This window comes from Microtus oregoni, unplaced genomic scaffold, assembly GCF_018167655.1.
Source record: "Microtus oregoni isolate MIOR12 unplaced genomic scaffold, Mior012 000003F_ref0000135, whole genome shotgun sequence".
In the NCBI taxonomy this organism is placed as follows: Eukaryota; Metazoa; Chordata; class Mammalia; order Rodentia; family Cricetidae; genus Microtus; species Microtus oregoni.
Window position 1 is genome coordinate 41,728,879 of NW_024543062.1, and position 144,179 is coordinate 41,873,057.

The window sequence follows — 144,179 nt, forward strand, 5'->3', positions numbered from 1 at the left end:
CTGTTTGCAGTTTACAGCTGCCAGGTCTTGCCCTCTCCCCCAGGTGGGCATGCCTGGTTCCTCTCCATCTACGTCATGGGTTTTTATGTATTCTGGGGGCTCACCTTGAAGATAATTCTTACCTAGTGTCTCAAGGCTCTTTCTTGTATACAGTGTTGCCCTTACATGACTCTAAATTTTTAATGCTCTTAAATGTAATTCAAAGAACTTTCTGATTTATAATTCGTATGCACAGCGTCTATGTGTTTAACATTTATCTCTCTTGCCCTTCCAAAACGAGGCGGGTTGTTACAAAATACCATGGATAGGAATATTCACGCGTCCCCTCTTTGAAGTTCAAGGTTCTTCCCATTCCGACTTCTCATGGTTCTTGCTCACCTGTGTGCCCTGGACACTTCTACCTTGCATGTGCGCTCCATGTCTCCAGACTCTCACACTCAGATGCTCAAGCTTTGGCCACTCACAGCCCCTTTGAGTTTGATCAGCTTTTTCCTGTCCCCAGGCATAGAAACCTTGTCAAACAAACCAAATATTTACTGATAATAAATCATAAAGAAATTTATTTTTAAATAGTTCTTTGCTATACATACGATTTTACCATTTATTAAAGATGAAAGTAAATTTGCATACTAATGAGACATCCTTGTTTATTTTTTACATAATTAATCTTGGTTGTAGAGCATAGAGCCTCTTTTTTTGTTTTGTTTTTGTTTTTTGTTTTTTGTTTTTTTTTAAAGATTTATTTATTTATTATGTATACAACATTCCTTCCATGTATGTTTGTATGCCAGAAGAGGGCACCAGATCTCATTATAGATGGTTGTGAGCCACCATGTGGTTGCTGGGAATTGAACTCAGGACCTCTGGAAGAGCAATCAGTGCTCTTAACCTCTGAGCCATCTCTCCAGCCCCCTTTTGTTTTGTTTTTTGAGCCAGGGTTTCTCTGTGTAGTGTTGGAACCTGTCCTGACACTAGTTATGTAAACCAGGCTGACCTGGAACTCACAGAGATCCACCCGCCTCTGTCTTCCAAGTGCTGGGATTAAAGGCATGCACCACCACCACTCAGGTCATAGAGCCTCTTTTTTTTTTCTTTTAGAGTCAATTGATATTTTGATTTTATAATTGTCAATGCTAAGAACACTATATCACATAAATACATAGCAGAGACCAGCAAAAGTATAGTTGAGGCCAACTTAAAAGTCGCTGGAAATTTTGTACTAATTCTAAGTCAAAATTTATTGAGCAATTCTTTTTATGAAACATAAGTCAACGTAATTTAAAATGAAATATTCTAACACAATCTGACCCAAAGATTATTGATACATAGTAAGGAATAGTGATAAGAAAGCATTAAGAGTCTTTATTTTCCATAATTAAACCATTGTGTTTCCATAAGAGTAGGAATGGTAAAAACCCAAAAGTCAGTAACAACAGGCGTTTCAGGCGGTGTTCATTAGTGTTCCGTGATGTGCCGCATGCCGGGTGTGGAGTGCACAGGTCATGTGTTTGGAACCCATGAAGTCCATGGTGTGTGCCTCAGTCCAAACAAGAGTACTAAGAGGGGCATGCCACGGAAGAGAGGTAAACTGAGGCCCTAAGAAACAGTGGTGAGGCATTCCCAGGGGACCTTCCTGGTCCGAGCAGAGCGGCTTCCATCTCTCTTCTCCGTGTTGGCATTGGCTGCATCACGCAACAGTAACACCTCTTTAGTTTTTCACTGCTTGAGGAATTAACCGCGGTGAATGCAGCTACATGGGCTCGGCAAATGCTCACTAAGGAAACGCTATAGATTTCAATGTGTCACAAATTCTTCAGTGCTCTTCCCCTTGGGGGGGGGACCTGGTATTCCCCACCTTTTAGTGTGGCTGCACTCACTGACACACTATTAATGCGAGCCCTGGTCACCTTTGTGCAAACTGGGGCTACAGCTTTCAATCTGTGCTGCCTGCCTGCAGCTGCTCTGCTCCCCAATGCAACTTCATATATGCCCAGGTCAGCTTTGCTAAGTCACCCTTCTGCTTGGAAACGGTCCAACTTTTCATTCTATTTAGTTAAAGGCACCGGTCTATACCTTCTCAAGTCAAGACCCAAACAAGGAAGATGACATGCAGAGATGACACCCCAAGAGGAGGAGGAAAAGAAAGAACAAGTCACCTTCAGACTTCCAGAGGCTGAAGGAGAGAAGGCATTGGGTGCCAGCCACACCCCTGCATCCCTCAGTAATGCCTGTGTCCAGGCCACTGATCTTTCTCAGGACCCTGGGGGAAGGAAAGTGAAAGCTGGCCTGATACATCCTCCTCATAGGAGGCCATGGTGGTCAGGACGTGACCCACTCAGTGGTGGAGGAGCTGGCATCACTGCCCTCCCTACCAAACTCTAGGACATAAACTGGGGCCGGACTGAGACCCCTGAACCTGGGGCTCAGTAATTTCTCAGAGCAGACTGAGATCTCACCCAGCCCCTTAAACACCTGCACAAAGAGGGGTCACGGCGCCTGCACAGTGAACAGGGGTTCCCAGATTAAGCTCTGTTAATAGATAGCCTTCATGTAAATTAGGTGACAACAATGACAAACCCCAAGCTACTTTCATCACTTTATCTTCTGTTTCTTAAATCTGGTCCAGGTCTTAGCCTGTTGCTATCACAGAATACCTGAAAATTAACCAAGAAAAGTTGATTATTCTGTCTGGAAAGTCCAGGACTGGCAATTACGATCAGATAAGGACTTCATGTTGCTTTCAGCTCATGGCTTCAGGCACTCACCAGTTCAGAAAGACAATCACAATCTTGTGAGAGTGGCTGGCAGGAATCTACAAAAGGATCCAAGTTCCTTTGAAAGACTCTGCTTCGTGACACTTCAACACTGAAGACCAGGTTCCAGTACGTGTTATAGAGGGCACATCTACATACAATCGCAGCTACCTGTGTGCATCGACCCACCATTCCACTTGTATAAGGCCTTTGAGTGTCTATCACATGAGAGCATCATGCTAAATCTCCAGGGAAAAAACAGCAAAACAAAACTAGCAGTGTAATGGCTGCTAAGAAAGGGAGGACCCGTCTTCTCCAGAGACAGCCCTGGTAGGGTCTCCAGTACCAAGTGGTCAGCCCTAAACACATGTGCATATAAGCAACACTAAATGCTGTGTGTATGTGTGTGTGTGTGTGTGCATGCATGCGTGTAACCATAATAGAGAAAAGGTCATAAATTTGAGAAGGGATGGGAGGAAGTGGAGAGGGGAGAGAGTCGGGGAAAAGGCTGTAACTACAGTACACATGTATGAAATTCTCAAAAGTAATAAGTAATTAAAGGTTACCAAAAGATGGACCAGAAATGAACCAAGGCAGTGACTATCTAGCAGTAAAAACAAACAAAACTAAAACACCCTACTTTTAGTCAGAAATCATTCTCTAAGTCAGCTTTAATTATCCCATCCCTCTGCCTCTGTTCAAATACACACATGTACAGCACATGTATCATACTCTTCAGTTCTTGAAAATCCTTGAGAGACGAAATACATGTGCTAAGTCCTAGTGTTGGATCAGAATGGGCAAGACACAGTCAAAGACCCATGTTGCTTTAATGTTCTCTTGTTGCTATTGTCTCGAAATTCTTCACAACTTTGGGGCAAGAACCCATGTTTCATTTTGTACTGGAAAAAGATAGTATATGATAGCATTTGGTTATTCCTATAATTTTACTGCTTTTAAAGAGGTTTTAAGGCAGACAAAGGGATGTATATAACAAAACCGAGAAGTAACTTGGTTATTTAATTTTACTTGAGAAAGGGCCTTATTAAGTAGACCAGGCTGGCCTTAAACTATGGAACCTCTTACCTAGTCTCCTGAGTAGATGAGCTTGTAGGCATGCTCCATCGTCCTTGCTCCAACTCTGCTTTCAACGAGGCAAAGGAAATATGAGATAGGACAATTAAGATGGCCTGGAACTGAGTCTGTGCATGAGGAGTACATCAGAATGTCCACTCTGCCTTCCCAGAATCACCCACAAAAAATGTGAGCTGAAGCTTTCAAGCAGCCCTGATGAGAACCAGGGGATCCAGGGGTGCACAGGTGTGCAGCGCCATTACCCTGTGATCAGCAGCTGAGGGACAACTGTGTGCCCATGACACAACACTCATGAGTATTTGTGCACACAAAACGTCCTTTAGTGACGCTGTGAGCAGTTCATGTACTGTGAACCTGGAAATCAGTGCCGCAAGGCTGTCTTACTGTTGTAGAATTTCACACATGCACAGACTATGTCCTGGCCCTTTCCCTGGATGACCCTGTGGAGAAGAGTCATGCTATAGCTGTCCATTTAGAGCTGAGCGATCCACAGTCTCTTATTCTCTACCTGTTGGCCAGTTGTGGGTTTTTGTAGTATTAATCAAGTCTTATTCTCTGAAAACTTTTATTAATTATTTTTGTGACATTTTCATCCACGTATGTCATAACTTGTTTCCCTTTGCCTCTGTCCCTCCACCACCATTTGCCTCACTCTTACCAGAGCCCTCCTCTCTCCAGGTAGCCCCCTTCTGCTTCTATGTCATATGTGATCATATGAGGAAAAATATAATAGTTTATCCCCATTATCCTGTCTAGTTTGCTATCTTCCCAAGCCTTCCTCCTTCCTCAGAGCCTCCTTCATCTGTCATGTCATATGTGTGTATGGATGTGTATATATTATCATTTCTTGTATACACATGTGTGTTGGGAGGTAGCATGTGTCTGTGTGTGTGTATGTGTGGAGGCCAGAAGTGTGCCGCCCAGTTTGTTTTTTGAGTCAGGGTATTTTACTTGGCCTAGAACTTACACATTAAGCTTGTCTGCCTCACTAGAGATTCCCAAAGGTCGGTCTGTCTCTGCCTCTCCAGCACTAGGAACATAAGCATGCAATGCCCCAACCATCTTGGTTTTCTTTTTGGCATAGATTTCTTGGGATCCATCTCAACTCAGGATCCCAGGCTTGTGTGACAAACACTTTCTTGGCTGAACTGTCTTCCCTAGGCCTTACACATACTTACATTTAAATCTAGATTTCCTATATGAGAGAAAACATGGTACTCGTCTTACTGAGTCTGGCTTCTATTCCTTTTCCGGCAAATGGCACAATTTCATCTGTAGAGACAAAGGAATGAAAAATTCCATCACGTACATATACCACACCTTCTTTATCCATTCGTCTGTTGGTGGACATCCAGGCTGGTGGCATACCTTTGCTTTGTAACAGTCAGCAATAAGTATGGAGGTGGAGGGCTCTCTGTGATCATGTGACATACGTTCCTTCAGATATGTACCCACGGGTCAAATAGCTGGATCTTATGGCACTTGTATGTTTGCTTTTGGGCACCTTCCTACCCTGGCTGCTCCAGTTTACTCTCCTCCCAGCAGAGTGTGAGGGTCCATCTCCCCACATCCTCACCAGCACTCACAGTTCTGCCTGGGAGAGGGGGAGTCTCAAGGAACTGCTAATTTGCATTTCTCTGATGGCTAAAATGTCAAACTTCTTAAGAAGCTATGTGTATTTAATGGCCATTTACATTTCTTCTTTTGAGGACTGTTTATTTCATTTGCCCAGTTGTTGCTTAGATAATTTGGTTTGGGGGTTGTTTGTGTTTTGGAGTTCTCCCTGGATTCTAGACGACAATCCTCTGTCAGATGCACTGTTGGCAGAGGCTCCCTTCCCCATTGAGCTGTCACTTCACCCTGCTGCATTTCCCCTGTGTTGTGAAGATGACTTTTAATTCGTGCACTCCCATTCACCGGTTCTGGGAATTATTTCCTTAACTACGGTATTTGTTTTCAGAATATCATGGCCAGTGCTGACTCCTGAAGCCTTCTCCCTGGCCCCTCTAGCAGCTTCAGAGTTTCTGGTTTTACATTAAGGTCTTTGATCCATTTTGAATTGATTTTCCCTGCAGTGTGAAAGCCTCGGCTCTAGTTTCATCCTTCTGCATATGGATACCCAGGTTTCCCTGCCCCATTTATGGAAGAGGAGATCTTTTTGTGCAATGCATATTTTTGACACTTTGTTGAAAATTAGGTGGCTGTAGGAACGGAGCTTTATTTCTGAGTCCCTTGTTCTGTTCCACTGGTTTATCTGTCTGTTTTCATTTTTATGTTACTTAAGTTAGTGGCAAAACACAATTCAGAAAGGTTGCTTAGCACAGCCTTGCTCATGAGAGGAGGCCTCCACCTAATGTGTTTAGCACAGCCTTGTTCATGAGAGGCCTCCACCTACGTGCTGGGCACATGCATGCATGAGTGTGAGCAGATCCATACGGAGGAAGAGCACAAACAAGACTTGGTGTCCCACTCTGGTGGGATAACTTACTTCAGAGACAGACTTCAGAGTATTTTGAAGAACTGGTGGATTCCATAACTTTCAGAAACACCTAAAAGGTGTTATTGTTGAGACTGGAAATCTGGTTCTCACAGAGGACTGGAATTCAGGTCCTAGAACCTACAGCAGGTATCTCACAACCACGTGGGACTCCAGCTCCAGGAGATTCCACACCTTATTCTGGCCTCCACAGATACCCACAGATATGTGGCACACACACATGCAGACATGATGCACAAACATACACATACATTTAAAAAGTTCAATAGAGACAATTGCCATTGTCAAAGAACACTGTCAACTGAGTAAAAAAACTACTTCATAGAACTGTAGAAAACATGTGCAAATGATTCTCTGATAAAACGCGAAGCCCAAGAATTCATGAAGAGGAACTAAAACTCAATGAAAGCAAAAGTCAAGGAACAGCACACTTCAGACATGAGCGATAGTTTCCGACAGCTATTTCTTCAGAAAATACATGCAAAGACCAGGTGAAAAGACGCCAACATTGCCAGTCTTCAGAAAAAGGCAGGCTAAGTGCACAATGAAGTGGTATTTATTACTTTTGGGATGACTATAAAGAAAAGGAGGTGGAGGGAGGAGGAAGAAGAGAGAGGCAGAGGCAGTGGCACCCCTCATACAACAGAAAACAAATGCCCTGGGCTGGAGAGATGGCTCAGAGGATAAGAGCACTGGCGGCTCTTCCAAAGGTCCTGAGTTCAATTCCCAGCAACCACATGATGGCTGACAACCATCTGTAATGAGATCTGGTGCCCTCTTCTGGCATGGAGGTGTATATGCAGGAGGCACATTGTATATGTAATAAATAAATCTTAAAAAAAAAAAAAGAAAGAAAACAAATGCCCTAAGAATGTGTAGAACCTGAAAGTTGTAACTCTGTAGTGGGAATGTAATGGGGTCTTGCAGCAGTAGAAAACAGTATGGCTTCTCCCTGGAGCTTTGAAAGAGAATTCCCATGTGGCCTAACAATTCCACATTCTATGTGTATCTAAAAGATTGGAAAGCAGACACTTCAATCTTGTGTACCGTGTACAGAGCAGAATTACTCATAAATGCAAAATTAGTGTCCTAGGTACTGTTCTATTGCTTAATAAGATACCATGACCAAGGCAACTTACAGAAGAAAGCGTGTATTCGTGGTTTACAGTTTTAGCAAGTGAGTCCATGACCATCATGGCAGGGAGGATGGCTGTATGGTGCTTGAGCTGTAACTGGGGGCTTACATCTTGTTCCATAAACACAAGATGGACGGAGGGAGGGAGGGAAGGAAGGAGGGAAAGAGGAAGGGAGGGAGGGAAAGAAGGAAAGAGGAAGGGAGGGAGGAAAAGAAGGAGAGAGAAAGGGAGGGCGGGAAGGAAAGGAGGGAGGGAGGGAGAGAAGGAGAGATAATTGGTAATGGCACGGACTCCAACAAGGGAACACCTCCTAATCTTTGCTAAAGAGTCCGACTAACTGGGAAGCAAGTTTTCAAACATATGAGCCTGCAGGGCCATTCTCATTCAAACCACCAGAGATGGAGAACACCCAGATGTCCCTCAGGGACAAGCGAATAATAGAGTATGGTCTATTAGTGGGATACCACTTAGCTTTAAAATGGAATGAAATTCTGACACGTTCCAAGGTGGATGGTTCTATAAGTCGTTAGACTTGATGAGATAAGCCAAATACAAAAAGTAAGAATCTATGGTTCTGCTTACGTTACATGCTTAACAGAGATTAAATTCACAGAGATAGGCAGTAGAGTGGTGGTCACTGAGGTTTGTGGAGACAGAACAGAATTATTCCTGTTTAATGGGCACAGAATTTCAGAACAGAGTGACAAAAGACTTCTCAGTGGCAATCTGCACACACCTTTGTGGATCTAATTAATACCGGTTGAGTTGTGCACTTCAAAATTTTAAATGGCAAACTTGATGTATATTTCACCTTATTGTAAAGAAAACAATGAAATGTATTTCCTTATTGAGCCTTGAATTTCTACAGGCCAGTAACTTTGCAGCTGCTGACTTTTTATAATGTATCTAAAATGGTTCTTACGGTAGAGAAATCAAAACGTACTTATAGAAATAGCTACATCTGAAGGTAACTTCAACCGTAAGTAGCAGAGGCAACACAGAATTGTTTGAACCATAAGGGAGTTATTTTCCTAGTGAGAAATAGGAAGGAGGGCACTGTTGGAATTGGTCTGCTTGGGCAAAGTGGTGCCACCAACCCTTGTTCTTTTAGCCTCCTTTTCTCCTTAGGGAGACTCCCATCATTGTCACCTGATGGTTCTTACCATGGAGACATCACATGAAGGTTTTGTAACATCTAGCAATAGGAGAGGTGCTCCTGCTTTGTAGATGACTCCCTAAGGATGAAGAACCCTTCTGCCCAGCTTCCTTTCCAGTCGCATTGCATGCAGCTGGATCCCATTTTCATTCTTGCACCAACCACTGGCAGGAGCAATAGTTCCATGAGCCTTCTAGACTAGTTAGCATGGCCCATAGCACACAGCAACACAGGAACAGAAGAAGGGATCTGCTATACAGAAGAACAAAACTGAAGGCCAATGGGCTTCAGCAGAGCCCGTAGTCTGATTAGAAATAGTGGAAAATCTGCCTTAAATACCCCGGAGCTTCAGTTTCTACATTCGTGAACTGCGGGTAACAGTGCCTCTCAGTTGGGTGGCAGGGATCAAGGCAGTGTTTACAGAGTGCCCAGTACAGTGACTTACTCATATTACTGCACTGGGCATTGTCATTACTGACACAAACAGTGAGTGCTGCGCCGGTAATAATCCTCCTAAATGGGTAAATGCACCATTTCTTCACTTCCTATGTTAGTCTGCCCATGTAGGTAAACACGGAAATACATAGCCCAGGCATAATAAATCAGTGTGGCTGTGGGATCCACTTCTCTTCTTGTACAAGAGTTCTGGGTGGATGAGTCTGCCAGGGTTGCCTTAATCAGTGTCACAGAATGGGAGGCTCATACAGAAAACGTATCATGTTTCTGGAGATTCAAGTCTGAGATCAGGACCTCTGCAGTGTTGGGTCTTTCTGGGGCCGTGAGAAGGCTGTGTTCCTCTTCCCTCTCCTTGACTTTCAGGTGTCTGTCCCCTCCATGTGGCTCCATTGTATCTTCCCTCCTCAGTTATCTGTGTCCAGTTTTCCTTTCTTTTGTTAATACCATTCAGTCTGGTTCAGGACTCAGTTCATGACTCCATTTGATCTAGCTTGTGAAAAGAGCTACCACATATGCCCACCTTCTGAGGGCATCAATATGTGAGTTCGGAGAGACACTAACCAGCTGAGAATTGAATACTGGAGGCAGGTAAGATGGTTCAGTGAGTAAAAGTTAGCTGTGTGATTGTTTGAAAGAAAACAGACTCCATTGGGAGTGGCACTCTTAGGAGGTGTGGTTTTGTTTGCGTAGGCATGGCCTTCTTGGAGAAAGTGTGTCACTGTGGGGGTGGGCCTTTAGGTCTCCTGTCCTCAAGCTACTTCCAGTGTCACAGTCTACTTTCTGTGGCTTGCATATCAACATGTAGCACCTCCTTCTCCAGCACCACATCTGCCTGTGCCCTGCCATGCTCCCAGCTGTGACAATAATGGATAGAACCTCTGAATTGTAAGCTACCTCCAAAAAATGTTTTCCTTTATAAGAGTTACTGTGGTCAAGATATCTCTTCACAACAATAGAAACTTTACATAGGACAGCCTGTAACTAAGCCCAGAGACCAACAGGGTGGGGAGAACCAGCTCCTACAAGTTGTCTTTTGGTCTCCACACGTGTGTTGTGGCATATACATTCTCCACCCTTCAATACATGAATGTAATAGAAGAGTTTGAAGAAAAGAACTGATACTGAGACCCCTCCGTATTCCTACAAAGTCATGGTAAGGATTCTAATGTCAGCCACAGCTTCTTCCACTCACACTCTTCACCTTCTCCACCCTTCTCATTGGAAATGCAGCTGGAAATAACTCCAAATCCCACTCTGGCTGACCTGCTGTACCTTGGTGGTAACAGATTCCTGAGGAAACATTGCAGTGATGCCCTCTGAGGAGGGCTGTAGGGAGCATGACCCCAGAAGTGCAAGTAGAAATTCCCAATGGTGCATTTCCTCTACATGCATGTGCTAAGTGCAGTCTGTGTGCAGAGCAGTAGCTCCCTGTTCCGCATGACGCCATGGAACATGTGTAGGTGGGGGAGTGCATGAAGTGCGGCACCAGCCTTTGGGGAGCTTCCCATGCTGTAGATTATACACCAACAGCTACAGTGTAAAGCAGAGCACAGCAAGGGCAGACCTGAAGGAAAGGAGCATCCAAGACAGAGAAAATGAATCTGGTTGGAAAAGCTCATAGCAGAAGTGGGAATATCCTTGGAAACCTTGCAAGTATCTTATCTTTGGGTCTTGCTGCTGTAAATGGGAGTTAGGTAGCTGCATAAGGAAAGGGACAAAGGAGCATCTACAGTATGGATAAGGGACAGTCAACTCACATGAAGTCTTAGAGCCACAGGGTCAGTCACATGCCACCCTTCACTAAAGCAGGAGCAGCTTGTAAGGCACTGTGATCGGTAACAGGCCAACCACACAGAACTGCCTGAACTCAGTGCAATGGTCAAGGGAAGTGTTTTGTATCTGGCTGAGCTGGGGCGACTGCACGTTCACTGTTTACTATCACAACACCTTATGACTTTGTCCAAGGCCTCCAGGCATCAGACGCCTCCTCTGTAAAGTGGGGCTGCCCCCTTGGCTCTCAGGTTCTGACATGCATGGAGATAAGGCAGGTGATGGCTAGCTACAAATCAGGCTCAGAACCAATAAAGATTCACCAGAGAGGAGCCCTGGATGTGGGATGTCTCACTTGGGTGGTATCTTATCTCCTTATCCTATAGCCAATTTATTTGTGTCCTTAAAAATAAGAAATGAAAGCCGCACATGGCAGCTCCTGCCTATGCTTCCCATTCCAAGGGTGGAGGAAAGAGGTGATTCTCAGGGACTGGGAAGCTCAAGCTGGCCGAGGTGTCGGTGATTATACGAGAACGGCCCCACAGACTCATGTGTTTGAGGATGTCTGGTCCCCCATTGGTGGACTGTTTAGGATACATTAGGAGGTATGGCCTTTTTGGAGGAAGTTTATCAATGGGGATGGGCTTTGAGGTTTCAAAACCCCAGGCCAGGCCCAGGCTCACTCTTTCTCTCTGCTTCCTGCTTGTAGATAAAATGTGAGCTCTCGGGTACTTCTCCAGCTCCATGCCTGCCTGCCTGTCACCATGTTCCCTACCATGATGATCAAAAGTTCACCCTCTTAAACTGTAGACAACACCCAATTAAATGCTTACTGTTACAAGTTGCCTTGCTCATGATGTCTTTTCCAGCAATAGAACAGTAACTAAGACACTGAGCTACATCAGACCCCATCTCAGAAAAAAAAAAAAAAAAAAAACCAAGCAAATGACAAAAGCAGTATGGGAACACACTAAACTTCACACATGTTCTTAAAGATTTCTGGAGACAGATGGAAAAGGGTTGAGGACCCAGTGAGCAGTTTTAACTGTAGTGGGAGGCCAAACAAAAGGGGGCGGTGCTGTGGGAGCTCCTTCAGCCAATAGCCTTTAAGATACCAGCCCACTTGGGCGTGGTCTCTTATACTATAATTGCTGAGGTAGAGCTCAGGGTCCCTCCCCCCCTCTTCCGGCTACCGGATTCGGTTCCTATTCCCCATTTGTGCAGAGGACTGTGATCTAGACTGTGATCTGTGAGTGTACCCCTAAATAAATAACTCTTTATTATACGTAATTCTGAGCTAGTGTGGGCTTATTTCCTAACTTCCGTTATCACTTAACTGTCTCCCAGCACACTCCACTTGCTGAGAAGGGAAGAAATTAATAGCGAAGGAAAGTCATTAAATGAACAAAAGGAGACAGCTTGCGGGGAGTCCCAGTGGGCGTTGCCCAGAGGTGACCTGCCTGACCTCTGAGCCTCATTCAGAGGGCGCTGCTTCTCCTCCTCACCACTAGATGGCACTCTGACTAGCTCCTCTAGACTGGCTGCAAAAGAAACAGACCTTTTGATTCAGTAGGGTTTGAATGATAAATGATGCAGATCTAAAGACAGAGAAGTGTGGAGGGGTTGGCTGAAGCTGGCTCCGGACCTGGAGCAGGTACAGGGTGCCAGGTTTACTTAGACAAGATTCAGGCTTCAGAAGATGGGGGCCTGCAGGGAATTCAGTTAGCTTCTGGGACTAAGCAAGTTACTGGATTCATGCTGGGGTTTTGAAAAATGGAAGTGGAAGGGTAATGAGCTTGGCAGATGAAGGTATTCCAAAGGGACACTGTGTTTCTCAATGTGACTGTCAGACTGTAGAAACAGTGGACACCAAATAAATGAAATTTTCCCCAGGAATCTCATGCTGGGAGAAGAAAAAGGTGTCAGCTGGAGAGGGAGCTTGTCTCCTGAAAAGAGATTTCACAGGGTTCTAACAACTTGTCAGACTGCTTTAGGGGATGAGACTAAGCCCAGACAAGGATGGGTCAGCGGTGGGCAGGACCAGGAGTATGTGGGTGGGGGGCTGGCCTGGCTGTCTCTTGTCTCTCTCTCAAATGTAGTCACATTCACTAAATCTTTTTTTCTGCTCTCCTCTTTCCCTTGAACTATTGAGGACAGCGAGGATCTGGGCCTAATTTGGGGCAGAGGTTGTGACTCCCAAGCTCAACAACAGACCCTCTTGGTTCTTTTGTTCCTTCTCAATCATCTCAAAGCAGAACCATTCCACTGTCTGTCTACGAGAGCGGCAGGATTGGTGGCCAGATGAAAGCAAGAACATGTGAATGATGATGGGGAAACACAGGAGCTGGCGCACAGGAGAGCAGAAGGTGCATCTGGAGAGAGGGAGGCTAGGACAGACAACGGGATGAGGGACAATGGGATGAGGGGAGAGAGACTCCACATTCCAGCCACACAAAAACATGCCAACCAGTTCAGCAGGGAGAATGGTAAGGGAAGCATGCCAATCATGATGACATTCTCTCCCATAGTTACATTAAAGATTTTGTCCATTTACTGATGGAAGTGAGGACCTCATTCAGCCCCATATCATACGACCATAGTAAGAAAATGGTTGAAGCCTGCTACTGTAGCGGTTATCCTGAGGACTGGGACACTCAGCCAGGAAACCATAATGGCTATACAGATTGCTTTTAGTCAGGACCCAAACTAAGGGTTTGATCATGGCCATATCAACTTGGCTTTGGAATGCATTTTGTGCATATCAAACATGTTTTATTTAACTGATTACAGCTTTTAGAAAACAATCTTAGATGTAGTTTACATGAACATCTTTTGAGGTCCTCAAAATGCTTGTATCTTTTTTTTTTTTTTTTTTTTTTGCAATGGGATGTCATTGTCCTTAGATAGCCCTGGATCTAAATAAATAAGACAGTATGTCAAACATAGACTCTCTCATTCAGAATCCCTTGCCAGAATAATGGGCCTGTTGGGACTGGCTTTAATAGAGGCCCAGTAACAACCAGTTTTGAAATGAACACTACATTTAGCATGCATTTTTTTTTTTTTGCAAATAACCTTAGCTCTTCCTGCCCTAAGAGTCCTCAGATACCTTTCAGAGTATATATCCTTCATGGCAACTAGTGCTACATTAGAAAATAAATGGTAGACTGGTCAGGAAGCAGCCTGACGTCATTGCTGAGGCTGCCTCTTGGTGTTTGCACTGACAGCCTGTGAAAGCCATCTAGATGTAACTTTCCACTTTGATGTTTTTAAACAACTTGGCTGTAATTTAACTGTATGTCACATTTGTTTAAAATGTAGAATGTCTTCCTGTTTGCTAAAGTGGTTGAGTTGGCTGCTGAGGTGGCCTAGTGGGTGAAGGAGATTGTCATCAGACTGATAACCAGAGTTTGACCCCAGGACCCAGATGGTGGAAGAAAACTGACTTCTGCAAGCTGTCCTCTGACCTCCATACACAATATGGCACACACCCTACAACAATAAATATGATTTTTAAAATTATTGCGTTGTAAAAATTTTGTGATTTAGGTGATCTGATTTCAAGATCCTCTTTTTTAACAAATAAATTCAAACATGTTTGGTACTGTTCCTGTACTCACCACCTGGATGTCAGTACTCAGGAGACAGTGTTTGTGGGAGGGAAATCAGGCTTCTTCTCAGGCTGACATCTGAGAAGACGGGATGATGTTTCTTCAGGGTCTCACCTTGAGCACTCAGTGGTACAAAGAACTTTTATAGAAGGGTAGAATGGGCATAGAATAGAGATCAGGCAAGTAGCATGCTAAGTAATTTTGTCATACAGGATGAGGTCTTGCCCTCCAGGACTTGTGGCTCCATTTCTTCCCTTTCTCTAATTATTGCTCTTGACCTCCCGGGGCTAATTAAAAGCATATTACTTCTCTCTAAGTTAAAGAGTGAAGCAGGTTTGGGACGTAGCTTAGCGGTAGACTGCCTGCACGGTACGCATGAAGCTCTGGCTTTAATCCTTGATGCTGATAAAAACAGAAATGGAGTCAGGACAATGTGCATGTTCTGTGTTAGCTTCAGCCCAGAATTAAAGGATGGGAGGGGGCACACATTCTAAAGGTCACCTGTTCCTGTGGGTTCTACAAATCTGAAGAAAGATGACTTGGCAGTTGACATCTTAATCATTTAGATGTGGCTTCTCTTTAGGATTTAGGATGCCAGACAAAGATGGAGGGAGAAAGACCTTACTTTGCAAATGGCAGCTTGCTAAGTATTGGCCAGCTACGTGTTGAACATCCTCAATATTTGCATTTGGGCCTCAGGAGTGAGAGCACAGAGCAGAACTGGTCTGTTTCCTCTTCCTAGCTACTCTTTCTTCCTTTCTGACTCCCTCCTGTCATTACCCCTCCTTGTTGGATTAGTTGCTGATGGTACAAACTGAAAGGTGATCCTTGCCCTCAAAGACCAGGAAGAGGCTCACTAAAGTAATCTCCACAATCATCACATTCTAGTATGCATGTGTCATCCTGGTAGAAGCTCTGCCTGGGCATCAAACTGATCTCAGCTCCATCCTAGGTTCTCAGAATTTAAGAACTCTGCTCAATAAACATTTACTAAGTAGCTCTATTCCATACTGCAGGAACAAAGATAAGAACTTAAGCCCGGTCCTTTGCTTTAACCTTGGGGTTTAACCAGTGTTATGGGACTCACCGTCCTTCTGTCCCGTGGCCATGTGTATACCTTCTCTCGAATCTTGCTGGTTCTTCCTCATTTGCTTGGCATTGTGTGCTTCCCCCTTAGCCTTCAGGTCCCAGTTCCAAAGCAGTTTGTGAGTGAGGCTTCCTGTCATCTGTCTGACGTGTACCCCAACATGCAGACTTTGTGGGCTCTCTTCTCTCTTCCTCACCCTTCTCATTGTCTCTTTACCGTGGAATATCTGTTGCTTTTATATGAAGTGAGTTCTGAGCAGCAGGAACTTAGATGTGTGGTTCCCCCACCCCCATCCTAATCCTCCTGGAGCATAGTCCATATTTTATGATGATTGGCTGTTTGAATCACATGTGTGTGCAGGTATATTTATCTGTACGGAGGCCAGAGGTTAACCTCAAGTGTCATCCCTCAGATGCCATTAACCTTGATTTTTAAAGATGTCTGACAAGTTCCCCGATTCAGCTAGCCCAGCTACCCAACAAGCCCTGGGGATCTGAGGGTCTCCACCTCCCAGTGGTAGGATTACAAAGGATTTGGTGCACACACCACTACACTGGGCTTTTTACGTGGGTTTTGGGAAATGAAACACACGTCCTTACGGCTGCACAGGGAGCACTTTACCAATCAAATTCCCTAGACCTAGTATCTGTGTCTTTATCTTGTTTCCAGGTCTGTACACGCGCATCTAACCCTGGCTCTCTCTCCCAGACCTCAGGTGCGCACTTGGTCTCCCCCACACGCATGCGCCGTGGGTTGTGAGTGTGATCCCAGCTTCTCTGGCAGGCTTTTGCCGGCTTGCAGCTCTGAACTCGGACTGGTCTTAGCTGCCTGGCTCCTGGCTGTTCCGCAGATGGATTTGTTACAACATGTTCTGCCTGTTCTTCCCGTGACTTAGACCGTAGCTGCCTGTCCAGATTCTGGCCTCCAGTGTGTCTCAGGCATGGTCCCATAGCAGCCTGCTCCCGTTGATTAACCTTTTCTGTGTGACAGCCTTACAAGACTGGACAGAAGGCAGACCCCCATGATGCTTTGTGAATTAAAACCCCAGTCAGTGGAAATGAATAAAGTTGGAGGTTCTTACCTTCCACATGCAAAATTCTTGCATTTCCCACGCCAAAGAATTGTCTAGAAAGCAGTTGGAGGGACGTTGAAACATTTTAGAATAATTACTGGATCCTGAAATTACTTTCTTAAAAGCAATCTTCAGAGGCGCTCGTGCATAATAATATTTCTGGTCTGAGCACTACTGGTAAAATGTTGCGGTGTTATGAATCACCTTTATTCCAAGCCCCTGACCAACGTCTGAGTTGTTAATTCCTTGCTTAGCTTCTCATTATTATCTTTCTTTCCAGAGCCCACAACATGGCTCAGTGAATAAAGAAGCCTGGCCTTAGCTACATGACCTGAGCTCAGCCTACTGAGGAAGAAGGAAACTGACTCCTGAGTATGCAAATTGCCCTCCATACCTGTGCTATGGCAGGTGTGTGCCCCATAAATAAAACATAACTAAAAATTAGTTTTCCAAGTAAGTCATAGTGTCTCACACCTGTAAATCCAGCACTTAGAAAGGTGAGGCAGGAGGATTACCAAACAGGTTTGTCTGTGCTGCACAGTGAATTCCCGGTTAGCCTTGGGTTCATGTGTAAGCCCTGACTCCAAAGACTTTTTTTTTCTTTCTTATTTTGGTTTCTTAAGACAAGGGTTCTCTGTGTAGCTCTGGCTATCCCAGAACTCACTCTGTAGACCAGGTTGGCCTCAAGCTCACAGAGATCTGTTAGTCTCTGTCTTCCTAGTGCTGTGTTAAAGGCATGTGCCACCATCACCTGGCTAGAATTTTTTCCTTCTGTATTAAAGTTGAAGATGTTCATACAAAGTAACCTTAGGTTCCTAAGACATGCGTACAGCGTCTCTGTGGGGTGCTATAGAGGTTCTAATGGAAACAATGGGGCAAGACAGCCTGGTGACTAGATGAAGCAGCACTCTTACTGGAACCCCAGAAACTGCACTACCCTACAAACTTTATCAGTCTGGATGCAAATTTTCGGTTTGAGCACCATCTTCAAGTTGCAAGTGTGGGAGAAAGCAAAAGGGACTGGCTACCAACACTGTTTCCTTAAGTCACACAGAGCCACCGTGGTTCTCAGGGCTGCTGCTACAACAGCAGTTTTTAAACTCTGGGCCATGAACCCTGGGGGTCCAACGATCCTTTCACAGGGGTTGCCTAAGGCCACTGGAAAACACAGATATTTACATTATCACTCATAACAGTAGCAAATTACAGTTATGAAGTAGCAATGAAAATAATTTTTTGGTTGGGGGTCACCACACCATGAGGTATTAAAGGTATTAAAAGGCCAAAGCTTTAGGAAGGCTGAGAACCGCCATTGTACAGGAAGGCTCATGGGATCCATCCAGGCACTCAGTACCTGCAGCCTAGACGAGGCCATCTGTTCTGTCCGCTAACAGAGGGATCCTTCAGCTGAACGGTGGAGATGGAGAGAGACACTGGGCGTTTCTTGGTGGAATAGATCCCCAAAGGAGCCAGAACTCAGGCGTGGTGTCCCAGATACCTTCCTCCTCCATTTCCCCACTTAGCATATGCTAAGCAAAGAGGCAGGAGGAGCCCTTTGGTTTTCTGGGATTACATGACATTAAGAGCATGCCTGTAAGGTAGGAGTTACTAAGTTAGGCTTTATTTTTGTTTTGGGGTGCTGGGGATAAGCCTGGGCTCTCATGCACGCTAGGCAAGCACTTTACTACCGAACCGAAGTTGGGCTTTAACATAGGCGATCAGATGAGCTTAGAAGTCCCCCAAGCTTCCTTATTATCTCTAGCACCTGTTCCTTCCTGCTTCCCTATTTTGCGTGCTTTGTCAACACGAGGTCCAGATGTGAGGTGTCCCTGTGGGCCTCCCCGGGTGCAAATGCCCTTCCACGCTGACAGGTTCTTGCCATGGTTGGGCTCCTGAACTTTTGGGGGCAGCCAAAAAGAACCCGCGGTAAAGACAACAGTCTAGACTCCTTCCTCCACCCCTCCGTACTGAGTCCTGAGTCCTGAGTCGCAGCTGGGTCACCACCTTGGCCAGGCCAGCTGCTCCAGCCTGCGGGCACCCGGCTCCAGGTCACACCTGATCCCCCTCAGGTCCTGCTTCCGCGCGGGGAAGGCAAGACGTCCAGGTGCTCGCTGGTCTTGGGTGGGTCAGGGGAGCGTCCCGATCCCACCCCCCCCCACCCCCCACCCCCGCACTCAGAAGGTTGGCGACTGGGGACAGACAGACAGACACGGACGTGCCGGCCAAGCTACCGGGTGGGGTGCGGGAGGGGGCGGAGTCGCCGGGAAGGGGCGGTGCCGTGAGCCAGAGCTCAGCCTCCCGCCCCCTTCAGCGCTTGGGTCTTTGGGGTGACACAAAAAGCTCCCGTTCGGTGACCAGCGCCTGGCGGAGGGTGTCCAATCCAGGACGCCGAGGGTGGCGGGGCGGATGGAAGGCGCCGCCTGAAGCCAAGGGAAGGACGGGCCGGGAGCTGGGCTGCGGGAGGAGACGCCGCCACTCTGCCCGCGCCGCCCCGCAACCCGCGGCGGGAGAAGCCGGCGGCAGGCGGCCCCCAACGCGCGTCTGGCAGAGCGTGGCAGGCAGCGCCGACTCTCGGGATGCTGCCCATGGTTCCCATGCTGCTGCGGCCACAGCCAGCATAGCAGAGTCGGAGCCGGCGGCCGAGAGAGGTCAGTGAGTTTCGGTTTGTTTTCCGGCTCTGTATGCTCCCCGGTCCTGGGTGCAGAGGGGGCGCGCGGGAATGCCTGCTCCTAATGAAAACCGGGAAGGGCAACGGTAGCTTAGGATACATTTGAAGGTACCTCTTGGACTGTGACTGGGGTGGCCTATTTGGGTAAAAGAAAAAATGTGCGGAGCTGGAGTGGAGTCTTCCAGGGAGGTGGTCCCGGGAGTTGTGTTTCTCCCGGGCATTGCTCGAGTTGGGAGCGCGATGGGGCCGTGGCAGCTGCCTCTGATTCGCTGAGTCCTGGGATGCCCCCTTGGAGCTCTGGTCCCGGGAGCTCGCCTTGTGCATGATCTGCGCGCGCCCTTGAGGTGTGAGCGCGCACGTCCGTGCTGTGCCCCCCAGCCTCTCCAAGCCCCAGGTAGTCCCCTGCAGTCCTGTCCTGCCTTTCCAGTCCAAGATGTCCTGCTAGAAGTTGACCCCTAGCCATTCTTGGGAAAAGGGAGCCGAGTGGAGGGCCAGATTCCAGGGGTCTTTTGTGCGGACCCAGGGGCCTGGGGCGCTTGCTCTTGGAAGGACAGCGGCAGGACAAAGCCAGCTGGACTTGTAGGGAGCTGCTTGGAAAGCTTTGGTCTGGGATCCCGCCTACCGTGGGGGTGTGGTGGTGGGGGGGAGCGCTGCACAGATTTGGAAACAGTAGGGTAATTGACAAAACAGTGACAGTGACTTGAAGAGGTGGTGGCCCGGGCAAGGAAAGGATGCTCGCAAATTGCAGCCCAGGTGACTGTGCGCCCGCGTTGCCTGCTGTGTGGGTTAACTAGTGTATTTTGCTAGTCTATCTTTGCCACAAGATGATGGTATTCTCCATCCGTACTCCTATCTTTCTGAGGGATTACTGTTGCTGGTAGCTGCTATTCCGCGGGAGAACTTGGGGGCGGGGGAGACTGCAGAGGAGCTGGGAGAGTCATGATGCCCCTTCCTTGCCCTGACAGCATTCCACCCCTCAGTCTGACCCTCCTGGGACACCCACTCCTATCCCAGTGGCCCTGGAGGGTGCTTGGATCTCTGTCTGTGACGCGTGTATCTAACCCCTTACTGCCTGTGTTTCACTGCAGGCTGAACAAAGCTGGGTCCCAGTCGCGCTTCCTGCTTGTCAGCCTCTTGCTTCCCCAATGCATATGCTTTCCACTTGATGTCATCACGCAGACAGGGGTGAAAGGGACGCACGACAGATCCAGGTAACCCCGATGATCTGTGTAACTGCCTGGGTGTCTCTGGGTTATTTGGGCCCACAGTGCTGGCCCAGGACTGCTTGGGTGGTTTCTGCTTCCACAGCATTCCCATTTGTGAAGGAGTGGGGGCTGCCCAACCAGGCAAACAAAACCTGCCCTATCTAAGAAACTTCATTTGAATGTCTTGTTCCAACAACAAATCGCAAATGACTTCATCCTTTCCTTTTGGAGAGGCCACTGGGGGCAGCTTACATTGGAGTGTATTAGTTCCAGTGGATGGTGGGAATTTTGATGCTGCCCGTTCGCAGACAATTGTACCTGAATGTGGACTTGGATGTAAGGCAATCTTTTGTCTACAGTAGGGACGTCATCTAATGATACTGTAGGAAGACTGATAATTGTGAAGCCGATGAGAAATCTGACCAGTGCTCAGTTAGGGCACTGGCTGAGAGCAGTGGCCGCCTTCGGAGATAGTACTGTTTCTCTCCCATCGTTTATTGTAATAGTATTTGCCATGTCATGAGCAGGGTGGACGGGCACCAAGTTACTGGAAGGGTTGTTGGGAAGGAGCAGAAAGCCTGGAGAAGACAAAGCTTCAGTTAAGGTTCCACTTGTATAGATATGAACCATTGGACTCCCCTGCGTTTTATCTTTAGGCCTGTTCTTCTCTTTTCAAAGATAGTTCTATTGTGATCAGCCTCACCAGATCAGAGATTAATTTGACAGAGTGCATGGAAACCTCACCTTCAGATGGACCAAGACACATCTCTGCACTGGCATAAAGAGGGCTGGATACGGGGCTTCCTTTCCTAGGAAGTCAGATTGCAAAAAGCCATAGGTTCCTGGGATCTTTTGCCCCATGGCATCATCAAGGACTACAGCGGAGTCTTTACAGTTTCCCCCAATCCCCTTTCAAAATAAAGTGTAAGAAACTGTCATTCAGGTCTAGAGTAGTTTTGCTTTGAAAGGTGACTTTAAAACAAGGAGCGACACCCATGCTAATCCTATGGAAAGCTTGGAAAATAATTAGCAGTGGAGCCGTCATGTGGTTCTTGCTGAAACAAAGATTTTGGGGAGACAAGATTCCTATAATGGTGCTAGGTTGGAGGTATTCTGACAAGTGATTTTTCTGTCAGCAGTAATTCAGGGTGTGTCCTGGGCTGCGGCAAGAAGGAAAACCATGTGATGGAATAACAGAGAATGTAATAATGCAATAGAACCAAGGGTGTGGCCTTTTTAATAGAAAAAAAAACTCACCTACAATTTTCCACCTAAGAAAACAGTTGCCTGCACATGTAATTGCATGTTCAGGAACAAAGATAGCCACAGTGTAGTATTAGGTTTTATTGTGATTTTTAATCATGTGCTGTGATAACTCATAATGAAATGTTGCATTTCATTGGCTCCCCACCCCCCATGAGGAGTCTCTTTTCCCTGGGGGTTTAGCTTTAGGTTGGCATGGCTGACTTTTGGTTCCAAAGCTTTTCTTGCTTCTCACTAACTCATTCAGCAGATGTTCTTGGGCATTTAATAGATAACAGGTCTGTGAGAGGTGCCCAAAGATGAGTGATGGGTAGACACAGTCGTGAGTCACCCTCACGACTTGTAAGCACAAAGAGAAATGTAAGGGACTGAGACAAGGGAAGAGCCTCCTCGGAGGCTCAGGTGGCCTCTGCTTGGTTATCTTTGTCTCTAGGGTGCTCTTTACTCCCTAAGTGCCTGGGCTGGGTCAGAAGTAGCCTTTTCTTTATGAACTTTGAACTCTTCAGTTGGGTTCTCCATGGCTGCTGAGGCTCGACCAATGTAGGGAGGTCATCTGTTTTCATTTCCTCTTGACCACTGTTCCTATACCTTCTTCTCAAGGTGCTTCTCACACCCTGCTGTGCATCAAGTTTGAACCAAAGTCTACATTTCTGTGTTACCCAATTTAGAAGACAGATGGGACAGGTAGACTTTTGTGGGCTTCTTTCCAGTCCTTTCCAGCAGCGATGTGTTACAGATTTTGCTGTAGTAAGGAGCGCTCCACATGTCCCTGCCTGGCAGCTTCTTTCCTGGGCTTACTGAGTAGAAAGGCCAGGCTCTTTGTAGTCACTCAGACCCTAAACTGATAGAGGCGTGATGGAGCTTGATCCTAAGGGATCACTGCACTCAAGAGAGGAAGTGGCTCAGGTGTCAATCAATCCCGCAATGCTGCCCAGAAGCGTGTTGCACTGTTCTAGTCCCGAGCAAGCTCTATGACCTCTTTAGCTACAATTCAGTATTTCTTGCATGTAAGTGGGAAGCACTGGGAACAGCTGTGCTACACTAGTGACTTATACATTTCTTGTCTCACGGGGCCTGGCTCAAGACTCGGAAGGTATTTGCTGTTCTATGAGCAGCTATTGAGTAAAAGAAAAATGGTAAATACCTTAAAGAGTGTGGTCCATTGACTGGGGAGATGACTCAGTGAGTAAAGTGCTTGCTTTGCAAGACTGAGGACCGGACTTACATTCCCAGCTCCCAAGTAAAGCTGAATTTTGGAGAACACATTTGTAATCCCAGTGTCCCAACAACAAAGGAAGGAGAGACAGGAGACTCTCTGGAGGCTTATATTCCAGCTATCCTGGTGTTTGCTGTAGAGAATGACAAAGAGACACCCTCTCAAACAAGGTAGAAGGTAATGACCAATACCTAGGTCCTCTGACCTACACATGTGTGTTGTGGATACGCACATACTTGTACACATGCAAACACAGGAACGTGAATTCATATCACACATGCACATACACGTTATATACACACATGTACACATACATTAAAAACAAAGATCTTCTCCAACCTGTTATTTACTAAAGTGATAGTATATTTACTTTTATGATTATCTCCTAATTATCAAAAAATAGAGAATTTTTCTTTATGACTGTCTGGGGTGCGGTTTGCTCTGCAGCAATAGGCTAGTAGTTATTTCCAAGGCCAATGCTAGCAGGTTTCATGCCCAGCATTATGTAACGCGGAAATGTCTTTTGCAGACTTTTTCTCCCTTACCATCTGCTTCTTGTCTAAGACTTCCTGATTTTGTTTGGAACATCCCAGGATAGAAAAGAATGGCAGGTGGGCCTAGAGTCACCCAGAAGGTGACCTGCTGTAGCTAAGACCTTAGGAAAACAGATGTGAACAGGTAGGGATGGGCTTAAAACAACTGTTGTAATTTTGATGCTTAGAAAAAGCAATTTGGCCAGGAGGCTTTTTCAGGTCAGTGGGCTCACAAGACACCAGAGGGGTCTAGGGTATTCATTCAAGCTATGAGGGTGGTGCATTTTAAATCCTGCCTTGCCTTACTCCCCATACAAAGAACTGGGTGCTCTGGACCACGCCTTGCAAAGGGTGTGGACAACCCTGGCTGCTTTCAGAGAGACAGTTGCTTTGGGATGAGCTGGCCACTTAAACATCATTGCCCACTTTGAGATGATTCCTGGAACCCTATGTGTATAGATTAGAATCTTTTTTTAAAAAATATTTATTTATTTATTATGTATACAATATTCTGTCTGTGTGTATGCCTGCAGGCCAGAAGAGGGCCCCAGACCCCATTACAGATGGCTGTGAGCCACCATGTGGTTGCTGGGAATTGAACTCAGGACCTTTTGGAAGAGGAGGCAATGCTCTTAACCCCTGAGCCATCTCTCCAGCCCTAGATTAGAATCTTTAAGATTTGATATGTACTTTAAAGTTGAGCAGAGAATTTAATGAAATAGTATTGCTTTTGTCACCTTAAAGTAATTTTCAAAGATACATAGAAGCGACATAGTAAACTGAGTTAATCTCTGAAATGGCAGTGCTTTAGCCTAGTGATGCGGAGGCCACCCTTCCAGCCCAGCTTTATCTGTGTGCAATGCTGGGAGGAGGAGCGGAGAGGGAGTTATTGAGGAGGCAGCTCCAGGGTTAGGCCAAGGGCGAACACAGTATGAGCGAGAAAGAGAAGAGAGCCCCATGAGACTCACCTTGAAGGGCATTTAACCAACTTTAAGATATATTTCTATATTCTATGTGACCTCTTTAATGCTCTTATGAAGTTGGTTATGCTGGTGGAGGACACTTGTGGCAAAAATGAGTGCTCCCTGTCACCTACCGTCACAAAGCCCCAGTAGTCAGAAAGATGGGGTGTGGGGAAGAAGGCATGGTTCTGCTTCTTCCAGGGACTCTGTTGTGCTGTGGGTCCCAGGAGTCAGCGCCCATGATTTACATATATTTCAGGGTTCTCCTGGGGGGGGGGGGAGCTTATGTTCCTATTTTTCCTTTCATTTTCTCTGGTTTGATCCCTGAATTCCTTTCCAGTCTTCATTTCTGCTTATGTGTGTGTACATGTAGAAGTCAGAAGACAGCTTGGTGTTGTTCTAACTCAGACACCACCCACTTGGTTTTTTAGATGGGGTCTCTTACTGGCCTTGGGTTCTCTGAGTAAGGCTGGGATGGGTGACCAGCAAGCCCAAGGTACCTTCTTGCCTCTGCCTCCCTGATCTTGGTTGGCATTATAGGCATGTACCACCAATAGTTTTCCCAAAACTTAATTGCACTTTTCTTGGTTCTTGTGCATTGTGTGGCCTTAGTGTCCTTCCTTTTCCCTCTTCTCATCCTATAGCTTCTACTCTCAGCTCAACATTTAACTGGGTCATTTGATCCCTTAGTGATTCTTCATTATCAAAATTCTGTGGAAAGGTTGTCTCTGCTGTCTCATTTCATTCATTTTCGCTCATTCATATTCATTTGTTCACTTATTCATCATCGTTCATGACAAAGAACACTGCATTGTTAGTATTGGAGTATCTTTCCGTTTAGTTACTGTATCATAAAAACTTATCAAAGCTAACTAACGTAAAGGCAGGAGCTTTAAAGAGATGTCCGAGGATGTCTTTTGCCATTAAGCTTCTCTCCCCAGAGCCCTAGTGCCTGAGACCCTTCAGCCATTGCCCTTCTGGGTCCTGCCCAGCAGTGAAGAGGGTAGCCGAGGGGCACTTCCCTCCAGGGGACGGCAGCAACTGCTATCTACATGATCTTTTTCTTCAAAAGCTCCTACAACACGAGACCTGGATGAATCTCACACCACTTGGTGTTTACCACCTTGTTAATGCACAAGGAGTGATCAATAAATTCCTTATTGTTGGTGAACCTTTGACATAGGAACTGATTTTGATCTACCACAATGAAGGAACTATAGACACTTTTGTCCTATATTCTCAAAGATTAGAAAGAAGTTTGTTTCTAAACGTTTCCTCTGATTATGTTAACAATGATTAAATATGGAATTAAATTTGAATACCAGGCTGCCCTTATCATAGCACTATGATTGGAGGGTAAAAATTCTTACTGTTGGTCATTCTAGAAAAACTGGTCTTTTGTTTCAGCCTGTTTTTGTCTGTTACTTACAAAATCAATCAGTCAATCAACCAACCAACCAATCAATCTTCTCCTTGGCGACACAGTGCAAGCAGCATGAGGACTTCCCGTCTCAGCAGACGCCAATGCAAACTAGTGATGATGGCATCTGATGGACTAAGTGACAAGACTGACTACCGCGTGTCCTCTCACGTTATCTTTGTGCACCTGGTTTCTGTTGGTTCTAGAACTGACGTGACCGATCATGAAGGAGAGTGTTATTACCACGGAGAGAAATGTGTCAGCTTCTGGGAGAAGCTGAACAGGAATGCATTCACACAAACTATTCTCAGTTTGAAGGATAGAGAATGGAGCTGAGACATTCTCAAAACCAGTCTGTGAAGTGACGTTCTTTGGCAGGTGTGCCAGCTGCAACGTGGTTCCGTTTGGGTTAGTAGTGTGAGATTACAAATGGCTGGAGAGCTAGACAGGGTGGCACTTGCCTTTAATCTCAGCACTTATTTAGTTTACTTTATTTTTTATTGAAATAAGATCTCCTAGAATCCACATTGGCTCAAACTTTATATGTAGCTAAACACAACCTTGAACTCCCATCCATCTCCTTCCTTTCCCAGTGCTGGGATTACAGGTGTGCACCACCTTACTAAATGTATTTATTTATTTTGTGGTGTGGGCATTGAACCAAGCAAGGTAGAGGCAACAGGTTCAGAAGTTCAAGGTCAGCCAGAGTTATTTACTGAGGAGCCTGGATTACAAGAAACTACGTCAAAAATAATTACCACCAAAATAACATAAACAACACAAACCAAACCAAACCAACCAACCAACCAACCAAACAAACAAACAAACAAAAAACTAGTTAGGAGCACATTAGAGAACTTTGTATCCTTTGGAGGACAGGGTCAGCCTTAACTAGACCGAGTGACCCTCTGTCTTTTCCTGCCCTATGACACTGATACTTCAAAACCCCCAAGGGCGGATCCTAACCAGCACTTGAAACATTAATCACCAGTGAATAAGCCACATATTGGATAAACAATTATATTTATTCAAGTAGTGGGTGCTTGTCTTTACCAGGTGCGAGTCTAACAAAAGTCTCTATTTTATTACAGTTTAATGTATATACTTAACGTAGTATTTTTGTAAATACAAAGCTAAAGTGAAAGAGAATAAAAGAAATGTGTCTGGTACCATCTCTCAATTTCTGATTTCTTACCGTGTGTTTTCATGGCCCTGCTCCAGGGGAGCGGTTTGAAGCAAGGAATTTAAAGTGTGGCGGCATTGTGTTTGACCTTGAGTAACTAAGGACTGACTGGGCATTGTTTCATTTTAAAAGTGGGAGAGAATCAAGCACCTTGAGCTGTTGTGGGAACAAGACAGACAGACAGGATATTGATAGATTATTAGAGATTACATAGCATGCTCTACATGTGGGAAGCACTAATAAATGCAGCTATTATTCACTTCAATTTTATTCAACATCTGCCACCCATCAGTGAGCAAGCCTGGTCTAAGCAGCAGGTAAGCTAGCCTAGGAGATGACTTCCCCTAAATATTTATAAGCCTACAAGAGTCACAGAGGGTTCCCTTTGTACTTTATTGTCATTGAGGACTTAACATTGACATATTGGGGCATCTCTATCACATTTTTCTCAAGTGGTTTGTAGTTTTGAAGGAACTACTGCTCAGGAGGAAGCTGGAGCCAGCTAGAAGCAGCTAGAGGCAACAAGTCAGAAAGAGAATGAGGAAACCAGAGTTGCTGAGCTGACTTAGGACAACAGCTCCTTTCTCCAAGCCCAGTGAAGGACACACCAGAATGATCTTGTTGGAGCATTGAGTTGTACTTGTGTTTGCAGTCCTAACAAGCTAGTCTCTTAGCATCCTCAAGAGGCCAGTTAAAGAGATAAGCAATAGAGGCCGGAGCAAAGGCTCAGCCATTAAAGAGCACTTGCTGCTCTTATAGAAGACCCAGATTTGGTCCCCAGAACCCGCATGAGTGCTCACAACCATCTGTAACTCCATTGACTGTAACTCCAATGCCTTCTGATCTCCATGAACACCAGACTCATTGCTACATGTACATACATGCAGGTGGATACTCATACACATAGAAAACAAATAAATCAGATTTTTGAAAAAAGAGACAAGCAACAGTGAAAAGCAGAGAAAAGAGATTTATTCACTGTGGGTACATAGGGAAGAGGGATAGATAAAGAGGTCCAGTGATCCCAAAGTCCATCTTCAGGGTGCTGACATGAGTGTTCAAGAACTTCTGGTGCATTGTTGACCCATCGCCGTCTCAGCTCCAGCTCTCCTGACATGGGGTCTGACATGTTGTAGGCGCTGTGTGGAATCTTTTCCTGGGAGATAAGTTCTGCACCCAGGCTCCTGCTTTTTCCTTACCTTGGTACGAGAATCCTGGAGAAATTTCAATGCCTTGGGCCACTGCTTCTGCAGTCTGATAGCCAAGGGTAGAGGTCAGGGGTTTGTGCAGTATGTCGCTGTGTTAGAACCTCATTAGTCTGCCCCTTTCCTGGGCTCAGCGGTCTTGTGCAGGGTGTGCACAAGGCTGTCTATTACATAGGAATACCATTTTACCGCTGAACAGTCAGAAGAAAACTGGGGCAAATTGCCTTTCTCTATAGAAGTTCTGTTGTGTATTATGGTTATTGTATGCCATCCTAAAGCAGACATTGTGGGCATATGGCCAGCTCGGGCATGAGGATGGTGAAGGGGAGGATTGACCGAGCAGAGAGAAGGTGGCCTGATGTTGTTAAGGCCCTCACTTAGGAATCTGGAGTGGGTCTTTGCTTGCTGCTACTCTTCTGTTTCTGTTTTTTTTTTTAAAGAAAGATCCTTTAATGAAGACAACAAAATCAGACAATATAGTAAGTAAATAAAAATATACTAGAAATACAAAGCTAATGAACTATTTCAGAAATTGCCCTTACCAGTGGGTGCTCCTGAGCTAGCCCAGGCTGTTGTCCACAGCTAGGAACACGGTGAGCACTCAATGAAGACTTGTTGGGAGCAGTGAGTTCTTTAGCAGTCACTTAAAGAGCCACACAAAGAAGGCGTGGCACCTCTTCTCCCCGAGTCCTGGTCAGACAGCGGTTGCCGATCCCCATCAGTGTTGAGCCAGTTCACACCGAGTCTCTCGTAATTGGAGGAGTTTGATTCTAGATGTCCTTTGCTGTCTTGGTGCAGTGGCATCTGCAGTATGTTTATGTAGGAGTCTGTCTTCGATGTTTCTCTTCTTAGGGAAATCACACAGCCCAACAGACAATCAAACTGCCTTGTCTTTTGTTCGAAGCAGGGATGTTTCTGGAACTTGCCCAATGTTGTAAACATGACAGAAACGTGGGCTTTCCTGGGGATGATGTACACACAAGACCTCGTGCATTCTCCCAAGGATTCTAGAGAGATTTCACGATGAATCTGCTACAACACCTGGGGGAGGAAGTGAACTAGGCCTGGCTCCATGCTCTAGTATATCTTGGAAAGAAACTGCTAAGACATTCAGTCCCACAGACTCTCTAAGTATTTACTGGATGTTAGATGATAACCCCTGTGTTCCTGTCTCCTCGGGAAGGATAGCAGTGCATCCAAGGCTACTATGCTGTTGTGAGCAGAGTCTGCAGCGGATTGCCAGCAGCTGGTATATTCGGTTAGTTTGGTGGTTGTTTCTTCTGCTACTTTCATGAATGCAGATGGGAGGTAATTGTAAGGCACCTATGCCATTTTCCGCATGGAATTGTTATGATCACTAAGACATCATGTTCACTGTATGTTGAGGAGCGGGATTTCTTCATTCTACGTTACCTCACCTAAGTAAAAGGCGAATAGCTTGCTTGTGCGAGGGGAATCTTGGGTGAGCCGATTGCATTTAGTGAATAGCCTTTCTAAAAGTAAAATGCTCAATGCTAGTTTAGTTGGTGCTTTCCTTTTCTCTCCAGTCTATTAAAATTAATAGTTCATCTACCCTTAGGTTTTTTTTATAACTAAGGTATTTGATAATTACATCCCGAGGTAGTTGTCACACTGTCCAGCAAGATATTTGTTAGTTTGCCACGGAAAACGCCTTCACTAAGAAGGAAAAATGCCTATGTTAGGTTTCAGATCCTATATCACCTAATGTGTGGAGTCTGCCCTTGGAGTTTCCAAACATGCTCTTTTCATTGTACCCCATAGATTGAGATTCCCTCATGGACAGTCTAGTCTTCAATGGAAGAGAGACACCATGTAGACAGTGTAGAATTCCTTGTAAATTGAGAGGGCAGCCCTAATCAGCTTTGACGTGTAGGCTGATGTAGTCAGTGCCACTTGCCTGGTCTTCTTTGGTTCCATGTGGGATGGCAGCACGAGGTTCTTTAGTCATTTTCCTGAAGGCAAACGTGGCTTAATCTAGAGCCCAATCTTGCAAAAGGGGTGTCTGCCTGCGATATAGAATCCTCCCACTCTCTCTGTGGAAGTGGTTGTCCACATCTTATTTGTTTTCCCCAATGATTCTGATTTGTAAAGAAACAAATTTCTTCCTTTTGTAAGTTTTGTTTTTGGCTAGGTAACTGATAGTACTCTATATAATCTGTCGTACCGAATAGGTAAATATACGTTGTCTCTCCCCAGCTCATCACAGAAGTAGTGAGACAGTGATGGGAAGGAGGCGGAGTGGGAGTGAAGATATTCATAGAAACACAGTCGTTCCAAAATTCGGTTTTATTCTCAAAATCAGACGTCTCTGCTGTTTCTGTGGTGAATTCAGTTTCATTTCCAAGCATCTTGCTCAAGTCTGTTGAAGAAGTTGCTTACTGATAACGTCCACCAAATGACATGGTAGGCTATCAGAGAGTTTTCTTCCCAAACATGTAGATTTATAAAATTTATTTTACAAACTGAGAGCTGTTGGATAGGTGGGTGTCAGCTCCAGCACACATGTGATAGGTTGCGCCCGTCCTGTACTTTAAGCACTCTGGTTTAAAGTGCCTGAAGACATGTTTGTCTGGGAGGCTAGAACCTGGGAACATCAGTAACTTGGCTCAGGGCACATGGCAGGCTTATGCCAGAATAGGCAATGGCCCTGGGTGATGTGGTCACATCTGTTTTCTTTTGTGTGTGTTTATGTGTGGACAGCAGAGGGTGATCTCAGGTATTGCTGAGATGGCATACATCTTTGGTTTTATTTGTTGTGCATTTTGTTACCAAGTAGAGGAGGCTGGCTTACTAATAAGTCCAGGGACCCAGCAATCCCTAGGTCCCCAGCACTGGGATTACAAATGCACATCACAATACCTGCCTTTTAAATTCAGGTATGGGATCTGCCTCATTCCTGATGCTTGCAGCACTGCATCAGCTGATCTGTCCCACAGCTCTGGTCTGTCCTCATACCCTCACCCAGTGGGAGCCTACTTAAAACGGGGGTGAGGAGCTGGAAAGGGAAATCACTAAAAGACGCTTCAGTGCCGCATAGTTTACTAGAAGAACCAGAGCCCCACACAAGCCTGTCTTTGGGTGCAAGGTGTATGGCTTGGATGTGCTATTTGCCCTAATCACTCTGCTGTTGGCTCAAGAGCCGTCTTTGAAAATGTTGGTGTCAAATTCTTTCGGGAGTCTAGAAGTGGCTTTCCCTATCGCTTGAGCATTCCATTGTGCCGGGCAGCTTCTGCGAAGCCTGGTGGTGTGAACTGTTTCTACAAGTGTCACTTTTCGAAAGCCAGTGTTTGCTATTCTGTCAGATATTCCACGAGATACCAGGACCCATACCTTTCTTGAATGCAGTACCAAACCCCACATTTGAACAGAATTTTACTGCCCTCTTCTCTTACTATTGCCCCTCATTCCAGGAAGAATGAAGTCTCTCTTTCTACATCTCTGTTCCGTGAGTCATGCCATTTCCTTGTATGCTGAGGGAGAGCTGTAGGATGTGTCCTCCCTCGCCCCCCCCCCAAGGCCTCTTTCCTCTTCACCCATCTATCGGTCTCCTCCCAACTCCCACAGTCGGAATTACCTCCTTCCACTTTCTCTCCTTAATCTCACTCTCTTTAACTCTGCATGACACTGTCATCCCCTTCCAATGTGAATTCTCTGACTGTTGGGACCTTGACTTGGTAAGCTGGAGGAAGAAGAGACTAGCAAATGACCCATGCGGGACTGCTGGGCTTGAAGAGTGGAAAGTGATGGTGGATTCCAGTATGGACATACAGATTACTGGGACAGAGACTAGCCCATGGAAATCTCAGCTTGTTAACAGTGGGATTGGATGTTTCCTTGTTGTGGAGGTACCTAACTGTGCTGTAGGATGTTTAATAGTGTCCCTGGATTCTACCCACTAGGTGCCATTGTCTAACAATGTGATAAATCTCTATATTTCAGGAGATAAATTTACCACCAATTGACAATCTATGTATTAGACCCCAATTGCTTATCATTATGGGATGTATACAGATGCAAGATAAGGCTCAAAGAGGGGTAATTGTTTACAACTCCTCTTGCTCTGACCTCCTGATCAGCTGTTGAGGGTCCAGGGAGGTCTCTGGATGGATGAGAGAAGGAAGAAACTTGGGTCCCCAAAGTGGCCATGTGGAAGCGAGCCCCTGATATGCTGCGACGTAGAATACAAGGTGAAGTGTTTTTGCACGAGGCTGCTGAGATTTGGGGGCATTTGCTTTAGCCTTCAGTCTACCCTGACTAACCTTTCCTGACACCGGGATGAAGGGAACCAGCTGAAGCATATGGGCCAGTCTTCCAGGGATGAGGGAACGTAGGGATTCCAGTCACCATGGGACAAAGGCCAGAGTTTCTGTGTGTTTGTTTTGTATAGTATCAGCCTGCTTACTATAATTCATGTAATTAGTATATTCTGTCTAAAATTAAGATGATAAATGAGTTTGTTATTCCTAACACTGTAATCATTTGGATATGAGAGTACCTGCCTGTGCTTTGAGTAAACAGTGATCAAGTATCAAGTTTACTAGCTGTTTTGATCTTGCCCTGTGTATCTGAGTCTGTAGTGTAAGACCAAGCTGAAGCACTATGGCAGCGTGTGTTTAATGTATCTTAATGTTGACAGTTGTTGATGCCCTGCAGTCACAGCTATTAACCACACCATCAATAAGCAAATCACTGTATCATTTGAGCATCTTTGAAGCAGACTCCAATATTCAATGTCCTTCTAAATGATGTGGCTTATAAACCTGGGCGCAGAACTTGCTTATCAGACTAAACTCAGTGTAGCAGTTATCTGTGCTTGCCTTTATTGGCCAAAATATGTAAGTCCAACAGTTTTCTTCGGGGCCCATCTGGATGACAACAATGGATGTATTTATGGACACAATGGCTATTTGTGTACTAGCCTTTTGGTGGCTGAAAGCTTTCTGTCGGTTTGACCCAGGGCCTCATATGACTGCTCTGTTGACCAGGATTCTGTCCATTCTATGGAGGACCACTCCCCTGATGAATTTCACCTTGTCCATCACAACCTTTGCCAGGCTACAGAGGACAATCAGACTTGACAGCAAGACAGTGAAGTCTCTTTCTAGTAACAGTGGTGAAGACATATAACTTACAAATACCTATATTTATCTGTGTTTTGTGCATGAGTCGAAACCTCCCGATGGCCCTGCAGGGAGAGGTAGATGGTTGTCAGGAGCACTGAGATACAGGTGAGCACAGTCAGGTAGAGAAGTTAGATACCTCTCCCATAATCACAAAGGTGGGATTAGAACACAAACACAGCTGTAGAGTTAGTGGTCCTTGCGGCCATTGCAGAATGCTGACTCAGCTTTAAGTCTGTCCAGCGATTTGTAACTTCATCTCTAGAATGAGCACTTGTGTGTGGCAATGAAAATCTTCTTGGTGTTGTGACCCCTTGTGTGTGGGTCAGGTAATTTTCCAACTTGGCTAATGCCATTTGCGTCATGTATTCCATAGCATTTCATGTCAGAAGGTCCTAACTTAGCAAGATGATGGATTACTTTTATTGAAAGAGGCTACTTTGCAGGAATAAGAATGTTTGTACACAGAATACAAATGCTAGGTCATAATAGATGAAGTAATAGTACAGTTTTAGGGGGTAGATAACTTTGTGTCAGAGAACCTAGAAAGGATTTGTGGGGGAAAAAAGTAGCATCCAGCATGCTTTGAAGACTAGATAGCATTTGTCAGGCTGTAGGGCAGGCAGGAAAGGCAGTAACAAATAAACAACTATAGGAGGTAGGAGAGGGTGCATCTTGTCCTCTGGAGAGAAAACAGTGTGCATGGCTGGAGCATGAGGATGCGTGGCTGGAGCATAGAGGATGCGTGGCTGGAGCATAGAGGATGCGTGGCTGGAGCATGAGGATGCGTGGCTGGAGCATGAGGATGCGTGGCTGGAGCATGAGGATGTGTGGCTGGAGCATAGAGGATGCGTGGCTGGAACATAGAGGATGCGTGGCTGGAGCATGAGGATGCGTGGCTGGAGCATGAGGATGCGTGGCTGGAGCATAGAGGATGCGTGGCTGGAGCATGAGGATGCGTGGCTGGAGCATGAGGATGCGTGGCTGGAGCATGAGGATGCGTGGCTGGAGCATGAGGATGCGTGGCTGGAGGATGGGGGATGAAGTAGAAATGTGTGAGGAAGGAGGGAGACAGCTGGTGAGAACAGGGCATCCACAGTTATTTGTCAAGAACATAGGTTTTGCATCCGGAGAAGGAAGTGAGCATGAAGCTGTTTTTAGATGATGAATCCAACAGTACTTAGTATGAACTGAAGCAGAGGACAAAAAGATGAGGATATCCACGAAGCCCACAGAAGATACGGTGAAGGCCTGAGCCTGGGGGAGAGTAAATGAGTGCCTGGGTCCTCAGAGGAAATTCATGAAGTTTGGGGGATGGCCCAATGGTAAGAAGCAGGTGAATGGATATTTTTTTCCACCAGAGTTAATAAATGGTGTTGACAAATCCAGTTAAGGGCCAGACTTGGAGAAATCAGTGTTGACCTTGGAAACAGCATTGCATAGAGGCCAGCAGCACCTGTGGAAGCCAATCTCCAAATGTCCACACGAATCAGGCTAAACCACATTGTCCACAGTGAGAAGGACTCCTGGAAAGTTGTCTTTAGAAGGACACAGTTAAAAAAACTGATGGAACAAAGGAAAAAAATGGCTTTTAAAAGAGAATATTTGCATGCTCTGAAATCAATGGTGTTATATTAGCATTGTAGGGTAGATTGATTTATAGTTATTGCTACCAAATTGATATATTTCTCCTGGATTTAAACTACTTAAAATAGTTTCCAGACTTTGTGTAAAATTAGTTCCTGTGGTAGCCTGACTAAAGCATAGGGAATCTGGTGAAGGTCCCCTCTCCACACAAACGGCTTAATTCTCCAGTTCCTAGACAATACTGGAGCTGTTGCTTCCTCAGGAATCTTTGGCCCTTTATTCTTCTACCTTATGCAAATCCCGACTCTGCCTTGCTTGCTTCCTTCAGAGGCTACCTCTGCTGCCTCCAGCATCCTGCAAGCCTCAGCGCGGCCTGTGCACACCCAGCTGCTGAGTGGGCAGTGACAGATGTGCACTCTTTGGAGGGAGGGCCCGGCTGATATCTACATTTCTAGCTGTAACTGGTTCTTTTTACTATTAAAAAGCATGAAACATTGTATTTTTGCCTAGTTTCAGATCTCTTTAAGGACTGTAGTAACAACATGCTTTTTATTTTATTGTTTGTGAAATTTCCCCACACTATTTTGGATATTGTGTCCACCATGGTGTTGGTTGGTTGAGGGCTCTATCATGGAGAAACTCTTTTATTTTTATATACACTAATTACAGCTTGGTAGGTGGATATGTAGTCAGAACTGTAATGGGTTGGTTATTACCACTGGCTTAGCCAAATGTGTTTATTGCTTAGGAGTGTGTGTGTGTGTGTGTGTGTGTGGTATAGAAGTTAACCCAGGGTTTAAATGGGATGAATGTGCCCTCTGTCACTGAACCTGCTCCCTTAGAACTAACCTTTGTGTGGTCAAACTGTGCGGAACTCTGTGCAGGTTGTTAAAAGAGTGAGCAGTGTTCTGGGGAGACAGATCAGTTGGTGGAGTGCTTTGCTATGCAGGCATGAAAACCTGAGTCGCATCCCTAACATCCGTGCAAAAACATAGGTGAAGTAGCAGACACTTGTACCCACAGCAAGAGAAGGTGGAGACTGGTGGATCCCTGGGGCTCATGGCCCAGCCAGCCTAGCTGAATCTGGGAGTTTCCAGCCAGGAAAAACTGCGACTCTAAAACAAGGTGGATGGAGTCCTGAGGACTGATACCCGAGGCTGGCCCATAGGTGGATGGAGTCCTGAGGACTGATACCCGAGGCTGGCCCATAGGTGGATGGAGTCCTGAGGACTGATACCCGAGGCTGGCCCATAGCCTTCCCAGACATGCACATATCCAAGCATGTGCACCTGCATGTGCACTCGTGTGAACGTGTCCATGGGCATGCACACACGCTCACACACGCACAGTGCAATTTGCAGTGGTAATCCCAACTAGGTTTTAAATATGGAAGTTGCAAGTTTTGAATAAAATTTTATGTAGTAAGTAACTTTGGTATTTGTACCTTTGGAACTTAAAAATTAACAACTAACAGGTACTAAATCCCAAGGCTTCTAAGTATTTTCCACTTGGATTGTCATAGTAATTTAGAAATAGGTTATGCATTTTTAAATATATATTTAAATGTTTATATAATTTTAAGTATTTTCATTAATTCTTTGAGAATACTTTGATCAGTGTTCACCCCTCCCCCAACTCCTTCCATGTCCACCCTCTCCACCAACTGAACTTTGAACTTTCTGCTTTATTTTCTCCGAGTCCAGTTTGTGCTGCCTCTTGGAAGTGGGGCCTGTCCTGGAACACAGTTGACCTATCGGGCCATTAAAGAAAAGTGACTTTAGCTGTCTCCGAAGGTCTTCAGTGCTGGTAGCTCCTCAGCGTGGGGTGGGATTCCATGCCCACCTCCCCACCTCTCCACTCCCCACACGGGGCTTTTCTCCGGCCTGAGCTTGCACAGATCTTGTGTATCTGCCCCGTTGTGTGCAGAAAGCATCGTTTCCTTACTGCTATCTTCCACTTCTGGCTCTTACACTCTTTCTCCCCCTCCTTGGCGATGACCCCCGAGCCTTCTGAGGGGCGCATACACCCGAGCCTTCTGAGGGGCGCGTACACCCGCTCCTTCTGAGGGGCGCATACATTCCGTTTAGAGTCGAACACGCGGCAGTCATTTATCTTCTGCACTTTGAGCAGTCAAAGGTCTCTGTGTTAACGGCTGTCTTCTGAGAGGATCAGGCAGAAGGCACAGCAGCTCGGATTGTTCTAGAAATGGGGGAAATGAGGATGGAAGTCCTGCATCCCACCATTAGTAACACTGAGAGACTCTCTGCTATTATACTACTGTGATTTTTATGGCAGTGGGGCTGGAAAAACGGCTCAGTGGGTAAAGTGTTTGCAAGCATGAGGATTTGGGTGTAGAACTCAGAATCCACTTAAAATGTTAGGTGTGATGTCACACACCTGTGATCCCAGCACCTGAGAAGCAGAGGCAAGTGGATCCTGGGGGCTTGTTAGGCAGGCAGTCAATCTAGTCAGTTAGTGAGCTCAAGTTCAGTGAGAAACTTCGTCCTCCCAAAAGATGAGTATAGAGAAAAATAGCCGTGTTGATTTCTGGCCTCTATATATGCAGACATATGTGCACACATATCCACAACACACACATGTTCAACTGGAATCTCTAACTCACTCCTGCTTGATCCAGAAAGCCCCATTCCTGTCTCTCCAAACCCCAATCTCTCAGAGAATCTCCAGCAAAGAAAAGGGGCCAAAAAGCCCAGTTCCACACTTGGTGGCTGCGGCAGCTCCTCCCCTGAAGGCGCCAGTAGCCCAAGACCCCACCTCAAGTGGTCAGCTTTTGACCATACTTGGGCACAGACTCAGCTTGTAAGGGACACATCCTCACTCCCTGCCTACAGGGTATATAAACTCCCTGTTTTAGTTCAGGTCTGTAACTTTCTCCCGTCCCGATCTCTGAGACTGAGGACTTGCCTGGGAGTAGCTTAGATCAAGTAAATTTGTTCTTTTACTTTCCAGTTCAGCTTGGTCTGACTTACTGTGTCAGTGGAGCAGCCTATTATTGTGTTACAGAAAACTGATTAACACACATGTGCATTCACAATACACTCAAAGTTTATAGTGTTAGCTGTTGAGAAGTGCAGTGAAAACACGATGCTCTAAGAAACAAAGAAAATTCACCAAATTCCTGACAAATTGTTTATTCACTACAGAGATGCAGTAAAAACGGAATCCTCAGAAGTCTGAGGATTTTTATTCCAGACACTCTTTGATAAAGTAATAATAGAGTTTTAATTAATTATCTTATTGTGGTTATTTTGTTTTTGCACCCGAAATTCATCTGGAAATTATAGTGCAACAAATAGCAGCTAGAGCCATGTTGGTAGTAATTACATCAATGACATAATTGTGGAAGCAGCAAATGGCGAGCTTATTTAGAGGGAAGCAGGCCTTAGTAGAGCAGCAAATGCCGTCTGAATGCAGGGCAAGCCAGAAAGGAAGGAGGCTGGGAAGATGGGTGGAGTTTCAGGAATGTTTGAGAAGTTAGCAATCAAATCGGCCAGACTTAACTAAGAGTTCTTTTTTCTCTTTTAATTAGATATAACTGAAGTCATTATTATTGACATTGAGGTTTATCCGAATAGTTTTGGTCTTTGGAGAGTCTCATTGACCCTCAGCTTTGCAGCTCTTGCAGACGCAGAACCCTTTCTGTGATCTTCACAGGAAGGTTAGTCCTCACTGTGAACATGTTATGAAGTCAGGCTATCCATACCTCCCAAGTGCATTGTCCTCTCTGTGAACACGTCACGACGTCAGGCTATCCATACTTCACAGGAAGGTTAGTTTGTTCTCACTGTGAACATGTTACGAAGTCAGGCTATCCATACTTCCTAAGAGCATTGTTTCTGTTCACAATAGTTGAGAAAGCCTGAGACAGGAAGGGCTGGCTTCGCAGGTCAGGTACTCTGCAGCCCTGAGGTGAACTTTGAATTGTTTCTCTGAGAACAAGACATTCTGTTTATGGTTCAGGAATCCAGGCTGTCCATCTGAGGACTCAGCATCAAATGCCACCTGCCAAAGCCCCGCCCTGCTGGCTGCTCGGTGGCATCCTGGATTTTGTCATTAAGGTCTCATTCTTTGGGCTGGAGAGATGGCTCAGTTAGTAAAGCAGTTGGAGTATAAGCACAAAGACTTCGGCTTGATCCCCCGAACACAGGTGAAACGCTGGCATGTGTTGTGGCATGCACTTGTAATCTCAGCATCAAGGAGATAGAGGCAGGGCATCAGTGGGTCTCATTAGTCTTCCAACCTGGCCAAAAACTGCAGATCCCAGTGAGAGACCCTGTCTCAGGGGGTTAGCACCTGAGGCTGACATCTGACCTCCACACAATGCACAGTTTTGTAAACACATGTACACACAATTCTTATTCATTGTGTTGTAGAAAAGATAGCATGTGTTTTGGTCTTAATGGGGATCGGGTGTCTTCTCTGCGTCTTGTCAATCCTCTGGTTCTGGAGAGCTACTCAGTGTTGGTACACCTGGCAGAGCGGGAAGCACGGCGAGCTCAGTGGGAGGCTAGCACTGATAATGTAGGTGCAGAGCATTTTCAGGGTACCTGGGTGGTGTGGTTCTTAGAATGGCAGGCCAGGGTAGGAGGTGGGGCAGGTCTGGGGACATGTGAAGAAGATTCGGAGTTGGGAAGCTGGTGGGTAGATGGATGAATTGTCCCGTCTCAGTTCTTTCTGTTTTCTGTCCGTGATCTCTGTGCTGAAATAACAGTGCCCCATGTGAAGGGTAACCCTCACTTCCATGGAATTGGCACAGCTCTACAGATGCCTATACTACCATTGAGTCAGGGGTGGGGAGTGTGGCATGAAAAACCAGAGGAGCCTAACAAGGTCAAAGCTCCATCTTCAGGTGCCCCCTGCGTGATCCCCCTGGGCAGTTTTGTCTGGACTACAATCAGCTCCTTTTCATTGGGGTTGAAATGAGGTCTACAAGGTATGGTAGAAAAATAAGACTTGGACTCGTTCTTTGTCGGTTCACTCTAAAAGAGCCGCCCCTCCCCTCCATATTTTACACCAGGAGAGGAAAAAGTGGTTTGAAGCGAAACCTAAAATGGGCAGAGTTTAGACCGGGATGGGCTTCACTGAATTAAAGGCATCTGAAGTTTTTTCTTAAGGTAGAGACATTCGGGGAGTGAGGGACCATTTGGTTCCCTCCTGATTTTGCTGGGGTGGCAGAGAACCAGAGGGAACTGTGGGCGATGAGACATGAAATGTCTCACGCTGTGTCTGTGTCTTTCGACAATGGTAAACTCTATCCTAGGAGGCCACGGGAAACAAAACCCGCTTCCTTTTAGAGTGAGGGCCACATCACAGCAGAATCTGGCCACCCAAGCTTCCATGCCACACAGCCACGTCATACCTTTGTCACCCTAAGAGCAGAAGATTGGTGACAAATGTGCATGCAGGAAGGTAAGATTTCTGTACTTTCACATGTTCTTTTTCTGAGAGCGTGATGTGTGGAAGACATTGGAATACCTTCCTGGCATCGTAAGGTTTATGGTGGTGAGTTGTGGGCTCACTCAACTCTCCCTCCAGGGATTGAAGCCTTAATCAAAACGCAATGGAGGGTCTTGAGAGATGGCTCGTTGGTCAGAGCACAGGCTTTCTTTACAGAGCCTGGAGTTTGGCTCCTAGCACTCACATGATAACTAACAACTGCTTATAACTCCAGTTCCAGGAGCTCCAACACCCTCCTCTGGTCTCTGCAGGTATTGCACACATGTGATAAGCATGCAGACAAAAAGGCAGGCATGCATGCACACACATGAATATAAATAAAATTAAAACAAAAATACTGGTAGTTTTAGTCCACTTTAATTGTCCAATTTTCTCTGTAGAAGTCTGTCCAGATTGTTAACATGCAAACTCTTGCCTTATTTTTATGCCATTGTGTTCAGCTAATGGAGGCATGCAAGTGGAGGTGATTGGTGCTTAAGGGCTTGTCTGAGCTCCTGGAGGCGATGCTTTCTGATGCCAAGGGAGATGTGTGCATCTATGGGTGCACAGATGCATGAATAAGTCTACGCAGCTGTGCGTTCTTGGGGATAAGCTTCCAATCCTTCCACTGAAGGTGTAAGCTTATACATTACTGCAAAGTGGTTATCTTGAGGCCCAGAGATGTCAGGGACTTAATTCCACAATTACCTTCTCCTAGGTCCGGTCAAGCAAGATGGCGTCTCTAAGTCAGGTTTGTTCAGAGGTAGGAGTCATTTTCTTTAAATCCCCATAAGTGGATCTTTATTGGAGATCAGGAACACTCAGGTTCCTTAAAATTGTGGCTAGAAGGTGGCCCCTTACCCTCCTTGCTGAGTGTGGAGTCAGTCAGTGGTCACTGAGATGGAAAGATGGCCCAGTGAGGAAACTGCCTTCTGTGCACACATGAGGACCTGGATTTGAATCCCAGTGCTCACCGAAAAGCCTGGGTGTGGTGCATGTGCTTAGACTCCCAGTCCTGGGGAGGAAGAGGCAGGAGGAATACACAAACTGTATTCATTTAAACACTGCTTGGCCCATTATATGTAACCTTTTCTCGGCTAACTCTCACACCTGGACTAGCCCATTTCTAATCATCTGTGTAGCCCACGAGGTGGCTTACCAGGGAGATTCTAGCCTACGTCCATCCTGGGTCGGAGCTTCATCGTGTGTGCCTCAGAGAGCAGAGCTATCGCATCTCCCCGGGAGAGGGGAGCATGGCGTCTCTCCAGAGAGCAGAGCTATGGAGTCTCTGTGATGGCCTAAGAGAAAAATCTTGGAACTGTTAGGAGGTTTGGTGACATTTCTGAAGTATCATACAGGTTTTTGGAAACATAATTATAGTTGTGCCCATTGATCAAATGGGGGATATATGACTGAACCCCTGTTGGCCATTCTTCCCTGCCAATTAAGCAGAAATTGCCATTTTCCTAGAGTTTAGGAAGACTTTTTGTAGGTTTCTTTGGAGATTGTGGTAGATAGCATGGCAATTTCGCCTTGGTCTTAAAACTCAGGCTGTGTCTAAACTCGAGTGTTTAGAAAAACTCTTCTTTGAAGGACAAGTGAATTAGCCCAGGATGAAAGTCTTTCTGGCAATAGAGACTAAGTACTAATTTCTACAAAAGAATGAAACCTGTTGGCCGGGAATTATGGGGAACTTAGGCTCTTTGCAAAGCAATTCCACAAAGTATGTAAGAGGCAAAGGTGGCGGGGTACCCTATGATTTTCTTCCGCCAGCCAGGTTTGTCACATGAATTAGTAATTTAGATAGAACAGCTGGGAACCAATGCTCAGAACTTTATGTTTCGTTTATCCTGGCAGCCATTTTCTTTCCAGTTCTTGAGCTGGAGTTATCATTAATGAGTTAAACATTACAAAACCCAGAGCAGAACTAATTCATTTTTGAAATAAGTAGACATTTAAATCTGAGAAAGACACCTTACATTTTTTTCTGGTGGTGTTTAATATTTTCAAGCTGACACGTTGTAGACAATGGTCTTTATTTTCATGATGATTAGGGGTCGCCATGGCACATGTATGCTGGAAACTTAGCTGTAGTTTGAGGGGATGATATTGTGGCAAGACATGCTATCTTGTTTCCATCTCCCAGTGTTTCTCACAGAATTCATAAACTTTTGTGATTTGCTGAGCAATTTATGAGAGAGAGAGAGAGAGAGAGAGAGAGAGAGAGAGAGAATATGTGTGCGTGCATGTTGCATGTGCACGTGTGTGTGTATGTATGCACCCATGCATGTAGAGACCAGGGGTCAACCTCAGGGGTAATTCCTCATGTGCCATGAATCTTGTTTCTTGAGACAGTGTTTCTCACTGGCCTGGGACTCACCAGTAGGTTAAGTCAGCTGGCAGGTTAGTCTCCGAGATCTGGCTTCTCTCCACTTCCCTAGTGCTAGGATTATCTGGGTTTTGGGGACTTAACACATGCTTGTTTGTACAAGAAACAGTTTACCAAGGAAGCCTGTCTCTCTTGTCTCTAAGAGACTGGTGAGAAGCCTAGCCTTTGTTTTGGTTCCTTACAGTCAGCTTCTGAGATTTGGAACGTGTTACAGTATAGGGTGAGAAAGGGCCTTTTATACTCCTCTCCACTACACCTGAGCTTTTGTCAATGAGGTCACCTTTGGTGAACTCTCAAGTGCCTTAGGATGGTGAGGAATCATCAAAGTGACCACCATGCTGTCTATGCTTAGGGAGTCTCAGCTTCACTCTGGACGTTCTTGGAGAAAAGGAGGGACTGAAAATTGGATCAATCGCCAATGGCCAACTGTTACTTCAACCGCCCTATATAAAGGAACCTCCATGGACATCACAGTTGGCCTGTAAAGAGTTTTAAGTTGGTAGGTGTGTTGCAAGTACTGTGAGGGTGCTGCCCAGAGAGACTAAGGTGCCATGTGCCCCTCCCTGCAGGCCTTGCCCGGTATGTCTCCTCTGTTTGACTGGTCTGCATTGATCCTTTAGGACACAGTAGTAAGAAGACCTTCTTGAGCTCTGTGGGCCATTGTCTAGAAAATTACTGAACTTGAGAAGAGAGTTATAGGAACCTCCAGGCAGATGTGTGGGAGGCCTGTAACCCTTGTCCACATCTGCAGTGGGGACAGCCTGTAGGCCTGACGCTGCTCTTCACCTGCATGCTGTGGTAATGTCAGGTGGTTAGCATCCCGGCTGACCTGACCAGCAGACACCCAGTCAGTGTCTAGGAAGCTGGGGAATGGGTGTGACCAGGTGTAACACGGGGTTGGAACTATCCACTGGCACCTGTGTACTTCAGGGATACAGAGCTGAAGACAATGGCTGCTTCTCCCACAGAATCCATCAGTAGCTACAGTTCAGCAGAGAGGGGGAGGGCCAACGGCTCTCCATGGTTGATTGTTGATAGACCCAGTTTATTGTCTTCCTATTGTAGGCACATAGCTGTGTGAGGTCATGACAGTATTTCATTGCCTTTCTCTTTGTCTTCTGGCTCTTACGTTTTTTCCTCTTCTCTTCCACCGTAACTCCCGAGCCTTAGAGGGTAGGATGTGCATGTCCTGCTCAGGGCTGAGCTCCCAGCTGTCCCTCGGGTCACTGCAGTTGTCGGCATTCATTTTGAAGGAAGCTTCTCTGGCTGAACCCTTTCTTACAGCCATCCTCCCCAGCTTCACCCGTGCAGTCCTGTGTGTCCCTGGACACCTGTGGGCCCTGACAATATTTTTCTTTGCCATTTGGTGCTGTTTCCAAATCAGGGTGTTTGTGTGGCTCTTCAGTTACATTAATGCACTAGAGATCTATGAGCCACGTGCCATCAATGAGTGACAACTTAGGCTCTCAAGTACTAGAAGGTCAAAGTTGAAGTCATGCCCCTTTCAAGCCCTTGGAGAAGAATCCCTCCTTGGTCTGTAGTTTCCCACAGTGTTAGCAATCCTTACTGTTCTCCAGCCTGGAGATACTCCACTGCTGACTGTCTCTGTCATGTGACCAACTCTCAGTTATGCCCTTTCTATTGATAAGAACATCCTTCGATCTGGATGAAGAAGAATTAATCCTACTTTACATGACTTCATTTTAATTAAATATACCTTTAGCAACCGTACTTCCAAATGAGCCCACATTCTGAGCTATCAGGGACTGTAGAGTTTCAGTCTCTCTTTTGAGGGACATGACCTCCTCCCATGGTTTGAGATCCATTCACACTTCAATTCATCTCAAGATAGCATATGGCCACTCAGATGGCATGCAGCCTCGGCTCTCCCAGAACTCTGAGCTGAGCCGGTAGTTGTTTATGATGACTATACCATGGTATCCTGGGAATGTGGCGTGCTAAAATCCCGAAGCACTTTGAGGTGACTCGGAGTTTGAGTTTGTTCAACTCTTCTCTTATGCTCCATTGCTGATTTCACTTAAGCCAGCTGAGCCTGCAGCCAAGAAGCTCAGATGAGACCAGTGGGGAGTACTGAAGCCCTTCCTCTTTTATTTGAAACAATTGGTTTTATCAGAAGCATTGAGGTGGGAATTTGAGCAGATGCATCCTCCGTCCCATTCTGCGAGGTAGAGCGAGCACATGCCTGCTACTGAATGGAGCCTGTGCCTGGTAGGCACCTGAGGGAGCCACTCACACTCGTCTGTAATGTGGGACTGTGCTGTGAGACTCTTCAGAGGGCCCCTGTGGGCTAGAAAATGCCTCTTCTGCTCTCCTGAAGTCAGTGGCTGACTTCACCCTGGGCATAAGAAACCCGGAGTTTCCCGAGGTGGGATTCACATGGCAGGGACAAGCTAGGAGACCCCAGCGTCCATCCCCACTTTCTTTTAGTCTTGCCAAATAAACTTTTTAGTAAAATGGGTCCCAGTTCTCTCATCTCTGTGAAAACAGGGGAATTTTGCCGAGTCATGGTGTTTGCAAGGCAATCCGTAGGGTATTGTACATGAGCCTATGGCTGGTCGCCTGGAAGCAGCAAAGGTGATCATGAGGACAGCCGCTCTAACTTCATCTCTAGGGCATGAGAAATCTAGGCTGGGGCTGAGGGACTAATTAAGATCAAGTCTCCAGTCCAGAGGTCCACTGAGGTCTTGACTCTTGGGCCAGCTAGACCTAGGGAGGAGTTCTGAAGGCTTGTCCTACTAGACACTAGCCTACAGGAGAGGGCGAATGTGAGCAAGCTTCAGAGTTGTGAGTTGCTGTGAGGAGTCTAGGGGGTGACATGGGAGGCTTTCCAAAGGAGGCTGTGACTCAGGATAGAGCCCACACCTCAATATGCATGGGTACAAAGGGACAGGTCTGGCTGACTTGGAGGCAGAGGCGCTGACAAAACGCTAGTCAGCTTCAGATGCATACAGCAAAGGTGCCAGTGAGAGAGTGTCCAGGAGACGTGGGCAGGAGGTCACAGCTTCTCCTCCCAACTGGAATCTCAGAGAGTGACCTAGAGCTGCACAGAAACCTCTGCCAGTGTGGGGACTACTTTTAGAAGTGGTCTTTCTAATCCCCTGGGAGGGTTAGCTGGCTTGGTGCATTTTAAGAAACTTAGCAATGGCACAGACTCCATATCAAGCTGACTTGAGCCACTTCCTCAACATGGGGTGTGGTCTCTGCTGCTGTTCTTGTAATGTCCACTGATTCAACATCAGAGGGCACATGCGTGTCTTGGGAAATGCTTTTTAGGCTGAAGTTTAGAGGCTTGCCTGACAACCACTTCAAGTAACTACTGATGAAGAAGGGTTTTCAACAGGCTGGTGCCCGAAAGCAGAGCCACAGAGCCAAGCTCCTGCTTTCGGTGGTTGACCGAACGGGGGTGGGGGGTGTGGGGGGGTGGGCATTCTTTCTGCTTTTGCACCCTTAGTGATCCTAACAAGACAACGAAGCAGAAGGATTGGCCAATTAGAGGGTGACCAGAGTTCAGAGGAAGCCCTCAGCAACACTGGGCTGCGGGGCACTTGCCATCCCATTGTTATTACATTGAACATGCCTTTTTTTGTATGTGTGGCTATTGAAAATTTGCTTTTGTTTTTGTCCCCCCAGGATTCAAACCAGAGTGTTCAGAGGCCCTAAGAGCTTAGAAGAATATGACAACGGTTAATATAAAAATTATTTTTACTTTCACCATGAAAATGAAGTCACGTGGATCTAGTGGGCCAGGTTCTTGAGGAGGAAGTGTTGAAAGCCCCCCCCCCATTAGATGAGGTAACCTTGGATGTGTCATTTCATGGCATTCGTCTTGGTTCCAGCTTCATTTCGTGACTGTGATAAAACACTCTGAACAAAAAAGCTTCAGGGATAAAGAGCCTATTTTCGCTCATAATTCCAGGCTATATGCTGTCACCAGGAGGAAGGCACGGTAGCGGGGGCATAAAACAACTGGTCGAATGGCACCATAGTCAGGGCAGAGTGCAGAGAAATGTGTGCGCCGGCTTGTCCTCAGCGTGAGTTTCCCACTCGCCGTCCCCAGAGGGCTGTGTCTTCCCACACTAGACATAGCCCAGGCTAACCCAATACAGACAATACCTCATTGAGACTCTCTCCCCAGGAGATGTGGTTTTAGTCTGTACAGCAATGAAAGTTTATAAAACTCTCATAATTGTAGTTTTGTTTTATCATTTGACACAAAGTCTCCTATGCCTCAGGATGTCCTTGAATTCGCTCTGTCATCAAGAATGACCACCAGGGCTGGTATGAAAGGTGACAGCCAGCATGTCTGGCTTGAGGTCTTAGTTTTAAAAGTTGAGAATAAAACAGTGTCTATGTTTGTTCCTGTTATGATGTTGGGGTTGTCATGATGGGTCTGAAAGCTGGGGTGTGATGTAACCATGGTGTAGCAGTTGTCTGCACATGACGCAGAGGCTGAGGCTCTCTCTCTCTGCTCCCCATATCTGCTTTCATTCACCCAGGGTGCTGACTGAAGAATGCACAGTTCCCTTTGTTTCACTACTTAATTAATTGAAAATGTCCTGAGCAACCGCTATGCTGCTAGAAGAGGATTAGGAGGGAAAAGACCGGGCATGAGCGTGTTTGGAAATAAAGCTTAGGTGATGCTGCTGTGATAATTATGGCGATTTGAAGATGGCCTTTATGGCAAGTCCTCAATTTTCCCGTCACTTCCCCTGGACTCTTCTACTTAAGCAGGCACATTTGCCGCCGGAGCCAGCCAGTCAGGGTCTAAATCCCTGGAGGATTTGGCAGCTCCCTGGATTTACTTTGTGTTTTCTGTGGCTAATTCTCCAGGACCTCAAGGTACCAAGGTGAATCTACACTGTGAGAGAGGACGTGAAACCAGGAGGCACAACAGAGGGAACATGAAATAAGGCTAAACACCCCTGTTTCCAGCTGCAAGAGTGGTCATCTCTTAGCCTTCTTGTCCCTATAGCCAAATACCTGATGGAAACATGGTATAAGGAGGAGGCTGCTTGTTTACTTCCCAGCTGCTCGGCACCTCAGACCCGAAATAACCACACAGAAACTGTATTAATTAAATCGCTTCTTGGCCAATTTCTTAAGCATATTGCTAGCTAGCTCTTACATCTAGAATCAACCCATATCCATTATTTTATATTTTACTATGAGGTTTGTGGCCTACTGGCAAGGTTCCAGTGTCTTTCTCCAGCAGGGCTACGTGGCTTCCCTCTCACTCCTCCTTCTTTCTCCCAGCATTCAGTTTAGTTTTCTCCACCTATCTCTATCCCCTGTGCAGGCCCAAGACAGTTTCTTTATTAACCAATGGTATTCACAGCATACAGAGGGGAATCCCACACCAGAAACAGCTTAAAAGTGGGGTAAAGGTGGGAGAAAATTTGTCAGCTCATGGCTTCAGTTCACGATCCTATGTCCTGTGTGGCTGGGCAGAGCATTGTGGTGGTGGAGCCTGTGTGAAGAATTTTGCCTCATGGAGAATAGTGAACAGGAAGGGTCCAGCACAAGGTGGGAGCTCATGGGCTGGCATCATCCAACAACACCTCACCTAAAGCTTCCACAACTGCCCCAAAGAGCATAGCAGCTGGAGACCAAACAGACAGTACTTGAGACTGGGAGTTTTCAGATGCAGGGCACGGCCCTGTCAGCAGAGCAGTGGCCCAGATGTTCCTGCCAGACACTTCCACGAGGGTAAGGGTCTCAGCCGTGACTGTCTGGGATTCATGTCCTCATCCTTTTCTTTTCGGCCTGTTCTTGGTTCTGGGTGCTGGAGGTGACAGGCTTGATGAAGCCTCTCTTGCATACAGGCCCACAGGGTTTGTGAATGATTCTTGGGTTCCCAGTATTTCTACTTTCCCAAGCCCTTGATGCTTCGGCAAGTATGTTTTTCCAGCTTGGATATTTTCTTCAGCATTCAGTGTTTAAGAGTCTTGATCACTGGCCCTGCTCTCATCATTTCTGCTCACCAACTCAGAATCAAATTTCAGAAATCAGCCAGTGAATCTTGTTAATGAGTCTTTTGGAAGCCTTTAGAAGCAGCTTTTGGGAAAGACCTCAGGAGGCCATTATGCCCACTATGGATGCTAACCCTGTTGTCTACTGAGGTTGATGACTTGTCTGGAGTGACATACCAAGTTGATGGCATAGGTGGGATTAGAACCCAGGAGCTTTCAGTACCTGAATGTGGGAAATATCCACTGGTGATGTTAAGGCGTGAGGAAAACGGAGCACTTTATCTCAAGTTTAACCAGTGTGGTGGCTGCTTAGGCCTCCCTCCCTTCTTTTCCTACCTCCCTTCCTCCCCTTCCTCCCCTACCTCCTCTCCCTTCTTCCCTCCCTCCCTCCTTCCCTCCCTCCTTCCTTTCTTCCGTCTTCCTCTCACTCCTTCTCCTCCCCTTCCTTGTCTCTCCCGCCCTGGGAGATAAAGTCTTTCTGTGTAGTCCTGGCTGGTTTGGAGCTCATTGTGTAAGCCAGATTGGCCTGAAACCCATGCCAGATCCCACTGCCTCTGCCCTTCGCATACTAGGATTCCAAGTGCACCACACCGTCCTGCTCCATCACTTAGTTTTAAGGCTGTGATGTTGCCAAGCTAATGATTTTATTGCATTTTAATAGATAAATTCTGATAAATCAGAATTCCAGGTGCTATGGCCTGTGTTGGATTTTGTCAATTTTATACAAATGAGAGTCACCTGGGGATAGGAGATCTTAACTGAGGCGTTGCCTCCATTCCACTGGCCTGTGGGCATGTCTATGGGGCATTTTCTTAATTGATCAGCAATGTGGGAGGTCCCAGCCCACTGTGGGCAGTGCCACGCCTGAGCTGGTGCTCCTGGGTAATATAAGAAATCAGGTTGAGCAAGCTATGGAGATCAAGCCAGTAAATAGTGTTTCTCCTTGACTTCTGCCTCTGTTCCTGCCCCTAGAACCCTGCCCTGCCTTCTTCAATGACAGACTTCCTCAGTGATTTGGAGGTGTGAGCTGAAATAAACACCTTTCTCCTTAAATTCCCTTTAGTCTGTATTTTATCATAGCAACAGAGAAACAAATTAACATACTCTTTTGATGGAAAAACTTTACAAAATACAGTAGCTTGCTGTTCTGAGCTAAGGACCGCAGCTGCTTCTCTCAGGTCTCTTTGGGGCATGAGGTGACTCTTGCTGCCCCTAAGTCATTCCAGCTTCAGGCTATAATCCTGTAGGGTGGGTTCAGGGGTTTGCATGTTCCAGGGCCACAAGCTACACAGTTCTCTCTGGCAGTTCTGCGCCCCTCCCCCCACATCGGCTCATTTAACTTATCTCCTCACTTGAATTCTTCCACATGACCTTTTGATGCTGTTTCCTTGTTCTCCAGACAGTGCCAATGCGTTCTCTGCAGTCTGGAGAGGTCATGCAGCTTGCTGCTCTGATGCCAGTTGCATTCCGATGTAGCATTGATCCCCTGCTATGTCCACATCAGACTGAACACGAAGGCTTGCCAGTAAGATTGGCCTGGCTCTGTTTACTCTCTTCCATTGTTAAAGTGTTAATTCAGCAATGGATTCCGATGCATTAGTGGAGAGAGGGGGAGAGAGTAAGAAGGGGAAAGAAATGGGGGCGGTAGATAAACCCCAAGTTAGCAGTAGAGATCTACCCTTTATGCAGAAACCCTCATTGCCTTCTGGTGGCCCTGGCTGAAATAACTCTTTATTCCAGAAAATGGCTGGCTGGGACTAGCAGGCAACCCTGATCTAGGAAACCCCTCACAGGCAGGCCCGCAGGCTAACCTGATCTAGGACACCCCTCACGGGCACACACAGGGGCTCTCAGGCTAACCTGATCTAGGAAACCCCTCACGGGCATACACAGGGGCTGTCAGGCTAACCTGATCTAGGAAACCCCTCACAGGCAGGCCCGCAGGCTAACCTAAACTAGGACACCCCTCACGGGCACACACAGGGGCTCTCAGGCTAACCTGATCTAGGAAACCCCTCACAGGCAGGCCCGCAGGCTAACCTAAACTAGGACACCCCTCACGGGCACACACAGGGGCTCTCAGGCTAACCTGATCTAGGAAACCCCTCACAGGCAGGCCCGCAGGCTAACCTGATCTAGGAAACCCCTCACAGGCACACACAGGGGCCCACAGGCTAACCTGATATAGGAAATCTCCCCATTGAGACTTCTTTCTCAGGTCAAACTAATCAGCGCGAGCCTCTGCGGAAGAGAGGAGGTACTGTGTGCGCAGTGGCGAAGCCTGCCTTTAGTAGACTGCATGCACCTCAGCTCCAAAGATGCTCTTAACCTTCATCCAAAAAGCTTACACGGCAAACAGACTTCACAAGTGGTTAAACCAAGTTGCTGGGTGGGGATGGGAGTTTGTCTCAGGTATCGGGTGGGCCTAATGCAGTCACAAGAGTCTTCCTAAGAGGGACAGTCAGAACTTATACTGGGAGACCCGTTTCATTGCTAGAGGAAGGGGTGAGGGCAGTTCGGAAGGGCCTTTGAGCCTCCGGTGCATAAATCATTGGAGGCTGCAAACGGAACGGGGGACAAATCTTTCTGAGCCTTGAAGGAAACATCCCTGCCAGCCGTGACCATGGCTTGTGGGGTGAGTTGCAGGTATTTGGCCTCCAGACCAACAAGATAAGAAAGCAGTCATGTTTTCAGCTTTGAAGTTTGTTGAAATTTGTCACAGCAGCAGCAGGAATTTATTTCCCCATTCTTCCCATGGTTAAATGGGACATTGCATCTTCTAAGTTTGTAGACTAGGAAACACTATCTAGATATTGTTAATCTTAAGAGTGATACTTTGTATTCACTGGGAACTGCAGGTTGGGTGGGAGGTCAGGAAGACCAGGGGACCAGTATCAAATACTTTTAAATTATGCGAGGAACAGATTGTGTTTGTGAATGCTAAATTATGGAATCATTTATTTATTTATTTGAGACAGGGTTTCTTTGTGTGTAGCCTTGACTGTCTTAGAACTCGCTGTATAGACCAGGTTGGCCTCAAACCCACAGAGATCACCTTACTCTGCCTCCCACGTGCTGAGATTAAAGATGTGTGCCACCACTACCCGGCTAGTATTTGAATATTTTTTTTGCTTGCTTGATTCATTTATTTTTATTTATTTGTAAGCGGGGCCCCTGGCCAGCATATTTGAATAATTTTTAGCTGTGAAATGGTTCATGGTCCTTAGCAGCTGTGGCGGGAGCAGGAAGGTGTGGCTCTTACTTCCAATAGCTGTGGGTCTCAATTTTGGGTGCTTGGTAGAATCACCAGTTACACTTCTAAAGTCCTGATGTCTAGTCTGGGAGTCTGGGGAGATCTCCATCCACAAAGTACCTGCTTTGCAAGACTGAGGGCCTGGTGATATGTACTTGTAATCCCTGTCCAAGGTGGAGGCAGGCAGATCCCTGGAGCTCACTGCAGCCAGCCTAGTCTAATTGCCAAGTTCTGGGCCAACAATGCAAACAAAGCAAAGTGGATGGCACCTGGAGAACGACAGTCCAGGTTGTCCTGTTGCCTGTACATATATGTACAGCACCTCCCACATACGTGCTTGTGAACATGCACTGGGGGGGGAAGGGAGAGAGGGAAGGAAGAAGGGAGGGAGGGAGAGAGAAAGGGGGAGGGATGGAGGGAGGGAGAGAAGGAAGGAGAGAGGGAGAGAGGGAGAGAGAGAGTCCTGACGTGCAAACTGCAGCCTAGACAATTAACTCAGAACTGCTCAAAGTCAGGCGGAAGCAAGCACCACAGCTTGATGGCAGCAATAACCCCTGCAGAGGATCTGCTGAAGGTCACAGACCGGTTTCCTGGGAGGCTGATCAGGACGTGGTCTCTGAGCTTAGGGGGAACCCCATGGAGGATACTGAGTCATCTCCCAGTGGTCAGTTTAGGGGCTGTGCTGTCACTCCAGACAACCATGCCGCTTAGTCACCCAGCACTCCTGAGCCACCACATTAGTGTCTACAGACACTGTCATAGCTCAGATGTGCCAGGGAACAGGCAGACAGAGGAGGCTCTCATCTCAACGGGGCTGTCTCTTGAGAAGTGGTCGATATTGCTTTTGTATATGTGCTTAAGTCTCCAATTGGAAGGAGAGAGAGATCATGGTGGAATTTTTCCTTTGAAGCCACTGTTTCCAGACGGTTGTCCTCATTGCCTCCTGGTTCCTTGGGTGTTCTGGGCTGTGGTATTCTGTGCTGCTGAGGCCAGCTCTGGCCTTTGACGATAGGTGATACTATGTGCCTTCCACATGTCTCAGGGAAGATGTTGCAGATAAAACTATTATATATATATACATATATATATATGCAGATAAAACTATTATATATATACATATATATATATATATATGGTAAGATATCAGGCAGATGTTGCTGTTGGATTTTCAGTGGGATTTCTGGGTCATGGCTGGAAAGACAACGGTCTAGAGAATGAGCCCATTATTTTCAGGCACAAGAACAGATGGCTGTATAAGATTCTGAGATGGGGAATAAATAGGGACACCTGCTCTGGTGTCATGTGACTTCTTATTGGTCATTTAACTATTTGGGTTTACATAGAAACTTCTAGGCTTGATTTTATAAAGGCCACACCAAGCAGATCTGTGTTTTGAGACCGTCTGGTTTATATTGTCTCAGTTTAAAGCTGACCCTTAACCTCACTGAGGGACTCTGACGGCTTATTTATCTATAAAATAGGCAGCTAAGTTGCCCTCCCCATGCTTTTATAAGGACTAAGAAAGACACTGTGTTTTGTCCCTGCTCCTGTCCCTCTGCCTTGGACTGGGCAGCATAGGAAATTGGCCAGGGCCCATTTGTGTGTGAGTTCTGGGGCCACCTGGTGGGGGCTACGGGGGGGGGGTCTTTCTCAGCATGAGCTGAAAGAAGTAGCTTGGGCCAGCTGTAAAATCGCATGCTGCAGCTTTAACCTCCCCGTTTCTAGGTACTATTTGCCAGCCCTCGTGTGACTATGTTTCTCATAGAAATGGTACAGAGTAAAATCCTCTTTTCCTGAGATCCCTCAATATAAGTTTCTTATGGTCCAAACAGCTATAGGCAGCTCAGTTCTACCTTTCAGTAGTTTGAGTTTTATTGGCAATTAGAGCTGGACACCAGTTTGGTGGGATTATGCCAGCTGTTTGAGTTGTTTTACTGGAGATCTACAGGAGAACCAATTTAAAGATGTGGAGGAATTGTTGAAAGTGTTTAGAGAACTTTGTTCCTCCTCCAGTTCCATTTAAAACCCCGGAAGGAAAAGTGATGGGATTGGATAATGGTAGTACCCGCCAAGTGATGGGATTGGATAATGGTAGTACCCGCCAAGTGATGGGACTGGATAATGGTAGTACCCGCCAAGTGATGGGATTGGATAATGGTAGTACCCGCCAAGTGATGGGAATGGTAGTACCCACCAAGTGATGGGATTGGATAATGGTAGTACCCGCCAAGTGATGGGACTGGATAATGGCAGTACCCGCCAAGTGATGGGATTGGATAATGGTAGTACCCGCCAAGTGATGGGAATGGTAGTACCCACCAAGTGATGGGATTGGATAATGGTAGTACCCGCCAAGTGATGGGACTGGATAATGGTAGTACCCGCCAAGTGATGGGACTGGATAATGGCAGTACCCACCAAGTGATGGGATTGGATAATGGTAGTACCCGCCAAGTGATGATGGGGTTGGATAATGGTAGTACCCGCCAAGTGATGGGATTGGATAATGGTAATACCCGCCAAGTGATGGGGTTGGATAATGGTAGTACCCGCCAAGTGGCAGCTGTGTGCCAGGCCATGTGCTTTGCTTGGCCTTCCTCCCCTTACCATGCAGGAACTGTGTGAGGTGCTGTTTTCATGGCTTTCCGGAAGGAGGCATGAAGGCACAGCAGGACAGGTAACTTGGCCAGTCAAGTGTCTTGTAAAGGAAGCCTTGCCACTTCAGTTCCGGCAGCTCTGATTCGTGGGCTTTCATTGCTCTGGAATTACTGAGGTGGCTATAAAATCCACAGTTGGGCAGGAAAAGGAAAGGGCCTCTTCCAGAGACATGGAGTCCACTAGCTGGTGCTCCTCCATGTCTCCCTGACAGTTTGAACAGAGATGTGAGAGTCTCTTAGCACTAGGGAAGCTGAGCTCTCAGAAATGCCGAGAATGGTCCTACATTTATAGAACCTGCCAGGGCTTCATCAAGAAGCAAGGTGCCACTTAAAACTCAGTTAATGAGGGAGATCTGTCTGCCTGAGGGATACAGTGAGAAGCTACAGTGTAGCGCTGTCCAGTTCAACTTTTAAAAGTTCTTTCTCCACATTTTTAAAAAAGTGCACAGACTTCAGTATGATTCTGGTAGTCACCTTTAGCTGCTTCAACTCAGGGACTCAGACCTCCTTAATGTGTCTGCAACCAAGAAGGACCCCAATGTCTCCTACAACTTACTTCTTATAAAGTATAATAATGGGCCCAGAGGAATTCCTTAAAGAAACAAAATGAAGATTTTTCTATAAAGAAAGCAGACTGTGTAGTATAAAACTTAGCCTTGTTTTTCAATGGAGTTGAGCCCGAAACCATTCAACCTTTCTAAGTTTCTGTATAGTCTGAGTATTTGCAGATTCCTTGTTCATACTCTCATCAAAAGAAAAAAAAATTGGCTTCATGAATGATTTGCCCAGAATTTACATGGTATTAGGCTCTGTAAGCAGTATGGAAGTATGGAAGTGATTTGAGTTAGCAGGAATAAAATGTGGAACAATTATTAATGGTTAGAGAACTTGTAGCAGCCTGGGTGCCACTTACCTATCTTCAGACCAGGAATGGATGTGGATGCTGTGATCACATGAGGAAAGCGAGCATCCTTGCATTAAGGCAGCTGTGGAGGTCCAGAGCAGTCCCTGGTGAAGTCAGTAGGGGCTGCAGCGAAGCCTTTCAGCCTGCACCAGATGCTGCTGCACCCTGTGAGAGGTGGGAGAAAGGTTCAGAGCTCAGGTTGGTTTTGATCTCTTGCAGGAAGTGAATGATGAGAATTGAGATGTCGGAGGACACCTGCCCGCCCCACTTCCAGTGCTTTCTCTACCACAGCCCACTCTACATCTAGGCAGGAGCTCTTTGGAAAGAAAGGCCTTCCCCTGAACCTGCTGGTAGGGCTTGTTTTGTCTACTCAACCCTGCTATTAGAAGGAGCTTTCACTGTTGCTAATCTGGCTGCTATGTTTTGTTCCAGCCAAACTCTGTGCATTTAAGCAAGGATATTGCTTGCACATCTTCAGTTGACTTCTAGCAGTGTTGGGGAGGGTGACTGGTAGCCAAGGAACACTGACTTATTTTCCCTGGAGCTGTTGGGACATAACCGAAGGTTTCACACATATTAAGCATGCGGTCTGACACGGAGCTACAGGCCACTCTGTTTCTTCTCCTTCATTGTGTTTGACATAAAAACCGAGAGCATCTCTCTTAGAATATGTAGTCATCCAGACATTTGGGGCAATTATTAATGGTTACAAAGATTGTAGAAATAGCGATGCCTCTTGCAAAAACATTGAACGAGCCAGGGAAGTGTAAACAGTGTTGTGGATCCCAGACAGACAGAGTTGGCCAGAGCAGCTCTCCCTGCCCCCTCACAGGACTTATTAATTGCTGGTTGATGGGAGAGGAGCCCAGAGGCAGCCTTATTCTGAGTGTGTGCTGAGCGCAGAGCACAGCTCCAGAAGCTGGGGTCGCAGCAGGAGAAAAGCGCAGAGAGCTGATCATGCAAGGAGATAGGGTGACGTCACACAGCCTGGAATAGGGAGGGGGCATATGTGTGTCTCAATTTTTTTTTTTAAATGACAAACAAAGAAAATGAACAAAAGATACTAGGAGATGTCCTTTCAAAAAAGTCTTGTTACTGTTCTATAGCTGTGAGGAGAAGGCAACTTATAGAAAAAGCATTTAATTGGGGGGTTGCTTATAGTTTCACCAAGTTAGTTCACAGGGAACCTCATGGGGGTGCATGGCGGCAGGCATAGTGCTGGAGAGGTAGCTGAGAGCTCACATCTGATCCACAAGCTGCAGGCAGAGGCAGACTGGGTCTGGCAAGGGCTTTTGAAAAGACAAAGCCCACTCAGGGTGACACACTTGCCCCAGCAAGGCCACCCCTCCTAAGCCTTCCTAAACAGTTTCAATTACTGGGGACCAAGCAGTCAAACACATGGCAGGCATTCTCATTCAAACCCCAACAGGGCTCAAGGAAACCCTTGGTAAGACAATGCCTTGGGGCACAGGTCCAGAAGAAGTGGAGAGGGGAGGTGTGTCAGCATGTGTCAGAGTCCTGCAGAGTGAATGGAGTGGAGGCTAGCCTGGAGTTGCTGGACTAGCAAGCAAGACTGGGGTCAGGAGAGCCCTGGGAGGCATGGGGTGGTTGTCTGGTACTGCAGTGTTGGGAGAGGGTTGTGAACTCCCACAGGCGTGACAGCAAAACTGCAGTGCCCAATACACGAAGTTGAACAGAGTTCCATGCTGGGCTACTGTAAAAATCCTCAGCCAGAGGGGGGCAGCTCACAAGACAACCCGGGTCAGTGGAGCAGAGAAGGCTTGTAAGTGGATTTAAGGTCAAACCTGTGGGTGAGCCGAAGATGGGATGAGAGAGACATCTTAGATACGAATGAAGGTTGTTGGGGTTCAGTGGGAGGGTACTTTCTTAGCATATAGGAAGTCCTAGATTTAATTCTTAGGACCAAAAAAAAATTAAAAATTGAATACTAAAAAAAGTAAAAGTGATGGTGTCAGTTTGAGCCCAGGACCCCTGGTTTGCTAAGTGGGTACACTCAGTACATCCTCAGTACCTGTGTGGGAGATTCAAGTTCAAACCGAAGAATTTCTAAAGGGTCTTGTTTGGTCAGACCTCTGATCTGTCTTTGGGCAGCTCAGAACCTCGAGGAGTGCAGCGCCTGTTCTAGCTTTCTTCTCAGGAAGTAAGCCGCAGTCGCCAGTCCTGTGCTTGGTGCCACTCGCGCAGACTACACCTCATGGTCACGTGCAGTGGTGAGGTTGATGACACCGGCGTCTGTGGGGCCAACACTGGGAGAAGAGAATAGGGACACCCTGGTGCTGAGAGGGTGCCGCTGGCAATCCAGGGCCCCTTCCTCTTCAGAATAGGAGGGGAAGGAATGTCCTCATGGCAGGAGCAGAAGTCCAAAGTCTGGAGAGTGAGCAGCATGCGGCAGCGAAGGGACTGATGAGAGGCCACATATGTGGCTGCGAGGAGGTGCCCCACTATTTGATAATAATGGCTTTAAACCTTTGATTTTCATTACAAGATGCCATAGCAGACAGTCCCTGTGTGAGAGGGGGTAACTTTTACATCTTAGAGAGAAGGAAAAGAGAGTCAGGTCGCATTGAGAATTAGGAAGTGTACTCACATTAGGCCACGGTAACAGAATGCCATAGGCTGACTTAGAAAGAACTGAGATATAATCCTCACCATTCTGGAAGGCAAAAGCCCATGATCGAGGGAAATCTGGTGTCTGATGAGAGCCTATTGCACAGACGGTGACTTCTAGCTGTGTCCCTGCACAGTGGTTGGCTTGGGTTGTGACTACCACGCTCATGACCTTGGCTCCTCCTCATCCCTTTATACTGGGGATCAGGCCACAACGTGCACATTTTGGGGTGAACATTGAAATTGTAGCAATTTCATTGCATTGAATAAGCTTTCAAATGGGTTCAAGGTCAGATTTTTTTAAGGGACAGTGATGACTGCCATTCCGGGAGGCCCCACAAGAGTGGGTTTGCTGGTGTGGTAGTCTTATTTTGATGACAGATTTAGTTTAGCACGGTCCCAGCTGTGTCTTAAGACCCTTGAAATGAAATGACAGTGGAACCTTCGAACCCACAGGGGGCGAAGCACTCTTTTCAAATATAAGCTAAAAACTTCAACATCTTATTGGAAGGGAGATCAGCTTTTGTTTTGCTTGTTTTGTTTTGTTTCTGTTCAGAAGCTTCTGGGTGGTAGAGTCAGTGCAGATGGCAGCTGAATGGCAGGTGCTGGTGTCAGCCTCAGAAGAGCTCCGATCTTTGGAATGACTTGATTATCCAGTGAGGTTTTCTCTGAGGTCTGGTATTTCCCCCTTCACACATCCAAACTGTCACCTCTACACATGACCATAAAGGGCACGTTAGCCTGCTTCCCTAACTGTGTGAAAACCTCACAGGGTCTGTTCTTGTGTCCAGGGATGGCCCTGGGAGAAGAAAGGAAGTAAAGAGAAGGAATCAGGCCCTGTTATTTGCTCTGCATAAATTGTTAATCAACAGATTAAAGAAGCATTTTTTTTTTGCAAGGCTATGTGAATATCTAAAGGTCATCAGAGCTTTTCAAAATCTAGGTTAAATGCACTTTACAAATCCCTTGAGAAATCAAGTTTTATTGCCCTCACAGGAGATAAAGGGTTTAAACAATGTGACATGGGCATCCATGCTCCTGTTACCTTATTTCTAAGTAGACAGGAGGGGACCAATGCAACTGACCTGTCTGTGTGGAATTTTACCTTTAAATGAAAAAATGCTCCTGTGAGTTCCCTGTAAGCCAGAGCAAGGCCAAGGAGCAAGCGAGAGACTCAGGAGACTGGGCGTGGGTTCCTCCACCAGCCTAGAGTGATGAAGACTCCCTTTTGTTTTGGCGGAAAGTCACTGCATGGTTCCTCCTGCTTTATAATGCTTCGTGCTTTTAATGTATTTTACTTTTTCTTATGGTGAAATACATTTAACATTCTTTCATTTTAGTCTTTTTATTTCATATTCATGTAATTTTTATACATGTGGCATATGCCTGTGTGTATATTGGTATGTGCAAATGTTTGTGTGTGCCTGTACACTTGCACGCTTGCATGCATGCACACACATACAGGTCTCAGGACATATCTGTGTTTGTGTGTACAGACGTCAGAAGTCAACACTGAATATGTTTGTCTCTCACTCTCCATCTCACCTTTCTTGAGATGTTCTGTCTCTGAGCCCAAAGCCCCCGGACAGACTCAGAGAAGTGTTGGCGAGCGCTGCAGGTGTCTGCCTGTGCCTGCCTACCTGGTGCAAAGGTCACGCATGCATTGCAGCACTCATTGCTGCACTTGGAGCTTTGCAGTGCTTCTGGGGAGCTGAACTCAGGTTCGTGTGCTTACGCAACACTTCACCAACTCAGCCACCTCGCAGCCCCAGCTTTATTTTAAATGTATGGTTCACTGATGTTAAATACTCACCGCCACAATTTTTGGAACTTTCTAGTTTTGTTTTGTACAATTTAAACTCTGTACCTCTTAATACTAACCCTACCTTTTAAAACACCTATCGGTTTCTGACAACCATCACTGTCTCTCTCACACCCTCTATCCCCTGTGCTTGTGCACGTGTGCCTGTGCGTGTGTCTATGTGTGTGTACAAGTGTATGTGTGCATGTGTGTGCATGTGCGTGTGTGCCTGTGTGTGTACAAGTGTATGCGTATGTGTGTGTGCATGTGTGCCTGTGTGTGTATAAGTATGTGTATGTGTGCTTGTGTGTGTGCATGTGTGCCTATGTGTGTATAAGTATGTGTGTGTGCATGTGTGCATCTGTGTGTCCATGTGTGTGCATGCATGCACGTGTGCGTGTGTGTGCATGCATGTGTCTGTGTGCCTGTGTGTATAGGTATGTGCATGCTTGTGCATGTGTGCATCTGTGTGTGCATGTGTGTGCGTGTGTGTATGTGTGTGTGTGTGTGTGTGGTGCTCAGGAGAGAAACCAGGGCCTTGTACATAGCAGGAGGGCATTGTGCTGTGAAGCCATATCCCTTTGACTGTATGAATTACCTTGCTTCAGTGGGGTCATATGATCCTTGTGTTTCTGTGACTGACATACTCAGTGTAGTGACTTCAAGACACATTGATATTATAACAGGTGGCAGGGTTTTTGTCCTTTTAAGGCTACATAGTAGTTTGTTATATGAATGTATTGTATTTTACCTATCTGTTCATCTGTCTGTGATGCCTGAATTTTTCTTATTTTATCTATTAGAAATAATCTGCAACATATGTCTTTAAGTCTTCAAGGTCTTGATTTGGTTTTTCTGGGCATGTGCCCACAGTGGATTTGCTAAATGAAATGGTAATTCTATACTAAGTTTCTTGATAAACTGCAGCATGGTTTCCCAAAGCATCAGTATTGTGGTTCACCACTGGCCTACGTTACTTCTAGCGAGTGCCAGCTTTTATACAGCGTACATGAGAATTGAAAACAAATTTTTATTTTTGGATTTGTCCAGCAGCCCTGCTTCCTGCAATCCTTTCGGAGCAGGGTGGCTAGTGTGTGCTCAGGCCTGTGCTCCAGATGTGGGGCTCTGGAGGAAACCTGTGCAACCCATGCACTTCCCACGAAGACTCCAGGCTGTGGTGTAAGCCAAGGGAGGGGGGCAGATGGGCATCTCATGGCTGAACACCTGACCTTCTGCCACAAAGGAAAGCAGAGGCCAGGGAGCACCTCTTGTGGTTCTAGATGCCAGGGAAACAAAACCTTCCTGGGGGTGGCAGAGTGTGACAGCTGCCAAGTTTTTTCAAACAGTGACAGCAGCCTCCTCCAGAAAGGATCCCTGGGAACATGAACGAATGTGCTTCTTTTTCATCTGGTTTGTGGTCAGCTGTCAATTAATAGAACAGCACAATGAGTTAGAGGACCAGGTCGCAAAGGGTCTTTCAGGAAATGATGATACCATGGAATTATTCTGCCTTCATTGTGTTAGCTGGAAAGGGAACAATGGCTTGTTCACAGCAAATTGTTTAGGAGGAAAGAAGTGTCATACATGGTATTGCTGGTCAGAGAATAACAAGTGAGTGTGATAAATACCTGGCAGAGATAAGCACAGCAGTTTAAAGGTCCCTGAGCTTGGCTTAGCTTGGGGATTTTCCTATTGTGTTCTTTGTACTGGGTTTCTTTTAGCCTCACATACGCTGGGCAAGAGCAGTGGCCTTTAGTTCCTTCCCCTGTTCTCTCTCTGTCTCTCTCTGTCTCTCTCTGTCTCTGTCTCTCTCTGTGTGTGTGTGTGTGCAGGCAGATGTTTGTCTGTGGAGGCCAGGGGACCTCAACTGTCAGACTCTGGGTGCCTTATGTTTTCTTTAAGATAGGATCTCTCACTTGTGACTCATAGATGGAGCTATCCAGAGAGCCCCAGGGATCCAAATGTTTTGCCTCTCCAGTGGTGGGTATACACGTGCACAACAGTGTTCTGGGGATGGAATTCAGGTCCTTGCGCTTGCATGGCAGGCCGTTGGCTCATGCAGTTTCTACTTCTATTTTTGGAAAGAAAGCTTTACTAGAACATGGTCATGTCCACTTTCTGCTACCATGGTAGAGTTGAGTAATTGCTACAGACAGATCCACAAAGTCTGAAACATTCCCATCTGTCTTTGGGAAGCTAGTTGACCTGTGTTTCTTGATGCTGCTGTTCAAACTCAGCCCAGAGCAGTCATTGGCCCCTGAAAGCCCAGGGAACACAGTAGGGGGATTCTTCAGTCATGGCAGGAGAGGGGTTCAGCGATCAGCCTCCAGACGATGTGTGCACAGCTGTGTGCACAAAAAGTGTGTGTGTTTGTTTTCTCTTCCATTCCTTAGAAGAGGGGTCCGTCACCCTCAACATTTTCTTGTCATGCTTACGACACCCCAAACTTGAGAATCCCTAAGTTAGAGGGACCCTCGTGCACCTAAAAGGTGTCTTCTGAGGGCTTCACTACTCTACAGACTCGGTATGCATGTTTATTATCTTTAAATGCAGCGTAGATTTGTGAACTGTGTCTTTTTGCAACTATTATTAGTGGACAAGAGACTGCTTCATGGATTGTTTCCTTGGGCCTTGCTAGTGTCATATCATACAGCAAGCAAGGGGTGTTTACTATATGCCTTTCTCTCTTTTGAGAGATGTAAGCCATCCAGAATGTTAGGCCTTTGTGGTAACATTTTATACACATGCAATCGAAATCCCTGACAGTATTGTTAAACACCCGTCACGCCAAGAACCTGCTTGTCATTTCTAAATGATAGGAGATCTGGATGGGTCAAGTCTGACTTCTACCTGCCCTTCTCTTGCATGGCTTTGCTTATCCAGTGGGGTCGTTTCCTCCCCCATCAGCTCTTGCAGTAGATAAGTGCTTCTGTGTTACCCAGGGTAATAGATACTTCCAAAGATGGCAGCTGGGCAGCACAATAAAGGCAGAAGCCACATAGTGCTGCTAGCAAAGGAGAGAGGAGCTTTGGATGGAATATTCTGGAAACCCACAGAGGGGCTTGTCCCTTTGTCGCATACATGGCTACCTGACAATCAAATACGATTGTCACTGTTACCTGTGACCTTTTGGGTATTACTATTCAAAGAGAAGATTCTCCTGTGGACCAGGTTGGCTCTGTCTGGGTCCTGGGTTCTGGGGACTGAGTTAGGACTCTTTAAGAGAACCCAGGAATTCCTGAAGGCTCCCTATGAGGCCACAAAGCAGAGTTGAACACATCGCAGCACCACAAAAATGACCAGTTGGATGAGATCAGGCATGTTCAGGGTGGTCTGGCTGTAGACAAGACGACACAGTCAGCTTGCAGAGCGGAGCATGAGAATGCAGCAGAGGACGACACTATCTTCCCATCCCTGCTTAGCAGGCACAGCTACGTGGGGTTGTGCAGAAAAGCCACCATGATTGCAGGCTATGCTGAACCTTGCCCACTTGAGGTCCTTAGATGGTGCCTTGTGGGTCTATAACAATATACCACACACTGGGAAACTTATAAACAAAAGTTATTTTTCCTAGTTTCAGAGGCCAAAGGAGTGTGGGAAGATTCAGCTTCTGGTGAGGGTTTGTAACCTGCTACACAGTACATTCCTGTGCCATTAGACGGAGAAGGGCAGGGTAGCTATTCTGGGCTGTGTGTGTGCGTGCATGCATGTGTGTGATGTGTTGCTCATGTGTGTGCATGTGTGTGAGCATGTACATGTGCATGTGTGTGTGTTTTCACAAGCAGATGCAAATGTTTGTGCAGGCCCACATGTAAGTGCATGTGGAAGCCAAAAGTTAAGTTCAGGCATTGTTCCTCAAGAGCCTTGTATTTTGAGACAGCGTCTTCAATTGGCTGGGGAGCCCCATCTGCCTCTGCTAACTTGGAGTTGGTATTAGGAATGCATGTGGCCACACCCTGCTTTAAAAATATTTTATCAACTATTTGACAGTTTCATACAACGTCCTTTCTCTTAGCTCCTCCCATATCCCCCTTCATTCCTTCATGTCCTGTTTAAAAAATAAATCGACTCCAAATTGTGCTGTCTCTTCAGGGTGTGAGGCACACCCTGCTTTTTATGGAGAGTGAACTTTGGTCCTCATGTTCGCATGGCTCACCAACTGAGTTGCCTTCCTGTTTCCTCCCCCTGTAAAGTAAAGACAGGCCTCACCCAGTGTTGCATCTCCTGAGGACATCCTCTGGGAGAGGCTTCAGCTGATGCTGTGAGGACTCCAAGCATCCAGAACTGAGTGCCTGCCTAATCTTATAAAGGGCTCACGGGGCCTGTTCATTTCCTGACTGTGTCCCCGACAGATCTGGGGGCAGTACACCTGACCACATGGCCAATTAGTCAAGTTTTGGTTTCCAAATTACATTTGTCCTCTTGGAGAAAGGACTGGATCTGGGCCAGGGGAAGAAGTCCAGGATAAGCCTGAAATATCTTTAGTGTCACCAAGTAAGGAAGTGCTCAAAGGATAGCCGGGACATGCCCAACGGCACAGGAACCAGCCGTAAGGTGTTTGCCTTGGCCAAGCTTGGCATTGTTGCAGAATCAAAGCATTCAACAGGCAGAGATTAGAACTCGCTGGATAATGTGAAACTCTTGATGCATGACTAGAAGGAAGGAATAAGGGAGAATGTTTTACCTGTATGAGAATTCAAATGGTCAGTGTAAAAGATGGTGGAATTAAAAAAATCATCTGTTAACTTCTATTGTCATCATTAATTCAGTCACTTTATAAAACTGGGGGGATCAGTGACCGAAATGCGTATGAAGGTATTTACATAGCCTAGGGCCCTTACTCCACAAAGCACTTACTAAATGCGCTACAACATGATGAGAAAATACCAGAGAGACACAGGTGACAGAGTTCATTTAACAGAGTCACCTGCTAGGGTGGGATGGGAAACGATGGAGACACTTTTCTAACACCTCCAGGAGCACAGCACCCTCAGAGCCCCTCCTGGACACCACTAAGAGAAGTGATACTCTGAAATAGATGCCACGTTACAGGAAAGACCAAAGGACCGCTCCAGCTGAAGACTAGAGAAACACTAAGGGTGACCGTAGACTGTGAGCAGCCTTTCCTTTCTCATATGGTCATTCGGCAAGGTTAGAGAGTGGTGCTAATCTCTCTGGGTCACCTCCTTGATTCCTAATGGTTGCACTGTAGTTACGTAGGACTTGGCCTATGCACAACTGTTTGGACTTCAGTTTTTAGCTTACCACTGATGGTCCCAGGAAGGGGGAAAGGGAGCCTTTATTTTTTGCAACAAAGTGAGGTACAGTGGAAAACTGTTATGCTTATGGAAGTGGGAGCTGATGTCAGAAGTGGGAGGAGCGTGAGCTTGAATTGGCACCTGGTGTATTCTGCTGAGAAGGGAGGTTCTGGCAGCCACGAGAACATATAGGGGCAGTCAGCTTAGGGTGAAGAAGTGTCAACCTGCAGAAAAGAGAGTAAATGGAAGTCAGAGGAGACTGGGCAAGACCTCAGCAGGTCTGAATGTAGAGGTGGATCCTGGATTTAAGTGGGCCTCCCAAGCAGACACGTGTTGATGCACATGAGGCTCCCATTACTGTGCCCCAGTGCCATATCTGTAAAAAGAATTCCTGTCTGGTCCTACCGGCAAGTGTTAGTGTTGTCTGGGGACAGTCTGGGCCTATATAGAGATGTTCTCGGGTTGGTGGGAGGGTATCAAGGCCCTCGAAAGCATCTTGAAGTGTGTTCAACAAGTGTGGTTTATGCCACAGCGTGGTGTGTTTCATTTACTGTTGGGCTCTTGAGGTTTGTTTGCTTGTTTTTCTCCTACGAGTTGGGCTGATTCAAAGTGTAAGGTGTGAAGGTGGATTCACGTGCCACTGCTCTGTCTGGTTTAGCAGCTGATCTTTAGAGCCATCTGTGACTGTCACCATGGTCCTTTGAACATGATAGAACAATTGGAAAGCCACAGGATGAGCCTGCAGCTGAATTATGTGTTCACTTGTGTTTCCCGTGAACTCGGCTCACCTGTGGTCTGAATGGCTAGCATGTGCTTAGATGCTGCAGTTTGCAGAAATGATGAGCATGCGTGTCCTGTCCTGGAGGAAGCAGTGTGGGGTGGAGAGATGTGAATGGGCATGTCTTAACAGGGCAAGGGATCATTTAAAGGGGCTGACGTAGGGCTAAGAATGGAGGAAAGGAGTCTCCCCGACTGTGCAGAATGACAGGCAGCCTTTAAATCAAGAACTATGTGTTTCTTTGAAGAATGGCCCAGAGGTAAGGAGCTGGAGTGTAAGGGTGGCTGGAACCTCAGACACACACAGCAGTGGGAGATGGGGGCCCAGAGGTGCTGAAACTGGGTCCCCAGGGACTTGTGTGCCTCATGCGAAAGCTGCAGGATACAGTACAGTGGTTCTGAGCCAGGAGATCTCTTAGAGTCTGAAGAATGAGGAGCGAATTAGGCACCTTTATGTCTGTGGCTCCCCACACACCTATGGAAAGGGCCACCGGAGTTTTCTAGAAGTGGAGAGGCTTGCTAATAAACTTTTTATTTTGAAAATATATCCAATTCTGAAGAAAAGTGGAAAAGAAAAGCACAAGACCAAAACCACCTGTGTTAATCTCTGCCACACTTGGGATGTCAGGGTGCTCTGACTGGTCTACCTAGCCACAGCAGCATCACACCAAAACCACCGCTAGCTCAGTAAGAGCCCCAATCCGCAGGTCCTGTCCAGAAATGCCTTACTGCGCTGAGAGCTAGCTTAGCCAGTAATGTGCCTGCCACAAAGGCATGGAGGTCTGATTTAGATCCCCAGAACCCACTTAAAGAAGTCAGCTGTGATGGTGTGTGCTTGTAATCCCAGTGTGAGGGAGGTAGAGACAGGCAGATTTCTGCAGCTTACTGCCAGCTAGCCTAGTGCATTTAGCAAGTCCAGATACTAGTGACAGACTGTGTCTCAACATGGAAGGTGGGGGCTGGGGAGATGGCTTAGTGTTTAAAGTACTTGCAGCACAGGCATGAGGACTAGAGTGGGTTGTCAGAAGTCATCTGATTGCTGGTGGACATGAGCAATCGCCTGTAATGTTGGCCTTGGAAGATAAAGACACAGCATCCCCAAGCAAGCTGGCTGGTAAGACAAAATGGGGAGTTCTGGGTCTGATTACGAAAAAATGCCTCTGTGAATAAGGTAGAAGAACAACTGAGATGATTCTCAATATCAATCACAGGCATCAACATGTGTACATGCATCCACACATGTGTATACTCATGTGCACATACACACACGTGTGTGCTTGCCCACATGTACATGTGTGCTTGCTCACACGTACATGCACACACACACACACACACACACACACACATGCTACTTTCCCTTGAAATGGAAACAACAGGGTGGGTAGCTCCTGAGAAACAGTCAAAGCTGGTCTCCACATGCACCAATAAACAAGTGTACCTCTGCAAAAACATCCACACCCACACAACATGCACACACTAGAACACAAATGTACCCTTGCACAAACATCCACACCTTCACAGGCACACTTACCAGAACACAAGTGTACCCCTGCACAAACATCCACACCTATACAAGGTGCACACTCACCAGAACACAAGTGTACCCCTGCACAAACATCCACACCTATACAAGGTGCACACTCACCAGAACACAAGTGTACCCCTGCACAAACATCCACACCTATACAAGGTGCACACTCACCAGAACACAAGTGTACCCCTGCACAAACATCCACTCCCACACAAGGCGCATGTCTGTGGAGGAGTTTCTAGACTGAGTCTATAGAGATGAAAAGAGTCATCCTGAGTGTAGACAGTACCATCCTATGGGCTGCAGTCCTGGCTAGAGGAAAAGGAAGAAGCCAGCTGAGTACAGGCATCCATCACTCTCTGATTCCTGATTTGCACACTGCGTGGCCAGCAGCCTTGGCAGCCATGCCTGCCCACTGTAGTACAGTGTGAGCCGATGCAAACCCCTTCCTTCCTTAAGTTGCTTTGACAGGCACTTAATCAGTAGTTAATATGGAGGCTGGCTCAATGAGTGACAGTTTGCTGATCTGGGAAGTAGCAGAGTCTGCTACCATTCTCAGAAATCAGGGAGCGGTATCTTTAGCATGTTTGATATTCTCTTCTATGATCATCCCTATGAGATGGCCATTAGACTTAGAGAGCTGCCAAAATTAGCAGAGGTTACCTGGATCCATGATAGATTTAAGGACAGAAAAACCTAGTTGTCTGTGTCTCTTTCTGTGCTTGTTGCACTTGATGCTCAGGGTTAGACGATATTTTCCAAATGTGTGGCCTCGTTGGGCACATTTCCTCATCAGCTAAAGAAGACCAGACGGGCTGTGTGAGCTGCACCATCAGCTTCCAAGGAAATCATGTCTGCGTGTGAGTGAGTTTCCGTGCTCTCTGACATTCTGGCAGGTGGAAAGCGCAGGTCAAACATTCGGGTGGTCCTTTGAGGGCAGGGGCTCCTGGGGGAAATGGGTGTAACCTGTGGAGCCCTGGCAGCAAGGCGGAGTGCACCACATCACATGCACAGTTCGCTGAGGTTTTGTTCTCTCCCGCTTTCTTCACGTGTAGGTTCAGTTTGACCCTGCTTTATTTTAAGTTACTCAATAGCTTGAAAACATTCGGGAATTATTTTCTGAAATACACTAGCTGTCTCAATAAAGCAATTTAATCTGATTCCTGTGACCTACATCAGTAATGGTTTATGAGAAATCTGTTTTTATTTAAATCTGCATTTTTGTTTAACTCCTATTACAGTTGCATCTCTGAAGAGCTGTCAGAGACCACATTACTGTAAGGAGATTGATTGTGTTGGCAAAAGTTGGTGGATTTTAGTAGAAGCCTTTAATCAAAAGCAAAGGGAAGTATGTTGTCATTGCCTCTGTGTGCACTTTCACATGTACATGCACCCGCACACGTGTGCCATCCCCAAGAAACAGAAACAACAGGGTGGGCAGGTCCTGAGGAGCAGCATCCAATGGTCTTGCTTTTCACACTGCTGTGACAAAGTAACCAAAAAACACACACAAGGAGAGAGAGGTCGTCTGGTTCACAGTGTGTATATCCACTGCAGCAGGATGGAGAGAGAGGATGTCTGGTTCACAGTGTGTACATCCACTGCAGCAGGATGGAGAGAGAGGATGCCTGGTTCACAGTGTGCACATCCACTGCAGCAGGATGGAGAGAGAGGATGTCTGGTTCACAGAGTGTACATCCACTGCAGCAGGATGGAGAGAGAGGACGTCTGGTTCACAGTGTGCACATCCACTGCAGCAGGATGAAGGATGGAGAGAGAGGATGTCTGGTTCACAGTGTGCACATCCACTGCAGCAGGATGGAGAGAGAGGACGTCTGGTTCACAGTGTGCACATCCACTGCAGCAGGATGGAGAGAGAGGACGTCTGGTTCACAGTGTGCACATCCACTGCAGCAGGATGAAGGATGGAGAGAGAGGATGTCTGGTTCACAGTGTGCACATCCACTGCAGCAGGATGAAGGATGGAGAGAGAGGACGTCTGGTTAGCAGTGTGTACATCCACTGCAGCAGGATGGAGAAGTGGCCGCTCACATTGGGTCCAAACCCAGGAAGCAGAGAGTGATGATCGGGGCCTGCTTAGCAGCGGGCCCGCTCATGTTTCTGCTATAGATTGTGTCTTGGTGGTGCTACAAATGTGCCATGATGTTCTAAGTGTCGCTGACATGAGAGCTGACTGACACAGCTCCCTCATCTTTGTTGGTAAGAAAGCCACATTGTGGTGTACTGAGAAGCCAGGTGTATTGTTACCCAATTGCTATTTGGTTATTGAAAGCATATTTTTGTGTATGGCCAGGCATAAAATGAACTCTAAATAAATAGAAGGTCTTCTAAAATCCCACCAATGCTCTGAACTAACCTGAAATACTCTGGAAGTGAGTTTGAGGCTGAGTATTGTGTCTTAATTTCAAGAAAATGAATTGGATTTTATGTGGCCTTTATGTAGAGCTAAAGATAGCTCTAGATAACGAGACACATATATACCACACACAGACTAAATTTAGAATATTGAGGCCAGGGAAATGACTCAGTGAGAAAAATGATTGCCACCAAGCCTGACAATCTGAGTTTGATTCTTGGGACCCACATGGTGAAATGGAGAACACACACACACACACACACACACACACACACTACTCATACATGCATATATATACACACAAATACACTTGCAAACACACACAAATATACATACATGCATATACACATACACAAATACACATGCAAATTTTTTCTTAAAAGACAGGGTTTCTCTGTGTAACAGTCCTGACTGTCCTGGAACTAGCTCTGTAGATCAGGCTGACATCAAACTCACAGAGATCTGCCTGCTTCTACCTCCTGAGTTCTGTGATTAAGGGGGTAAAGGGGTGTGTCAACACTGCTCGGCCCTACACTTGCAAATTTATCACACACACATACAGAAACATATACTCACATATATGTATATATATACACAAATATATATACATGCATAAATACACATACAAACATACACATATACAAATGTAGAGTGATCGTAGGCTCACATTTAAGTTTTTGCCTCCCAGAATGTTGAGAATTATGCTGCTAAGATCTGAGAATCTGAGTGAACGTCAGGCATGCATGTGCACACTACTGTTATCTGACATACGAAAGCCAAGTCTGCATCACGTCCCAGATGGGCAGGCTTCATTCATGTGTGAACATGAGTCTGTTTACAGTGCTCAAACTAAACACACAGAGGAGCCAAGATACTGGCGTCTAGCTTCTCCTTCTTCCTGCTGCAATCACAGCCCCATACATGCAGACAAAGGAGTTCTCCCGCCTGCAATTGTCTCTGATTGGCACAGATGTCTGGTAATCCCCGGGAAAGCCTTGCAGGTATCTTCCGTCAGCTTCTGAGAGATGGGCAGAAACAGCATGCTCAAGGCGTAATCACTGTAGACTTAAAATATCCATGAGAAGTCTCTTCCTTTATTACTGTTTGTTTTTTCTAAAAGGCTTATTATGAAGTTATGTTTCTTGCCTGTCTAGTAATCCCCTTGATGAACTCTTAATATTACCTAAGGAGAGCAATAGTACAGAGGCCATTTTCCAGTAGGTGCCTAAATCTCACATAGAAATTAAGGTTTCAGTTAGCAGACAGCTTGAAGATTCAGGGCACCTTGTCTGTCTTTGCACGTCCCTTGCAAAGCGCTGCTCCCTCTGTTTTCCACCACATTGACCGCCTCCCTGTGGGCGCTGTGCACACAGCTCACCTCTCATCCTTGATATGGAATGGTTCCTTTCCTTAAAAACACAGTTTCCTTAGAGAGACTTAGATCATTACTATTTCTACAGAGCACTGGGAAAGCCTGTAGCTGCGCTGCTGCAGCAGCCCCTGCCTGGTGGTATCGTCCGTCCTCCATCTGGGTAGGAGTGAGCAGCAGCCCCTGCCTGGTGGTGTCGTCTGCCCCCCATCTGGGTAGGGGTGAGCAGCAGCCCCTGCCTGGTGGTGTCCTCTGTCCCCAACCTGGGTAGGAGTGAGCAGCAGCCCCTGCCTGGTGGTGTCATCTGCCCTCCATCTGGGTAGGAGTGAGCAGCAGCCCCTGCCTGGTGGTGTCATCTGCCCTCCATCTGGGTAGGAGTGAGCAGCAGCCCCTGCCTGGTGGTGTAGTCCATCCCCCATCTGGGTAGGAGTGAGCAGCAGCCCCTGCCTGGTGGTGTCCTCTGTCCCCAACCTGGGTAGGAGTGAGCAGCAGCCCCTGCCTGATGGTGTCCTCTGTCCCCCACCTGGGTAGGAGTGAGCAGCAGCCCCTGCCTGGTGGTGTCATCTACCCCCCATCTGGGTAGGAGTGAGCAGCAGCCCCTGCCTGATGGTGTCGTCTGTCCCCCATCTGGGTAGGGGTGAGCAGCAGCCCCTGCCTGGTGGTGTCGTCTGCCCCCCATCTGGGTAGGAGTGAGCAGCAGCCCCTGCCTGGTGGTGTCGTCTGCCCCCCATCTGGGTAGGGGTGAGCAGCAGCCTCTGCCTGGCACCATTGCCCACGCTCCCTGCCTGGTGTCATTGCCCCTCCAGTATTTTCTATTTAAGAGCACCTGGATGGATTCACTCCTACTCTTATGGCTTAGTGTGAGAGAGTAGCATTTATACTGCGTGAGATATAAATGTGAAGTGAATAAGGCCTTTGTATCCAAAGCCATGGTGCCAGGCCATCTACAAGTACACAATGGGCCTGGCAAGAGGCCTCACGTGGGTAACTGCACTTGGTGCCGAGCCTGCTGACTTGAGATTGAGCCTCGGGAGTCACATGGTAGGAGAAAACTGACTCCCCCAAGTTGTCCTCTAACTGCCACCCACATACCCATGTACAAAGACACACTCACAGAGAAACCATATAAAGTAAATGTACACTCAGGGTGCGCGTGCAGGCACGGTTACATGGGGGCGTGTCATAGACACACAGATATTTGCAGTCAGGGTATTGCCGTTCCCCTAAGCTGGTACTTATGCACGAATGCAAAGGTAGGAGGCAGGGAAGTGGCTATAAGAGTCAGGGATGAGGGCAGGAGAATGGGTGAAGCTGATGAGTCACAGGGAAACTTGCAGGGTGCTGGAAATATCGCGGGAGGTGCAGTCGCCAAGGTGAGGCTTTTTGTCAGAACCCATCAACCACACACTTTAGATATGTGTGTCTTATTGTTAATTAACTTTGTCTCAAGCTTGCATTTTAATATATATCTAAGAAAACAAGGTCTTTGAACTTCTGCTTAGGTTGAAAAGGACTAGTTAATGATGATGGCATTGCTTTGCACCAGTATTCACTATTTACCTTGGGGGGGGGGGGTTGTACATGTTTTCTTCCCTTCTTACTTTGCCTAAATGGAAAATCAACCCTCACTGAGTTACTACAGCTGGAAGGAAGCGAACGCCAGTCGTGAGCGAACTGACAGCGGACTCCTAGAGTACTTAATTTCAGTGCCAATGCCTCTGGGGACTCTGCAACTTCAGTTGGAGTCTTAACTCGAGCTATGAATCATGAGTGCTGAGGGGAGGCAGGGAGACTGCAGCAATGCTCTCTGTTCTCCATTCAAAGGAACGATGCTCAGGATGGTTTGCGGAGCAGCTGGCTTGGAGAGGCCCCAAACCCACCAGCTACACCTTTCCCTTGTTTTCAGTGTTGACACTGAATGTTTTTTGAGTTAGTTTAAAGGAGTTTAAAAATGTGTGTGTGTGTGTGTGTGTGTGTGTGTGTGTATTAAAAGGGTCTTCACAAGCAACTTGGGCTGGTTTGTTTTGTAACTCAGAGCTTCCCCTACCCGCTTCTCACTGTACTCCCAAAGCCTCTTTTTGTCATGAATGTTTGGTGTCCAAGAATGTTTGGTGTCTTTGGCCATTTACACAATATTCTTATGCATTAGTTAGGGATTTCCAGAAAGATGAGACTGATACAAGATGACCACAGAAAGGGGAGAGGGAACCGGATGATGGCTGAGATGGTGTGGTACTCCACCACCTGTACGACTGTGTGGAGTTGAGACTAATGAGGCTGTCTCCATCCTCTCAACTGCTTATGGCTGCCACAGCCATTGGAAGGCAATGCAGGCTTTGTGTTCCTATCATGAGCGATTTATCGTTATGTCTCTGTGAAACATCACTAAATAAAGAATTTCCTTTGATATGCAATTATCATGAATCCGAATCCCTGCCCACGTTATTCAATAGTCTAGATTGTTCTCAGTTAATGTATTTCTTAGTGTTGGGCTATCCGATATGAGGGAAACTGTAGGTGTCAACATGCCTGAATCTAGAAACACCTAGACCTTTGGTAAAGTGGAATGCTGGGTAACCAGGTATGGTAACTCATTGCTTACACCAATGTCCAGCCTTCAGGAAGCTAAGGCAGACTGGTGATTTTGAGTTCAAGTCCAGCTGAGGTTGCAAAGTGAGACCCTGTCTCCTCACTGCCACCCCAAAGCAGTATGGGTGTCAGAGGGTGAGGAGAGCAATGGGCTGCTTAGGTGGGCAAGACTGTTCCCTAGTACAGCCGGGAATCCCGTCATCCTGTAGCCAGGAAGAACAGACACAGAAGGTATGTGGTTCTTGTTCACTTCCCTGCTCCCTTAGAACTAAAGCACACTTGTTCACTGGCACGGAAATTCCATGGAAAGGCCCAGGCGAGCTTTCTAGCCTTCTGACCCTGGGACTGACTCCAGCAGCTCCCAGTCCCTGGGCTTTCCACCACTGTCCTCAGCTTTCTGACCTTAGGACTTGGGCTCTGTGGCAATTATGCATCCCCAGGATCTTCATTCTAGAGGTGGCCTGTCAGCGGACTTCTTAGCAGCGTAATCATGTGATCCAGGTCTCTCTTCTCTACATATTGGTGTCCATCCCTAACCAATATATCAGACTAGCGTGTCAGACCAGTGGCAGCCATTGTGAATGTTCTTTACTCTAATCTGAAGATTTCCTACCTGCGGAACCATTTTGATGTGTTGTACCTGTAAGGCAGTAATGGTGCATCTCTGAGCCCTCTTATTTTCAAAACAGAATGCAAAACTGCTATGGAAATACTTTGCATCCTGTAACTGCCACAGCGACCACCTGATAAGCTAACTGGGGGCAGATGTCTCCAGATAGAACAGGGGCTAGACTGGCAGGGATTCAGTTCCTCGGTGCTCTTGTTTTATTAGAGCTATTGGTAAAGGGAAATTTTTTCCTATCCTGTCTTAAGAGCAATGTTAGGGGCCTATGAATTAAACTGGCAAAAAAGAAGAATACAAGAGAAAAATATTTGTTTAGACATCCAACTTGCTAAGCGATGTGTGAGTGAGTAACTGGAAGGGTTGGCTGGGGTGAGAAATTATATACCTAGTTTAATAGAGGAAACGGCACCAGGGAACAATGGGAAAAGAAAATGAAGGGAGCTTGGTTAGGAAGGACAATGGGGTTTCTAAAAGCGTGGATGAGAAATGAGTGCGACAGTGGTGGCTGGGTCCTGAGACGCAACCGAAGGGATTGATAAGTTATTTACCCTTTGCCTCTGTCCTGGGGCAGGAACCGCACTAAAATGGGAATTCATGCAGGATCTCTCAGTTTTGTTTCACTTTTAGTCAGATGAGGGATGCTCCAAGAAGGCTTCGTTTTGATGCTGACCCCCAGGCACACTTGGCTTGAAAGAACCTTGTACGTGACTGGAGGATCTCTGCCGGTCACTGCAGAACTCACTCTCTACTCTTTGTCCGTGACTGCCTCCACATCCTGGCATTGCTGGATGTACCCTGTACCGGCACTGCATTCCAGATGTTGGCACTGCATTCCAGATGCTAGAACCTACGGAGAATTTTGGGGATTTTAAAACTTCTGGGTGGACTGCACATTATAGGGACTATCAAAGTCTGTAACTAGAGAGGTCTTTGGTCGCTGGAAGCTTGAGCTTACCTTTGGGGCTAAGCCCCACCAACCCATGCATGATTCCTGTCTGTCAAGTCATTGCACCCCAGTCTTCAGCAGTGAGTCAGCCGTGGCCTTGGGGTGTCTTCAATCCCTGACTTCACACTGCCTTAAAGTCTGGCATCTGCGTGGTTTGTGGGCCCAGAGCCTGCCTTGCTTCCCGGGATAATGCTTAACGAGATACAGAAAACCCCAGTGTCCTCCCCTCCAACTTGCCTGGCTCTTCACAGTGGCCCCTTGAGGTCCAGTGTTCTTCCTGTTCCTGTTTCAGTAGTCTGGCTAGCCCCTTGTATAGTCACTCACACGTACTTGACAGTTGAGAAAAGCCTCTTCAGTTTTGTGCCTGCCGGTCCTCTGTCCTGTGCTTCTGGGAGCATGGCTCTTCTCTTCAGGATTCACATACAGGCTGAAAGCAGGCAGGACATTTGCTTGCCTTAGTGTCCCCAGTGCCTTGAAGGATGCTTGGCGTGGTCCTCGGTGTACATCTGTTTCCTTGTGCGGACTGCTTTGTTACAGGGGTGTGCGAATCCTTGGTAAGGCTGACCTTCGTTCTCATCTCGCTGACTTTACCCATTTGCCAGACTCATTGGTTACTTGATGGAGTTGATTGTTTTTCATTTGTTCTGGGGCCAGAATCTTCTATCACCCTTCCTGCTGGGACTCTGGGTCTTCCCCGGCAGTCTTTTATAGCTATTCTCCACCATCAGCAACATCTCCTTGCCTGTTACTAGGATGTATAACAAACAAAGACTGTGTAGAGTGATGGGTAAATATATACCGAACAGGATGGTGGGTGAATGCCACGTGTAACCTTGATCTCCTGCAGGATCCCATGGTTATTCAGCGTCTTCTTTTCAAGGATGGTTTGAATTACTTGGGTCACAAGTTGGGGTCACAGGAATGTCTTCCTTGATCCAGGCACTAAGCAAATATTAAAAGTTTGTCATAGTTTCTGGACCCCAGCTGGATGCATTCTTGGCTGTGGCCACAGTATCTGACAGAAGCAACTTAAGGGAGGAAGATTTGTTTTGGCTCCAGATTCGCGAGATCTCAGGCCATGCTTACAGGAGGGGCATGGTGGAGTTCATAGTGGTGTCCCTTCTGTAACAGCTTCTCAAAACAGACCAGAAAGCAGACAGAAACTTGGAAAAGCCTGCCCCCAGTGACCTTCTGAGAACCAAGCCCGCCTCCTAAAGGCTCCACAGTCCAGCAAACTAGTACTACCAGCTAGGGAACAACACTGTCATTGTGAGCTCCTGGGGCATCCCATAACAACTTCTAATGTGGGCCTCATAAATAGCTTAGATGCCACTTCCCATCTTACATATACATGCATTCTTTGAAGGTCACCAACATAATCTTCCTGAATTATTGCTGGGTATAAAAGACATGGAATGAACAAGCAGTATGGAAGACTGCTATGCTGTTGGATTTCCAGCCATATGCCATACGGTGCTTTTACTACAAGGTAGGGTACCATCTAGTCCAGAGGCAGTTTTCCTAAGGTAGCATGGCATTTTTAAGAGTAGAATTATATCTAAAATAAATTATATCTTCTGTTCCAAATGGTATTAATTGTTGGGTAGGTAGTCAAAATCATTGACCACTGTAACTTGTGTAATGCTGAATTTTGCTCTAGTGGCTAGGTATCTAGTTTACAGTATACTTTGTAGTAAGCTGTAATAAACTATGGCTAGATCCAATGCGTTTTTCTTTTGCTAACTTGACTTTTACAGAATGCAAATCAGGTTGAGTCAAATCACCTCTGGCAGCCATGGCTGCTTGATAGGTTGGGTGTCTCAGTGAGAGGCTCATCATGTACTATTTCAGGGCCCCTAGGAACAGCACGTTCTTGGTTCCCTGCCGTATACAGGGACACAGGTAACTAGGCTGTGACCAGGCCAGTAAGCAAGGTGAGTAAACTTCAGGAGGCGGAGCTTGCTGGAGGAAGGTCACTGGGGGCAGTAAGCCTCACAGCTGCTCTGTCATTTTCTCTTCCTGTTCAACCACTGGAATTCTACCACACCCTCCCTGCCCCTGTTACCAGCATTCCTCCCCATTTTCCATCATTGTACTCTCTAGACTCTGGGATTCATCATGTATAGAAACTCAGAATGTTCCAAGGGGGAAATGGTGCAAAGATTGGAGCTTATGCCAGTGGAAGCCTCGATTGAACTTTGTTAATATCCAGGACCCACTGCCTCACTCTGTTAAAGCATTGGCCGTTGTTGGACCAAGTAGACTGTTGATACATGAAGGGTCCTTGTCCTGGAAGGATTTCTCCCTGCTGCAAGAAAACAAGAAATCAAGGACATTACCGGGCCATTTCCATTCTGTACACTGATTGGTGCATTGGCTATGATACAGTATAAGTTAGTGGCCTAGGCAGATAAAATGCAATGATAATTATTTTACCCAATCTCATTTCAAATATCTCCCTCAGGTATCATGTAGCTAGGCTACCTCAGAGAGATAAGCTTTTTCAGCAGGAAAAAAGAAAAGCAACATAGTGTGGAGTTTAATCTTTGAGATTTCTTTCAATGCTACCATTAAATTTAGGTCCTTGTAGAATGCCAATTGTGCTAAGTATAGATTGGGTGGATGTAACTAGTATCACGCTGTGGTTCCACAGAGGCCTGATTTGCCCTGTGGCCAAGGAATGGATGGGAACATCTAACTGTGAATGGAGTAAGCTGACCTGGGTTGTTTAGTTCGTCACATCCTACTTATGCGCAAGTTCATGTGCCTGGATTTATACAAAGCTATTAGAATTGTCAAAGTTCCCTGTTACAGACCTTTGCTATTTCACCTCTCACTAAATTTATTCAAATATATTACCACACCTGTATTTTATAAACATGTACAGATCACATAGTCCCCCCAAAAATCTTATTTTATAAATCTGCCAATAATATAAAATTGTTCTGGATCCCTGATACCAAAGTTTCCTAAAGCTAATGTAATTAATATGCAATGAAGGTATTGGTCAATCTGCATAGTGTAGACAAGATACTGTGTGTATAACCAGGCACTGTTTTATGAGGTCAGGCTTGAACAGAAGTCTGTCTTGTAAGCTGTAATGTTCTGGAACATCTTGCCTGGCCACTGCTCCTCATTGTGTGGTCTCTTTTCCTCTTTGATCTCTACTTTATGTTCTTTGAAGAAATAAATTGCAGTGACATTTTTAAAAATTGGTCCAATATATTTTAGCCTATACTTGTTCTTGTGCATTCTACCAAAGTACTCTCGTTCCTTTTAAAATTTAATGAGTATTTTATTTGAGTATCCAATCTTGCTCTCAAAGAAGGCAGTGCCAAACACAGATTCTCAAGGCAATTGCCAGTGTGCGTATTTGTATAGCACACTTGACAAGACCTTTGAACGTCTCCTCCAGCCTGAGCGGGCAGAGCTCCTGCTCCCTGTCTTGGATGCTGGTTTGCTTCTATGTTCACGACAAAGGAGGAAGAGTGTGTCACCCTCAGCTTCAGGGCACCGCCTCATGGATTCTCCTCTTTCCACCTCACTCATCACCCCCATCACTAATTAGAGTCCAGAAAAGAGGCTGTGACGCCATACGGGTTGGCCGAGTGCAGAACCAAGCAGGGTATAAATTAGACATGCCACTGTCAAAGAGGCTTTCAGGGTTGTAGCATTAAAAATAAGAATTGTACTCCCTCTCTGCCTCTGTGGTACTTATTTGGATGGAGTTGGAAATTGAGTAGTATAATCTAATTTTAAGGAAACTTAACACAAATTATGTGAGCATTTCTCTGAGCATAAATTCATAAATCAAATTGCAGGTTGACTTTATTGAAAAATGATGGTGCTGCAGGCCTTGGAGCAGAACCAGGAAGAATGCTTGCATTTTCTATAGCACTCTGTTCAAAATGGCAGTCCTCTGATAACCAGGAAGTGCCTCTGGGCATTTTCCCTGGGCAAATTCCCTGCTCTTCTGCTCTGAGCAGAGAGGTGAACTCTCTTGACCTTCAGCCAGAATGCCACCATCTCTGCTTGACTGATGAGGTCACAGGATAAGAAAAGTTAAGTGACTTCCCTGGTGTCACAGTCAGAGGTGATAAGAGACAGAGAGGATTTTATCTGAGAGAGCTAGAGAGACCAAGTCTGCCATGCTTTGCCCTCATCAGACTGTTCCCCTGCTGTTACTTAGCACATGTCTAAAGAATAGGGAGAGCAGGAAACTGACAGCTATGATATTGGTGCCACAAAACACTCGTCTCCAGTTACATTTACAGCAAGGGTAAGGAAAGATTTCTCAGAAAGCTTCAGGATTCTATCATTTTAATATTTTTCTGTGATTTTTTTTCTGCTGCCATAGCTCAAAGTATCCAAGCCTTCCCTGTGTGCACATTCACATCAGTGGGTCAGGCTTCGGTTTGATCTCTGTCAGTGAAGTTAACACTAAGAGTAGCTAGGACTGTGATTTGTCAGCACACCTTGGGGAGTTTTGGTTTTGGTTTAAGAAAAATACATTAATTATCCTGGGTACAGCATTAGCAGAAGTGTCGCTGGACCCACATCTAGCTGCTCACAAGCTCAGTAAACAAAGATCTGGGAAGGAAAGCAGTCAGTTTTATTCAGAGTCAGGCATCTTGAGAAGATGCTGTATCATCAAAGGTGCTGGAAGGGTTTTTTACAGAGAGGGAAAAAAGAAGAAGACAAGTCGCAAGAAGGCTAGAAGACCCCAAGGTCTTCATTGTTAAGGACACATGTCTCCCTCTTTTGTTTGAGTTTCCATCAACCTCCTAGGGCTTCTTCCTGTAGTTCCTTAAGCAAACATCACTTTTGCGAAGTCCACTTCACAGTAATTGACGCAATTAAAATTAAAAGTCAACGAGGAGATTAGACAGTGAGGACAGTGTCCTGCTCTGATGTGATTGGAAGCTCACCATGTTATGGGTTTTTCAGACTTATAGAAAGGTTATTCAACAGTGAGCATCATAATCATTTAGGTGTGGCTTCTCTTTAGGAAGTGAGCCATAGGAAGGGTAAGTAACCTTGCATAGGGCGAAGGGGAGACTATGCCACCTCTTCAGGGTTTTCATTTCTGCATTTGGGATCTTCCATGGCAGCAATGCACCTACTTTCCTCTTTCTAATTTCTACATAATAACTTTCCTGAACCCATGGTTCACACTTCTGTGATTATCATTCTGTTCTTCAGTCTGGCATTGACTTTCCCTGTATGGTTTAAATACCTTGCTAGAATCTGCAGTGGGGTATATCCTAAACAAATGTCATCTCTACTTCTCTTGGTGACACCGTGCTCTTAACAAGGCTTTGTTTTGACATCTTGACTCTTGCAACCTCTTCATTGCAGTAATTGCCCAGCTCTACTCTATGTGAGTGAGATCTCCTACGAAGAAGCCCTGTCTGTAAAAACTGATTGACCAGTTAGGACTGTAGTGGTATGGACAGGGAGGGACACTGCCGGTCTTCCAGAAGCTGATTGCCTTATCTTAGGTTAGCTTTAGCCCTAAAGTTAATTCCTTTCCCCCTCTATCAAACTAATATCCTATAACTATCTAATGATAGTCCATCTAGTGTGACAGTTGTCCAGGCCACGGCTCCTCTTTGTCTAACATGGCAGTTGTCCAGGCCACGGCTCCTCTCTGTCTAACATGGCAGTTGTCCAGGCCACGGCTCCTCTCTGTCTAACATGGCAGTTGTCCAGGCCACGGCTCCTCTCTGTCTAATGTGACAGTTGTCTATGCCACGGCTCCTATCTGTTTTACATGGCAGTCTGCTCATGGGTCCTTCCAACCTGACCCAGATGGATCAATCTTACTCTCAAACATTTTGGTGTTTTTCCATTGCCTACTATAAAACCAAATGCCTGGTATTGTCCACAGCCCTCAGTCTATAGCTGGTGCTGTCTTCCTTCCCTGTGGGATTTGCTGTCCTGTACTATGGACGAGAACTTAGAGCACAGGCTTTCTGAGAAGGACTTACTTATTTCATCTTTGCCATATTAGGAATAACATGGAGCTTCACTATGTTACTGTGCTATTTCCTCATTTATTTTCTTCATTTATCTTTGATCATGCTAGGCATCCAACGAGGGCCCAAGGCATGTTGGGAAGCATCCTAGTGCTGAGCTACTGTTTTCTTTCTTTTGAAGGTGTCTTTGTCAAAGAACAAACATAAAGGAAGAGCAAACACTGTAGAATTCTCTTAGAAGACACCTTTAAGTCTCTGTAGTATTAGACCCAACCCTCTAACTGATGTGAAAGGTGGAAGAGTAACTAGACCATGGCTGCAGTGTTTCCTTGGATCATACTGTTGTCTTAGCAGGAAACAGCCTGCCCAGCCTTCTGCTCTGCATGCATAGTCTTCTCTATAGTTCAGATTGTCCACTAACATCCTCAACTCCTCCAGTCTTACTGACACGGTGAAACAAAGCATAAGTAGCCAGAACTCTGAGCTCTAATTTGGGGCTCTCTGTAGGCAGACCCTAATTCTTAGCTACAAAGACTAATCTAAAAAGTTGGGTGTAGTGGAATGCACTTGTAGTCCCGGCAATGGAACTGATGTGAGGTGAAGGGCAGGTCCCCTGTAGCTTGCTGACAGGAGGGCTTGCTGGCCAGCTATGTCTAGACTGTTGGTGAAGTTCTGGACCAATAAGAGATGCTGTCTCAAAACAAAAGCGGACAGTGGCTATTGACACTTGAGGTTGTCCTGTGACTTCTAACTGCATGTGAGCACACATATATGCTTATATGCCACATAATAGACACTTATCTACCACGTACATGACAGACCACTCAGATTAGTGATTGGAGATATAGTTGACTCTGAAATGGCATTTCTGAATGATGTATTATTAATTTCACTTTCAATAAAATATTAAAATAGGTGCTTTTAACACACAAAAAATGTTTCTTTTTTAAGCACTTAACTTTACCAGTGATTAATTTAATTTGTATTGCACATCTGTGGTGCCCTCCTCCCATCTTGTTTGAGGCAAGGTCTCTTGTGTTTCTGCTACTGTGCTGGATGCCCAATGAGCTGGGCACTTGCATCCCCGCTTCTCATCTCCCTACAGATTGGGAAGCTGGTATTACAGATGTGACTGCCAGTTCCAGCTTCTGAGATTTCTCATGGGTGTGGGAATCTGAAGTGAGGCTGCCAGGCAGGTAAGCACTTTTACCCTCTGAGTCAGCTCTTTGGTACAAAATACACTGTTGGTGTTCAAACTGTGTTGCTTCTTTGAGCATTTAAACTTTTTATTTTAACCATGTATATATCAAAGAGGGTGATTAATTTAATTTCACAAAGGAAATTAAATTGGAAATATAAAAGTTCATGACAAACAGTTTTTTTCAGAATCATGACTCATTAATAAGAAGCAGAAAGCATATGGGCGGGCGCTTTAGACTGGAAACAGACCTGGGGAGCTTTTGTTGCAAACCTGAGGCACTGAGGCGACCCTCAAACCTATTTCAATTTCAATAAGTATCTATGTCTCCCCTTGATACCAGGGCAGTCTATACACCCTTCCCCTCAGATATGTAGTTTCTGTTAGTTCTTCACTAACGTTTGTGATAAATGAGTTGAATTTGCTTTTAGGAGCTGGGCAGCATCACTCCACAGTAGAGTACATTCCTAGCACATGTGAAGTCCTGGGTTCATTCCCTGCACTGCCGAAAATCTCACAAAGTATAAGCTTTCAATCAGGCGAGCCTGAATAACCATGGAATTGAAAGAACCGAGTGGTGATTTCTCTGTGGAGTTGTCCCTTGCCTGCAGTCCTTTCGGTTGGTTGCTGCTCTGCTTTTGTTGCAGCTGGCTTATCCTCTTGTTCTTTGGTCTCTTTTAAAGCTAATTGATAAGAATGATCTCACTAAAGGTGTTTGGAGGAAGAGATAAAGAGATGGGTTTGTGTGCTCCTGCCTGTGGGCTGTTTCAATCACCTCTGAGAAAGGAGCACATTTGTCTGCCTGCCTGAAGCTGTCACAATGAAGCCAGCAAAAGGGAAATGATGCTGGGAGATAATTTACTAGCCATGGAAGCCTGAGGACCAGAGTTTGGGCTCCCTAGTACCCAGGCGAATGCCTGCTAGGTGTGGTTGCTTCCTCAGGGGAAAGAGACAGGGAGCCCTTGGGTAAACAAGCTGGCTAGGCTGGCTGATGGGTAAGCTCTGTATTCAGTGGAGAGAGCCTGCCTCAACTAATAGCTTGGAGAGAAGCTAAGGGAATTCCTGACATGTGCCTTTCGTTTTCGTGTGTGTGTGTGTGTGTGTGTGTATCACAGATAATAACAAAAACATTGAAATCAGCAGTAAATATTGAGGTAATAGGATATGTTAATTCCCCCTGATTTGGCCATTACACAATGTGAGCATGTTTTGGAACATCACCTTGTGTCCCACACATTTGTAGGAGTATTATGTGACAATGTAAATAACAAAATGTAAAGATATAATTAAGAAAGGAATGGTCATAAAACAAGTGGGCTATGCTTACACAGAGCACCTGGTCTATAAAGTTGCCACTATCTTACTGTGAATTCTTTAAGGGAGACAGAGAAAAGTAAGCGACTGATTTCTCACCAGGCGGTGCAGAAAGCCTACAGTCCCAGTGGTGATTATTTAAAGTTGGACCCAGAGTCAAGACTTTTGAATAATAGTGTGTTTTAACTAATCCACATTTCAACTTCTTCTAATGGATTAATTAGTTTCATTTGCATTATTTTTCTCCCTCAGAAATTAGCACATGCATGAATGCTAGATGCCTGTGAGCTTGCTGCTCTCCTGGAGAAGACTGGTGCTGAGTGGTGACCTTTGAGAAACAGCTCTTTGACCTTCTTGCTGGCCCTGCCCTTTGGCTCTTGGTCCACGATGGAGACGCTCTCCCAGGATTCCCTGCTGGAATGTCAGATCTGTTTTAATTATTACAGCCCGCGACGAAGGCCCAAGTTGTTGGATTGCAAGCACACTTGCTGCTCGGTGTGCCTCCAGCAGATGAGGACCAGCCAGAAAGATGTAAGGTGCCCCTGGTGCCGTGGCATCACCAAGTTACCCCCAGGCTTCTCTGTATCACAGCTGCCCGATGACCCCGAGGTCCTGGCCGTCATCGCCATACCGCACACTTCTGAGCACACCCCAGTCTTCATCAAACTTCCAAGCAATGGGTGCTACATGCTGCCCCTGCCCATCTCTAAGGAGCGCACGCTCCTGCCAGGAGACATGGGCTGCCGTCTGCTGCCAGGGAGCCAGCAGAAGTCCCTCACCGTGGTGACCATTCCTGCAGAACAGCAGCCCCTGCAGGGTGGAGCTCCCCAAGAGGCTGTGGAGGAGGAGCCTGACAGGCGGGGTGTGGTGAAGAGTTCCACATGGTCTGGCGTGTGCACTGTCATCTTGGTGGCCTGTGTCTTGGTCTTCCTCCTGGGCATTGTGCTACACAACATGTCTTGCATCTCCAAGCGCTTCACTGTGATATCCTGTGGTTGAAGTCTGTCACGGGGATGCCTCTTGTGGGTACCAACTTAAGGGGTGAGCAGGTGTTGGTGATGGGATCCCTGTGATGAGATGGGGGTGACACTGACCATTTGGTGCAAGCGCTGGCCTCTGATTGGCCACTTGATTCACCTGCAGACAAGAGCAGAGGGTGAGGTCTCAGCGAGATCCCAGGAGAACTGTTTGGAGATGGTGAAAGCTGTGAAGATGCGTGCATGCTTCCTCATAATTGTGTATTCGATGGGGTGTAATTTATGATTTTCCAAAATTATTTCCCCAATTTAGGCTATTCTACTTAGACATGAAACTGTACCTGTGGGTGTGATGAGCTCTCTCAATACGGTAGATGGTAGGCTAAATCAGATGCTATGTGTGGCAAATAGAATTAAACCTCAAATTCATATTAAAAGAAAAACAGTCTAGTGAAGACAAAGAGCTGGTGTGCAAGTATGTGTGTGTGCCTGCAGCCTGGTCTTCCTAACACTTTGATAAATTTTGTATGGGACCCAAATCAAAATATCCAAAACAGACGTTTTGGTTGTCTGAAGAAAGTGTTTGAACACGTGTCTCCAGTGTGTTGGATATTGTCATGTTCCTTCATTTCTCTTCCTTTGTGACTGAGCTTGCTCTGTGTTTGAGGAGCTGGAAGCCCAATGGGTGAGTGGCAAACTGGGAAAGAAGGGAAAATGCCTAATTCCCCAGGAAACCTTTCTGCCAATTTTTCTCAAGCCATCTCACAAAATAAGAATTTAAAATGTAAATATTGTGAATCTGTGTGTGTATTTTGTGTGTACAAATTGATTTACCTCAGATGTTTGAGTTTTTCCTGAAGAATCCTTGGGGGAAGACTGTGGGCAAGTATAAGCCACGTTTCTAAAACACTGGCCTCCTCGCCAGTGCCTAGATCTTCTCCTTCGAGAGTCTGCCACACATCCCCTGCAGCACCCACTGGCTGCTGTGCTGTGTGAGATCCTGCCAGGAAGACATGGGTGGGGATTGTCAGGAGAACTCGTTATTTCCCCCAGTTTGGAGATTTTTGTGTGAAATCCCCAAGTGTTGCTAATTAATGCCACACCTAGATGGGCATTTTCACAGACCGTCCTTGGTGGTCATTTTTTAAGATGTTCCTTTAAGAGTTAATCTGTCTAGTATTGCAATTTCATCTTGTTGGAATCAGCAAGAAATTGTTCTGTGTTTCAAAACGTCTCTACTGACAGAAGTGGCATGATAAAGAAAAGCTCGTGTTCCCTGTGTAAGCGGACAGGTTTCTCATGAGTGCGCAACTGTCTGGAAATGTGAAATCATGAGATAAGACTAGTTAGACTGAAAGGGTCAGTCTCTGTCCCTTGCTGTGTGTGTATACAGAAAGAGCTGTGGGCTCTACAGTCTTCTTGGAATGCCTTTTCTGGAACTAGGAAGCTATTGGTATTGTCAAAGAAGCTTTGCTGTTCTTTGAAATCCCTGAAATGGTGGGAAGGATGGGAAAGGCAATGGAAAGGTAAGCATTGACCGGAGGCCTCTAAAAAGCAAAATCAGGAACCATCTGTAAGATGGAGGCAGCATATTTGCATGCTAGCCTTCGTCTCCAAACAGTACAAAGATGTATACTAAAGTGATGGCGTTGCTATGGGGAAACCCAAAAGAATACTAGCTAGAATGCAAAGCTAGCAATTGGCATGAACGTTCACCATCAAATTACGAGCTCTGGTTTTTTAAATCCTTCACATTTGTAAGACCTTTAAAAATGTATTTGAGGGCTCAAACTAGAAATTAGGTTAAAATCCCATTTTATTGTGTAAGCTATTGGGCATTATACAACAAATAATCTAGGATTTATTTGGTATTAATAATTTAGGTATCATATTATCTAAATACTGTCCTCTATTATGTAACATAATATACTGTTGGGGTAGTGTCAGTTGCTCAAACTCCCAGGCTGCTGGAATGCATGCCTGACCTAATTTTGATTTCTCTCGGACGGGGAAAACACACATAGACAGAGATGTTGCATGAAGGATGTTACGTTTCCAAGGAACTTCAACCCTTGCAATTTTAAGACAAAGCATATTTAAATTAATGTGTGAGAGATATCTGCATACCTTTCTACAGTAGAAAATGGCTGATCCCTAGTGCAGTGTGTGATAGGGTTCTAGCTGTTTAGGGCGCTATTTATAGAATAATGTGTGTGCATATGGTGTTCTGTGTTTTCACAGCAAAGCGGTATAGTAAAAAGTCCATTTTACTTAAAAACAGTGCACACTAGACACTGGAGCTTCAATGAAACAAAATCAGTTGCTCCTTGGTAGATTTTTGACCTCCAGCCTGGCAGTAACAGCCAAGTGAGGGCTTGTGGATGTGTGCTTCTAAGAAACATTGAAAACTGTTGAAATGAATTCTGCCTAGAGTTTGCATATGTGCTTGTTAGGAGGTGTGTGTGTGTGTGTGTCAGAGGAGAGAGAGAGAGAGAGAGAGAGAGAGAGAGAGAGAGAGAGAGAGAAGCCTGACAGTTTCTATATACTTGAGGTCTCAGCTTCTTCTGGATTTTCCCCACATCATTAAAAACCTATCTACCCCATGTGACACAAGCATCCAGGACTTAGAGTCACATGTCAATGGCAAGAACAGAAGATACAGCTGAAAGGAGCCTCCAGTGACTTCATCTTGTCGATGAGCTCATGGCGGAGTGGGGTGGGAGTGGAGATGAGTGTGCAGGTTGTAATTTTGCAGCTAGAGGATGAGACCTGTGCACTGCTGTGCCCTAGGCACGTCAGCTTCTCTGCCAGGCTATGATTCTTCACAGGGTCTATGAATACCCTTTGCTTTGTCAGGTAGTGCTTTAAGGATTGTTTAGAGATTAATTTCTCTTTAGGTAACTTCCTCTCTGAAAAGGAGGGTTGATTTAGGGATGAATCTGAATATTGGAAGAAAACTTCTGAACTGTGTAATTTGAATATTTAGAAATGTCAAACATTGGCCAGGACCCTATCCCCATATGCCAAGGACAATGAATGTTGTGTAAATAGTAACTTATAAGAAGCATGAATTTCCTCTTTATTAATGATCTTGACATAAGCAAGAGAATGCTTACTACGTTAAGTAGAGCCAAGTATGCCAGCTCATATGTTGTCTTTCGAAAATCTTTGTATAATGACATGGGACATAAATTGTAATGACAAGGGCAAATTGTCTTTGAGTTTCAATTTAAGGTATCTTCTTTAGACATATAATTAGAGTTCACCCCTCGCATGACTCATAGAGTGGGCCTCTTGGAGTGGCAGCTGGGTGTTGCTACAGCTCCTGGACTTTTCTAGGTCAGTGCTGTTGGACAGAGGAAATTGCTCTGTAATCTGTGCACTAGTCCCATGGCTGTTGGGCAACCGAGTGGCAATGACTGAAGAAGTGGCGTTTATATGGTATTTAATTTTAAGTAACTTAAAATTAAACATTCCTGTATGGTTATGGCTACCACATTGACCATGATGACATCCAAAGGCTTACAAAGTAGCAGCAAAACCAAGAGAGAGTGTGCAGTTTCCGAAGGAAATTCCTTTGCAAGTTTAGAGAAGTTTATGAGCTCTGGGGGTTGAGCGAGATAATATAATCTCACCCATTGTCATTTGGGGTTATTATTTAGATACTTAGGACCAAGGAATGAGCAGCGAAGCTTAAATCGGGCTTTATGAAGCCCCTTTTCTGGGACCATTAGCTGCATGTGACTCTGCTGCCCAGAGTTCCTAACTAGATCGTAGCTGTAACATTTTTGACTTGCAAGTTGTGCATGACCTGTGCTCTGAAACTGTGTTTAGGGTCTCGTGGACAAAAGGAGTCAATGTTACAGAAAATCAAATAAATAAGAATCTGACCAAATCCCTGCTCCCTTCTGATCTCTTTCCCGACTTCATCACCGTATCAGTGAGGTGGGAAATCTGAGAGCAAGCATGCTTTGTAGCGTTCAGGGTGTTTGTGATTGTCCTTGAAGTCAGCCAGTTTGTCATTGTATTTGGTGTGGCCATATGTGGGTGTAATTTTCTGGATGCCAGGCTAAAATGGAGGCACTATTTTTAGGCTGAGAAGTGACATTGTCTCAGTGTCTCTCTTTTTAAATTTAGTTGTCATTAGAAGGTTTGAAACTTTGCACAAAGGCACTTTTACATTTTTCATAGTTAAAAAGGAAAACAAACATGGCCCAGTGGAATTTAAAAACTGGAAGGTTACTACAGCTGCTCTGTAGAATTGCTTTTAAGTGAGTAAGGGGAGCAGAAAATTGAGCTTGAGATACATGCTTCTGTGTAAAGATCAGACTGTGGCTGATAGGCTAGACTTTATTCATGCTTAGATTTGACTTAAAGTGTTCCCGTGCCTTCATCAGAAAATTTGTGTTATGTCAAAATTGCCTAGCCTGCCTCTTCATTGCTCTCCCAATGTGTGAAACCAAGTGTGTTTGCTTCAGTGCAGCAGGGTTGGGCTGGGTTTCTAGTGCTGCAGCATTTGGTAGGGAAGACAACTCCTTGGGGCTCATCTTTTTGTATCTAATGTTGGCCGAATGGTATTTTCTTAAGTCTGTTGGAAATTAGGAGGGCAGAGGGTATCTGTATGCTATGGGTTATACCCACACAACTACAGTGCTCTTTCTGAAAAGAATGATGCTGTGGACCAGGCAGGATTTTATAACTACACCAGGCTTCCAGCCCACACCCTGAACCTTCATGAAGAAGTTGCTTCTTGACATCTCCACCACACTCAGTGAAACATTCAAGGCGATCTTCACCCAGACAGAAGCTACAGGCAACAATGAGACACAAGGGATACTTTACTCAAGGTGTTTATTTGAAGGAGATAGTTGCTGGATCTTTTTCAACCTGAAACTCTTGAAAAATAAGTGGAAATTCAAGCCATTTTTTTTCTGACACAATTGACTTACTATATACCCTACTATACACACACACACACACACACACACACACACAATTTAGCTATAATTGGAGGTAAAAATAACATAGAGAAAATTATCAATACTATTTTTTCATTCATGGATCTCAAAATTCTGAATTTATATGTTAATCTTTAAACAGCTGCTATGATCTCCATATACTGTGTCAAACCAATTGTCTTGGGGAGTGTCTTAAGACTGTTCCATATGTACAGAGGTGGGTAATTCCACAACATCACTGGAAAGCCAATTATGACTGAGGCGCTGAGCAGATGAGGCATTTAATCTTTTAATTCTGACTTGTAAAAAGCTTGTCTTTTTTCTTTTTTAATCCCTGTTATGTGTCAAGATTGTAAACCACTGTCCCCGAACTCCTCCAGTGTGACTCAGTTTCTCTGCATGCTTCCTTGCTTGCTCTGCACGGTCTTTTGATTTTTTCCGTACTCACTGCCTGGGGTGTCCCCATGTGTGGCTCTCACCCTGTAGTGGTGCTTGAAAATGCTGATTTAATTATCTGGATTTTAATGTAAGAAAGTTTTGGGTTTTTTAATATTCATGTTATGTTTTCAGGGACAATCAGTTATTAGGACATCACTGAGGCCTCCTGAGAGCCCCACCAGCAGGGCTATCCCTTTGTTCTTTACAATCACAGCCTGCATCTTTCCAGGATCACTAGGGAGGGTTGCAGCCCACAGGACAGTCTCTTATCATCTTCCTGGCCAGCTATTCACTGTGTTATTCTAACAGGAGCTTTCTAATGGGACTGTTCCGTCTTTAATTTAAACATTTGCTTTTTGATAATCCAGTAGAAAATGGTTAGATATGTCGGTGGCAAAGAAATGTGGAGTAGAAAGAGAAAAGAAACAGATGTGACAAATAAGTCCTTCAGGGGACAAATTGGTATCTATGAACTGTGACAGAAGGTGGAGACTGTTGACATACGAGTGTCTAGGTGGGCTCAAACACAGCCTGCTGCCAAGGAGCCCTGCCCGAGGATAGGCAGATGTGCCTGGAAAAGGAGATACTGTTTTTAATAGAGAGAGAAATTTGTAATGAGATTATGGCTTCAGAAGAAGATTTGGCACTGTATGTCCACCATAGTAGAAGCCAGCTGAAGACGGTTACCTGGGTTGACGTCATCAAACCCCACCGTTACATCGTGGAGCACCAAATTCAGCTCAGGATGCTGAGGTGAAGACAAAGGGAAAGGGCCTGACTAAGGGGTTCCCAAGGAGTGCTCTTCCTTCCTGTCATCCTTTCCCATGCTCTTGAGTTATCAGGGCTGTAGAAAATTCCAGAGCCTGCTGTGAGCTGGGCAGAGAGCTGGTCATTCCAGTGAGCTCTGACCCTCTTTGCTGTGGAAACTCCTAGTTCCACGAGGCTGCTGTGACTTGAGTACTACTGTGGAAACAGAAGTTGAAGAATGTGATGCTTCTATTCCGGCTGCTGCCATTCATTATATCCATGTGTTTCTCCATGGTTTGTGTGTCCTCGCTCGATGGTTAGAGCTGTGGAAATTGCTTTCAGCTTGACAGGTTGGCCTCAAACTCCCAACAGAAGATAAATGTATAACCACCATCTTGTTTCCATTCTTTAAGCTCCACACATGGGCTTCCTAGTCTTGGATAACTTCAGTCAAATGGTGAGGTCATTGTTGGTCTGCAGCTGTAAGTTTCAGTTCCTGACAGGCTTCCTTTATAATCATGGAGACTATTTATTCGGGGAGCTTTTCTTTTAAAGGGCCAAATTGCCCTACAGATAAATGAGCTTCACTGCAGTGTAGAAATTCTTGTCCAAATGTTGCCAAATACTGACTTCATAAGGGGAATATCAAGCTGCTGTTTATTAATCTGAATGTCTTAAAAGCATTCCTGCTTGCTCTCTCTGTTATAGATGGTGTCTCAGCCAGTCTCAAGTTTTTCCAATGAACTGATTTTAATATATGGTATTTTTGTATGCCAAACTGGTGTCTTGTCCTTTGTATATGTGGTAATGTTCATTTTACGACTATTGTTAAAACACATTTGCTATGATTAAAATTCAACATGATTTCAAGTAGACTCGTGCATTGGACTTTTTCCCTCCTCCTTATCCCACAAAAGGAAAAAAAAATGACTGTGACTTTTATCATCCTGGAAAATTTTAATAGATGGGTATTGAAGCAAGACAGCCCCAAAGTGGAGGGTTGTATGGAGAGGTGACTTTCACGTGACTTCGGAGAAGCTGAAGAACAGGTTTGTAACCAGGAGCTGGAGGCAGCTTCTACGGCTTGAGTGACTTCACCCTGTCCTCACTACTGAGGAAGGACAGAACATGCTGAGGCTCGGGGGCCAGCAGCCACCTTGCCGAGGTCCCTGCTTTGCCTGCTGGCTCTGGTGTGGAACCGTGACTTCAGAGGAGCGCTCTTGATGCCGGCAGACTTCGCACAGCACTCCGGGGTGGAAAGCATCCTGGCTTCCCGTCTCTGATCGCGTTAGGGAAAGTCAACTTATTTTAGCACAGGGCCTCTTCCTAATTAGGGAGGTATCTGATCTGCACGGGTGCCAGTATGAGCATGCTTCGTGTCTGTCAGTTTTTAAATTCCTCCCCATCGTTTAATAACTGAGATGTGATGATAACTTGATGCCTCTGTTTTGTTCCCAGCACAAAGCTCTGCGTTAGGAAGTCTGGGTTTTTGACAGTGTGAACTTTACTTTTCTTCTTTGATAAACCCCCTAGTGTGACTTTCCTGGTCTCCAGTATGGGTGTTGGACAGGCATCCCCTTTCTAGTACCACCTGTTTAGACTTGAACTTTGCCGCCAGCCAGAGAACTCAGCAATAAGAGGGCAGAAGGTCACGCAAATGAATTCCTTGACTTGGCTCCCCATGTGCATGATGGGTAAAGATCCTATCTTTGTGGAGTGATGGAGACAGGGTGGGGCAGAGGGGTTCCTTGGAAGCCCTCTAGGTGCCTCTTTCCTGATGACTTTGTTGGCTGGTTTAGATTTTCTGTTTTGTCTGGCAGAGAGTCTATTTCTATTAATTCCAGGTAGAGAGGGCAACAACAGACCAAAGAAACAATTCCACACAAGCCTGGCTTAGTGAGTGGGTTTACTTGTGGAAGTATGGGAACCTATACCACAGAAATGGAGGCTTCCTCTACTATTTTATCCTCAGAGAAGGGAGAAGCCTCCCGAACCTTCCCCGCCATGTTAATGGGCTCAGTCTTGTGAGAGTTTTATACCAACAATCACAACCACTGTGACTTCAAAAGTGCAAATGACATATGGCGGGAAGGAGGAGGAGTCTGTCAGCTCCAGGATCCCTGCCATCCTAGTCTGTCCCTGTAAAGGAAGAACGTGTGAGCACTCAAGGCCTGGAGGAGTGAATATCAGCAGGCCCACAGTCACACATGTTACCCTTACACACACCCTCGGAGTTATCCATCACCTCTCTCCCTGCCCTCTCTCACACACACAAACACACACAGAGACTCACACACATACACTCGACTTACTCTCTCTCTATCTCACACACACACACAAAGAAAGAGAGAGAGAGAGAGAGAGAGAGAGAGAGAGAGAGAGAGAGAGGGAGGAGAGGAGACATCAGATCCTAGAGCAGTTGTATCAGTTTTGCATGCTCCTTTTGTGTTTTGTGTTTGGTGTTGGTCTGGGGAGGAAAATGCCCTCTTCCGTGTGTACAGTGCAGTGCTAAGCATGCATGGTCAGGAGAGGAAAACAACCAGCTCTGGGGTAAGGATGAGCCTCTGCTTTTCTTTTTATAGGTTTGAAGACTTTTGTGCAATTCTACATGACCCAGAAAACAGTACAGCTATAATCGGATGTAGCTTCTCTTCCCTTCCTGACTCCCCACTTCACACTATTTTGTGATTTTTTTGTTTCTGTCATTTCTAGTTGAAAGAATAAGTGATTACCTGGATGTGTGACTTGTGCATTTGAGTGCATGTTTGTGGTATATTATATATGCAGTATGTGTTTGTGTGATAAATGTGCATGTATGTGTGTTTGCATATCCACATTCAGGAGCATTTCATAGACTCTTAGCACTCATTGTTTAAGGTTAACACGACTGTAAAGCTATCAGAGTCAAGGCAAACACTTTTATTTGTCTCTGAAGATTGCTCATCCAGATCATCAGCACAATTCGAGCAATCATTTTCCTCCAGTGTTTCCTCGGAACACCAGGGTCCAGGGGTGGGGCCCACTTTGTTCAGGGTAGAAATGATCCCTCTACACTGAAGAAAAAGTGTGAACTCCTCACTCACAGCAAGGGTCACGGCTGAGGCTCCTGTAAAAGAGGAATTGATGGGAAGAACACAACAGATGTGTTCTAATACAACTCTTACCCAGCACAGGAAGCTTCATTAATGGTCGCTGTGGGTTGAACATGTGGCTCATTCATAGAGTATGCAGTCAACATGTGTAGTCTCTGAACCTGTGCGTCAGCACACACACACACACATACACACGTACGCACGCACGCACACCCGCATGCACACACACACACACGCGCAGGTACACACACGCACGCATGCATACCCGCACCCGCATGCACACACACGCATGCAGGCACACACACATGCATGCACACACATGCATGCCCGCATGCACACACACACATGCCTGCACGCAAACACACATGCACACACGCACACCCACACGCACGCATGCACGCACACACGCATGCACAAACACACACGGAAATTGTATTGCATAAAAAAATCTTATGGAAAAGTGACTGAGGACAGATGAATTCGAGGAGCTGAAGGCAGTGAACTGCAGGGACTGCCCTTGGTCTTGGAGTCCCTGCACATGGATGTTTTTCCTTCAGGCACAGCAAGGACACCTGTCACATGGAGGTCTTTGGGGCTCAATGAAGAGAAGTCAGATTTATGTTCGCAGGTTTTATCGCCTCCTTCAGGAATGAAAAGGTCAGGGGATCCTGCCTTGCTTTCTTCTGCTATGTGGAAGAAGTTGGATGCCACCATTGAAGAATGCAGAAATGCATTCTTACTGACAGACACCGAATCTGCCAGCACCTCCATTCTGAACTTCCCAATTTCCATGGCTGAGAGAAATAAATTGTGTTTATAAGCCACGAGGTGTATGGTGGTTTACTATAGCAAGCCAAACAGACTAAGCCATCCATAAAGAACATTTTTACAGAAACAGAGGTGGTTGCTGCTTTTTCCTAAGTGATGTAATGAGCTCGTAGTGGACTTTTTAACTCATTGTGCTCACACAAGCAGTTATATTTTTCTAAACCTTATGCAGAAGAAAAAAATGTGTACAGTCTTTTGTTCCAGTGCTTGTGCAATTCTTTCTGAAATAAAGTAGAGTTCCACACAGAGACACACACTACAGAGGACACGGATGGTCCATCAGGAGTGACACACACTACAGAAGACACGGATGGTCCATCAGGAGTGACACACACTACAGTGGACACGGATGGTCCATCAGCAGTGACACACACTACAGAAGACACGGATGGTCCATCAGGAGTGACACACACTACAGAGGACACGGATGGTCCATCAGCAGTGACACACACTACAGAGGACACGGATGGTCAGGTCAGCTGTGACACACACTACAGAGGACACGGATGGTCCATCAGGAGTGACACACACTACAGAGGACACGGATGGTCCATCAGGAGTGACACACACTACAGAGGACACGGATGGTCCATCAGCAGTGACACACACTACAGAGGAGCGGATGGTCCATCAGCAGTGACACACACTACAGAGGACACGGATGGTCCATCAGCAGTGACACACACTACAGAGGACACGGATGGTCCATCAGCAGTGACACACACTACAGAGGACACAGTCAGCAGACGAGCTCTTCCCAAGCTGTGATTCAGGATAATATGTTTTACAGAAAAAAGATTTGTAGCTGAGCAAACTGGGAAAACACTGGGTTAAACAGGTTTTTTTAATTTTTAAATTTTTAATTATAGACCTTTTCACAGTCTTTGGTTTGTGCATTAGTTGAGGTTCTTTTGGGGAACGATGGAATGCATGTGTGTGCAGAAAGGGAGGGTGATAGAGCTGGAGAGAGATTTGACGGATTCACTCGGTGAAATGTGGAGGCTGGCCAGTTCAAATGCTCCAGGGAGGTCAGCAGACTCAAGCCCCATGAGGACACAGTGCTGCAGCTGCATCCAAAGACCATCTGCTGGCAGAACACCTCTTCCTCCAGGGAGGTCGGGGTTTTGTTTGTTTGAAGTGAATTAGATGAGGCCTGTCCACAGCGCAGTGAGTATCTCCTTCACTCAGGTATAAACGTCAATCAATCACAGCAAATAACCTTCAGAGTGGCCTTCCGCACTGATGTTTGACCAAATCTTCTGATATCATGTCCTAGACAAGTTGACATACAGGCATACACAGAGACAGAATACTGTATACATAATAAATAAATATTTAAAAAAAGAAAGGACCATCATAAGATGCTGGGTTGTAGTTCAGTGATAGAATGTTAACCTTGGCTTTGATGGCCAGCATCATGAGATGATTACTAATGATGATATTGATCAGGTCAACCTCCCCAGTATGCCGAAGCACCCAGGGATTCTTTTTTTAAAAGAAAGGATGCAGGGTTTTATCTTAACTAAAGGCTCTGTCGTTGCAGAGCATGTGCTGATGACTAAAGGGTCATAGCCAAATGGACACAGAGCTCATTTATTCTTAAGTATGTGTGCATGTGTTCATACAGAGGTGAACGCATAACAAGGTCCTCAAGCACGTGAGCCTTGCATATGGGGGGAAATCAGAGGACAACCTTGGGTGTTTGTCATTAGGTGTCTTCTATTTTACATTATTCATCTGGCACTTTGTCATGTATGACGGATGTTTTGCTCTCCTCACCTTCAGAGTTCCTCCATCTTGGATCACAGGTTTGTACCACCATGCTAAGCTTTTTTGAGTGGGTTCTGGGGGGATCCAGATGCAGAGCCTCACACTTGTGAGGTAAACCTCTAATTTAAACCATCTCCTGAGTCCCACATTGACTTTAATTTTGACTTACCCCATGCATTTCTGCATTAAAGTGACCTTCAAAGTCCACAAACAAAACAAAAAGTGTATCTTAAATGTTCACTTATATTCAATAAAATGAAAATATCAGCTTGCTTGCTATATACACACATAGAAAATATATGTGAGTTTTCTGTCTGAATGTATGTATACTACATGACTTTCTGGTGCCCTTGGAAGTGAGAAGAAGGCATGGATCTGAAACTAGAGATACAGATGGGCTGTGAACCATGATGGTATTGCTGAAAAGCAGACCTGGCTCCCCTGGAGGAGCAGGTAGTGCTATTAACCACTGAGACAACTCTCTAACCCTCTTTTTAAAACTTTAGGACAACATGAAATAACACAATAATTGTCTTAATGGTAATTAAATAATTATCCCATTAAAACCATGTATTGCACACACTGCCAATAGATTGCCCTCCCATGTGAAAATCATAGGAAAAATATGTATCAATCTGCTTCAGCAATAGGGGTGCGATGACTTGACTGTACTGCATACATATCAGAGTCTGGTTTGAAAAATTATAGCCTAAAAATTCATAAATAGTCGTTACTTCATATTGTGCGGCTTAGAGAACATAATAGATTGAGTTGTCAATGAAGAGCAAAGCCTACAATGATCTCCTAAGAGTAGCAACTAAACAACAGGATCAATTGGGCAGCGCTGGTAATGGGTGTCTTGGCTCAAATTGTAGGGACTTCACCTGGCAGCAAATGGGATTGTGCACTAGAGACATTGCAACGTTGGTAAGATACTAAACTAGTAAAATCCTGAATTGCAATAAACTCTCACTTCCATAGGCTATAAAATCCAGTTGCTGCGGCCTGCGCAGCCTGGATAGCCGAGACTGGGGAGGGGTGCCAGGATTGAGACACGGAGGCTTCTTTTCTGGTGGAAGAACAGCAACCTTTATTTCGCCCAGCAACCTTTTATACCTCTACTCCTTCTGTGGAGACCTACTGGCCAGAAAGAACACAAACATCCTTGTCAATTACAGACCACAAGGAAGTTCCCCTGCCGATCAGGGGGAGTGAGGGCAGCTGGATCACAACACCAGTGACTTCAGTTTAAAAATACTTGGTTAGCAAAGCATGGGAGCAATTATTCATAAGTGGATTGCTTCCAGGCCCAAAACAAGTTTTGGATTTGGTGGGCAACCATTAGGAACACTTTTCAGCAGGGGTTCATCCCTGAAGAACCATAGCTCAGAGGACTAGCTAGGACTTAGGAACATGGACAAAACACACAAGCAATTTCCAATTTTTTTAACATTATAATGTCATTTTAATATTGTCATGAGCGAAATTGATACTTAGAATATTTACTTTTATGATATTTACTTTCAGATGTGCTCTGGAAGGTAAGCATAGTGCTCATACCTCTAACCCTGCACTTGGAAGGCAGAAGCAGAAGGGTCAAGAGTTTAAGGCCATCCTAATATACAAATGTGTTTCAGGACAGTAAGGGCTACACAGTGAGACCCTGTCTAACAATGAACAAACTAATTAAAACATTCTTGGGTTCTACGCCATGTTTTGATATACTCTGAGCACATGATTCCGTCCCACTATGTGGTTAAGTTCCTTCTTGTGTATGTCCCATACCATTTTGGACTATTCATAACTCCCTCCTGCATTCATGGCAAACAAGCAATAAATGACTCTGATTTTATTTTGAACTGTTCTTCCTTATCCATTTTCACTGGGCAACAAAAACCCATCCCAGGGTAAAATACATTGATTTCCTAGGTATCCAGCTCAGTTTCTGTGGCCCTTTCGAGAAGATAGATGATTGTTTTGATTGAGCAGAAACGGCTTTCCCATTAGGAGCTTTGCTGGTGCTTGTGATAACATGCCTGACTTCTTTTGCCTCACAGTTTGAGAGATTTTTAGTTCATAGTCCTTAGAGCTGTTGATTCTGGACCCATGTTGAGATAGGATGTGTAGGGAAAGGGGGCTAAATTAAGAATACCCTGCCCCTGACATTATCCATGCCCCCATAACTCAGTGTTATTGGCCAAACAAGACTTTTGGCAGTGCTATACTTTCCCACCAGCTCACTGAGCATGCTCCATAAAACCTAAAAATGCCATCCTCTATGCCCAACCCTTTGTTATCTCTGTTTCTGGACAGAGACACCCACCATTCTGCATCTCTTCCTAATAAACCTTTTATGCAGTTCATCAGATGGCATAACTTTGTGGTATTCCTTGGCTCCCAACTCTCAAAATGCCCTTGCACCCATTCCACCCGCAACAGACTCACCTTCCAGATCGCTTGGGATCCCATCCACCAGAAGTAATTTGGAATGTTTCACCTTCAGTCAGTGTAAACATTTTCCTTAGTCCAAGGAAGTGACTGTCTGGTAACCCTCAGGTGCCCTTGGAAATGGAGATAACCTTAGACATGGTCATTACAGCTATGATTGGTCCTCTGCGCTTTTCCCACAGCCCCTACCTTGGAACCTGAACCCTGCAACTTCCTTAAAACTAATTGGGCTATTGTGATCCTTTCCTCCCACTTGTTTTTCTGTCCCCCTCCCAGAGATGCCCATTGCTTCCCTATGCTCTCACTGCTTTTATGATTCCATGCGACTCCATTCCCCTGCCCTTCCTGTGGATAAAACCTCATTCCTGAGCTCGGTGTTCTGTTATCTTCTACAAGACTTCGGCCTCTTTGAAAACTCTAGCTCTACAGGTGGTTAGCCCTGACCCCTGTGGAGTGCAGTGATGACTCATTAAATGGCTTGCTCTTCCTTTGAGCCTCACTCAGTCTTGGGACATCCTTGACTACAGGCTGCTGTAACAACCCTCCCCGTATCCACACCATAGGTGATATTCACACCCTATGATTCTCCCTTGGGATGCCTCTTAGAAAACCTCCAGCCTCTCCACCTGGCACCTCATCTGAAAGGCCCCAAAATTTATTTGCTTTTGTAATTAAATTTGACCTCAGTTTTTCTAGATAACCAATCCAAATGCCTGCCTAATGGCTCCCTAGAGGCCAATATTATCTAGGACCTTTACAACTACAGCAAGCAATCTAGAAAATGTAAAGGAATTTCCTATGTCCAAGTTTTCTCTTCTTTCTGACCCAAGCCCCTCTCGGTTCTTCCTCTCCCCCTACCCTGCTCCTCCTAGCCATGAAGCCTGAACCGGGTGATTTCTCCACTATTTTTTATCCAGCTAACGACCTTTCCCCCTACTGACCTCAACCCACAGCTCCTTTTTCTCTCTGGCCTTTCTCATCTCAGCTCGTCCATCTTCAGTGATGGGCTGCCCTAATCAAATTTCTCTGGTGTCAGCTTCTAGTTTCGGACCGTGCTAGCCCTTAGTTCTCTGCTACTTGTTCTTGCTCCACCGTGGAACCCTCTTTGCCTAACCCAGTCTTTGGCAGAAAGTCACCAGGGTGGATGACTTGATCAGGGTACATGTTCCCTTCTTATTAAGTGTGCTCTTTCAAATAGAAAAAAGATTGGGGTCCTATATTGCAAATTCCTCTACCTTTATTAAAGAATTCTGGTGTATTCCCCAATCTCACAATCTCACCTTCCCTGACATTTCTATGATTCTCACCATCAGCCTTCTCTCTGAGGAGTGCAGACAAGCCTGGGAACAGGCTAGCATGCATGCAGAAGAAGTCCACCAAGCTAATGCTGCCCACCCAGTCGGGGTTCAGGCAACCCCTGACTGGGATTCCTAATGGAACTCCAATAACCTAGGGGGCATTTTAGCTAAAGGACAATTTATAACTTGCTTCCTGGTCAGTCTCTACAAGGTTGCCCTAAATCAAAGAGATCATCCAGTACAAATGTGGAAACCCATCTCATTTACCAGGCTGCCTTACACAGGTCCTCCTACAATATGCTAATCTGGATCCTAAGACCACACATAACAACCACTCCTTATGACTTACTTTTTCTCCCAGAGTTTTCCTGACATTAGGGCCAAGCTCCAATGCCTAGAGAGGGGAACCCTGACTCCATAGGCAAAAGTCCTAGTAGTGTCCTAGGAAGAGAAGAGAAAATCCCCAAACAAAAATACCTGATGTTTCTAAAGATTTTTAGCTGGCTATAGCCACTGCCTAAATCCCTCACTTCCTAAATAAGAACATCTGGATCCATCCCTACTTCAAATGTGGTCAGGATGGTCACTGAGCCTGGACCTTCTTGTACTTTTGTAAAGTACGGCAACCATGTCCAAGATGCCATCAAAAGGGATACTGGGATGAAGATTGCCTTCATGTCATTCGTGGCATGGGGGCATCAGGCTCAGATCACACTCTAGCCAATCTTAGGTGACTGGGGGCCTGGGCTTCCTCGGTCTGACCTTCACCATCTCTGGCAGGGAGCCCCAGGTAGTCATCATTATAACAGGGCAGCTCATCTCCTTCCTACTGGACACTGGGGTCACCACTTGGTACTGATTGAGTTTTGGGGACTCACCTCCCCTTCTCATTTCCCTGTTGTTGTTACCAACTTTACCAAACCCCATCACTTACTTGTATCTTTAGGGGTATCCCTCCTACCTGCTCCTTCCTAGTGTTACTTGCCCCATCCCCTTTCTGGGGAGGGAGCTCCTAACCAAACTGGGAGCTTCTATTTCCTTCACCCCCCTATCTGCTTGACCCTAGGCTCACTGGCTATTCTCCTTCTCTTCTAAATCACACAATCCTACACACCTTTTCCTTGCTGGCCTCCCACCTTTATCCTTGAGTGTGGGACACCCAAAATCCCTCTATAGGCAAACATTATCCCCCTCTCATCACCCAACTACAAAACCTTTTTGCTCCCTTCTAGGACAAAAAGTGAGGCATTGTCCCCTTGCTTGGTTCTGGTTGTTTGGAAAGTTTTGCCTGTGAGGATGAGTCTGTGTTTTCTTGTGTGTCTATAAGTCTTGTGGCAGACATAAGAGCCCAGTCGGAAATGGTTAGGCTCATTTGAATGAACGAACAATGGTGGCCACCACTTGTTTTGTTTCTGACTAGTCTGCTTTGAACATATGAGCTTTCTGTGTTCCGTGTTTATTGATTTTGTTTTTACTTTCTCTGCTGCTGCCAGTCATTCGCCACCACCATCAATGCCAATTGCCATGACTACTTTGATGGTCAGGGCTCAGAATTTATCTCTGAGCTTTCTGGTCACTGGATTCAGTTTATCAGGGATTCATGTCTTTTGAATATAGATAATATTAAAGTTGTTTTTTGTTGTTCCACTTTATTGGAAAGCTGGCTCTGAAGATGGGTTATGGCTCCCCTCTCCTAGACCCAAGCATGTTTCTTTAAAGGTTTCTTCTAACATCTTTGTCCTATATCAGGCAGGTCAACTGACTAGGACAGAGAAAAAAGAGCAAAATAAAAGGATTTAAAGGAACTTGTTTTGCAATGACTACTTTCAGTAATAACTATGTGTGTCTCTGGTAAACGTGAAAGCTTACATAAGTTCTGAGAGTCAAACAAAGTGCCTGAGGATGTGAAAACTGATGTTTTAAGTTATATAAATGCAAATTGTAAAGATACAAGAAAGTAATCTAAGGTAATGAAAAATGTTTCAGGTTTTCTTCTCCCTCTATTTTGTAGGTTCAACATTATCATATTGATCACCTGGGTTCTGGTTTGATGATAAAGCACTGACTATGATTATCAACCACAAGCTCAAGATTTGAAGTTTCCTTTTTTGTCTTCTAAGTAAAAATGTAAATCTTCTTCTCATGTGCTAAAACCTCTTTGTTTAACCCAAATCTGTATGTATGGCTCTCTGGACAGAGGAGAGATATTTATAATTTTTAACCCAAAGATTTTGCTATGTTATGACTGTTAGCTGATTTTTCTCCAATGTGGATTTCAAATAGTGATAATGCTAATATATCTAAAACTTTTATCTCTTCTTGTAAACAAAGAAAAATCATGTAAACTTTAGGAAGTCAAGGGAGTCATAAGACTTGGATTCACCCCTCACCAGTAAAATGAACTACAGATAAATACAGCCTAAGTTTCCCCACCTGCCTACTTCTGACAGTGTGATCTCTGTTTCTCCTCTGGGACTCCTTGCCTCCCTCAACTACCAGGACTATGGCCTTGAAAGTTCCAAATGTTCGCTTTTCCTTTAAGTCCCTAAACTTTAACTTCTGTTCCTACTCTGTATGTTTCAGCAGATTTCCACTTGACTGACAGATACTATCCAGAAATCAACTGCAGACTACAAACTGCCCCAAGCAGCTGTGAGTCCTGGACTTGCTGATGTGAACCAGTCCAGCCAGTGTGGTGATGTTTGTTCCCTGTATGTTTAGCTGGGCCAGCAAACCATATCCTTCTCGTCAATTCTCCATTGCCTGAAATTTCTCCCAGTCTTTTATTATCCTTCAGCCTTCCTGTGCCCTGAGAGTGACATCTCAGTTCCAGCAGGAAGTAGTCACAGAAGGGAGCACATCACCTCTTAGCCTATAAATAAAAGGCTGGAAAGTTAGGTCAAAAGGAAACTCCCTGGTATAGGGGACAAAACGGTTACTTATCGTGCCCATTGGCACACCAGGAAAGGTACTTGTTAAAACCAAATAGACGCAAATATATCAATAGGTTGATTTATTATCTGAAGTGGTTCTACAATTCGATGGGGTGCTCAATCTGCTTTATGAAAGACACAGATCTTATTGCGTGGCATTAGGAAAAATTCTTCTTTCTATGTAAAACACTTGAAAACCATTAGCGGAAACTGGCAAGGATTAGATCTACTAACAATGGAGAAGAGTGGCCTTCGTCTCTTCCTCGAGGAGGAATGTTACTTCTATGTCAACCAATCAGATACAGTAAAAGACGTGGTCTGACAACTCCAGTCAAATCCCCCACAATGTAAGGAGCAGCTTGATTCCTCTGGCTAGGGGACTGTTGACAGTCCAATACGGAATTGGATAATGCCTTTCTCAACCCTCTTTCCGAAGCATTGTTAAAGGCTCAGGGTCAGAAATTGGGGTTCAACCTAAAGATCTGAAAACAAACCAGTCAGCTACTGGCTCTTACCTTGACTTCAGTCTGAAATGGCGATCCTGCCTCCAGGAATCTCAGAATGAGACTGTGGCTGAGAGCTGCTCCCCCATGTCTTACATTCCTCTCTAGGACTGGGATTAAAGGCACACACCACTGGAATTAAAGGCATGCACCACCCGATTTCTACGGCAGCTAGTGTGGCTATTGGGATTAAAGGTGTGTGTTACCATAACCTGGTCTGTAAGGCTGACCAGTGGGACTGTTTTACTCTAGATGTTCAGCCTTTATTTATTAAAATACAATTGAAATTCCACTATACCTTTCTTTCCTTTTCCTCATCCTACATGCCCCTGTTTTATAAACTCCTTTCTAGATTTCTTCAACAACAAATTCAAATGATTTCTAACCAGACCTTTAATCACTTGTTATTACAGGATTATCAGGGCCTGGCTACAAAACCAGGGCCCTTTGACTCCTGACTATACTCAAGTGGTGAGGATCAAGCTTGCCCCATGGACTTCGATGCCTCCATACAACAGGAAGTAATTTAATGATCATGCCACCCTGTTTCCCAACTCCTGATTAGATATCAGTAGTAAACAAAAAATGGAGGAATGTAGGGGGAAAGGGCCAAGGAAAGAACACCGTGACCCTAATTTCACCTCAAGCTTGAGGCCAGGGCCAAGGGAAGAGCACTCTGTTCCTGGGTTGACGTAAAGCTCCCGACTTGAAAATGCCTACCCTCATGACTCGTCATTAATGACTGTGCATGCTCCAAAAGGCCTATAAAAGCCCTTCCCTCTACCCAATCCTCTGCTGTCTCTGTTCCTGCCCACGGGCAGCAACCATTCTGTGTCTCTCCCCAATAAATCTCTAGTATGAAGTTTGTTGCACAGTGTGACTTTGTGGTTCCTTGGCTCCAGATCACCAAATTGTCCGTGCACCAGAAAAAAACCTTACAGGATGCAATGGCAGTAGAGGTGTGTGGAGAAGACTGTTCACTTTGTGGAAAACAGGAAGTGAGAAAGATACTGAGACCTGGCACAACCCCACTGACTTCCTTCCTCTAGATCCCATCTTTTAAAGTAAAACAGTGTTACCAATTGGGGACCATGCTTCCAACACATGAGCCTAAAGGGAACACTTCATAATCAAATGATTAGGTACTATTTAAGAATGATTTATAATAAATGCAACAGCTCAGCAGGGAAAGGCATTCCCTGTCAAGACTAATGACCAATGTTTGAGACCTGGGGCCCACATGGTAAGAAAGACAGAACTGATCTTCACAGTTTTCGTCTGTCTTTCACATGTACACTGTGACACACATACAAAATAAAATTAAATGCAGTAAAACATTTTCATTAAATAAAAGAAATTTTTTTTAAAAAAGGACAGACTGGATATATAAATTCTGAGGTGCTGTAGAGTCAATAAACACTGGTTAGATGAGAAAGAATCCTACTGGAGGTGGAGTCAGGTCCAGTACCAGAGTAGAGGTGGAGGTGGTGTTCTTTCTGCCTGGGATTTGTTTCTGATACATTGTTCCCACTGTGTGCTTGTCACTGAACCCCCAGGACCCACATCTGTGAACACTTCCAGAATGAATGAGTCTGTGTTGTCACTGAGATCATTCAGGCACCTTGAGCATTGGGTTAGCTAACAGTTCTGGAAGACATGGGTGGGTGGGTGGAATTCTGAGCTTTGCAGATCTCATCCTTTTCTGCACTTAGACTCTTGCTTTGCTGTAGGGAATAGCTCACGTTCTCCTTCATGTCCATCAAAGTCATTTTAATGAGCTGTTCCTGTACAGCTGTCTTCCTGCAGTAAAGCTATACACTCTTGCTCAGAAATATTCATGTTCAAGGCTGACTGGCTGGGCAAGTCAACTTGTTACAAAGAATTAGTGAATGAAGATCCACAGCCCCCCAGGACCCCCTGGTTTTGACCACCTACAAATGCTGGATATTTCCCCATAGTCTGCTAATCTGAATACATTATCACTCTGTTCTGTTATACTCAGTTTCTGAATGAGTTTAGAAAGATGGGAGGAGGATCTAGATGGGGTGATGAGGTGTGTGGGATGGACGCTTACATGGGTGCTCAGGGAGTATGCAACCAGCTTTCTTAGAGCTGGTTCCAAAGCCACAAAGGCCTAGCAGGGTATGAGTGAGACTGAGTCGTGTAACTGTGTTATACGTCAGATTAAACACATGGCAGTCGCTTAGTAAATGCCTCTTAAGCCCAAATATACAACAATCCCAATTACAATGTGGTATTTTAAATACTCCCAGGCATCTAAAAAGAAAAAGCATGATTTAGGTAAACTTGAATATATAAACTTCTTTAGGTAAATGGGTCAAATGTATACTTTAAATATAGTTCACAGTAATTGTGCAGCAAGCTTTGAAGTTTAGGCTACTTTCCCTTGTTTACATTTTAGAATACATACTTCTATCCGATGATGTTCTCATTACTTCCTGTTGCAGTGATACAGCATTGACCAAAACCAACATGGGTAAAGAAAGAGTTTGACTTACAAGTTCCCATCATAGCCTACCATCATGGAAATCAGGGCAGGAAACAGAGAGGTACTGCTTATAGGTTCGTTTCCCATGACTTCCTCAGCCTGCCTTTCTATTCAGCCCAGGATCACCTGCCCAGGGCTGGCACCACCCATAGTGGACTGGGCCTCCATGGTAATCATTAATCATGAAAACTGGCACATGAACTTGCCTCCAGACCCATCTAATGGAGGTCATTCCACAGTTGAGGTTCCCTGTCCTCAGATGTCCAAATCTTGTGTTAAGGTGACAAAACTAACCAGCACAGGTGACCTCGATACCTGACTTACAGCACTCAGTGTGGCTGTGTGTGTGTGTGTGTGTGTGTGTGTGTGTACAATTCTAGTCCATGTGTCTCTAAGCCAAGTAGACCTTTGCTTATAGTAATGCATTGTTGCTGCCCCAGTTGTAAAGACCCACATTCACCCCTCAACAGAGAGCCCAGAGGAAAAGGCTGAATGGAGGCTCTGGGAAGAGACTGTGAGAAGGCAAAGCCTCAAAAATAACAAAGCCAGTTCTCCATGCAGGCATGGCTCTCTTTCTTGAATTTCTCTTGTCTGTGGAATGAGTTTTCCCACCTTCTCTTATACTTCTTCAAGTGAAAAAACCCTGTTTATTATTCTATTATCATTACCATTTCACTCTTCAAGACCAAGTGATTTTAGAAATGTCTAATTCCACTGCATTTATTTGTGACGTTCAGGAACTAGTTTATTTATTCTATATTTTTTTTCAGCATACCCACTATCCAGGGATTCTGGGCATGTATAAATGATGTTAAATGACATGTTTGAAATTGGCAAAGAGGAGGTGGTTGTCGATGGGCAGTAAGCAAAGTCTGAAAATGCTCGTCAGAAGGACTTTTCCTCTAGGAAGGTCTGGCTAAGTAGGTGGCTGACGCATTTGTGCATTTGAGATTTACTTTTCTCATCATTTTATTAATATATTCAGTAAGTGAATCAGCATTGAGCAATGCTTCAGGGACCCCTGAAGGGCAGGTGAAGGGAGCAGAGGAGCAGCTGGCTCAGGATTTGCCAAGACTTTTACTATTTCTCTCCATCAAGGTTAGTTATAGTGACACCACCCTTGTAATCTCAGTATGTGGAAGAGAGAGGTAGGAAGATTAAAAGTTCAAGGAATCCTTGGATACACAGTGAATTCTGGGCAACTCTGGGCTAAATGAGACTCACATATTCACAAGACTTGACTCAAACTGGGGTTGTGTAAGAAGAGGGAACCTCAGCTGAGGAATTGTCTCCATGGCCTATGGGAATGTCTGTGGGTACATTTTCTTGATTTATGATTGATGCAAGAGAACCCAGTCTACCATGGAAGGTACTATCCTGGCAGATGGTTTTATGTGTAAGTGTGGTGAGGGTATCACTTGAACAGCTCTGAGGCTGACAATGATATCTCCTTGAAAAGCTGTTACATAATAACTCCATCTGGACTTGTGAGGGCAAAGGAGAAGCTGAAGCTGCCGAGTCCCTGTGATGGTTTACATAGGTGTGGTCCCCATAGACTCACATGTTTGAATGCTCCACCTATAGGGAGCATAGCACTATTAGAAGGTGTAGCCTTATTGGAATAGATGTAACTTTGCTGGAGGAAGTGGGCCTCTGTGGGGACGGGCTTTGAGGTCTCATGCTCAAGCTACTCTCAGTGTGGGACTCAGTTCACTTCCTGTTGCCTGTGGATCAATGTATAGAACTTTCAGCTTCTGCTCCAGCACCATGTCTGCTTGCATGCTGCCTTACTTCCCACCAGATAATAATGGCCTAAACATCTGAAGCTGTAAGCTGTCCCAAATTAAATGTTCTCCTTTATAAGAGTAGCTGTGGACAAGGTATGTCTTCACAGCAATAAAAACTCTAAGACAGTCTCCAATATGGGGGATGTTTGGGAGGGAATTAGAACTGAAGGTCTTCCAAGGACTCCCATTCAGGGAAAGCACGGAACTCACAGAATCAAAGAGCTCCTTCTTTAAAGTCTTCATGTTCATGGAATTGTTAGATCAGAGCCTGCACCCTTGCAGTCCTAACAAGCTAGGCTCAACCACCAATTCTCAATAGGCCAACTAGTAAATAGAGAAATAAAAATAAAAATAAAAGAAAGGAGATAATTGATGGTAGCCACACTAGGAAGAGGAACAAAATGATTCAAGACTTTCTTCTCCATCTTTGGAGTCTTGACATGAGGGCAAGGGTTGTACATAGCTAAGCAGTCCTGTCTAGGTGTGGGCATGCCCGTGGCTGACCTATCATTGTCTCAGCCCCAGTCTCTCCAGCAATGAGGTCTGACAAGTTGTCAGAACTGAGTGAAATCTCTCCTTGGGAGGCAGGTTCTTCCTCTGCTCTGGGCTTCAGCCTTGTCCTCCCCAGAGCTTGAGACCCCTGGGGAAATTACAGTTTCTTGAGCCTTTTTCAGTAGCCAAAGGGTGGGACACAGTGTCTTTCTTTAGAATACCTTTGCTTCTGGCAGGAGTGTTACACTGGATAAATGTTTTTGTAGGTCTCTCTCCTAACAGTTCACAAGAAATTGCCAGCCATCCTTCCCTAAACTTGTTACCTCCGTGCAGAATCGGAAGCTATGCTTTGTCCTTACAAACTTCAATCAGGTAGAGTGGCCAAAAAGCCTGCATCGAACAGTGTAGCTTCATATCCCTAAGTGCTCTGCAAATGGAAAGCATCCCAGCAGGGCTCATCTCCTTACCGCAGTAAGACACAGCCCATCGTGTGCACGGTGCTGACATCGGCCAGATTCAGCTCGGAACAAGTGGTTCTGGGGGCAACAAACAGACAATGGATTAGCATGAGGAGAAAGACCTGCTTGACCTTGGCAGTTCAGAAGGTCCTCATGTTTGCCATGCAGGAGAACCAAGACACCAAACAATGTCAGTGTGCATCAGTGGGCAGAAGGGCATTTGGCTCTTGGCTCCTAAAGCCAGCAGAGAAGCCCTAAAGCAAGTTAGGCCTAAATAGGTCATCAAATGTTCTTTGATTGTTGTGTGTGTGTGTGTGTGTGTGTGTGTGTGTGTGATGTAGATGGACATTTGGTGGGATCAACCCTTTCATCTCATGAAGAAACTTTATTCAGGCAGCAGAGAGAAGGTAAAAAAAAATTATGATAAGCATCCCATAATTCTGCTGACCCCATGTGCCATTTTGTGCATATGCACAAGCAGGTTCACTGTATTTCACAACAAGCCGGACACAGTGTTGTTCCTTGTGCCAGCCAAACCACCATATCCAGATCAACAACATGGGGACTTCTGCAGTCTGCTGAAAGTTAGCCTTCTTAGAAAAGAAACAGGTTTTATTTTGTTTTTGTTTGTTTTTCTTGTGTTTTGTTTTCTGAGCCAGGGTCTCATATAGCCCAGGCTAGCGTTAGGGCCACCTGATTCTTCTGCTTCTACTTTCTGAGTGCTGGAATTACTTTAGTGCTGGGTGTTGAACCCTGCATGCTGGAAGAGCACTCCACCAACTGAGCTACACAGCCACAGTCCTTTTGGAGACTTTTTACTTCTAGGCCTGGTGCGCTGCTGTGGAGACAGGCCTGGTGCGCTGCTGTGGAGACAGGCCTGGTGTCTGCTGTGGAGACAGGCCTGGTGGGCTGCTGTGGAGACAGGCCTGGTGTCTGCTGTGGAGACAGGCCTGGTGCGCTGCTGTGGAGACAGGCCTGGTGCGCTGCTGTGGAGACAGGCCTGGTGTCTGCTGTGGAGACAGGCCTGGTGTCTGCTGTGGAGATAGGTTGCATTCCTGAGCATGTGACAACAGAGAGACTGTCTGGGCTACTGATGCTGAGACATGGATGTAGGAGGGACGCCTGGACAGGTTAAGAAGATTGGGGTCTGTCCTAGTTACCTCTGATCTGCAACACTCCCAGCATCCCCAGGCTACTTCTTAAATTGAGATAGGCTCTCATGTAGACCATGCTGCCCTTGGACTCACAGTGCAGCTTGGCTGATCTTGAACTTTTCATCTGCTTTCATCTCCTAAGTGTGAGATTATAGGCATTATCACCAGGTCTGGTTTATGTTATGCTGAGGGGCAAAGCCAGGGCTCTGTGCCTGCCGAAGAAGCACTCTAGCAACTGAGCTAAATCCATGGCTTCGTCTGTCTCTAATCTTAAGTGATGTCAGAAGATTAGAGCTGTCCCTGGGTTCGTTTATCCATACACTGTGGCCCATGCTGCCCGTCTGGTGTATTTATCCATACTCTGAGGTCCACCCTGCCCGTCTTGTGCATTTGCCCATACAGGATGGCTCATCCTGCCTGTCTAGCATCTATCCATACTCTATGGCCCACCCTGCCCGTCTAGTGCATCTGTCTATACACAATGGCTACCCTGCCCGTCTAGTGCGTTTGTTCATACTCTATGGCCCACCCTGCCCATCTACTCTGACTGCAAATCTTCTACTTAGTTTTTAACTTCCAGTGCAGCTATTGCACCCACCAGAAAGCTTTATGGACCCTAGAAGCGTGCACTTGTCTGCTCTCAGCAGTGCCCTGGTGTTTATGGACTTCCATTCCTCTGTCTAGCCCCACCCTGGCTCTGACCCCACTAGGCTCTATCTGCCGGAAGAAAGGGAAGATTTCCCTTCCACCCGTACCTGCTGACAATGCTACAGAAAAGGTAAGTGCTCCCAAGGTCTCCGGAAGGAGAGCCAGGGCTTCTGTGGCTGCATCAGATGAGTCCTGGTGTCCTCGGGACTTGTTCTTTGACTTTCTCCTTCCGGTGGTTTCTGTGAGTTTCCCCACTGAGAACTGTGACTCTGGTTCTATTGTGTAGCATGTGCTTAGCTTCTCATCTTCATGTAGAGGGCAAGGCAGCTGTTCACCTTGCAGAGAAACGTCCCTGAGCCTGGCAGCTCCTCGCTTACCCTATTGCACCTGCTAGCTCCTGGTGAGTAAACAGCACATGTTTCATAACAAGGACTTAAATGACTTAGATCACTTAAATGTACCTCTATTTAACTAGACAGTCTTTCATCACATAAACAGTCCCTGAAGTGAAATAGAATGACTTCAGCCTTTCTGAATAGTGAATGTGACTTGAATGTCTATGAATGTCATATAAAACTCTGCATATCACGACTCCTAAGTGTTACCATTTCTTTAGCATATAAAGGGTGAATCTCCTTCTTAGGACCAAGCAGGTTGTTCCTGATGATGCTAGTTTCAAGTTCAAACAGTCTGAAAATCATATGTTTGAATAAATCAGGTCCCTTTTAAGAGAATTGAAGCTTTGAATGATATGTAATTAGGCAGTTTTGTGCTAAAGTGTTTCTGCTTTTCTGTATATTTTCAGTTAAATTAGAGAAAGGGTGAAAGGAACAACAATAACAAGAGAAGATTGCATGTTATAGTATGGATGACCTAGAAGACATCATGGAGTGAAGGAGACTAGACATGAAAAGGCAAGAACTGCTGTGATTTTGCGTATGCGGGATATCCATAGGTAGCAAGTTTATGAAGATTATAAAGTTCTGGGACTGAAAAGCAGGTCGCTGTGCACACTGGACAATTGCTCTACTGCCTGAACCACACGCCCAGGCCATTCTATTTTCCTTAAATCCAGCTATGTCAGAAAGATTTTAAACTGTTTCTCGGTGCCCCTATTGATATGAAATGATCCCCAACACCCTGGCCACTTCACCAGTCGGACTGTGAAAGGGTCCTACTCAATTTACAAGGCTGGCACTGTGACACATGCCTGAAATCCAGAGTTGGGGAGGCCAAGGCAGAAGGGTTATCTCACTTGGGCACCAGCTTAGCTACATAGTGAGACCTGTCTCAAAACAAACTAACAAAAGAAGATAGAAAAGGAAAATCCCAGTTTCCAGGAGCCGGGGAGAAAGGAAGCAGGGAGTTAATGTGCAACAGCTCCTATCTGGAACGGGGAAAGTTCTGGAAATGGATGGCAGTGGCGGTTGCACAATACAGTGATTGCATCTAATATCGATGCAGACTCGGAACAGTTCAAGTGGAAAATATGAACACGTTTCTATGATAAACAATGTGATAAAGTAAAATGTTGGCAGCGAGGAATAGCTTTTCAGAGAAACAGCTTTGCAAACTCAGACCAGAGATTCCCCAGCCGTGGGTGCAAAGGCCTGGGTTGTGATCGAGGACTCTGCCATTTGCTCTCAGCAAACGGTATAATTAATCAAAGCTAGCCCTCTTCAGGCAGTTCTCCCAGCCTGCCAGAGGCTGGGGCTGATTACTGTTGACAGAGCCAAATCATCAGGGTCAGAGAAGGAAACAAATATCTTAAACTTCCTCTTCCAAATTAAGGAATTATGCAAAGTAAATGCACTGTATCTAATATCAATTTTACTAGACATAACGATACTCCATGTGCAAAAACCCCAGAGTTGTTTGAAATGCAAAATGAAAGACGAAAAGGAAGAGTTTTGTTCAAGCTGGCTGTCTTGGAGCCCTGGTCAGAGCTGAAGTGGTCATTTAAGTCAGCTCCTCCGGCCACTTGACCTTCAGCTGTCTACCTGACCAGTGTCGAAAGCTGGCTGCTTCACATAAATATCTAACAGGTCCCTCACTGCTATGCTTTAGATAGTCCAAGGGTACCACTTCTATGCTGGGCATGTGGAATTAATATTGTTGGGCTTGTTAAGTTTGTCACACAAACTAAAGTCACTTTGGAAGAAGTGTCACTTGAGGAATTGGCTCTAGTGGATTGGCCTGTGGGCATCTGTGGAGGCATTTTCTTGTTTATGGTCAATGTGGCATGACCCATTCCACCGGGGGCACTGTTATCCCCGGGCAAGCGGTCCTGATGCTGATGGAGAGCAGCCCCAGAAGGCCAGTAAGCAGCGCTCCTCATGGTCTTTGCTTCAGTTCCTGACTTGAGTTCATGTCTTAGCTTCTCTCAGTGATAGACTGTAAACTGTAAGCTCAGCAAACCCTTTCTTTTCCAAGGTGGTTTTGCTCAGTGTTTTCTTACAGTAGCAGAAAAATGGATGAGAACAGAATTAATATCAGGAACATGGGGAACCTAACTATGTGGTTTTGGGAAGAAGCGTGGAAAGATTTTGGAGCTTTGATCTAGATGAGGCTCTGGAGTTTTCTGTGCTTAATGAGCTTTTAGAGAAGCTTGGAAGATGGAGATGGGAATGTGCACAAAGAAGGTGGATGGCAGAAGCCTGGTTCGTGACGTTCCAGAGAAAAGGCTTTATCAGGGCTGTTCATGGAGGGTTTGCTTTATGGGGACAATGGACACTGTTTAGCTGGACCTGGAAAATCATCAGTGAGCTAGTAACCTGCTGGAAAGTATTGCCTTAGGGTCAGCACACGGAAGCTGTGGTCCTTGCAGGAGCCAAGACTGCACATCAAGCTGGCATCCAGGCTTGGCAGTGTGTTTTCCATGAGGCATGAAGGGGTCACAGAGAGCAGATGAGGCTTAGCACTGTGTGTCAGGACTGAAGTTTCCCTGAAGAGAAGTTAGGAGAGGCTGTGGGTGAAGACCGTGGGCATCTCCAGCTTGTTGGAGATGTCGGGACCATGGATTGCGAACAAGGGAAGTGGCAACTGTGGAGTGGAGCTGACCCAAGGCTGCAAGACATGCTGTGTGTACTACTTATGGCAAAGCCGGGGGAGTGAAGTTGTCCAAATCCTTTGGAGCCCAGAAGATTGTATGTGTATCCTAGATGCCAGACACTGGGCTACGGGAGTAATTGACATAGCTGGATATTGATTTTGCTTTGACTTTCTTATAACTGTGCTCCAGTTTTTCCCTCCGAGAGTAAGAAAATATTTAACTTATTTTTATTTTACAGAAGGCCACTTGGGGCTTTGAAGGACTTGGGACTTTGAAAGAAATGTTGAATATTTTAAAGAGACCTTGAATTTTGTGTGACTGAATTTTTTAAAGACTGTGAAGCATTTTAATTTATAGTTGCTTTAAATTGTGTTATTAACATGGAACCCTGGGGCAAGACAATGAAGGAAACATTATGGTTTAATAGCTACGTATTTCTGTGTCAGGTTGAGTAAAGATCAATTGTGCCACTTAGGTTTTGTCCACCTGACATAAAGTAGAGTCCCCTAGAAACAAAGAATCTCAAATTAGGATTGTTCGTAGGGCATTTTCTTGATTAACCACTGATGTAGGAGGACCCAACCCAATTGGCAAGTACCACCTCCGGAAAGGTGGTCCTGGGTGGTATAAAAAGCAGGATTGGCAAACTGTGGGTAGTTAGGCAGTTAGTAAGTAGTGTTACCCCATGGTCTCTGCTTCAGTTCTTGCCCTGAGCTCCTGCCCTTGGTCCTGAAAGTGTAAGCTAAGATCAACCCATTAGTCTTCAGGTTGCTTTTGTTCATAGTGATTGCCATAGCAACGGGAAGTTGGCTGGGAAACTGTCCTGTATCTAGTCACACTCAGTGGTCTTCTGATTGGTGTCTGTGGACATTTGGATCCCCTAGGCCGGATGTAAGTCTACTTTGTCTTTCCTTCCACCCATCCAGCCTTATGCAGCCAGTGATGGCCTTAGACTCTGCTCCTTCTCCTTCCTCTGTTTAGAAGGTGGAGTGTGGGGGACTTGTGGAAACTCACTCTTTTACTTAAAGGCGGCGGTCATGGCTTTGTGGCCTGCTTCCTGACACTGGCCCCAAGGTGGTGAAGACATTTTAAAAATAATTCCTCAAGAGTAACAAATAAATCATCAGGACTTGAATCATAAAATATTAATATTAATATTAATAATAACAGCAATAAACTTCCTAGAATACAGTCTCAAAGAACAAGTCAAAAAACTATAATACTTTGTGGAAAGGTCAAATAATAGGCAGTCCTTGGTTTGCCCAGTTCTATGTTCATGGGAACACATATGAATTGGAATCACAATGTGACTTTGTATGGTTGTCATTTGCAGAGTAAATTGTTTTGTAAATTTACCGTACCATATCAGAAAAAATTGTCTATTTCAGTAAACGATGATAGATTCCCTTATCATGAAAGAAGTCAATGGAGATGGGAGGTCATGTCACGATCATCGCAAATAGACTAATGAGTACTCACAGTGACCGGCTTGTCATTTCACGTAAGCAGGCTGTTTTGCATTGATAAGATTCATTTGGAAATGCCAAAACTCCCCTGTCTTCCTCCTGCTTTTTTATAATAGCCACCAAAATGCAGTTTGTGCTACTCAGTCTGACTCGCCTGTAGAGCAGTACTGAGCAGCCTGGGTACCATGTTGATTTCTCACTCTTGCAAAGCTGTTTGCAGCTATAGGTGACTGGGTCTCAGTCAGCTCTCTCTGTGAAAAATCCCATGATCCAGGACAGCCATGCTGAACCTCTTAGCTGACAGGTCAGTGCAAGGGTTGATCAAGAAAGAAGACGATCTTCCTCTGTTCTGGTTCACAACAAGCTGCAGGGAAGCTCAGAGCTCTCATGAGCTTATCTGCCCCGAAGGCAAGGCTGAAGCAAGCAAGCAAGCAAGCAAGCAAGCAAGCAAGCAAGCAAGCAAGCAAGCAAAGGAACAACAGGAAGGGAGGGAAGGAGGGAGAAAGGAATCTGGTTAGCAGCAGACACAGCAACTGCAGATTTCTGGTCACGTTCTCAGCTTCATCTGCCAGCATAGCACAGTTTCTGGTATTTCACTTGTCCTCTGTAAAGCTCGCTTTGAAGAACAGTCAGTGATGTCATTTTCTCTAGAGAGTACAGTGGTCTGAATGTATTCTCCAAAGTCCTGTATTGAAACGTAACTGCCATTGTGATAGTAGTAAAACAGAGAGCCTTTAAGATGTGATTAGGAGGAATTATTATCATTATAAAGCAAGTCTCATCTGTTTCTTTGGCTCTCTGACCTTCTGCCATGTGAGGTTGCAGCAATAAAGTGTCATTCTGAAAGCAGAGTGTGGGCCTCACCAGACCCTGATAATGCCCATGCCTTCATCTTGGGCTTCAGTTTGAGGAACCTTTAAACATACTATTATTATTTATAAAGTATCTAGTCTTTATTATTTTTTCACAGTATCCTAAATGGACTAAAACTGAGATAAAATTCAAGGTGGAAAAGAGATGTCTTTATTCATTTGGTCATGCAATTATCCATCACCCATCCTTCCTTTTATCCATCCAGCCATGATCCATGCACCCACTCGTCAACAGCTGCCCACCATCCATTATGTTTAAAGTGTTGTCTAAGTGCTGAAAGTTCACAATAATTGAAATGTGCAGAAGAATCCCTGTTTTCTTGAATGTATGTTTTAGTGGGCCAACAAACAAACACACATCACAAAGCAACATGCATGTATGACTATTAGAGATTATAATTAAGTATCTTAGGAAATGAGGCCTGGAAAAGAGGCATGGGAACCATTTTAGCTGGACTGCCCAGGGAAAGTTTAGGGGAGTTTAATTTTTAATAAAAGCCCCCCTTTTTTTTCATATAAAGTGTTTTTGGGAGGTTGAGAAATGGCTTGGTGGTTTTCCTCTGTTTTTCCAGAAGACCCAGGTTTGACTCATGGTCTTGTTCCAAAGGATCCAAAACTCTTTTCTGACTCTGCAGGCAACACACACACACAGGGTTCATGTACATACGTGCACTCAAAACATGTATATGCATTGAATAAAAGTAAATAAAACTTTAATATTTTCAAGTGTTTTGCATATGAGTAGTTGGAAGATGCCTTGGGGAGAGATAGAAGTTCTGTCCTCAAAAGATTTGCAACAGGAAAAGGTGCTGGGAAATATACAAAATAAATAAAAGTCAAATATGATTTTAAAAAACGTTAATTGTAACTATTAACTATGTAGCAGGTTTGTAGTCCACAGACCAATGTGCATCTTATTTTCCCCAAGCAAACATAAACTTGGACTGAGCAAGGCTAAGTGACTTATCCGAGGTAACACAGCAAGGAAGGCACAGACCTGAGTCCCAACTCCAATTCTCTCCAAAACTGTGCTGTGAGCATTCGTTTTCATTCTTTACTTGTCACTTGTATTTACTGTGTCACTGAGAGCTAGTCTGCTTCTACTGAGGGAAGAAACAAAACAGGTATTGTTGGAGGAGGTAGCACTCGAACTTCACTTAGGTAACTGGTAGTGTTCAGGATGGTGCATTTGAAAAGCCTCCAATAAAATCAACCAGGTTTACAGTGTGTTTGGAGAGGCCAAAGAATTTGTTTGGCTAGAATTGATGGGTAGAAAAATGAGAATAAATTTATTAAAAAAAACAAACAAACAACAAAACCAAAACCCAAAACTTAGGTCAGATCCTAAGTCTGAGGTGCTGTTCAGAGGAGGTGGAACGTGGTTGAATCAGGCAGCCATGATGATTGTACCTACTGAGTGGGGCAGAGTGAGGCAAGGGGCTGTCTCCTCAGAAAGCAGCTGGCCTGCTGTGTGAAGGGCAGACTGGATAGGGCAGTCTGCTCAGGAAGAAGGAGGAGCCCTGGGAAGGGCAGAGGCAGCAAGTTGAAAGCACAGGAAATGAAAGGACATTCCCAAAGAAGAGTGAACCGCAGTTGTGAAAGACTGGTCGGTGAGAGTCCAGGAGGAGGGAAGGCGAAATAAGGAATAAGTCACCCTGGTGAAGCTGCAGGCAGTTCTTTATTCTCTTACATTTTCCACTCTGTTTCTGCTTTACCGTTTATCTTTGATGCCCAGACAGGAGTCAAAGGGCAGTTTTACTGCAGGCTCTTTGTGAGATCCTGTGAATGCCTATGGAACAAAGCTCTTTAAATTGTGACCTGAAAGGCCTGGATCGCTTCACCCAATGAAAATCTCATTAGGTACTGTTTGAAGAGCAACACTCTCAAGTCTGATTTTGTTTGGCTTGTATGGTTTGATCCCTTTAAAGTGATAGCTTCTCCGTAGAATTGCTGTACGCATGAGAGTTCAATAACACAAGCAGGAGGTCTGCCTGCTGAGGGGGCAGGTGTTACCTGCCTGTTGCTAGGTGATGCTTCCCAAAGCAATCCTTCTGTCTTAAAGGACGATAACACTTTCTAATTCCTTTTCTTTTGGAAGCAAACACATGCTTAAGACTAACCCCAAATTCCCTTCTCTGTACCCCAGCAAAAGGGGTCCTGGTGTAGACTGTTTGGGATTCTCTCTGCCCCTCTGTAGTTCCCTTCAAAACGGACCCTCTTAGCCTTACAAATGACTTTCACCAATGAGATGGCCGGCTTGGGGATGTAACTTGGTGGTAGGGTGATTGCCTCGCATGTGTAGGGCTCCAGGTTCGATCCCATGAACCACAGCAGACAAGCAAACAGTGGAAGAGTAGCAAATGCAACTCAGTGTGAGACTTGGAAAATTGTCGGCAGTGGGCTTCATAGTCTCTTTCTCCTTCTTGGAACCCTGACGACAACTCAGGCTGGCCTTTGAAACATGGGAGGCGAGCCAGAGCAGACAGGCTCCATTGCAGTGAAAGACACTGGCCAATTCATGTGCTGAGAATTAGTCATGGGAAGGAGGCCATCTACCAGGGATTGCCTAGACCATACCTGAAGGAAAGCTCCAGAGATGGAAAGACTTGTAAAAGGAAGTAAATCAAATGCTGAATTTTTTTTAAGCCATTTAATTTAAGGGAGACTTGCTATAGAGCAGAAACTAACTGGTCTGCACCAGTGTCCTCCCCTAACTAAGATCCCATTTCTACCTATTGGGTATCTAAAGCAAACGGGCTGTTTTTCAACTTAAACAGATTCAACACACCTTTCATAAGCTGGTAACGTTTGAGAGGAATTCCATTTCATTTTATTGACTTACCTGACTATGTACACTTTAATATTTTACCTCTTGTAGCTCACCAACCAATATCAAAATTTATCTAATATCAAAGTTTCACAATTAATTTTTCAATATTTAATTAATCAAGTATTAATTACCGCAGGTGTCATAGTGATTTTTGGAAGGTTTTATTTATTCATTTTTTTAAAGAAAGGTTTAATTTCATGTGCATGAGTGTTTTTCTCCATGCATTTATTGTACCATATTGTGCCCGGTGCCCACAGAGGCCAGAAGACGGTATCAGGTCTCTTGGAACTGCAGCTGGAGACAGTTGTGAGCTGATGTATGGGTGCTGGGAACTAAACCTCTGAATTACTGAACCATGTCTGCAGCTCCTCAGGTTTTCTTTTTTAATTTTTTACATCCTGACTACAGTTTTCCCTCCCTCCTCTCCTCCCAGCCCCTCCCCACATGACCTCTTCCCTGCATCCCCATTCATTCCTTCTCAGTTTCTATTTAGAGAAAGGGTAGGCCTCCCATGGACATTGACAAAACATGGCATATCAAGTATAGTAAGACTAAGCACCACTCCTTGTGTTAAGGCTGGGGAAGGCAATCCAGTATGAGGAATAGAATCCCAAAAGCCAGTACAGAGGTCAGAGGCTGCCCCTGCTCCCACTCTTAGGAGTCCCATAAGAAGACCAGGCTACCTGTCACATACTTGCAGAGGGCCTAGGTCAGTCCCATGCTGGCTCCCAGGTTGTCGGCTCTGTCTCTGTGAGCACCTAAGAACCCAGTTTCGTTGATTCTGTGGGTTTTCTTGTGATGTTCTTGACCCCTCCAGCTCCCACAATCCTTCCTCCCTCTCTTCAGCAGGATTCGCTGAGTTGCTTGATGTTTGGCTGTGGGCCTCTACATCTGTTTTCATCAGCTGCTGGACAAAGCCTCTCTGATGACAACTGGGCTAGGCACCAATCTACGAGTACAGCAGAATTTCATTAGGGATCATTACCCTGACATTTTACTCCAGTTGTGTTTGTTCTATCCCTGGTCTCTAGGCCTTCAGAGTCTGGGTCCTGACCCTCCAGGTATTGTACTTTTAATCTTAGTATTTGTATGATGAGGGTCCTTAATAACATAAATATTTTGATTTTATATTTCACATTTCCAAAATTAGTGAAGTGTTCACCGCCGTGTTAGCAGTGATAAGCAGTGGGGTAAGAAGTGGAAGGTTCTCAATTCTAATGGCTGTTTGAATGGCAGCTTCCCCCAGCTCCAGTGCTTCTCTTCCAGCACCTAGAGCCTCATGTTAGGTTCTCAATAACTCTGAGTAATGAGTTCTCAACCGGAATGACTCCGTTAAATTGTAGGCCCTTTTAAGGTATGGTAAATTGATTTTTCAGTTTTTCTATCCTTTGTCAAATGGATTGCTGCCTTCATTCTTACTTATACTCCCTGCCTGATTACTAATCCTGGAAAATATTCAAATAGCTTCTTTTTAGAAGTAATATAATAATTTTCCCTAAGTCAAGAAAATCAGCTGTTGCAAAAGAGCTCTAGATGGACACTGCTCATATTATCTCTATTTATATTCCCTTTAATCTAGCGAGGAAGTGAGCCCGCCAAGACCTGTAATAACTGATAAGACCATTCATTATGCAGTCTGAAGGCGCAGTTCTCCATGGCGGTGGTGAGCACAGAGGGCTGCCGGGGGCTAAGTGCCAACCGTGTGCTCACATGCACTGCTATAGTAAGGAAAGGTATGGGGGAAAATGTAAATGTTGAGCTGTGGTTTAATCAGAAATTATTTTTGCAAGGGCTGTTGGAGTCCAACTATATGGGATTTGTCAAATGGTTGCATTAAAACTGAATTCTTAGGATGACCTGAACATTTGTATTCCTCAAGGTTTCTATAAAAAAAAACCTTTATGGTATTAAGGTGTACTTTCCTTCTTAATTTTTCTGTAAAGAAACCCATTGTCTACTATTGCTGTAAAAGGAAAAATGGGAAAGAAGAGGAGGAGATGAGAAAGGGGAGAGAAAAAGAGAGATAGAGAGAGACAGAGAGACTGATGATGCCTCTTACCCAGTTCAAACTAAAAAGCCAGGCCTGAACATCTGAATTTGGGATTTACTGATGTTCCCTTCATCTGACTTGAGAATTGCCTTGAAGTACTGCGGGTTCCCTGGCCAGTACAGTAGCTTCTTGCCAGCAAAGGGGTAAAGAAGCTGGAATTTGTTTCTGTTTTGCTTTGATCTTGTTTGTTTTATTTTTTCAGAAAAAAATCTATTGGTTGTAGACTATGTGGTGCAAGGAGGTGTCGTGGGTGTGGATGGTGCTCAGAGCTGGAAAGAGGAAGCACTGTTGGGCAATGCATCGATCTATTGTGCTTGCAGAGGAGTCATCTCGAAGCACCGTGGAAATCAATGGATCTCCTCATCTGATTAGCAACTTGGTTGCCTGTCTATACAAGATAAAGGACTCGAATTTAGCATCTCTGAGCAGAGTGGCTTCAAGAGGACAAACCTCTTCCCCTGTAAGTTTGCAGTGAGATAGTCTAAATGTTGGCTCAGTGTCCCGATTACAGCAATAATGGAACATCCTTCACAATACACTGCAGGCAGGAGTCTAATTAATGAGCTCAATTCATCTGAAGCAGAGTCCACCTACTGTGCATGAGAGATGCATATCCATCAAGCCTGAACGAGATGTGGGCCTGCAGAATGTGGTCTTTCAATGCCATTTTAACATCTTATATCAGTGTCTCTTGGAGCACTTTGTAAATATTAACTCTCATATACTCTTGGGAAAATTTATAATAGCATATTGTTTGGCAGGTGAATAAACCACAGCCTTGGATCACACCAGTAATGCTACTCTCCAGTGGCTGAGGGCTCACGAGCTTTAGCTGACAGAGGCCGAAGCAGGATTAAGCAGTGTTTTGGGGGCAAAAGAAATGTGGTAAGCAGTGTTTCAGATGCACAAATTTGTTTCTCGACAGAGCTAAAGGCAAACCCCAGACTCAGTATCTCTATGGTGAGTTAGAATTCAGAGACTTGGGGCTTAGCATGCACAAAGTAGAGACTTTGATCACCAGGACCACATAAACCAGGTATGGTGGCAAACATCTGTAGTCTCAGCACTCGGGAAGTATAGGCAAAAGGATGAGAAAGTCAAGGCAATATTAAGCTACATACCAAATTAGAGGCCAGCATAGGACACATTGAACCCTTGTCTTCAGAGGGGGTGGATAGGGGTGTCCTTTATCCCGAGGTTCCAAGGACTCTGAAGATAGGTGATTTGTTTTAGGGGTTCTGTTCGGCTCTTCGAGCCGTGAACTGTGGCTCCCCAGTGCATTGTAGGACATTAGTAATACTTCTTGCTGCTGTGACAAAACCCCAGACAAAAGCAGCTAAAGAAGGAAGGGTTTGTTTGACTCATGGTTTGAGAGTCCAGCCCCCATGGCATTGAAGGCCTGGCAGCAGGAATACGAGGCAGCGGGTCACGCTGCACTGCGTCTGAGATCAGGAAGGATAGAGATGAATGCTGGAGCTGAACTCGCCCCTTTTTACAGCCTGGGGTCCGGGCCATGGGATGGTGGCACTCACAGTTGGATTTGATCCTCAATTACCCCATCTACAAACTCCCCCACCACTTTGTCTCCAAGACGATCCCAGACTTTATTGATTTGGCAATCGGTATTAACTATCACATACAACAAAGACTGGGTTAGTCGGTCTGGGATTGGATTCTTCCGTGTAACTTTGATCTAGTGACCTTGTTCTGTTCTAACTTCTCTGGACTGTGGCATCTTCATGCCCCTGGATGAAGTGTACGGTGCCACTGGTTATATGGGACTACTGCAACAGATAAAACAAAGGCAGGTTAGCTCCTTACTAAGAGACTACTTCACACATGATGCTTGCTGCCTAAGACAGTCCAGGCAAATAGATGTAAGTGTTATTTCAATGAAGTTGAACTTTTTTTTCTCTCGGTGTGAGACTAGAGCAGAGAGGCCACCCCAAAGCCCACTGTACAATCCGGGAAAGATGGCATGAAGGTCCAGAGAAGCAGGTCAGTCTACGAACTTGAGATGGACAAGATTGGTTAGGATGCTATTCGGTCTGTGAGGAGTTTTTACTGGCCTGTCTTTTGGCTACTATCTCTGCCCCATTTAAGGATGAACCATTATATTTGTTTCTGGGTGTTTCTGTAAGAAAGAAACACAGACCAAGTGACTTGAAAGTAAAAAAAAAAAAATAAAAATAAAAAAAATCTTGTTTCATTTTAGAAAGTCAAAAGTCTAAAAAAGTTTTGTCTGAGTTCTGTGGAAGAACTTCTCTCTAAGCTTCTGGAAGTTTCTGGGATCCATTGGTTACCCTGTCTATGATCAAAGATATCAGATCCCTTTCTTCCTGTTCTTTTCCACATGGCCTTTTCCTCTGTGTTGCAGCTCCCAGCTTCGCTCTGATGTGGTCATTGGAATCAGATTGCCTCTACACAAGTGTGACCTTGATTTGCATACACCTGCAAAAGCTTTCTTTCTGAGACCATATTCATACTGCACAGAAGTGAAGACTCAGTCGTGTGTGTGTGTGTGTGTGTGTGTGTGTGTGTGTGTGTGTTGAAGGTATAGTTCAGCCTATAACCCCCTTGGAAAGGTATCAGTCACAGCAGAACCCATCCTGTGCCATCTTCATTCTAAACAGGATGAAAAAGATGGCTCTGGTAAATGGGCTGCTGGAACCCCTGACAGCCTCTGGAAACAAGTCTGGATCATCAAAGGGCTCATAACATTTGTGTCTGCCTCTAACTGGCACCTACCCTCATCAACAACCTCACAGCAAACCCCAACTGATTGTATCCTTGCCTCAGGACGTGGAGGCTTCACAATGGTGTGCCTTATCACTCAGCAACAGATGCTGCTTCTGAGGTAACGTCTAATTTGCCATATTAAATGTGTACTTGCAATAGGTAAAATTCAATTGCTTCAAAAACAGATTTCCAAAAATATATTTAATATTAGGGTTTCTACATCACCCTAAACATTTCTTTATTACCAATGAATGTCAATCCATTTGAATATGAAATCTCTTTTTCCCAGTACACAAACCATACCACCACTTAAGCGTTTCTTCTTCATATGCTGCTGAGCTTATCAGTTGTTTCCTAGAGGAAAAGGGCATTATAAAGCTTCTTTTGAGAGACACTGGCTCAACTGATATTCTAATGCACCCAGAGAGGTACGAGGAGCAAAATTGCAGCTGATGGGAAGTGGATAGGTGCAAGAGGACAAAGGGAAAGTCGCCATGTGCGCTTCTAGATATGGGCATTTAAGGTGTTTTCGCCATTTCAATAAATGGCACAGTGGATGAAAAGTTTGTGCATTTGATGGAGATTAACCAAAATAAACTAAAGTTTGAACAAGCAGCATTTGAGATGAATATTGTCATATGTCCAGGAAGCCAGTTGTTTATGGGTACTCCAAATACATCACTCAGACACAGTCTAGTTAATTGAAGTCTTCACTCCAGCTGGCTGGGACTACACACAGTGTTCAAGACCTAAGTAATAGCACCAAGTGTTTAGGGAAAGGGGTTTTTAAAGGCAAAAATCACATCCTGGTACCTCTCTCAGTAGCTGCAGAGGGTGGTTTTCTGCAAACAAGCGATTTAATAGGAGCTAAGGAGCATCTTGACTTCAGGCTCCTAGAACAGCGATGGATACCTTTCCATGAGATTCTACATCAAAAAGATGAAATTCTAATTACACCTAAAATGGCCTCAGCAAGGATACAGGCTGAAGGAGCTTCTGCATTATCCTGCCCTGTCACACAATGTCTCTTTTCTAGAGTGCTATCTGTCTTGTAAATATTGACTTTGGCTGAAGAGTAAAATGTGCAGAGTAAGAATAAACTTCAACCTTGGATGGAGCTGGTGTCACTTATGCACAGAGGTTGAGAAGTCTGTGATTAGGGCTGAGAGCAGCAAGCAGGGAGGAGACAGGGTCACCAAGGAGGTGGAGACAGACCTGGTGTTGGTGTGACAAGGGACATAAGCAATTAATTAGTTCAGAAGGGAGAATCAGGATTGCAGGCAGACAAGGAGCAAAAGGCTTTTAGCAGCAAAGCATGTTTAGTAGGTCAAAGAAGACTCAAGTTCAGTATAACTGAGCACAATGGCTTCTCCTCTTTGTGACTGTAAACTGCCTCTAAAGGCTTATTTTTGTACCCATGGAATAGTGCAGCTCTAAGTCATCATCTGAGAGGCTGTTCTCTTCAGCGGATGGTAGTTAATACAGAAACCGTAGCTGGTCAAAGTGCAGAGAAAAGTTGTGCTCAGCTATAAATGGGACATCAATTTCACACTCTCTTTCTTCAAGACTCAGGGAACATTTTGGAAAGATTATAAGAACCAGAAGTCAGGGAAGGATGCTGAGAAACACTGTTTTCTGGACATGACAGACTATTGCATTTATGAACTCATAACAGTTGTGGCTGCCTATACAAGGCCCATGTAAGATCAGGTAACCCACATTCCAGCGCGCATGGGGGAGGCTTCTATGGCCCCACCCTTAGCTGAGGAGCTATTGACAGTTGACAGATGCTCATGTGTTCAGGAAGAGTTGGTTTTCCATAGGGATGTGGTCCCTAGTAGGTTGCCATGCCCAGTTGATATCCCTATGCCCATGTGTATAATGGTGACTCTAAGTGGCTTCAGTGGCATATAAAAGCACAAAGAAAACAAACATGAAGTTGGGAGAGGATGTGGTGGTGGGGTCTGGGAGGAGTTGAGGGTGAATTTAAGCAAAATACATTATATACATAGATGAACTTCTCAAAGAATAAACAAAACACTATAATAAAAATATGTTAGGTGATTCCTCCTCTTTGCCTGCCGTCTGCATCAAGTGTAACTACTTCAGGGTCTTTTCAGTGTCCCCATGATGTGGCACACTATCACCTTTCTAGTTAGTCTCATCCCCAAGGTCTCCCAGTTTTCTTTCATGCATGGAGTTGCTGTTCCCTTCAGAAAACACACTTCTGCTTTTCTGATTCCATTCATGCTGCTCTTTCCCTTGGAATAGCATCACTGTGCCCCACCCTTAATGAATTCTGACCATTTTAGATGCCCAACTCAAGTATCATCTAACTTCTCTCTCTCTCTCTCTTTAATTCAGCTATGCATTTTTTCCTCTCCCCTCCCTTTCTCCTCTCTCCCTTTCTACCCTCTCCTATGACCCCCATGCTCTCAATTTTCTCAGGAGGTCTTATCTCTTTCTCTTTCCTAGTTAGATCCATGTATGTCTCTGTTAGGGTTCCCTTTGTTATCTAGGTTCTGTGGGGTTGTGGACTGTAGGCTGCTTTTTTTGCTTTATATTTAAAAGCCACTTATGAGTAAGCAAATATTATAATTATATTTCTGAGTCTGGGTTACCTCACTCAATGTGTTTTATTTTCTAGATGTCATTATTTTTTTACCCCTGTGTCTCCCAACATTACACCACTCTCTTTTCTCTGGTTATTCATTTTTCTCAGCAATGCACGCTACAGTTCTTTTAGTTTTTTCTTTTTTCCATATATATATATATATATATATTATGTGTATATATATAAACACACACATATATAGTGTGTATGTGTATATATATATAAACACATAATTTTTGAAACTGATTCTTTCTTATTTTTAATTGGTATTGGTATTTTGCCTGCATGTATATCTGTGTGAGGTACTGGTTCCCCTGGAAATGGAGTCATAGGTGATTGTGAGCTACCATGTGGGTGCCGAGAATTAAACCAGGGTTCTCTGGAAGAGCAGCTAATGCTCTTAACCTCAGAGCCATCTCTCTAGTCTCAGCCATTGCTTTCTTATGCTGAAAATTTTTGTTCTGTAGGTTAGGTTGCAAAATTCCCAGGGCAGGGTCCTATGTATTGCAGTATTTTTCTGTCACTCCATGTCACATCTAAACAGTGGAGGGACATGGTGAGCTTTAATGTGGACAGTTTTTTGAGACATGGGAAATAGGTTAGTTTGATGCAGTTACCAAAAGGTGAAGGGTGAAGAGTCTTTGTTGGTCCAGAACAATGAGGAATCATGTATAATATCCTATAGTTATTTAGTGGCAGAGCGAGGATGTGAACTCACAACTCTGGACTGTCTTAAAGCTCACAGGCAATTGTTTCCTAGTGACATGAACTTCGGACTGAGTTTGTTTCCACTTGACTTGGCTTTAATGCCACCCATTCTCCATCCATGTGTACAGCCCATCTCTTATTTACTGTCATGTACACAGAGAATGAGAAGCAAGGTTTGAAGATGCCCTTACATATTATTAGCTTATTCTTCAATACTCTGGCACTGTGCAGCGTGGGCTCTCAAGAGGCAAGCACACTGACATGGCCACTTTATTAAAAACAGAACAGAAGCTGTCAACTGGGTTTCATTTAGAAAATCATCTGAGACTTGTCTGAGGAATGTAGTGAGTAGCAACAATCTGATTAACTGACCATTAAGCAATCCAGAATGCGTCTTCTTGAGATGGATACCCACTGTCAAGGTTACTAGAGTAAGCTGACCACCGTTTGAAACTAGAGTGTTTCTCGTGGAACATAGTTAATCTGTAACCACCTCCTCTTGTAGAAACTGAATGTTAAAGACTGTACTGCTAACCAAACCAACCTGGCTTACTACAGCAGGTCCCTGTGATTGCCCAATGAGTTAATTACATTAAATGCGCCAGAGAGCTGGGCATGGTGGTAGGTGCCAATAATCTTATCACTCAGAAGTCAAAGTAGGACCCTGAGTTCAGGCCTGACTTTACTGAGGAGCGAGATTCAGTTTTACAAAAAACAAAATGTACATGACACCATTATGGCTGTAACAAAAGACAGAAAATCTGACTTACGTTTCTCCTAACATCTAATGTCAAGTCAACACCTGATTCCAGCAAATGATGACTCTCCCTATTTTTGTATTATGTCACTTTCCATGAGAAGACTTCTGTTTTCCCACAGACTAAATCTACAATGAACTTATGCACTTTAAGAGAAATCCTTATTTCAATTGTTTTAATTTCTTATCTAAAAGAAAAACAAATTTAGACCTTCCAAGAAAAGGTATTATTACTTCCTAGAAGACAACTGCCTTCAAGAGATTGTTTAGTAGTGGATGAGAGCATTGCATTCCTTGTTAGTTAGTAATACGTAGCCTTATTTCCAATCCCTTCCTTGCTTCAAAGTTATAGTTGAATTTTAGTTTTTCTATGGAAAATTGTTGAAATTTTACTGAGTTTATCACTGTTACTCAAATTGCAACACAGATGCCACACATTCCAATCCCATTACATATAAATCTGACATTGTAAATTATATGTAGATCATAATTCATTTCAAGAAAGTGTTGTCATGAAGTGTGATTTATGCAATTTACAATTGCCACAGAGCAAGCTATCTTTTCCCATGATGATAGTGCTGTAATTGAGGGCTGTGTCTCTGATACAGAATGCAGAATCTAATAAATAATGGATGTGTAAAATATGTGCTATAAAATCAAATATACAAAACTATTAACCTCTTCAGTTAATTAAAATAGGAGGGCCTAAAAATTGAGCATAAATCTACTGTGCAGTTACATAACACACTCCCAATGGGTGATAAAGTACACAAATAGCACATAAAAATTTGGACAGCAACTCAAAGATGTGACCTAAAATAGCAACTGAGGTTCTGTAACATTAAGTCATACATTGACAATACTCTTCTATGTTTTATTAGGCAGTGGCAAAAGGTCTTGTGGGTGTTTGTTTTACAAGATTACAAAGATAACTTCAGAGAACAAGAGTTAGGCCGTGTGAATAGTGCTACCAGGGATGGGGCCTACAGAAGTGAGGGAGGAGGGTCATCTGTCTGTCTGTTGCTTTCATTGGTTAATTAATAAAGAAACTGCTTGGTCTGATAGGTCAGAACATAGGTAGGCAGGGAAGACAGAACAGAATTCTGGGAGGAAGAAAGCTGAGTCAGGCAGATGCCATGCCTCTCCTCTCTGAGATGGAAGCAGGTTAAGAATCTTCCTGGTAAGCCACCACCTCGTGGTGATACACTGATTAATAGAAATGGGCCAATCAAGATGTGAGAGTTAGCCAATAAGAGGCTGGAACTAATGGGCCAGGCAGTGTTTAAAAAAATACAGTTTCCATGTAATTATTTTGGGTAAAGCTAGCTGGTGGCCTGGAGCTGGGAGGTGGAAAGTGACCCACCACTTCTACTACACAGAAGTACCCTGGGTTTCAGGACACTTAAATTTTTCCCAGTGTGAAGTGGACAATGTACATGCTTCAGAACTGGTACATCTAAGGGTTTTACACCCTAACTTTCTTATTTCATGGATTAAATGAGAAGTAATGTCCCCCCACTCCAACCCCTACAATTCAAGAACCTAGAAAACTGTATGAGTTTCATTTGGATGCATGAGTTTCTTGGGAAGTCTTGTAAAGATATTAGGACCTGTGTTGATATTTTTAGGATAGTCATTCCATTCATTCTAGCAATATTAAAAATGTTTGACTAATCCTCTTCAAGGAGATATATGTTGGCTGAGGTGGAGTAGTGAGACTCATATCTTCTTAAAACATTTCCTTCTGAAGACAGGAAAGTTGAGTGACTTTCCAATCTCCCTTGAAGCTTCATATGTACCTGTTTAAAGCATACAGTGTATGGGTCCCTGGAAGACAAAAGACTTTACATTATTTTACTAAACCCATGGTTGACATTCTAAAATTAGTTAACACTAATTAGAATCCTGTAAGTATTGAAGAATAGTTTTCCGTTTCTGGAAAAAGGCTGGAGTCAATGCCAAATTACCATAGTAAACACTAACGAGTTTTTCCTACTTCATTAGTGAGCTAGCCAGAAGGCAGTGATATGGAGACCAAAAGCTAAATGCAAGCTTTAATTTACTAAACAAGATAAAACAGTAATGCACCCTTTCACCTTGAGTAGCATTATTCTGTCCCAGTGAAAGGGAATATGGTGTCCAAGTCTTGAGCTAGAGATAGTTGCAAAACCTATGACTCACATATTCAGTGTCTGAGTTAGAGTTATCCTACAGAAAATGAGAAACTCAGGAGAGTGTCCTGGCAGGGAGGTGGTAATAAATCCATACAGGGCTGAAGGCAAGGAGAATTTATGAAGGGATTGCACATCTTGGAAGTGAGCTGAGGGAGAACCAGTCCTTCTTGAGTATGCAGAAAGATAATCCCACCTTCTTAGGTGATATGGGAACTTCTTCAACCAAGGCTTAAGAAAAACAGAAAATGACTATAGCCAGTTATAGAAAGAAATAGTTTTACAAAATAAAATAAAGTCTTTAAAGAGACAGAACAAGTACCACTTTAAAAGCACTACTTGTCAGAAAATGACTTTAGATATACAGTAGGGCAGATTTAAACATGAACGACCTCTAAACAAGACACAGTGTATTTACAAAATGTACATAGGCTTGTGAGAGAAAGGAAAAAGAGTATAGATAGTTATAAAAAGACAGACAGTCATAGATTAAAGGAACAAATACAATACAATAAATATTAAAAAGTAATAGAGTAAAAAATAAACCATGTAAAGATGGAAAATACACAAGAGTCTGTATTATTATAGTGTTGTGTTTGCTTTGAATTTTTACTGTGATTGAACTAAGTACAGAGACATTTCATTGTATGAGCTTCTAAGCTAAACCAACATATATATTTTAAAGATATCTTGACTTCAAAATTTGAGTCTAAGGTTATGTTACTTTGGAAAAGAGATTCTGCTTTTGTTTTCACAGAAGATGAGAACCTGTGGATTCCTTCCAGGCTAATGCTGTTTGATGGAATAAGACTCTCTGAAAGGTCTCTATAAACCCTAAAAAAAACACTTCACCCAACAAACAGCAGGAAGCAGTTTGGAGAAAACTATGGCAAAATTCCCCAAATGATTATTTATAAATATATACTTTCAATTTAAAAGGGCTGGTTATAAGTGGTAATGGCCATGGTAAATTTCTAGAAAAATATAATAAGGGGGAGAAGATATAAAGATGAATACTTTGCATTAGTATGGATCTTGGTTTATTGACACAAATTTAAGGTCAATTTTGTTACACTGTGTATATGTATATTTCTATTCTTGTTTAAAATATTATGTTTGTGCAGTTCATTTAAAAATGTAATGTATAATTTAAAACCTCAGATTAATAGATAGTCATTTATAATTGTCAAACGTGTAGCACTTAGGGTTTTTAGATATGCAGAGATATAGTTTAGTTAGATAGACAATCTTCAACACTTCAAAGATCTAGAATGTGACATTTAAAAAGTTTTGAGAACTTAGAATTTTCTTAGCAGTGAGACATGTCTGCTTCTAGCAGTACCAATTACTTCAGAGAGGTTGATGAGCATTGAAGAAACTTGTTATGAAATTTGCTTTCAATGTGACAAGGTTAGTCATTTGGGCAAGAAACTGCTCTTGCCTGGACTGCTTGATGGTATGCTGTATAAACTGGACATGCAAGAACTACAGAAAAATGACTGCTGAACTTGACTAAGGAAGGTGAGACAGCCTTTTAGCTTTCCTACTCAATGAAAGACTCTGCCAGACATTCTGCAGGACACAGAAGAGAATAACTGACAAACTGCCAATATAGATGAAACATTCTTTCAAATTTCCTGCTTCTTGAAAAAAAATCTGCCAGTTCCTATGGATGCCTCAACGTTATGAAAGAACTTTGGGTGACTGACAGAGACAGTAAAGTGTCTTTTCTAGAACTCTGGAAGTTGCTTACAATGCACTTCCTGTAATATTATATCCTTTTGGATTCTTTGAGGGAGTTGAAGACAGATAATTAAAGCTTTTCTTAGTTATAATAAAAGATTAATTAGATATAAAACTTTAGACTCACAAAGATAATATAGACAATAGAATATTTCCTTGAATTTTTCCAGATACTAATAGACTAAATATCATAACTGTAATTCTTGCTTGGTACATGTTTAGTTGTATGTAATTTTACTATTCTAAAGTTAAAAATCTTCCTTTTTATTTAGACAGAAAAGGGGAGCCAATAAAGATTAAGATACTGGTCTGCTTTTGGCATGGTCTCTTGTACTATGAGTGCAGATAAAAAGCCCTTTTCTTCTGCTGGTTCCAGGTCCCAGCACACTCAGAGGACTGTGGATTGCTACCCTTGCTGTGCATTTATCCCCAGATAAATAAACCTTTGTTATACTCCATTCTTGGCTATTGTGGAACCCTTTGATATTACTATACTTAGGTATTTACTTCTAGTATTTAGAATCCTGGTGATTCCTAAGACCTCAAAGCGGGTTATGGTATGCCAGGATCCACTGGTACTCCAGATGTTTGACAAAAGAATTGAAGTTTTTTTGAGGAACAAACCATCTTGTATACAGTCCTGAAAAAGTCTCCATGTCAAAGTTCTATGCACCATAACAACACAGCTAAACATTACAAAACAAGGAAACAGAGTGTGGCAAAATTACACCAGAGAGAAAGTCAGAACATCTTCAGATGGTGGAATGGTAAGGTGCAGAAAATAAGTTTGCTAAACATTTAAGGAAAGAAAATATATGTAGAATGAGAAATTAAATTTTACCAGAATGTTAAATATGTTCTTATCACTAAAAACACTGCAAGTTTCACAGAAAAGTAAACACAGATAACGAGGGAATTGTAAATTAGGAGAAGGGTTCAGAGTAATTATCTAAAATACAGGACAGGACAAGAAAGAGACTGAAATGTGGGATGGAAACTAATGGAAGGTCAATTAGGATGCTCTAAAATACAACCTATTTGAATTCTAAAAGGAGGTGGATCAGGTGAGGTGAAGGAAATACGGGAAACACTAAAAATCTGTGAATTTGCTATGGCTGTTGACTTTTAAGAGAGGGAACCAAAGACAGAGGTCAGAGTTCTTCCATTGCCTAGCTACAGAGCTGATGTTGTACCAGTTGTGGAGAGTTTTGTTCTTAAGAAACAAATCAAGTCCAGTCCAAAACCATTGGAGAGTATGCCAAACTGGTTATCAGGAAAATTCAAACTAAATCCAAACCATGAGTGCATTCCCCCCTTCCCTCCCTCCCTCCCTCCCTCCTTCCCTCCCTCCCTCCCTCCTTCCCTCCCTGCCTGCCTGTCTTTGTCTTCCCTTTCTCTGGTTTATATCTATATGAAAAACTTTTCTCAAAAACAAGTAAACAAATACTAAAGAAATAAAACATTAAAATGTAGTCTGGGGTTGTAGCACAGTCACCTACTGCTTACCTCTTGGGTTTGAGCTTCATCACTTCAAAATGTGATTTACTACGATTCTATTAGAATCACTAAACTGATTTTAAAATTAGGATAATTATGTTGCCAAAATCATAAGGCAAATGAACTTGTTTGTATGAATATAAAATTGGAAAACCTTCTAGAAAATAATTAGATGGTTCTTAAAGAGTTAAACAAACACTTATTCTAAGTCACTTTATTACTGTGTTTGTCCAGAAAAGAAATGTGTGTGTGTGAGTGTGTGTGTGTGTGTGTGTGTGTATGTGCACATGAGCGCATGTATTTGTTACAGGAAGACGTAATAATAATGCCCTTATCTTATTTGTTATTTCCAAAACACTAGACCCAACCCAATATAGTTCAAGAAATAGACATAAACAGGTCATGTCGTATTTACACAATAGAACGTCATGCAGTAATAAATAGAAGAAATTGTTGATATGTACAATAACACAAAGTAAACCTCAAAATAATTACAATGAGAGAAAGAAATCAGATCTAAGAGACTACAAAATTATTTTATTAGCAAAAGATTCCATGGAAAGGAAGCTGATCTGAGTTATAATAGGTTAATTGATCATTGGAGCTAGGACTGGTGTGTGTGGAGTGGGGGACGATCAACTCCCTTACACTCTCTGAGAAGTTGATGTGGGTTGGGCTGGGGAGAATGTTGGGGGAATGGGAGGGAGAGGGAATCGGGATTGGTATGTAAAATGAGGAAAGATGTTTTAAAAAATAAATTAAAAAAAGAAAAAAGTATTGAGAAAAACCCACAATGTGGATTTCTGACTGCCACGTGTCTCCACAACATATGCACACATATGAACATGTACACACACATATAAAAACTCATATTGTGGCAATAAATAGTAAACATGATACATTTTTGGAAAATGTGATCAAAACAGCAAAAAGTAAGATGGTGTTTTGGTTTCCTGTGGCTATTATAATACACCAGGGCTTATTACTGTGAGATTTGAAAGGAAGGTTTTAGCATTATGTTCTTACAGAAGGACATTAACAGTGTCAGGCTAGTGTTGTCTACGCTGACAATCAGAAAAGGCCTGAGAACCAGCAGAGTAAGTCCAAAGAAAGTAGAAGGTAGGAGTAAAGAAACAGAGCTGGAGAGACGGCTCAGCAGTTGGAGCACTGGCTGTTCTTCCGAGGACTGGGGTTCAGCAGCTCATAATTGCCTGGAACTACAGTTTGAGGGGATCTAACACCCTCTCACACAGATGTATATGTATATGTATATGTATATGTATATATGTACACACATATATATAATGCACATGAAATAAAAATAAATTATATATGTATACCCACACAAATATATATGAGTAAAGAAGCAAGATTCGGACTTTGAAGAACAAAGTAGAAACTCACAATGGGTGGGATCAGAAAGAAGTCAGACTGAACACTGCACACCTGCTGAAAGATCAGTTCCAGCAGGATGAAGGGAAACTGCAAGAAGGAACCGTGGTGAACAGCTAGAGACTACTTGAGGCAGGTAGGTGTTGTTTTTTAAGAACAGTGGTGCTTATCTTCCATAACTTTCTGAAAAGTAAGGTTTGGCACAATGAAGGAGGAGGTCTCTGGACACTGGGGCTGGGTATAGCAGTTCCTTCTAAGGAAATAAAAACTCATTCTGCTGTATTCATCACCAGGAATCTTAGTTCCTAGATGTGTCTACCAGAGACACCTAATCTTTGACATTGCTCCATTGATGTTGTTTTTAATGAAATCCACACTCAAGAACTATGAAATCAAGTTACAAAACTAATTGAAAAAAAGAGAGAGAAATCTCATAATGTTGTAAGTAAGTTTACAATTCAGGTTGGTCACATGTGGCACAGGGCCACAGACTGGACATATATATGACTAGAATAAGAATCATGTCCTACTATATTTGAAAACTAGAGCACACACAGCTCATGTGCTTTCCTGCTAGTGCACATCACAGCCTCTTTCTCTAGGAGCCCTTTGGCCTTCTTGCGTGACAACAACACTTTAGCACTATGTTTTTAACATCTTAAACAGTGAATCACTAATACAATGCACCAAATATGGGACTTGAATGGACCTTGGAAAGGATGCTTGTTTGCCGTATGAGATATGAAATAAGGCAGAGGTCACCTTATTCGGGCTAAGAGACCTGTGTGATAGGTTACTCTATTTTTTCTCTCACTGTGTACCTGCCTATGTTCATACATAACCCTGTGAATATTGACTTGGGGGTTATGAATAATATTTGACAAGTAGGTAGATTTGCAAATATAGACTCCATGAATAGTGAGGACAGAGCAGATTCCTGAAGGTAGGAGTGAAGATAGTGGTAGAAAGGCACCAGTGAGATTTCAAAAATAGAAGTGTGTTAGTGACACTTGGCATGGCTGTGAGAAACTCCTGAGAGAGCAGGCAAAAGGAGTAAGGCTTTAATCTGGTTTACGGTTTCAGGTTTCAGGTTTCGGTCCAGGGTTAGTAGGATCCATTCCTGTGGGGGTTGAAGGGGGAGAATTCCATGGGGCAGGCACACCAGAGTAGAGCTGTGTCTTCACAGCAGGCAGGGGTCGGAGAGGAATAGAGAAGGGTTGGAGATAAGATGTGGTCTTCAAAGGCACACTCCCAATGGCCCACCTTCTCCACCTGTGCTTTACCTTCTAATAAAGCCATTGCATTATGATCACATGAACAGGGCTGTCAAGGCCGTCAGCCCTTCCATGATGCAATCCTTCCCTTCCCACAAGTCCCTCTTCCATCAGTATCCCTGTTGTTGCTGTGCTTCTTGTGTGGACACTAATCTCCTCAGCAACCACATTCTTTCTCTTTATGGCTGTCAGCACACTCCTATTCTGGCCAAACTACAGTTTTTTGAATCTTTTTGCTCTTCTCCTTGCTCCAAATTTTTACTGTTAACCTGCCTCAAAGTTTCCAGCAATAACCATGCCACACTCTGAATGCTAGGCTGCTTTGAAATTTACTGTGACAGAACCATGGATATAAGACAGTGATAGAGCATTTGTATAGAATATGCAAGATCCTATGTTCCATTCCCAGGGTGCAAAAAAAATAAAAAATAAAAATTTCCATGCTAGATTAATAGTTCATTGACTTTAAAATTCCTGAAATATCATTAAAGTATGACTTTATTAATGGGTTAATCCATTGGTGAGAGTAAAACTCTCATGATCTAGTAAGTCTCCAAAGTCCCAAAACCTGTCAGTCAAGTCTTTAACATGATTTTGGGGGACTCTTCATATTCAAGCTAAATCAAATAGATAAACATTTTTATGTGAATTGTTTGATTATTTATATGGAAGACTCCAAAGAAGCCTATAAAAATTACACAGTGAATCAGAGTAAAAAAGTTATTTCATGCATAAAATTTAATCTACTTTTGTACAAGTCATAAACACATAGAAAGTATAGTCTATGACAATAAAATTAGAAATATATGTCTGTATATATACAAAATACCTTGGTTAAAAATCTCATAGGAATAGGAAAAGTTTTATTGTCGAAATTATTAAACATTTTTGAAACACACTGAGTTGCTAGTAAAGAACTATATAAACTACACTAGGGCACATATGTTATTGGACAGAAAAAGAAACAACTTCGCAGAGAAGTCAGTTCTTATTAAATTTAGCTGTAAATGATACAATTCTACATTGGGTTTGTTCTGCTTGAATTTGATGAGTTGACTTCAAAATTTCTATGGAATAGCAAAAAACAAAAAATTATAAGCCAACTGCTACAGAGCAAATGAATATTCTGTCTAACCAGAGGCATCCAGCAGTCATAGATAATCTTTATCTGTGGGATGATGGTGCTCAAGATGATCTGTGCCCTGTTTTTATACTGATTCGTCGGGCTCTGTGCTGTTGTTGCTTATACCTTTATGCATATGGACACATGCACACACCCACATGCACACGCGCACACACACGCGCACACACCCACATGCACGCCTGCACTTTAGCAGGCTAGGAGACGACACTTGCAAGTTTTGCCTGTAAAGAAACTGACACCCAGTCACCAGGTCCGGCTGTCTGGTGCATTCTGACTTACATCATTTTATTATCCGTAAACTTTCATTGAACTAACGCTCATGAGCATGACTTCAGAGCAAAGTCATGTGGATCAATAACAGAAGATGGGGTGGGAATTTGAACTGACACCTATGACACCACAAGAATTAGCTCTCACCTCAAAGGAATAAAAGGCATGGTTTATTCTGGAATCAAATTTGAGTGGCTGTGGCCTGGGAACCTAGATTTATTCTGTCTTCCCTAAGTACAATGTTCTAACAAGGAAGCAGTTTCATCGGATTTTTATAGAACAGAACAAAGAGAATTATATATAAATAAAGGTATTAAAAATACAGTGGCTAAGTCTTGCATGGTGGCACATGCCTTTAATACCAGTACTGAGGAGACAGAGGAAGGCATGAATTTACTAGTTTGAAGCCTGTCTGTTCTACATAGTGAGGTCCAGAACAGTCAGGGCTACACAGTGAGATCTTGTCTCAGAAAGACAGACAGACAGACAGACACACACACACACACACACGTAGAAGCATTAAATGGGAAGTTACAGCAGGATGGGGAATCTCAACTATAAGACTCAGATGTTTATCTGGTAGCATTTTCAGCCTTTCCATGATAGTCAATGGAATTTTGTTGTTTGTACATTTCAATTTTTAAAAATCTATATATGAGAATGCTGAGAGATAGGGCCTGAGGACAGGATGAGAGAAAGTGTATTTAGGTTCCCAGGTCTATAATACACCAAATTCTCCAGGGTCGTTGCAATTCAAATCAGTCTTTGCAGACATGGCTCTCTTGGAAGACATGTCTCCGTTTGTAGACACGGCTCCTTTTTACGACTCCTCTTCACAGAATCTCTCTCTCTCTCTCTCTCCAAATATGTGTGCTTGGTGAAGAGCATGAGGTACAGCTCTCTTCCTCACAGATGAAAACTAGGCTCGCTTACTTTTTCATATCTCAGACTGACCTTGAATTTAAGGTACAGCCACAGATGACCTTAAACTCCTGACCCTCGGGCCTCTGCTTCCCCTGAGGCTCCTTCAACTCAACAGCGAGCCACTGCAAGTCATTGCAAATGGCCGTTGCAAATGGCCATTTGCCGAAGGAGTGAGAAACCCCTCCTCCACAAATGCTTGTGTAGAAACAAGAAACGCTGTGGATGTAGCAAACAGTCTAGCACAGGCCACCGAAAGAGCATGCTCGGAAAGTCTCCAGCCCGCCAAGGTAAGCGATTGGGAGTCAGGCTGCTTCCATGGCCTCACACAAGGGGCAGTCAGTCCCCAGCTGAGTTTGCAAAGGCGAAGACTACAGATGCTGCTGACTGTCCCCGAGGCTGCTCCGCAGATTAGGCCATTCATCAAGCCAGGCATCCCCCAGCTTTCTGCGGGGACCAATTAGCATCACTCTTGGAGACAGATCCTCTTTTCAGAGCTACATCTTTTAACAGTGAGCCAGGAAGAAAACAACTTCCAGAGGTGAGGAGAGCATCAGAACCCAGCTAGAGGCAGAAGTGTCTGACCTGGTGTGCTTACTGGAGGCATGAAGTGCTTTTCCTGGGGTGGGCTTTATTTTACGTGACTTCCATACAGAAGTCCTCGGATCCATTTGTCTTTCCTTCCGTGGCCCGTTTTACTTCCGACATTACCTTTTTAAAACTTGGCACTGAAGAGTGAAGTTGTGCCATTGGCTCAAACACATTTCAGTTTTGAAATGGGACTTGGGAAATATTCAGCGTTAAGTCCCCTGCATCTGGCTTCCTACCACAGCAAACAACAAAACCCCAGGATATCCCACTAGCTCGAGTCCTTGGATTTCACACTGCTTACCCACTAAGTTTCCTGCCAAGTCCCATGGCCCTTCCTCGCTCAGATCTGCAGTACAGGGCTCCCTTAGCTTTTCAGTCTGGAGATTTCCCGTGTCTTGTTTCCCACCCCCAGTCTATCCCCAATGGAAAACAGCCTCACACTATATAATTAAGCTTTCTGGATGAGAAACCGCAGCTCAGACATTTAGCTATATTTTTCACGGTCAATAAATGAATAAATTGAAGAGCTCACGCACAGCTGTAGTTTCTGATGCAGAGAATCACTGTCTTAGCCACATGACTTCACATCTTACCCCTCCTTCTAAAATTGAGGTAAGTTTGGTGGGTGAATCTAGTCCAGCCTCCCCCTTTTCCTATCTGAATTTGAAAATTTACTATATGGTCAATCAACCAAAATTTCATTGAAGTAGAAAATTCAGTAGCAGAGAATCTGGAGTGCACATGAGGGTTCCTGGTGCCCACTTCTTATTTTGTTGGCAAAATATGTGTAACCTGAAACGCACCCTTTCTGCTTTTTAAAAAGTGTACAGTTCCATGCTTTTGTAGCTTACAATGTTCCATAGCCATTATCAGTATCTCTGATCCTGTTTGTAACATAGCTGAAACCTTCCCTTCAGGAAGGAGGGGAGAGGCTCCTAGGCTCGGGAAGCTGAGGAAATGGATTTATTTATTATTATATACAATGTTGGTTTTTATTTATCTGTTTTATATCATTTTATTTATTCTTTGACAATTTTATACATGTTAGAACCTATGAAGGGAACATTTATCATCACCTTCTTTCTCTCTTCTCTCCCCTCCTCTTTCATTCTTTGTTGTTGTTTTAAGAACCCACTGAGTTTAATTAGGGTTCCTGTGTGCACATGATATGGGTCATTTATTAGATCATGGGCAGCTTCCCCATAGCTACAACACTGAAGAACAGTGACTACCCTTCCCCAGCAACTGTGTAGATTGTTTGCAGGTCAGAACAGATGCTGGGTACATGTGCAGGTCACAATGGATGCTGGGTACATGTGCAGGATGCAACGGGTACTGGGTACATGTGCAGGTCACAATGGATGCTGGGTACATGTGCAGGTCACAACAGATGCTGGGTACATTTGCAGGATGCAATGGATGCTGGGTACATGAGTGCAACAACTGTGACACCATTTCTAGCACTTACCGCACTTCTACCCCTCCTCTGGCGCTTCCATTATTTCAGCTTCCTCTTTCACAGTTCCTGAACCCCCTTCTCTCCTCTGTGCATGTGTGAAGATGTCTCACTCAGGACTGAGTATCAGCCGTCAGTCACTCATCTTCGGCACTTTGAGCAGATATGAACCCCGGCATTAACAACTAGCGCTGGAAAGGGAAGCCGAGAGCAATGCAGATAATGGGGTCTGACCTGTGAAGTGTCACAGGAAGTTTCAGAGTCCATTTAAAGAATTTCAGTCTTTAAAGACTCTGCTGGGGTCACTTGGTATTTGAATTAAGAGTCTTGTCATCAGAGCGGAAGAATTGGCTGTGATTAACAAGAGAACAGAACACTAGCGTGAAACCTCTGTTTTGTGGAACAATTGATGGTGGTCTGCTGGGCCTGAGGAATCAGATGTGGAAAACTGCTGAGAAGTTTCTCCTCAGGGTCAGCACACAGAAGTTGTGGTTCAGAGGGGGCCAGGGCTCTACTCTATGCTGGCAGCAAAATTTGACAACGTGTAGAGTTCTGCAGGTGGTATTTGGTTTGGAGGAATAAAAGGGTCAGGGAGAGTCCCTGAGGATTCACCCCATGAGAGAGCACTGGGGGAAGTGTAGCCTCAGTTGCAATAGGAACCCCAGGATTGAAGGGGTCCTAGACAGGCAATGTTGAAGGGTTGGAATCCCTGAAGAAGGCCCAGGAGAGGCTATTGGTGAATGTTCGGTTCAGTTGGAGCAAAGACCCCGGCCCTTTGGAGATGCGAGTTTCATGGAAAGATCGTTAAGAACAGCAGCAACCACAGAATGGAGCTGGCCTGAGCCTATGAGATAAACTGAGTGCTTCAGGGGCAAGGTTGAAGAAGTGCATCCTCCAGACGCTTTGGAGCCAGAGGATCCTGACAGGGTCCCAGATGTCAGGCACTGAATGTTTTAAAATATTGGATATTAATTCTGATTTCATTTAAGTGTGACTATGACCTGATTTTTCCTTCTCAGAGTAAGAAAGTGAATAGTTTATTTTTAATTTTCTAAGAGTTAATAGATAATGGACTTTAGAATTTTCAAGAAATTTTGGGTTTTTAGAGAGACTTTGGGCATTTTACATAGGTTTTGAACTTTGAAAGAGACTTTGTATGTTTTAAAGAAAGTGCTTGAATTTTTATAGACTATGGAACTTTTATAAGTTTTAGTTTTTTGTGATATTGGTTTTTATATGAGATATTATGAATGAATATAAAAGGAAATGTTAAGGATGAAAAAATGATATTTTGAGTACCAAGGTGACGGGGGTTAATTGTGCTGGTTGACTTTGGCAATTTGACATAAAGCTAGAGATATCTGGGAAGAGGAAATCTTAATTGAGAAAATGCCTTTTTAAGATTGGCCTGTAAGCAACTCTGTGGGATATTGTCTTGTTTAATGATTGATGTGGGAGCGTTCGTCTGTGGATGATGCCACCCCTGGCAGATGTTCCAGGACTGTATAAGAAAGCAGGCTGAGCAAGCCATGAGGAGCAAGTCACTAAACAGTATCCCTCTGTAGTTTCTGCTCCCAGGGCCCTGCCTTAAATTTCTGATCTATCTTCTCTTGATGACGGACTATGATTGGAGAGTTGGAAGCTATAACCTTTTCCTTTTCAAATTGCTTTAGGGCATGGTGTTTTATCACAGCAATAAAGTCATCAAAATTGAGAGCAACACTAATCTATGACTAAAAATATAAATATTTAGAAGTAGTTTGACCACATGTTCATTTGTAAAAGTCAGCAATGAGTAACCCACTAAAGTCTATGACTTTCTTAACCATAGACTTTTAACCAAGTTCACAGTATCAGGCATGGTCTTCCCTTTATGTAGTGGGCCTTGAATCAAATAGAAGAGTACTTGGTTATCCCCGAAACATTAATGTCATTATTATACCAGTCCTAATGTCAGCGTATCTTATCTGGCAAATCAGGACTACTGCATGCAAAGGGTCCACCATTGGGTATGACATTGATGATTTTCTCCCCTAGAGACCTGAGTAATGTCTTCCAACACTGTGAAAGCTAACCAGAAAAGAAGGTTCCAAGTTTGTTCTAGTTTTTTTTTCTATACATAGATGCTGTCGATCATGATTGGGTCTTATTATCTAGTTCTGCTGGTCAGCCAAGAACAACAGCAATAACTTGTATTATTTTGAGGGGCTTCTGGCACCTTCTGGCTCTTATAGGAGGTATCTCACACCTGGCCCTGGAACTTCTGTTTAACGTCCCATGGCTTCTTGGAGCAGTGTTTTCCACCCATGCAGAGTACCCCAGTTATACTCCTTTAGAAATTAAGGGTGTTTATTATGAAGTTCAGAAACACAGAATTCAGGGAAATCAGAAAGCTAGAAGACCCAGGAGGTCTCTGCTCAAAATTATGCACAAGGGAGAATACCCCCTGGATTAAGAATTAGACAAGCCCAAGGTTCCAGGAAATCTTTCACCGGGGGAATTTCTGGAAAGCAGCTTCCCTCAACTACAAGTCTGGAAGCCCAGAGTCCCTGTAGTCCTGAAAAGCAGTTTATCAGGAAAAACAGTTTCTGGGCCTGGCAAAGCCATGACTTCGTCACTCCCTACTCTCAACTACAAAAATTGCTCTCAAATTGTTCCTGGTGCATTTTTGTGCATCCTCAGGAAGCTGTAGCCCAAGTCTGGGAGGCACCGCCTCTCAGAACAATACAAGTTTGATGTCACTGATGACTGGAGTGTTCTTTCCTTCCTAAGCCTCTACCTGTTTAATTCTTGTAGTGTGACTACATAAACAGTCAGTGCTGTGCCCAGTCGGTAGGGACCACAAAAGACCACTAGGGAGACCGACTCACTGAAATGCAAAACTAAGGTTTATTTTGCGCATGATTACAAGCTAGCAGGGACCTTGTCAGCCCAGTAGCTAGAGGAGGTACCCCACCCTTCTAGAGGGCACAATTTAAAGGCAAAAACCAGAAAAGTTACATTATCAGATGTGGGGTGATGGGTTCAATCCTGATTGATTGACATTTGTCTAGGGGTGTCCTGGTGAAAAGCAATGGGTGTGTGCTGGAAGGTGATGCTATCTGCAATGGTTGGGACGTTATGAATTTCCTTTGGATGGTGTGTTTTTGGGTTGTGCCTGGGTAGTCTTAGTTTATGGTCTTCTTACAACGAGGTTTTGCCTTAGGGAAAACTACTGAGACTCAGGCTGGGTCCTACAGTCAGCGATTGCGGGGCAAGAGGAGCCTCTTTGGTGGAGCATTGGCACAGAACTACAGGATTACAGCTCTGGTAAATCTTCACTCATTCCAGTGTAGAGGTTTCATGATATGGTTAACTTTCAGTTACCCCAATAAACTCATTGGTTCACGAAACTAGAGCAGAATAATTTAGTTGGTTTGCCATTTATGCCCTATCTAGAATGAATGACATTTGTTCATGTCTCTTCAGGAAAAGTCACACAGACATACTCAACAATATTTTCAATGTTCACTATGATTGCAAGATGAAGATTTCA

The 144,179-nt window shown here is 44.7% G+C and overlaps 1 protein-coding gene and 1 long non-coding RNA gene across 4 annotated transcripts; both read left to right on the plus strand.

Moving 5' to 3' along the window:
* The first annotated feature begins 18,909 nt into the window (after positions 1-18,909).
* Positions 18,910-92,042, plus strand: Rnf152 (ring finger protein 152). Of its 3 annotated transcripts, XM_041648361.1 has the most exons (4): positions 18,916-19,281; positions 20,390-20,512; positions 82,651-82,741; positions 84,310-92,042. In XM_041648361.1, exon 4 carries the CDS (start codon positions 84,445-84,447, stop codon positions 85,054-85,056), a length of 612 nt encoding a protein of 203 aa, XP_041504295.1. In that variant the 5' UTR covers positions 18,916-19,281; positions 20,390-20,512; positions 82,651-82,741; positions 84,310-84,444; the 3' UTR covers positions 85,057-92,042. The 3 variants fall into 3 exon arrangements, 2 of the variants coding, with proteins under 2 accessions (XP_041504295.1, XP_041504294.1); XR_005974034.1 differs by lacking the exons at positions 82,651-82,741; positions 84,310-92,042 and adding an exon at positions 55,886-56,007 and having other exon boundaries at positions 18,910-19,281; XM_041648360.1 differs by lacking the exon at positions 82,651-82,741.
* A 10,646-nt stretch (positions 92,043-102,688) lies between these two features.
* On the plus strand, positions 102,689-105,003 carry LOC121446543. Its single transcript, XR_005974062.1, has 3 exons — positions 102,689-102,740; positions 103,200-104,244; positions 104,463-105,003. It is a non-coding gene; the product is annotated as an uncharacterized LOC121446543 (long non-coding RNA).
* Positions 105,004-144,179: the final 39,176 nt, after the last annotated feature.

Bases quoted from the DNA above. Each gene is read 5' to 3' on its own strand.
- Rnf152 (XM_041648361.1), top strand. From the start codon at position 84,445: ATGGAGACGCTCTCCCAGGATTCCCTGCTGGAATGTCAGATCTGTTTT.